The sequence below is a fragment of the Saccoglossus kowalevskii genome, chromosome 7 (assembly GCF_978046115.1).
Source record: "Saccoglossus kowalevskii chromosome 7, keSacKowa6.1, whole genome shotgun sequence".
NCBI classification, from domain to species: Eukaryota; Metazoa; Hemichordata; class Enteropneusta; family Harrimaniidae; genus Saccoglossus; species Saccoglossus kowalevskii.
In genome coordinates this window covers 12386853-12509824 of record NC_140647.1, presented here as the reverse complement: position 1 = coordinate 12509824, position 122972 = coordinate 12386853, and the positions used below count along the sequence as shown (strand labels likewise).

The window sequence follows — 122972 nt, the reverse complement described above, 5'->3', positions numbered from 1 at the left end:
GAGGTCAGGATATCGTTTTACATTCCTGTGTAAACATGAAGAACTACAAACCAGTTTCGGAATGGCGAAATTCATTGGGCACACCTTAAGGGGGAAACCTACAAGCATGTGTAAACACAGAATTGACATTGAAGAGAAGGAAAGAAACAGGGCAGGATCGACGTCATGGATGGAATCCAGAGTTGCAGCAGCTGATATGACGTTCACTGGAGGCCATTAGGCATCTGGAGGATAAATAGATTGATAGATGACAGGTCACAAACTAAGTAGTGCAAAAATTGGGTTTCTCTCCCACAATACAATGCATATATGCTCAGACAATCACTCAATAGTGCAACATTGATTTTCTGTTAATTGAACATCGAGTTACAATTTGATTGGGGTTTCGCAAAAATGAACATGGTTTCTGAAATATTGGCGTGGTCATTTTTGTAACTCGATGTCCGATCTCCAATGCAATATAAATTACCCTTAGTAACACGCTCAGTAGTGCAAAAATTGTAGTTTCCCTCCCACAATGCAATGCACATATCCTCAAAGTGGCTCAAAACTTTGATTTCTCTCCCTAAATGCAATGCACATATGACTAGTGATTATCAGACCCAGTAGTGCAAAAATTGGATTTTTTTCCCACAATGCAACGTACCTATCCTCCATCACCGACTCAATAGAGCAAAATTGGATTTCTCTCCCACAATGCAATGCATATATCCTTCCTCACCGGCTCAATAGTGCAAAATTGGATTTCTCTCCCACATTGCAATACACAAATCCTCAGTCACCGGTTCAATAGGTAAAAATTGGATTGCTCTCGAACAATGTTCTGTAACAAGCTAAGTAGTGCAAAAATTGGATTGCTCTCCCACAATACAATGCACACATGTTCCATCACAGTAGTGCTAAAGTTGTTTTTCTCACCCACAATGCAATACACATATCCTCAGTCACAGGTTCAGTAGTGAAAAATTGAAATCGGTTCAAAGAATTGCAGAATAAAAGTATAAACACAATTGTACCATTTGCTTGACTTTATGCTTTATTGACAATCTAGCATATGGCTTCAACAAATATGCACAGAAAAAAAGTGGCAACAATTGAATCTCATCAAAAAGCTATGCAATTACCCAGTATGTACTGAACATTTGGAGGGAAGGTTGATGCAGACTGTTAACTGTTTTCATTTCGCACGGGACAAATTTTAGAGAATTCTAAGATGAATTCATGAAATTTCAATCTTGTAAATTCCTTAAAGATGGTAATGGCTAACTCATGAATTGAAATGTTGCATTAAATAATTAATCAAGATCAAATAAAAATCATGGATATCAGAGCTTGTTTCCACAGAAACAACAGTGATTTCCCATAACGATAAACTTTGATGGCCTTTTTTAAAAAGTGTGAAACACAAACAAATGAGGTTCACAATTCAAAGACCAGTTTTCGTACCAAAGTTTTTTTTATTTAGAATTAGAAATGGCCAATCAAAAAAAGTTCCTGTTTCGAAAATGTCTTAACCATGACCATCTTTAAATCAACGAATTAGTATGCAAAATGAGAGCAGTGGAAATTACAGTATCATAAGTACCATTGCACTTTGAGGGAGGGATTTTTACATCACAATCGTGATTAATTAAACACATACCAGTAATGCATAATATTATAAAGCTGCAATAAATATATACAAACCTACGATTAAATAAAATAAAACAAATTTTATCTATGTCACAAATAAACAATGTAGCAGTTGATCACAAGACTGTGCTCACAACTGTACATTTTGTAAATAATAGACTTAATTTTTTAAAGCAAAAATCTTGTGGTTTTCTTCACAACTGTAAGAGGTTGTAGAAGGTGTGATGCTATGTTTTGAATAATTCAGCAAATACTACAAAAATTACATTTGTTTAGATGAAACTGCATTCAACAGATCTGGGTTCACTCTATCGGTTATAACGAAAAAAAAAATAATTATTCATTAATAGAAGCAAAACACCTATCAAATCTGAAAATGCAGATTTCAGTAAAACAACAATCTCAATAATTAACATTCTTTGGTACAATTTGATATCTAACATAAAAAGCAGTCCCGGCATGACGCACATAATACATATATTTTACACAAACAAATTAAGGACATGATACCAGTCTTATATTACTAAATATACACATTAATTAGTAGTGGTCAAATTTCACAGTCAATGAATAAGTTGGACAGAAACCAGAGAACTAACAACTACAGTATCATTACCATATATAATTATATATAAGCTATAACAGGCTAGCAACAATATGAATACAACTCAAACTTAGATTGTTTTGCACTAGTTTTCCCACAATTCAATCTGAAAACAACTAAGGGCGCTGTACACTTGAATTCATTACCTAATACAACAAGAGGACAGAAAGGCTCCTGTAAAACTCAGTATCACCATGGGAACTAATGATCAGCTAATTATTTTCTCTTGTAAATCTTATTTTTGATCTAAATAACTCATTAATGCTTTTATTTTTTCATTGAACAGCGTTACAAAGAAAAGAGACGAAATGCCTATCTGAGCTAAAACTACCAAAAGCATTGTGTGGTTTGCTCTAGTTTAAACCTCAAAAACTCATGGAAAATTCACGAAAATATACATTTCAAGAGAATCAACAATTCTGTGTAAAAACCTTGTAAATATTACTGCATTCATGAATTGCAGCACAATTGTAATAGTTTTGCGGGATTGTATGGAAACTTCAGAGATAGAAACAGCTTAAAATTGTCTTGCACCCAGAAAGTTGGCAACATCACAAGACTATACTCAATCGACTTCTGTTTAATTTCTATAATATGACCAAATATCTCGTTGTAATGACAAAACTCTTTCCAAGAACATCTGTTGAAGAACAGTGTTCTGAGGTTGAGAGTGACTATAGTTAGCACTGCAATACAGGGAACTTCTTCTAAGCACAGAGATTAATTATTCTCCAATTTCTGCATCTAAGCAAAATTGTAAGTTCTAAGTTGTTCATATTAAAGGCCTGTGACCCTACATCCCCCGAAAGTAATATTTTCTAATTCATGCAATATGCTGGAGGCAGTACGATACATGTAAACAGCACTTAATATACAAAGGGAATACAGGAATATTAATGAGTTGCTATATGATTATAAATATGGGTCATTTGACCGGACAGAAATATGCTGCCATCCATATTTACTTGAATGGCTTATGATATAATCTATTGACATAAATGCAGCTTATGGCCCATTAAAAAAAAGATATGTCAGAGTTAAGAGTTCAAAGATCGAAAATAAACCATATATATTATTTTAAGAGACAATAAACAATGTCTTCCTTTGAATAAAACCAGACTTATTACATTACTAAATTGTGACTAGAATCCTAACGTATTACACCAAATATGACATGTCACAAACATTCTTCAAACAATTTGTTTGCATATAAACATTGACATGCTTGTGATCTTTGTCAGCTATTTTATACATTATCAAAAACAATGTAGCAACTTTTACCAGTTTTATACAATATCCAAGACAATGTACCGGTAGCAACTTTTTCTAGTGTTGTACAATACCAAAGACAGTATAGCAACTTTTTCTAGAAAATGCAGACTTTTTTTGGTTATGCATTCAGGTCACAATTGCTTGAATATGGAAGAATTTATCCACTATACTGGTGCACAAATTGTTAGCAGAGTATATCTCAGGTGTACTTCACTGTCTATGATTAAATTGACAACGTAGAAACAATTCAATACACAAACTGTAGCTAAGCTTGAATAATTTTGTGCCCCTTGCACACAAGTTCAAACTTTCACATCAAGTATTTAATGTTTTTATAGATTGTATTTTTGAACTGAAGGTTTATAAAGCCACAGGACACATCACAAAATTTGAAAAGTGTTGTTGACTATGATGAAAAGCATGGTTGTCCCAAATAACCCCCACCCCTCACCCCTTCAGACTGCTTAATGGAATGGGGCCAGTGATGATATCAACATACTTCAATGCAATTCCCAATGCACTGGTAAACAAATTAAACGTCCAATTTGCATTACTTGCAAATTCTATCTTTACAAGACAAAGTTGCTATATTGTCTTCAATTTTGATAAGGTCTAGAGCAATTTTACAGCAAAATAGGTGAGTGCACCTTCACCAACACCACCACAAAAAAGTTTGGGTCAAACTATTTTCTCTTCAATTATTTAGCCAATGAACAGCACCCTCTGTTGGTGAATTGATGAAACCTGCAAAATGTGTGCCCAATCAAATATTTTAGGGAAAAAAAAAAATTGCTTCATTGGCCAATTTTTGAAAAACAATTTTACCAGGAACATTTTTTTTGCGAGGCCTGAAGAAACAAAGACTATAAGTTTGTCAATGTTTACATAGAAAAAATGTTTGCAGAATTATTGAAATGGCTGTAAGAAATGCAATATGTGTGATAGAACTTGTAAAATAATTGTCAATGGCGCATTTTGAGTTTTAAGTATTTAATAATTAGGCTGCAATCACATCAGACATGAACCAGGTAGGGGATGAATGGCAAATCATATTTTTATAACTTATAACTTATTTTCAACTAAAAAGCATTGTATTCTTGTCAACAGGATAAAGCCATAAAAGACTACAGACTATATAATATATAATCAATAATAAAACTTAATTTCAGCTTCAATACAATCAAGGAACAATTCTTCAACTTCACTTTCATCTACTTCTCCACCTTTCAAGAACTCATCCACCCCTTCAATGCATTGTTCCTCCAGTTCCCTCATTGTTTTCCACAGATCATCTCCTTCTGCTTTTCCTTCATCCAGCAGTTTTCGTGCATACTCGTGCGCCTTCCATAATTCGTGCCTACGGTCTACTTTTTTCTGGAATCGGGGTTTCACTTTCACGGGATCCTGGTCACCGAAGTTTGGTGACACTGTATACTCGGGGAACTTGACACCTTTACAGAAGATGAACGGCTTGAACACTGATTGGCTAGGATTAGGTGTAGCAGTGAACCAATGACAGCATGGACTCGTACTACCAGGCGGTGACAAAATGGACACTTGACTTCCTGTACTCAGGAATGATCCTTCCATACAAATACCGCTGTCGGTGTCACGTAGGATATTAAACATTGTCTGGGCTTTGATAGAACCTGTCAATGTGACAAAATGGTGATACGTAATTATGATATAATTATGGTTAAACCATACATATATTTAATAATTGAAGTATAATTTTCATAAATCATATTGGACAAATTCATTTTATGGATTAGAACTGCAAAGGATATTATCTCACAACAACTCTAAGATGATTTTACCAAAACATATTTATTATTCACAATATTTGTTTGACATTTGATGTTTTTTTGAGGATGACACAGGATATGCATGAAGACAGAGGTAGTATTGGCTGTTGTGTAGTGAAGGTAAGGATATGCATGAAGACAGAGGTAGTATTGGCTGTTGTGTAGTGAAGGTAAGGATATGCATGAAGACAGAGGTAGTATTGGCTGTTGTGTAGTGAAGGTAAGGATATGCATGAAGACAGAGGTAGTATTGGCTGTTGTGTAGTGAAGGTACGGATATGCATGAAGACAGAGGTAGTATTGGCTGTTGTGTAGTGAAGGTAAGGATATGCATGAAGACAGAGGTAGTATTGGCTGTTGTGTAGTGAAGGTACGGATATGCATGAAGACAGAGGTAGTATTGGCTGTTGTGTAGTGAAGGTAAGGATATGCATGAAGACAGAGAGGTAGTATTGGCTGTTGTGTAGTGAAGGTACGGATATGCATGAAGACAGAGGTAGTATTGGCTGTTGTGTAGTGAATGTAAGGATATGCATGAAGACAGAGGTAGCATTGGCTGTTGTGTAGTTAAGGTAAGGATATGCATGAAGACAGAGGTAGTATTGGCTGTTGTGTAGTGAAGGTAAGGATATGCATGAAGACAGAGAGATAGTATTGGCTGTTGTGTAGTGAAGGTAAGGATATGCATGAAGACAGGTAGTATTGGCTGTTGTGTAGTGAAGGTAAGGATATGCATGAAGACAGAGGTAGTATTGGCTGTTGTGTAGTGAAGGTAAGGTCAATGCGATTGTGTACTGTCTGATTTCATAATATGTGGTATTTTTGTAATAAACTTATTATTATACATCTTTCCAATCTAAATGTTTGGTGTAGGATGCCGAAAATGAGTGAAATGGATTATTGGAACTACCTCGCCATGAAATGTTTATGAGCAGCCGTTATCAATTGTGATGTAGGACCGAATCAGAAACCATGGTAGTCTAAAAGTAATGCAGCATTAGAAACAAGAGATGCATCTTACCAAGGTTAGCTGACAAGAGTCTCTTGCCTGCAGTATATCGAGAACAGTCATCTACAGTTTTTCCGTCACTATCAGACGAATAGGCTAAAGCAAAATCAAAATCTCCTTCACCATTCCAGAAACCTTTAGACTGAGCATGTTCCTTCAAACCATCAGACATTGCATCAATCTTAGTGCGAATGGTCAAGCCATTGGATATATTACGTATTCCCTCTGAAACAAAATGCAAAGTATTAAAGAAATTAAAGTAAACAATTTTTAACCAAAAATTAATTAATTACAGAAATGAAGATATCCTCATTCAAATTTAAGTATCCACTCAAGGAATAACAGTCAAACGGTTTTCAAAAAAAGGTCGTCTGAAAAAAAGTTTACACGTCACACGGTGTGGGACGACAACAATGGACAATCATCTATACCAACGAAGATGACAGGCGGAGCAAAAAAAAACCTACTGAGGCTGTTCCTCTGACAGTTGTTTCCACACAGCAAAAAGGTCTTATCAAGATCCACTTAGTTCCTATCTTGTATAAATAAAGATAATTTAAATTACTGATTCCAGCTTTACGGTTATTAAATGTTTGAGAGATACTGGCTTAGACTGCATAAAAACATACATTTCTGACAGTATATTTTCCAAAGATGAAGGCACAACTGATGGACTAGTTAAATAAAGTTGACACACACTTGCATTAAAAACAGCGGTTTGCAAAAATAAAATGAAACTGGGGTAACATAAAACAGAAAAAATCTTTACCAGTGATATGTTCAGCAGCCCACAACTGTCCAGCAGTTTCGAGAACCCAAGCTTCTTTACAGTCAGCAATGAGAAAAGAGTTGTGATAGCACCAATCACCGTCACTATCTTCATTACACTGACCACCTTGTCCATATTTCTCCAATAGTGATGTAATCACATCCATGGCTTCCTTGGCAGTTTGTCCTCTTTCCAAACCCAGTCTGTATAGCAAAGCAAAAAAAAAAAAAACCATGATAAATGGGAGAGCATATACTTTACGCATGTATCTTTTTATGCTCCTTAATTTTCACCAGAAATTGATTTCTAATTTAGGTGTCACTTTAGTAAAATTTTAATCATTCCTGATACCTAAATAAGAGTACAATTTAGGTTTTTTATAGTTGCCTATTCAGAATCCAATGTTTTATTTGACTTTTTCAATCGTCAGTTGATCTTTCAAAAATTACCTATTTCTTGTTTTTTAAAACAGTCAACCTGTCAGCTGATATAGTTCTGCTGTATAGTTAGACAGTTGTAAATAGCTTTTTTTTTTACAAAAAGAAGTCAAAAGTAGCATGTTACCAAAAATGGCATTCATTACAATTTTAAAATTAGAGATAATGTCACAAAATGAACAAATCTGACTAATGTCCACTCAGGTGTCTACATATAAAATATCAAGCAATTGGGGTAGCTGTTTTCAAGAAGAAGTCAAATATAGCACAAAAATTAGATCTGAAGATATCTTCATGAAATTAACAACTCTGAAAAAGTTCCACGTGAGGTACATATATACCAAGTATCAAAGCAATCGGTTAAAACATTCCCTTTCAATAAAAACAGAGTGTTTTCACTCTCATCTGGCACCTAAATTAGAATACTTTTATTTTTTCTTTACTTTTTTTATAAAATTCTTCAAAAAAAAACATAAAAGAAACAAACCATGCATGGCACAGACCCTGTTAGTTATCGAATTTAAGATATATAGTTTTGTTTATAGTAATATAGCTGGAATATAAACATGTCAGGAATATGATTATGATGATTGTTTAACATTTAAATGATTGACATTTGTATCTGATCATCAAACGAGTATTGAGAGATATTGCTCTGGAACAGCATTAATTAAAACAAAATAAAATAACGTGCATTAGGAATCCGTAATGTTGAATGTATGTACCAAGTTTGAACAAAATCCATCCATAAATGCTTGATATTTGATGATTTTTTAGCACAAAAATGTCCACTATTTGGCCATTTTTAATAGGATCGTCAAACCAATATATCTGTATATCTATGACATGATGTATAATGAATATTTAAAATTTGAACATAGTCAGTCACAGCAAGTCAGAGATATGTCACTCGAACCACATTCATTAAAACAAAATGGCCACCAGTCAGTTATTTTTAAACTTATCTGAAAAACAAATGTCCAACATATATACCAAGTTTGAACAAAATCCATCTGTAAACAGGCGAGAAATGCTTGATTTTGATGATTTTTAGAACAAAAATGGCCACCATTCGGCCATCTTGAATCAGATCGTGAAACAAATTTATGTGCATATGTATATCATCATGCATGATGTATGTGTGAAGTTTGATTGTGATTAGTCCAGGCATTTCTAAGATACAGGTCCGGACACATGCATGGAAGCACGGAGGTCAAAACATAAGTCCCCATTTTCGGACTGTGTCTGAAGGGGGACTAATAAATAGCAAAAACAAAAATGTCTCACCTGACGAAGTCCATCCCTAGCAGTTGTTCTTTTCTATCATTAGGTCCATTAAGCTTGGTCCAAACTGCCTCATTACCAATACAGACACCATATTCATTGGCTCCCATTTCAGCTCCCCATAACCAGGATGGACTGCTCAGTATAACACTGTGAGTATGTGGAACTTGCTCTATTTCAATATAAGTACACTGAAAAAATAAATACAGTTTTCTGTTTTACAGTTCAATTTCTAAATCAAATACTGGTAGTTTAACTTTGCGTGGTATCCATGCAGCAGTTTAAATGTACTAATTATTATGCAAATTTGGTAATCATTATGCACAAGTTCGTCGCCCAAACTAATCAGATGTGCTGATTGTATTTCTAGCTGTATTATGTAGCTGAAATATGTTTAGATGTTCTTGAAATCCTAGTGCAAAAGCTAAACAAGCAGCCTATCGGCTGAGATAGCTCCGCTGTTAGCAATGCACATTTCAATTAAAGAACTGAAGACATCATTAGAAAATGAACAATATGTATAGATCAAAGCAATCAGACTTACAGTTTTTAACAAGAAGTCGAAAATATTACTTTCTAACAAAAATGACAAAAATATTCACCAAAATTAGAGAATTGAAGATATCATCACGAAATGAACAAATCTGAGAAAGGTAGTATCTATATATGTAATATCAAAGCAATTGAACTTTTGGTTTTTAACAAGTCGAAAATATCACTTTTTACCAAAAATTACAAAAATATTCACCAAAATTGGAGAATTGAAGATATCATCACAAAATGAACAAATCTGAGAGAGGTCCACATGTAGTACCTATATATGTAATATCAAAGCAATCGGACTTGCAGTTTTTAACAAGTCGTCGAAAATATCACTTTTTACCAAAAATTACAAAAATATTCACCAAAATTAAAGAATTGAAGATATCATCACGAAATGAACAAATCTGAGAGAGGTCCACATGTAGTACCTATATATGTAATACCAAAGCAATTGGACTTGCGGTTTTTAACAAGAAGTCGAAAATATCACTTTTTACCAAAAATTACAAAAATATTCACCAAAATTAGAGAATTGAAGATATCAACATAAAATGAACAAACCTAAGAGAGGTCTACCCAAGGTACATATACACCAAGTATCAAAGCATTCAGGCTTGTAGTTTTCAAGAAGAAGTCGAAAAAGTAAAACATTGACACGGACGACGATGGACAATCACTCATACGATAAGCTCCGCTCGACAAAGTCGACAGCGAAGCTAAAAATATATATTGACATGATAAAAATCTCACTTGAGTGGCATGCAATAAAAAAGAAAAATTTCACTGGATTTTGTTATGTATTTATGTTTAATACAGTTTTAAATGTGTCATCTTTTGTTACGTAACCTTTAGTGGCAGATTAAGCAATGTAATCTTTCCCCTCACTACCAGCTGTATAGCAACCAGCTTGTTTATTGGTATAGACAATTTCAAGCCAATGCCAAAGCAGGAAAAGATTACCGGCGCCAATGCTTGATTGTTTTTAAGCTCAACATGTGATTATCTTAGCTAGCATGGCTAACACCTTGGCACTATATATTGCAGCATTACAGATAGAGGGTATTGGCTAGCTGGCTCGACACGCACGGCAGGCGTTGTTTCCCCAACCCACCCCTCCCTTTTGTTTATTTTATGCTTGTAGTTTGTTATAGATTTAGTTTGTAGTTACAGATTTTGAGCTTTGTAGTTTATAGTTTTTTGAGGTACTTTATTACCTCACAGGGATGTATCCTTCCATATGGGGTTTTTCATATGGTGGCTTCTGCGCATACGCCAACCAAGGGCCGGTTTATGAAATAAATTATCGTCAGCAGTCCCTGACTGCCCAATCTTATTCTCTGTCTATCGCCTCTTTGACTTCGCCTAGTTTTGACAGTTCATTTAACATTGATTTATATCTTCAGTTGTATAAATTCAGAATAAAAATAATTTTTAGTAGATATACTGTAGTCTGAAATTTCAAGAAAAATAAAGAAAAAAAATTCCTGGATTGTAGCCTCCTTCCCACTCTAGGATTGACCATTAGAACTTTGGAGGGGGTGGGATAGAACAACTTTTTTTCAGTAATGTTGCTGTAATTTATTTTGGCTTTTTTCTATCAAATGTGTGTGGGATTTTTTTTAAAATATATTTTTTTGTAATTTTTCCTTATTTTTTTAAAAAAATCCACATTATCTCTCCTTGGAGTTTCTAATGGTATTACAGTATTGTCTTTACCTGTAACTTGGATCCTGCTTTGTGACTAGTAGCCGGTATATGGATTACTTGCTGGACTTCCTCACATGGTCTGTCAGAGTTCTTACCAAATATAACATTACCATCAGCAGTTGCCGGCGGCAATGCAACAAAGGTATCACATGACTTTGGGCGTAAGAGATCCTTTGAAGTCGCCATTAGTTCACCACACTGTTGAGCTATAAAGTAATTTAAAAAGACTTTTTTTTATGATTTTGAATGGCCTGGTAGAATTTGTGTAGCACCATTCTGATTTGGTGTTTAATTAAACATGCTGCAAGAGAATGATAAGAAGGTGAAATACACAAACCCACAGATCTTAGGAGATGCAAGATTTAGTTGTATTCATTTTATTCAATATGGTAAATATATTAAACATTAAAAGCTGATTGTAAACATAGAATGTCGATTGGCATGTGAACATAGGTATAGGGTTTAAGAGACCTCCAATTTCACAGACATTTCATTGCTGTCCATTATGTGAATCAAACCATCTTTGTTATGAGACCAACCTCTGATGCTTCACTCAATATTACTGTAAGCCAGTTTGAGCTGAATTCAAATTTCACACTTCTAAGCATGTTACATGTATATAAGTAATGCATTATGGGAAAGAACCTAATATTATTACCTTAGAAATTCACTAAATCATATGCCGATTTTTAATGTCAATAATAATATACTGTAGCATACTTTATTTTCGATTGGAATTAATTTTCCCTATTTTCGCTAAATGAAAGATTCAGTGAAAATAAAGTCCAGCCTTTTTTCCTATATTTTACATTTAAGTTGTCAAAAATCAGTGAAAATAAATTCCATACAAAGCATTCAAAATGTCTTTTCAGCAAAAATTAATTCCAGCTAAAATAAAGTATTTTACAGTATGACTTTTTATCCCATGTCATCAAGCAAAATGTTGAGATATGAGGAAGTAATGTCACTACAGAAACCAGTGTAAAAATATCAATTTGGACCATTTTTTATGACCTTTTGGACTTTTGTATCTTGAAAAATTGTCTTGTGACACCACTTTTTTTTAATTTTTGATATCCTGATGGAATGAACGGATAATATTGAATATATGATGAATACGACATATAATCTTCAATTCATCTCAGACATACAATAACACAGAATTACAATGCTAAATGACAAGTTTGGTTGGCTAATTTAATTTGTCAGGTTTTATCCTTCTAACAATTCGATGATATTTAAGGTAGAGATGCAGTTTATTTGGCTTGCTTTTTAATTGAGTAATTAGACAATGAAGATGGTATTATATATCCAACATGTTATATATTTTCTGAAAGCTTATTATACAAACTTGGTAAAACTTGTCTTTATTTTAAATATCCAGAATGCGTTTCTGATTTTGGGTCAAAAATATGCTTTTTTGGACAAAAGTGGTTTAAAAAAAATTAGCTTAAAAACTTCAAGTCCATTTGTGGATAAAATTACATCACTGGATACCTTGGTATACTACTAATTCAAATGCGTCCACTCATCTCTCTAACGACTTTCAAAGTCGCACAGCATGACCTCAAAGTTCACTCTTTTCTATTTTTGCATAATTTATATATCCATGTTAATTGCGGACTTGTTATTTTTGTTCCACTCGCCGTAATAAACTGTCCAGACGCATTTTGAAGGGGGAACACCTTGTCAATAATGTGTGAAAATTTCGAGGCAAATGGCCAAAGCGTCTATCAGCTATTTTAATTTAAAACCCAAGAATTCACCAAAAATAGAAGACGAGAAAAAGGCTAATTTGCATATTTGCGCGTTAAACCGGGAATTACTGCTTTGTCATACTTTGTCATACTGACTATTGAAATTGAAAGTTGACGTATAGACATAGACATTTTATGTAAAATCGTTGAACCAGAACAACTGCTCTTGAATATATAAATCAGAAACACGTCATTCATACCAGTGTTTTGATGGGGTCGGTAAAAACACGTGGCAATGGCCAGTAAATATGACGTCATCTCATGAATTATTAAACAGGGGGCGGTCCTAGGAAGGTGACCTTTTATCACGATCAAAACATCATGGCTTCTCTTCGATGTATTTTCAATAAAAAATCTACGAGTATTTCAGAGCCTATGGTTTACCGTGAAGAGTACAAAGTGGGATATTAAATTATTTATCCTTGATGATTTTTATGTAGTATTGAGAACCAACTCCAGGAAGCGAACACACAATAATGAATAATCGCGTAATCCTAGAATCGAAACGCGAGGCACAGAAGTTTTGTTCATCCTTTCCAATCCCATTTTTCCCACTGCAACATATTTGTTAAAAGAAATATTTTAATTATGTTCGTTTTTGAAGGAGGCATTTTTTTATTTTTCCGATTTTGGCAACGCCTTATTCAGGGATTTTCTAAGACAGTCGCAGACAATCAGTGCACGGATGTACGTACAAAACATGCTGTTGTACTACCGGCGACGGTCGCCTGTAAGAAGAGAGCTCCAGCTCCTAACGTAAAAGTTTTAAAATTTCGACCGGTTATAAATAATTAAGTGTTGGAAATCTGACATGTTTTAAGAGTGCAAAATTAAGGTGCATTTGCGAGCGGTCGAATTTTTCTGAATAGAAATCGGCAAATGAAAAAAATAGGAGTGCTAAACAGTGTGCTTCGTTAGTTTTAAAAAAAATGGAATGTCCGTCAAATTGACGTAAACTTCCCCATTTTTCACGGAAAAAGCAAAGGTCGTGGCCGAGTTGCAGGCTAAAAAACTCAAAAATCAAAACAAAATCATCAATCAGTAAGTATTATGACAAGGAAAACAAAACATCAGACGCGGAGAAGCGGTCAGCGCGTCAAAAGAGTTGTTACCGTAATGTATCAAGTTACCTCTCTCTGTGATTTATTTTTCATTGAAATTATTTGGTTGTTTTCAATTAATTTTAGCGTACCTCTGCAATTTATTTTAGCATTGTCAGTTGTTTGCTTCATTGAATTTAAACGGAGTTCGTCCGGTTACAAACAAAGCTGTCTCGCACCACCTAGCAAAACTTGCGAATGATCGTAGTAGAGGTATCCATTGGACAAAAGATACACAAAAGTTTGTATCTCCCCGACCCAGTGCAATATATCCGGTTAGAATCAAAGCTCACGTGTCCCTTATTTGAGGGACCAGATTCTGCCGTAAATTCGGGATGGGATTTAGAAAAAAAATAAAATGGGACTTTGAAGGTGTATTTTGGCGTCATTTTCGGATATTTCAATCATTCCTGATGCCTAAAATAGAGTCTAAGTTTTACCGTAGTCATTGACGCCTATTCAAGAGTATGATGTTTATTGTGACTAGCGTGAATGGGTAAGCTTCGTTTCGACAATGAGCAGTTATCACTGTAAACAATGTTAAAGTATTCTTCACATGCTCAGTTTATTTTTTGAGAACAATTATTTAAAAATAAAATCTCTCAGTCAATCAGAAACTCGGATTCATGCCTTCAGGGAAAGTCATGTTTGGACGCTCACATCAATTTTGTTTTTCGTTCGGTGGGCTGATGCCTTCAGTGTAGCTTTTGCCTCTTCCGACATAGAAATCATCTGAATCTTCCTTCTACCTCTCTTTCTTTTCACACCACGCATAATGTAATGATAAAAATTAGGAAAAAACACTGAGGAAATATAATGTTTGGTTTGCTAGCGAGCGAGAACTGATTTGAGAATAATTGCACATGCGCGTGAATTGAATGAACTATGACCCGTACAATCTCGATTTGCATATTGTCAATCAAAGGTCCTGTTATTTGGTTACTCATGCAAATTAGGCAATTGGACATAAACATTGCCACGTGTGAGTGTTTTTTATTTTTAACCAGAAAATAAACAGCAATTTTAACGGTGTTCCAATAACAATTCATTGGTCAAATTTTCACAGAATGTTCTTTAGATAAAAAACTATATAAAAAACGAAAAAAACTATTTTTGATTGAAATTCACAAATAAACTGCATCTCTACCTTAAACAAATTTTGATTTGAGTTTGTTTTGTTTTGTTTTTGTTTTTTTTTGGGGGGGAGGCAAAATTCACCCCACCAGACAGTTAAATATAATCAAAACCTGAAAAACAATTGTACAGAATATGCAAACTGTTAATTCAGATTTTACCTCATGCAAAAATGGGGACAGTTTGGATCAAATGATGGATGCACACAGACATGCAAATTTAGCACACTTAGTGAGAAGAGTTTTGAGCTATGGCCAACAGTTTATTAGCCTGCATTTTTGCATCAACGAAAGCTAAGAAAAGAACTTCTGTGTGCTGTGTATTTATAAAAAGCATATGAAGTGTACATATGGAATATTTAAAATTAGTTACAAATTTAAGACTCTATATGACCCACATTGGTGAATTACCTCAGAGTAATAATGTACCAAATTGTGGTGGTTCTTGGAGAAACAAGTGAAAAAGCTTAGAATTGGTAAATACAGAAATTGGGAAATTAATATATATACATTACAACCAAAAAATATCCTGGTACCAAGTTTCATTGAAATCAGTGTTTCTAGATTTAAGAAACAAGTAATATAGACTAAAATTTGTTATTATGCAAATTAGGTCATTAATATGCATGGTTTCAATCAAGAACTAATCAGATCTGTGCATTTTCCCAGCACATCTGTGTACCAAGTTTCATTGAAATTAGGCGAGTTGGTCCTTATTATTTGTGGAACAGCAAAATATAGGCAAATTAATTCAAATCAGAAAATTAATATGCAAAGATTGCAACTAAATACTGATCAGTATGTACAGATTTCAATCATATACCTATAATGTCTGTTCACAAGCTTTTATGTACCAAATTTGCAATGCCATTTGGCGTTGCCTGTTTTTGTTATACAAGTCTATGAGAACCATAGCTCTTCTGCGTTGATAAAAATCCTAATGTTTGAAAATAGCAAATTTGATGACACCAAATCTATCAGAAATGACTAAAATACTATCACAAAGACTAAAGACTGACACAAAAAAAGCTATGGACCCCCAGCTACAGTAGACTATGTTCGCAAAAAATTCCTGTTAAGTTGTAGAATTAGTGACATAACAATGGAAATTATTTGTATAATATAGACATGTGCTTACCGGTATGTATTGAAATTAAAATAAATGTATTGAAAATAAAAAAAACAAAAACAAAAAAAAAATGTGTAAAATGTGTTTTCTGAATGTGTGCAAATGATCTATGTCTATTTGCAAGGTCAGACTTGCACGGGTTGACTGTTTTTCGCCATCTCCAAGATTATTGGCCAATCAGCGCGATGCTGAACTTTATAAGATTGTTGTAAATACATAAATACAGAATTAATATTCGAATTTTGTTTACATCATAAAATTAGAGATTTCATGCATTTCCATGAAGATTCTGAGCACAGCATAAACTTTAGGGTAAATATTTGATTTTGATTTTGAACCAGACTTTTCTGAGAACATGTTGCAATGGTCTCGAAGAAGTGTTTTTCCTTCTCATAACATCATTACTCGCATATCTTTAATTTCCCTTCAGGATGGTGTTCACACCATTGTCTCTATCAAAATGACAAACTAATCAAGTAGTTTTCGAGTACACCCAAATCCAAAGAGCGACTCTGTTTTAACGGTGGCCGCTGAATCTATTTCTCAAAATGTTTTATTATAATTTAATCTATTCTTTTTTGATGTCAGTATGAGATTAATATGACCTTAAATGACCCAAATGACCCAGACATGCTTTCAAACAAACAAACAATCAAGACGGCAGATCTTCGTTTTATATTCTAGTAGCATTTAAATACGTCACGGATAATTATTATTGACTGACATAAATTGTTTTTTTTAACTGAATTGAACCGTTCATGAACAAAACATTGCAATAATGATGAAAATGAACACACGATTAGTGGCAATGACGTGCCATTCATAAAGTTGACCACGGCGATACAGACACAGCGACATCTACATCATCATAATAATAAACACTAAAATTCGGACACACCCCCTTTTTTCATTCATGATTAACACGTCGGTTCATATAGAAGCAAAACAACGAAACAAATTACGACTAACACATGAAAAGGGTCGAGGAATTTGAAAAACATAACTTACGACGACTCGATGAGATGAAATGTCTGGAAACACGCAAACCGAAAGCCAAATATGGAAATCTAGGCGGAATAATTTGTCGAAGCAAATTCGTGTAAAAACGGGATGCCATGATGCAAAAAATACAGCTTATTATAGATAACACGCCCAGGCTGATTTAGGGGCCACCCAAAATGTGTTAAGCACGCAGTGATCACGATTTTCATGATTATTGGTGTTTAAATTGTTAAACAAACTGGACTTTTACCTGATGATCTCCGTCCGACTCACTGGCAATCCGATGGAGTCCGGGTAAAGACACTAAGTGTAGTATCCATTCATGTAAGAAATATTCGATCAAAGCAAAGGGAATATTTTAATAACATATTCGCAACTTCATCATTTATATTTAACTTTGTAAATGATTTATATATTAGACGCAAGCAGAACGTATATATTACTGGTTTCTATAGCCTATTAGGTTAGATAGTACGAATCGGCGAATTTGTAAATTTAAGATTTATTTTTTTCAGGTAACTCTCTTTACGCATGCGTTCATATTTATTGTCTGTGTGTCGATTTTATATTCAGACGGCGTGAAGCAATTTCTGCAGACTGCGTATTTATCGGTCGGTAAAACATTACAAAATGCTTTCTGTGCTACGCGCTTCGACATCTGTTTTGCCAAGGGCCAAGGTTAGTCATTGCTTTTCTTCACTACGCGCAGTGTGTTGTTTTATTTTTGCAGATTTCTTCTACAACTAATGAAATGGCTATCGGGATTAGCTGTGCTGGCGCTGCGCATAGTGTGTGTGCACCAATAGTGACCCGAGGTCGGGGTTGGTTGACATGAACGAAATATTGTTAAGTCAATGGTTTGAAATTTAATCTCCTTGATTCTCCATTAGCTGCTTCGGTGCTCTTCGATATTCACAACATTATTTCTATATGTTAATGACTTTTAAATTTCGGCTTTGAAAAGGGGTACCAAAACCCCGAAACTTGAAAGTTTTTAGTGAACAGAATATGTCCAGGTGTGGCTCTAATTGTATACGTATATTAAAGCCTCGTGTCTGAAATGTTTTATTTATTATTTATTTTAAGTGCAAAAACATGAATAAGCAGTTTACTAGACGCACAGTTACACTACCAAAGTTTTTTGTAGCTGATAGTAAGTAAGTGGTATGTATGACCTAGCAACAGATAAAGATACCAGTCTACAGCATTGAAAGTTTTTCCACCACGTCATGTCAGGTTCCTTAAATTAATTTATAAAAAAAAAATGTCAGTTATTAAGGGAGAAGTTTTCAATATTTGCATGTAGATCAGAGTCCTAAGACGTCTTTGGGTCAATGACTTGTACCACAAAGTTTGTCTGCCATGGTATAGTTCACAGATCAAGGTGTGTGGCAACCACACTGTTTATCGATCTTCGCTGCATTCGTACATTGTGTACTACACTTTAACGAGTGTTACCTTGAGTATGCTTTCTAAATGCTAGGTACCTGGACAGGTGCCATGTTTGACCTATTCATACTTGTACCAATCAATGTGATAAAAAAATGTACAATCTGAATGCCAATGTCAAATTGTGTCACTAGTCACAAATGAAACCTGTATTGTTTTTCAGTGTTCCCATTTACGTTTTGCAGAGAGCATTTTATTCTCAATTTTGATTTTATTTTGTGTTATAAATCGTACCTTTTTTTTCTCAAACAAGTGAATTTTAAAATCAAGTGAATATTCCTACAAAAAAAATAAAACCCTTTTATAATAGCAAAATACATGAAAATGCGCAAAATATGGGCAGACAGGCTATAAACTATAAATAAATCTCATATCGGTATTTAAAATAACGTTTTTCTATATGTTCATTGTAATGGTGTGTATTGGAGATGAAATTTTGAATCACAATGTAACTTCACGATTAGAATTCAAGGCTTTACTATTGCAAGTAATGAAAAAAAACCACCTTACTACGTTTTCATGAATAATTTGTGATATTCTGCAAAAATGTCTTTTAAAATTAAACGATAAATGTTTTAATTACATTTGTCAAGTTTTGAATTTAAAAATTCTGTTTTGTTAGGAATTTCACTATCATTCAATTGATTTTGCAATATATCTTCTTGGCCACTTGTCAAATGTAAAATAAATTACTTTCTCAAGTGTATTAGTTATTAATTGCGTGGATTCTGAACATTAAAGACCTTCATTCTTCAAAATGTCGCCTAAGATAAGATTTGAATATTGATTTTGTCTAGTATTACAAGTGTTTGCAATCAATTGATTTGATTCAGATCCATTAATATACGTACTGTAGTTCATTTAATTGACATACTTGTATAGTATAGTGCAATGATTAGCATTAATGTTTTTTTTTGAGATACATACATAATAGACATAACATTGGAGCTTTCATGCTTAGATAGTTTTATGACTATTGATATTCTAAGCTTGATCTGAATTATTGTCAGGATGTCTGCTCAGTACATGTTGCTTTGTTTGTTTTGAGGGGTGTGCAGTAGGGAAATGTTACCCACCAATTCAGAGCCAAATTTGCCTTGAACTAATTACAAGGCAGGAAAATATTTATTATGTACATGTATGGTGGTCAGGCAGTCATGTGGGGCAACAAAGACAGATACAGATACTGCAATAGCCTTAGTGAATCTGTACATTTGCCGTTGAGTATGAGGCTGTCAAAAGGAATTCCGAAAGAAAATTGTCTGCACAATGTTGAATTTACAGCACAGACGTATTGTATTGTATGTAAAGGTACAATGTTCTGGCTGCCACAATTATAAAGTCTGTACCATTATAAATATATCATGGCAGTCTATTTCTAAATTTACATCCACTGTATTATTTTTTTTCAAAATCCATTTGAGGCCAAATAGCCATCAGTTGATTCATTAATCCAAATACAAATGTACATCTCCAGTAGATTTTATTGACATCTCTAAAATTCATTATGAATTGATGCTTTTGGCATTTTATTTTGACCCAGTTTTCACATTCTTGAAATCATAGATGTTCTTGCCATTATATGTACCCGTTTCAAGTGAAATATATTAGAATACATCTACAGGTTTGTGTGTATGCTCTGATTATGCTACAATTCTCACATAATGTAAAGTGTTATTTTTTTCTGCTTAAATATTTCACAACTTGAGGGCATTCGTTAGACTAAATTTCACAAAAATCTAAATCAGTTGAGATCTTTCTTGACTTAGATGGACAAATGAATTTTTCGACCCTGAAAATCAAGGTGTTATCAAATGTTATTACTGGCATAACATTCTGACATGTCATGATTCTCTATTCCTATACTCCTGGGTAATCTTCTTGTTTTGGCATAGAGAACTGGGTGTTGCTGATGCAAATTTCAAATGCTTTGTAACGTGTAAAGGGCAAATGGAAATCTACTTTTCTGCCAAATCCCTGAGGAAACTTTTCCATTTCATTAGTGGTTGGTCTTTTAATCAAAACCAATATCTACTTCACAGCGCTAGCACTTTAATCATTTCTAGTGTTTTATGGCTACTGTATTATTAGATGTTCATTCTGCTTGCAATTCTGCTCACAATTCTGCTGATTGTAGGTGTAACTTTATTTTGCTGAAGTGAGCATCTTGAAGAATTGCTAATATTTGTTGATAAATATAGATCAGTATTGCCAGTGCTTTAAATGCCCATGCTTCTAGATCGATATAGCAATTTCTGGGTTGATTCAGAGTTGCCTACACATGTTTTTTAGATCAATATACCTATATATTAATATAAAGGTTTTGCCTGAACATCACAGAAATAGAATCAATGGCAACCCTTTTGAACAGATTTAAATCTGTACATTGTGTAGCTGTACTTAATGATTGAATGCTCAGCTGCTGTACTTGCATTTCAGGATTACAAATGCACATAAAATTGGGGGGTGTTTTTCAGCATATCTGTATGTCACGATTTAGATAATTGTATTTGCCAGAAAAAAATATAACATGATTCTGCCAGAGATGGTTTTTAAGTCAATTGTCAAAAATAGACATGGTGAGCAGACAAGATGGAGATGTCCATTTGCATCTAAGGAAACCTGGTTTAACCCCCAGGGTGCTCTCTGGACTTTTGAGTGTTAATAAATGTGATAATAAAGAACAAAAATCAATAAATAGCAAACATTTCCTATATACCCGGTACATCATATTGTAATTTTTACTAATTCATCTTGAGATATTTACTGTAAAATGACTAATTTTCACTGGGTTTAAATTCCGCTGATTTACCATTTCAGGCATAGTCGGTGGTTTTTAAATTCACGGTTTTATCGTTTAGATAATGTGTTCTATGCTAAATTTTACATATTCACTGGGTTTTAATTTAGCGCATTTTCCAGTCAGCGAAATAAGCAAAATTAAAACTCAGTGAATAATTTATTTTTAAGAAAAAAAAACTACATTTACTACAGACGACAGAAAGAGCATAGATCCCCATTTACATGTAATATTTGGTAAAACTACTGTCAATTTTGCCATTAATGGAGTAATTTCAAACTGTGAATTATTCTGTGAAAATAGTCATAATTTAAAATCACATCACTCACAGAAATGTAATTTAAATGTTTGGATGCTTATTAAAGTGTATATTACGTTACCACATTTCAATTTTTACACAAATTGACAAATGTCATGATTTTTCGCAAAACAAATTTGAAATTGGTAAAAAAAAAAAAAAAGAAATGTAGCATTAGCCTATATGGCTAGTAATATTTTATCCTTGTTAGAAATTCAGAGAATGTTTGTATTTATACAATATAATAACCACTACATAACCTGTTAGTTACCAAGGCATATAATAGACAATTTTCCCGTTGAACGAGAGATTCAGTGTGCATGACATCAAGTGTAAAACAGGGCAAGCAAAGGTAGTAGCATTGTAGTGGCGTCAAAACATTGCATGGGATTCAACAAACACAGTTTCGTTGAAATAAAGATATCTCAACTCCATATTTAGGAATTTCGACATTGACCTGTAAAAAGAGAAATTCAAAATCAAATCTTTTCAACAGACGTATGATCTGTGCCTTTCACACATTACGCAAGATCTTGTAGCGAAGGGAAAATCAGCAAGTTAGATTCAAAAAACGTTTGGTATGATAAATGTTACCTTGCATACTTTACAATCTAAGTATAATATTTTTATTTCTTACAGGCATCATTACCAGTACTTTCTTCATTTATCAGACATGTACATGCTGATAATACTGTAAGTATGGATTGTATAATGAACTCTAATTATCTCTGCAATTTTTTATCCTAACCATTATATATATTTTTTCCCCCCAAAAAATGCTTAATGTTATTGCATCACCATGGTGTTTAAAACCCAAGTGGTAGTTTTGCAGATATTACGTTGTGTAAATTGTATCAATTAATAATTGCCACAGTTTTACATTCTCACGGAATGGCAATGTATTTTCATTTAATGCACTACAGTGTGTATTCAATGTCCAGAAGATTTATTGTACACTTTGATTCTAATAAATTGATATCGTTAAGTCTCAGTTAGGACATGCAAGTGAACACACTTTTAAACTTTCAAATAACTTTTGATTTTGTCGAGTGGCTGCTACCTACATTATAACATTTGTGCCTCATTTGTCCAGTTGTTAAGATGCCCATGTTCTGGCTGACCTTTCTTGAACTTCAGAGGCAGGATGCCCAACAATACCATACTTGCTCTATTTAGAGTGGATGTATTTAAGTAAATGACAGAGATGTGTATATTGTCAAAACAAGTTGAATGATCCAGCATACTACAATAAATCATTACAAGCACTGGACTGCAAAATATTATGAAATGTTTTGAAGACGTGTGAATGTTCTTAGGGAACCTGCAAGACCTATAATGTATAATTATATCCAGTACATCAATAGTGTTTATTTTTAGCTGACAGCAGGCCAAACTCACCATCTGCTCTGCTATATTTCTGCCACCTATTGCAAAAAAGACTTTACAGAAATTGTACATTTGTTTACTATTGTAAAATAAATTTGAACACCTTGATACCAATCTGCCAATTTGTAATGTGATTCCACTTGGTAGTTTCAAAAATCTCACTAAACCACTCAAATATGTAATGGATTTCATTACACCAGTAACTTGACTAGTACATGTAGGTATGTTTTTCAGTGTTGTAACAAGTATGTTTTTTTTCTTCATGTATATGAATTGTCACTTGAATATCTCCAGGAAAGTCTGGCAACAGTAGGTTGCTTTCACAATTATATCTGTCTGTATACTAACATTTTAGTACCGTAAAAAATTTAATTCGCAGTAGTAAAAATGAATTCATAGAATACAAATGAATGAAACTAATACTTTTGGATTGATTCGATAAATAGTAATTCATTTCCCAAATAAAAGCATATAATCACTGGTTTAGCGATAAATTTATGCACGTTTGCTCATATGGTAGGTGATAAATGATGTGATGGAGCTTTTACCGACAGTACACGAGAATGACTAACGTCCAATTTATGTCAGTCACAGATTTCAGAAAACTATAGCCTTTCTATATTATAATTTAGTGCAATCAGGAATTCCAAATTATGCAACTGAGGCTTCTGGTAAGCAAAGACTTAGAGCATAGATCACAAAAATTATGAAATTATCCAATCAAAGTTGTGAATTCACGCGTTCATGGCATCAATTCATGCGTTCATGGCATCCTTCTAAAAGCAACTATATATAGTGGCTATGAACTCGCGATTAACATTCAATGCTTTCTATCTGCGTTTACTGTAGAAATGTTACGATCATTGCATTGTTATGAAGCATTTTTCTTGCCACATGCCTGTAGTTAGGTCTGTGCAAAAAAGATTAAAAATCGTGTTTTGCAGAAATCGTCGCTTGCACATGTATGAGATGTCGCTATCTCTGGCTGTGGAGAAATGAGTGGCGATACAATGACAAATGTGAAACGCATCAATGACTGTCAAGTTCCATCTGTTTAATTTTCTTGTTTATAAATGATTGCCATGTCATGTTGACCATAACAGAATAGAGCGCGCTTAAAAGCATATAATTTCAAATATTTTTTATAATATCACCGCAAATTCTCACGAAACATTTACCGGTAAATGAACTGTGTGCGAATTAAAAGGCAGTGAATTGATAGTTTTTACGGTACCTATGAAGTTGGATGTTAGATTCTGGTGTTTTCACCATTTCACCATGGTGTTATATTTCTGTAATCTGATTATACTAACTGCTTTGTAAGTATTGAAAGGGGTTTATGTACCTATTTGGACAAACAGATTCAACTGCCATCGAGATGTAACTACCGATATTTAGTCCATGGATTCTCAGTTTATTATTAGAGCCATACAAACTCATCCACGCAAATTGTACTGAAAATAAGTTATATGGGGAACAAATACATACATTTTTGACCAAGCGTGTCCAACTTGCGTAAATTTCTGAGCACAACTTGAGATCACTAGTCAAAAACTAAATTTGGTGTTTGCATCAAAAGATCCCTGTCCTATGTGATACAGAACATGCAAACATCTGAATATTTGGATTGAATAAAGATGTAAAGGTAAAGATTGCAAAATATACTAAACGCCAATTTTGTTCCAAGGGAAGGGAATAGGTACATGGACCCTCTATCCTTCATGTACATTGTATGTAGGACATTTTTATGTAATTAGCATTACTGTAAAATCTATATTAGAAGCCACATCCCTAATAGAAGCCGCACCCATTTTTGAACAATTGAGACCCAAAAATTCACCATTTCTCATATGTGTAGATGCTCTAATAGAAGCCTCATTCCCTCTGCTGCATTGTACCATTTTAATAGAAGCTGCGGTTTTTAATACCGATTTTACAGTAATTGGTGTTCGACGTTGCTGCTATAGCTGATATCCATAAGCAAATGTGCTGCTTTTTTTCAAGTTTTTCAATTAGAAAAGTGAATACTATATTTTTTTTTCATTTGTTAAATTCTGATGGAGGAATAGACCTCATTTGAAAATGAACGTTAAGATTGTTGAGTTAGAAAACCATGCGATTTGTTTGTAATCTAAAATAGTGTTCCATTCTCTAGAATCAGTGTCCACTGTGTCGCTGACATGACAGAAAACAAAATTTATGGAGCAAAAACAAATCACGTGGCTTTCTTGCTTATAATGATATCTCGGTTGCCATTTGCAAATGAGGTCTATCACAGTGGTCAGATTAGTTTCTATTACAGTTCTATTACCCAATCATGTACAGTTTATAGACGCATGCATTTGTTACATGACTCTGACTTTGTGGCAAATGTGAAAATTGTATCGTTTTGTGTTCATTGCATGTGCATGCAAAAGTGTTGAACCTATGTGAGAAAGCATCAATGCTGTAACTTTGCAACTGTAGAATACAGCAGATTTCAAAATCATTCAGAATATAGATTCATAATCTGCATGAGATATGGTACTCTTCAGAAAATGTGTGCAGTAACCAAGCTGACTATACTGTACTGGCATCAGTGGCCATAGTTGTATTTTATTTGCTGCTAAATGCCTGCGTGTTTTGTCCAAAGGAATTTGTTCTGCCATAGGTGCCAAAGAAGGCTTTTCATGTGGTCTACTGTAAATCACCAGTCTCTTGGGTACAAGGAAATCATATAGCCAAACAATGCATCATGAAAGTTCACATTTGCTGCATAAGATGAACCTTTGTTTATCAATCCAGTTAGCCTGACATAGTCAGTGATAATTCTTGCGCCCTCACTGATGCATATACTTTGACACAAATTACGGCTGCAACAGTACAGTTTTTCATTATCACTGACATCTTGTCAGCATCAATTAGATTTGTGTTGATTATGACAGCCATCATAGCTACTCATAGACCAAATCACAATTACAAATTTTAGTGCACGGTAGGATACAGTAGTTTCAACTCAAAACACAACTCTGGCAATCACAAAGCATACCCACTTGTGCATTCTGAACTGTTGCACAATACACTTACTTTGCAGACTATGTTTGGAAAGTCTATCATTCACAATTGTGGGTGGTGGGGCTACAGGTATTTGTGGAAACATTGACTATTCTATTATTTCGATGATTTCTGCATTTTTTATCGGCTTGACACAGACTGATCAATGTGTCATCTAGCAAATGATACTTGGCCAATGTCAGGTGGTGTTCGCTTCCCTAGAGGTGATATTGAATACTTCACGCAAGTAAATTTGCTGTTATAGTCAACAAAAAATAACTTTGGATGCACATTGACATTACTGTTGCAGTCAGTTTTGAACTCTATCTTGATTGCATTTGAAGTGTGCAATCCTTGATTGAACGAGTTATGGCTACCGAAATGAATGTTCTTTAAAAAATAACAATGTGCACTTGTCGAAAATGACTGGTATTGTCATTATGACTGACATCAGTTTGCATCCAATCCATCAGCAAGGACACAATAATGATCACCAATCATGTCAGGCTATGCAGTTAGGTGTGTTAACCTTGGCTTATACCGACCGGTATGTACACTGTATACAAATTACTATGGCTCAGGGGTTAACAGCCAGAATGCACTAATCTAAGACGAGTAAAAAACATTGTCTTTCACGAGTCTGTGGTAAAATTAGATTGGTTCAGCAAGCTTGGACTACTGTTTTTTTTAACCCCTCTGCACACAGTCAATCTGGAAATATTGCAATAATGTAAACTCACCCCAGTGTTCATAAACATTTTATCACTAGGATCTCAAAGATGAATTACGTTCCTTAATTCTAAAACAGTCTGAGGATGTACGAGAATTTCGTCAAAAACATGGCAACAAAGTTGTGGGAGAAGTCACCATTGATATGGTAAGTACATTTTTAATTGTTTTTAAGGGGAGAAAGTTTTTGGCTAATACCCTGCCTTTACTTCATAGAATGTATCAAATTTGTTTAATGGTATACCTTGTTGAATTTGCCTAGGGTGGGTGCTAAGCATGGGCACTAAGTCGAACGAGTATGGTATAATTATAAAGTTTCAAAAAAAATAATAAACTAAAATGTTGCATCATCTTCATAACTTTACTGCTATTGGGATGGATTGTGGTTAGTAACTTAAATAAATGAATAATCTGCTGTACTGCAATCATTTTGATTTTCAGATGTATGGTGGTATGCGTGGTATTAAAGGCCTTATCTGCGAGACGTCTGTACTGGATCCAGATGAAGGTATTCGTTTCCGTGGACACAGCATCCCAGATTGTCAACTGGCATTGCCAAAAGTAGCTCGTGGTGAGGAACCATTACCGGAAGGTTTGTTCTGGCTGCTAGTGACCGGTGAAGTGCCTACTGATGATCAGGTAGTGTATTATGTAGAACAGCAAATGTTGTACAGCATATTCTTATTCCCAATTTTCTGAATTTTCAAATTTTCATGATTGTTTCTGTTTGAGGAGATTGTGTTATGAATTTTCCATAGTTGGCAAATTTTCCTGAATGAGTAAAACATAGAATGACTAAGTTAGCAATGCATAAAAATTGACAATTGATATTTGGTTGAATATCCCTATTTCAAAACATTTATGCATATTCATCAGGAATGAATTTTCACATACCACCTCAATGACTGGGTAACTCATTACCTCAAGTAACTCATTACCTCAAGTCGATAAATGGTTGGTATGATGTTCTAAACAATGCATTAAATTGTTTTTGCAGGTCAAAGCTATTTCTAGAGAATGGGCAAAAAGAGCTGATTTGCCTTCACATGTTGTTACTATGCTGAATAACTTTCCTTCTACTGTGCATCCAATGGCACAGTTAAGTGCAGCACTTACAACACTTAGTAGTCAAAGTCATTTTGCTAAGGCATACGCAGAGGGCAAACCTAAGAAATTATATTGGGAGGTAAGATTTGTCATTCCTTACTAATATTCCATAATATGACTTAACTGGTACCCCCTTATACCTGGTACATTGATTCTGTTATCCTATCAAAGTAGGCCGAATGTCTGCCGATTTGTTTTAAACTTTGTATGAAGGTTGTACATCTTGGGTGTCTTGGTGAATGTTCATTTTTTTTGCATATACCGACTGACTGCCATTTTGTTTCTTTCATATACAGAATTGGGGGGTTATTTAACTAATGATAGATAACCTTGCAAGAGTTGGCAGAGTAACTGATAATTCGTCAAACATTTCAGCAATATCTGAGACGTGTCTGATCAAACTGACATTAAGTACTCTTGGGGGGGGGGGGGTAGCTGCTTTTCAAAAGTGTTTTTGAATTATATACATTGGTAATATAGTCATGAACCTTGTGTGCTCTTCCTTGGCCATGATTTGCACAGGCAGTTGAACAAATATAGTGTGGGCGCAACAAAAGTGGTGTACTCACTGAACGAAATAAGTCATTGTCACAACGCCTTTTATTTGAGAACGTTATTAAAATGTGCGTGTGAACAGAATACGCCGCTGTGGCGTCAGCATTTTTGATGCTGGCTCTTGCACAACGCAATGTGCTGTGACCACAATACTACGGCTTTATACTTTACGTATAAAGTACAAGGAAGTGAGCACAACAGAGATCCGAAAACTATGCCATTTTGGGATGAACTACACAAAATATTAGGTGGAGGCCAGCATTCAATCTTCAAACACCTGTTTTTTTCTAAGTGAGAAGGCGAGCAGACAATTCAGCAGATTATCTAATATTTGCACAACAAAAAAACAGTGCTAACACTGACGTTTTTTAGACGTGTGAGAACGTAGCCATACATTAGCAACGAGAATTAAAAGCTGAATAGAGAATATATGTATATGACAAATAAAATTGTGTGTGTTAAAAATACAATACAATACAAGACAAGACAAGGAATAGATGGTAACCTCAACAGCATGGCGTAACAAGACTAAAATAATATAAACCAAAGCAGAGAAAATTTAGATAATAATGTATTATATGTAATTTCTTATATTTGACAGTTTGTGTATGAAGATGCAATGGATTTAATCGGTAAACTACCAACTATAGCTGCTACTATTTATCGTAATTTATTCCGTGATGGTTCACCAGTTTGTCCTATTGATGTTAAAAAAGACTGGTCTTGGAATTTCACTGATATGCTGGGATATGATGATCCTATGTTTACAGAACTGATGAGAATGTATTTGACAATCCATAGGTAGGCTTTCGAGATTACTGGTATATCCCTGCATTATTGCAATGTACTGTATTTTCAATAACATTTGTACATTTGGGAAAACCACTAACAAAGTACTTTTAAATAAAAATCTCTAAGTTTGGCGTCATTTTCTTGCAATTTCAAAAAACTTTTTTGACTTCTCAAAAATTAGCCTGCATTCGTCGTTATCCTTCAAGAATCTTTGATTACCGGTAAGTTTGAAATGTATCATGACAGTATCTCTAATCCATAAATTATATATTCGTAGATAGGCTTCTAGTTTTGTGATTTTTATCCAATATACCCAGTGAAGTACTGGCACTGGCTGATTTCAAACTTAGTACATGTATAAGTATCACATTTTGAGTTACTGTGAAACAAGGTCTCGCCTGTAAAATAGCTAGTGGTGGTGCCACTTTCAGACCTAAAACTCGCTCATAGATCCATCTTATTGAATTCTCCTTGTACATGCTTTTCACCGCAGATGAAGTTTAGTGTTTGCATGGATTCATCAATTTGATTTTTCTGTTGCATTTTGGGTCTGAATTCTTTAAAGGAAGTCAGTTTTAGATTCTCAATCTCAACCTTAAAAAAAAGCTCTCAGTCAGGTAAACTGTGATGCATACCTAAAGTGGTCTTCCTTAGTCATACAAAAGGCAGTGATAAGTATCTTGGATTGAGTTGTTTTACAAGTTTACAGTACCGATATTCATAATGTTCTCGTAATCTCTTCATAGTGATCATGAAGGTGGTAATGTGAGTGCACATGCATGTCATCTAGTTGGCAGTGCGCTGTCAGATCCATATCTCTCGTATGCAGCTGGTCTAAATGGTCTAGCTGGTCCACTTCATGGCTTAGCAAACCAGGTAAGTGTTTGAAAGAAATGGATTCGTTCCAGTTATGACAATGTGGTGTGAAACTATGCTTAGCATGCTCGCCTTGCATCAGGGAGGTTGTGCACCCGCAAGATGATGGTTGATGTCTTGGCCCTCTTAGCAGCTGGAATTTCCTTTACCTGTTGATCTGAGTAATAATTACAGTGGGCGCAAACTAGATTTGTGTCTGTAACTTGCAACTTCCCTGGGAAAGTCGTTATCAATGTTCCAATAACCCCATCAACTAACCAGACAGTTGAAGCGATCGATTTGTACGGATAATGTAAAACTTCTTTTGTAAAGTAACAACAATGTTAAAATGTGAAGAGAACAACTTAGCCAAGCGAGATTGTTGCAAATTGTAGCAAACCATTTACATAACATTAGATAATTTGGTAGCACAAATAAGACTATCCCTCAGTATATTGCAGTGTTCATATGGAAGTTTTCTAACATTTTCTATGAATCTTGTGTGCGCGCCCACTGTGAAATAAATCAAGCAACGGTATTCATTTCTATAAAACAGTATTTGCCATTGTTTTACAACAATGAAACAAATCTAAGTGTTTTATTGCTTCAATTGATATATCAAATGATGATTTATCACTTTATCTTGAATTATAGGAAGTGCTCTTGTGGTTGACCAAGCTTCAACAAGATATTGGAGTTGATGTGTCTGATGAGGAGATGCATGCTTTTATCTGGGATACTCTTCAGTCTGGACAGGTAGGTTCTTGCTTGTTATTATCATGATATGCTTTAGATATCACTTATGATAACTTGTAGGATTTAACCATTAGTAAACCATTAATTGTTTACTTTAGATAGGGCAAGGAAAACTGATAACTGATATCTTGTATGTTTTTAAGAATTCACCCCTGCTTATTAGTCCCTGTTAGGACGAAGTCCAAAAACAGGGACTATTAATTTGGGTTTGTGCCGGCCGGACACCCATTGACGGATTTCATTCAAACTTTACATGAAGACAATACATAATGTCTTACATTTGATCATACATATTGGGTTTTAGGTGCACATCATTTTTTTTCGTGATTCGAACAAATATGGCCGACTGGTGGCCATTTTGTTTTTCAATGGTACCCATGCCTACTTTCCCATGAATGCGATGAAGATTTCTGTTTAAATTTTGTACAAAGACAGTATACCAATAGATACATCACGTGAACATTATTTTTGTAATTTGATTCAATATGACTGCCCAATGTCCAATTCTCGTGTAAAAGCACTTAATCATAATTTTTTACAAATCCATCTCCTATTAATGGTTTCAATCTAATCTCAATGACTTCATCAGCATCAAATTGATATGTCTGATCACAAAATTTTGGACGGGGACTGTGTCATTAACAATGATGTTGCTTTATTTTTCCTATTCCCAGTGTAGTGGCAGGTTTGATTGCTTATTTTATTTCTGCTCTTTCCTTTCAGGTTGTTCCTGGTTATGGTCATGCTGTGCTGAGAAAGACAGATCCACGTTATTTGGTACAACGCGAGTTTGCTTTGAAACATCTCCCAGAAAATAAACTATTCCGTCTTGTATCACAACTGTACAAAATTGTTCCAGACATCTTGATCGAACAAGGGAAAGCCAAGAATCCATGGCCCAATGTGGATGCTCATAGTGGTGTATTACTCACAGTGAGTTTATATTATATGTTGAAAAGTGATAGTCGAATTTCATGTAAACAATGCATTTTACACTCGTTGTGCTGGTTGGTTCCATATTGAACAGGACGCTGCGCGACGACCACCACCCTTGAATGATTTTATACTCTGGTAGCAAAGCAGAGATTTTGTAAACAAAATTAAATGTATTAAGTATCTGTGATCATAGCTATTTTGTAACAGACAATAACATTGCAGATTTTTTAAAGAGGGATATATTATAGAGCTTTACTATATAGTGCACTTGTGATGTGCTAAGTTAACTCCCAGTAGCTGGTTTGTGTGTTGTTGGATTGCACTGCATTACTTTATGATTCATCTCCTCCTGGGCTGCATATTTTTAGAAAAAAACTAAACCAAATCATGGTGATTCAAATTCTGTTTGGCAGTAAGAGTGTGATAGCAATTATGTTTGCCGCTACAAAATCTGGTTTGAAACCCATCAATTCACTCTCGCTTCTCTTGTCATATTCAACTTATGGCATGATATTTTACATGTTTATATTTTTTCTCTTACAGCATTATGGTATGACAGAGATGAGTTATTATACTGTACTGTTTGGAGTCTCTCGTGCACTTGGTTGCATGGCATCAATGATTTGGTCAAGAGCATTGGGCTTCCCAATTGAACGTCCCAAGTCAATGAGTACAGCAGGTCTTAAAAAACTTTGCAATACAAACTAGGAATTAACTATATTTTGTAATTATTCAAATGAAAATAATTAAATTGAGAAAATAACAAAATACAGTGTACTGTTGTTGTACAACATAGCATAGCTTTGATGTGAATAAATTGTATTGGTATTCAATCCAAAAGGCTTACAATCCCTGCGAAGTATCAGAATATTGTTTTTGACCTGTCTATCCCCATCATCTGCATACATTAGAAGCCAAGAATAGTGTGTATATATGTTTTAAATTCCATTTTTACAACTCATCATGTAAATCCACTACATTGGGAAAAGATTGCCAAGCATGTCAGAAATAAATGTCTTGTAGATTACCATGGCTGAAACAATATCAGGATTTGGTAGTCATTTTGATGTGTTGGATTTACATGTTTGGATTTATTTCTGGTTCATTGTAATTTTTTTTAACTAGTACCAGGTAGTATTATCACTATACATACAATGTATATACTGATTGAGGTCAGTCTAAAATAGTTTTAGCTTTGTATTGTATTTATTGAGTGGCATGTAACAAATTTGAAAGTATACTGAAATATTGATTACCGGTAATACACAACTGTCAAATAAGTATTCAAGAACGCACAAAGTTAGTAGAATGTATCATCAATTATTGGGATTTTCCGTCACTTTAACAATATATGCATATTGAAGTGTTCTACTGATTTTTTGTTACTGGTGCTACAAGCAAATGGATGTTGACCCGTTATCACAGTATCAGGAAAAATTGAGTTTGCCCAGCAGTTCCACATTTTAAACAGATATCCCAGATGGATTTGTAGTGCCTTTTGTTTTAAACTAATAGATGCATGTACCTGCATTTTCACAGTTGATGTATGTTTTGCTCATGACTTGCTGTTCATTGATTTTCATTTGTTTTCAAATAAATTACCAGGTAGTAGGCCAGGCAGGTTGAAAAAAAAAATTGCCATTTTGCTGATGTTAGTTATAAGTTATACAAAAATATTTGTTTGTTGTTGAAAATACTTTACTTTGGTTTTCAGTAAAACAATATTACTATGAAATCTCTTGCTTTCTTAAACTATAAATGAAGACAACCAAATCAACACCCAAATTTGCTAACGCTTTCAGTCACAGGAATGAACTGCAGTAAACATTTGTAGTGCTGAAGACTGCGTCTAGTTTTTTTAAGCTCCACTGTCTACTTATTACTGAAATTTTTAACTTGATTCGAGAGTAACCAAACCTCGCCCATCAAGTGCAAAACGCGCAATTACCCTGCAATCTTTGCAGTTACCCTGTTTGTGTGTGTGTGTGTGTGTGTGTGTGTGTGTGTGTGTGTGTGTGTGTGTGTATATGTATATATATACATATATATGCTGTTCCATGGATATCTAATGAACTGCTGTTGGATTTTGATGAAACTTTGCACATGGGTGCTTTGTGACAATGATCAGATCGGATCAGTTGTGGGTTAAAATCTGTGCATGTTATTTACCTAATTTGCATAATCAATTTTTGGCTTTTTCATCAATATCCAAGGTACTAATCGTCACTTGTCAGTGAACCTTGGTATATAGATGCTCTACGACAATGCACAGACCCGATTAGGCTCGGGTTATAATCTGTGCGTACTAACAACCTAATTTCAGCTTTTCCGACAATATTGCAAGAACGAATCGTATTCCACTGAAACTTAATACCTGCAACAATGCATAGATTTGAATAAATCAGGCTGCAAAACCACAGATGTACAATAACATTTATATTCCCAGAGCACTATAAACTTCAGTATTGTGGATCGCATTGTTTCCATGTTCATCTCAAATGGCAGACCAATAGTCACCAGGTTTCTTTTGGAAGGCAAATTTTAAATGTTCTTTATATACAAATGCTTCACAGTCTTAAAGTGAAAGGTTCACTTGAAATGAAACTCTAATTTTACTGTGCACTTTTGATGCATATAAACAAATGAGTAAATATTTTATTGAAACATTGAATTTGAGCTTTGACACAAATTGATATTATAATTTATAGCATAACACTACCATATTTGAATATTTTATGGTCAGTTGAACTATAAAAACGTATAGCCATGCTGAAAGCTTGTGCAATGTAGAACCATCCAGGTTTAAAAAACAAGAGTCTGCAGTACAAGAATTTTAACTACTCTAGCTGTTCTACAACAATAGTTCCCAGACTATGAATGTCTTCCAATACTGCACTGTTTTAAAGGGTCAACGATTCTCTTTGGCAACAAGATATTTGCACCACCCTGAAGACTGAATTGACGATATTGAAATGAACTATGTGCCCAGTCCATAAATGAAGGCAATCATCTACAAAATTACGATAGGCTGTCTTGACCGCTCCCTACATGACTAATGAACTGCATGTGGTATCCGTTATATTTCTGATTTTGGGCTCTTAAGGTCAATTATGAATTGCACTACAACGCCTGTCTGAAGTTAGAGAACACTTGGGTATTGAAGCATCATGCCTTGGCTCATATAGGGGTTCTTTCAATAAATCTAACACCAGAGACTATGGCAATGGTTGCTCAGAACAAAATAAGGCAGTACCAGTATTGTGAGGGGCTGTTTTTTAGATATCTCTTTGAATGAATTGCAGCATATATAAAAGGCAGGATTTTATACAATGTTGACAAGGAAGCTGCTCTCTGATTGGCTACCCAACAGTAGGACCAATCTGGGATAATCGGCAGACGTTCTTAGTTTTCGGTTGCATTCTGTATGTATTACCTAATCTGCATAAAGAGGGCAATTATTAACTTCAACAGCTGTCTCCCTTTACAACTATCATACTCTACAGACACTCCAGGATAATCTAATACATGCAACTTGCCTAGTTTCAGATTGAAATCCATGCTTATTAATTCAGTTTGCATAATTCAGCTTTAATTATTGACTTCTCTCAATACACCATTTGTATTAATTTTGCCTGAGGTATTTCTGTTGTGTTAAAGTAACATGGGTGAAGACAATGATCAAAACGACAACTATGTTTGGTTTCATTTGGAATATAATAAAATCTTCTACAATCAATATCCATTGATTCAAAACTACAGAATGAATGATATCCACTTTGAATAGATTTCCCTGTTGCCGATTTACATCATAGAAGCACGAGTCACAATATCCGGTACTCGTAGAAGTTGTACATTATGGTTGGATCAGATTCTTTTTAGCTCCGCTGTCGACTTTGTCGAGCAGAGCTTATCATATGAGTGATTGTCAATCGTCGACCGTGTCAATGTTTTACATTTTCGACTTATTCTTGAAAACTACAAGCCTGAATGCTTTGATACTTGGTGTATATGTACCTTGGGTGGACCTCTTAGGTTTGTTCATTTTTTTAATGATATCTTTAATTCTCTAACTTTGGTGAATAGTGATATTTTCGACTTTTTGTTAAAAACCGCAAGTTCAATTGCTTTGATATTACATATATATGTACTACATGTGGACTGCTCTCAGATTTGTTCATTTTGTAATGATATCTTTAATTCTCTAATTTTGGTGAATATTTTTGTCATTTTTGGTAAAAAGTGATATTTTCAACTTCTTGTTAAAAACTGCAAGTTCAATTGCTTGATATTACATATATATGTACTACATGTGGACTGCTCTCAGATTTGTTAATTTCGTGGTGATCTCTTCAATTATCTAATTTTGATGATTGTTTTTGTCGTTTTTGGTGAAAAGTGATATTTTTGAGTCCTGTTGCTTTGATACTATATACATATTGTTCATTTTCTAATGATATCTTCTGTTCTTTAATTGAGATGTACATTGCTAACAGCGGAGCTATCTCAGTCGACAGCTTGTTTAAACTAAGAACCTATATCAGCCGATGGGGCTTCTTGTTTAGCTTACCGGTATTATTAGTCCCCGTTCAGGCGCAGCCTGAAAAGGGGACTACTAATTCAGGTTATGTCCATAATTCCGTCTCCAACATTTTCTCAGAAATTCTACAGCAGATATCAGTGAAACTTGGCAGGTTGATGAACATGTCCCCTCCGAGTATGCACGTAATTTTTTTTCCAGATCTGAAAATCCCAAGTGGGTCTTTTTCACGATTTTATCAAAAATTGCCTCTCCCGGCAACATTGACAAAACGTCTGCGCATGCTCAGAATAAATTAATTACTGTAAAATACTTTATTTTTGCTTGCAACATTTTTTTGCTAGTTTCGCTGAAGGAATGTTTCAGTTAAAATAAAATCCAGCGAATATACCCTTTTCTTATATTTTACAGTCAACTTGTCAAAAATCAATGAAAATAAATTCAATACAAAACACCCAGAAAAAGTCTTTTCAGCGAATGATAATTCCAGCTGAAATAAAATATTTTACAGTAGATTAGATCTGTGAGTAAGGCTGCTGTTATTACGGCACGTGATTTCTCCATTGCGTGCAATTTATTATAGTACTGTTTATACATGTATTCTGTTTGGCTCAGTGGTCTCATTTACTTGTTACTAGAAGAACTAGTAACTTTATTTGATTTCAAGAACTTCAAGAAGGCGGCATAAGAGACGTGTTTGCAAAGGTAAGTTTTCCAGTTTATTGGGGTACGATTGGTGTACATTTCGTGACGTACGGACGTGAATATTATGATGATTGCCAGCTTTATATTCTTGTGAAAAACCAAAAAAAGCAAACAATTGTCTCTAATCTACGAAACTAGTTTGTGAATTGTATACCCTGTCAAATTATTGTACACGAACGATTAATTTACGAGGACATAGTTTTCAAGTACCGGTAAATCGTTTTCCGGTCTTTTGCTTGTGTAGCGATTTCCGAAATATTCACAACTCGGGGGGGGGGGGGGAGAATTTCCCTGTGTCGATCAATTTATTCATTATATAATAGCAGGTTGCCTATGATTATATTCGTATTTTTTATGTTGTGAGCATTGAACTGTTAGTTGCAATGAAGATTTTGGCGATCTTGTGCGATTCAACATGGCGGATGTACAGTGACGTATGGACGATCGGTCGAGCAGTCTGCAACGGACCACAGTCTGTGAACGGACCGTGAAATCGCCCGTTTTTTCTGCAGTTTTTTTTTTAATGTTTTGGATATTTCATTCACTCCTGATGCCTAAAAGAGTCTAATTTATATTTTACCGTAGTCATTGACACCTATTCAAAAGTATCATGTTTATTGTGAATAGCGTGAATGGGTAAGCTTCGTTTCGACAATGGGCGGTTATTTCTGTGAACAATGTTAAATTATTCTTTGAATGCTCAGTTTATTTTTTTGAAAACAACTAATTTTTCGATTTAAAAAAAATCATGCCGTTTTCCCCGTCAAAATCAAAGCATAAAGATCTTGCTAAACATCGGTGAATCCCCTGTTGCGTTCACCACGAGGTCACTGAGCCGTCATTAACATATTTAAATGACCACGTGTACTGAAATAACATGGCGGATATCGCATCGCATCGCATTTACATTCGACCGAAATCATTCGTTTACGATGAAACTAAGTTGAATATTACTTCCAATTCATAAAAATTCAACGAATTATTTTTTTGTGCGTATTATAATCATTACTGAATAATAATAAACAATTGCAATACTTCGAAAACAAGTAAGTTATTCACTTGCGAAACACAGAATGACCAGATTGTGCTACCGTGATCATTTGCTACCGGTACTAACAACTAAGCAATGTATTCGTGTTTGTATTTATTCGAAACTTCTTTTAGAAAATACTTTACTTTTCGTAAACTTTACTGAATTTTTGGGGGGATTCAATTCCAACATTTCGCGATGCCAAACCAAAGGCCTTTCACTCTTTGAGTGTGACACCTAAACCAGAAGTTTTATGGTGTATAAACTGGCACTAAATGAAAAAGCCGTTGAACCTTATTCAAATTTATAAGTACATGTTATTATGTATTTAATTATGAAAACTGACTAAATTAAATGTGATCTTATTTTTAATTTGAACAGAATTATGATTTATATCGGTAATGACGTTTTCATCCAATATTAATAGTGCAATTGTTAAAATGCCTACCTACACATTTATTGTTTTTGTTTCTGTTGCCCTGAAATAGACATTTGTAAAAAAAAAAGATGTAGCCATGTAGCCCCTTCCTGTTATCTGTTTCCAACTTCTTCCAGAGTAAAACTGGTGAAGCCATGTAATTGCCATACAATCATAAACTGTGGGAAAACTTATGTTATTGAAAATCTTTATTTTGTTGTCTGTGAATTAATATAATATTTGAAATGGTGTAATGGTGCAAAATATTCTCAAGCAATTGGTTTTCTGGTGGCACTACACTGTGCATTTATGCATGATCTCAGCTTACTAAGTGATGATGGTGGTTGAAATGGAAAACTGAATACAAAAATCCAGTAACATCTCAAACGAATTTCCGTCTGCTGTGAATGCATGTTTCGTTACATCAAATAAATAACCCAATTTTATTGAATGTATCCAAAAACATTGTACCAATGATCTGAAATTTCAGGAGTGCTCGCTGAAGGTTTATCAATCTTGCTTATTGTCTTGTTCTTTACCAATCCTGCATTTCAGTTACTAGAATTTATACTAAAAAAAAATAGTTTCTGTTTTTCTTCTAATAATTCGGCCACTCTCAAAAACAAATATTTTTCCATGGTCGAAATGCAAGAAGAATACAAAACTACTGTGATTGCATAGCGATACCTGTAGGGCCATTGTCAATTAGTTCGCCTGATCAACACAGCGTTATACATAGGGCTGATATTGAATCACGGAGAGTAAAATCTTGTGATACTAATCTTTAGAACCGCTCAGATTGGTACATACCGGTATGTCTTATGAACCCACATGTGTATATCTTTAACAATACTCATTTTAAACTTTTTTTTTTTACAGTGGTGCTGTGAACTGCTTCAATTTTGCAAGGCAATTTTTTCTGGGTTCCTACAACATGGAGTGTCAGGGACTTTATTGAAATTTCATAGAATCCTGAATATATCTAGAAGTGAAAATTAAATGGTTTACAGTATTTTATACCCATTAATAATGATGAAATGCAATAATATCACTGCACTAAAAAGACTTCAAACAATTATTGTTACTTCTCCATTGAAGGTTATGAGCAGACCAACCTTTACTGGCTTCCTTAATTATTACATGTACTTGCTCTGAAAACATAGCTTTTACAATTGTTTAAATTAACAGATGTTGTTCTATGTACAATGAATACATTTTAAATAATAAACCTTACTGTATTAATAAAAAATTGTATTTGACAACAGGAGAATGATTCTGATGCCCAGTGGTGATGTTGAAACAAACCCAGGTCCTGGTAATATACTAAGACCTGATTAACAAAGAAGTCATGTACATCAAGGTTCACTCAGATTTATGAATGCAGTTTCTTGAGCAAGTATACATGTATGACAAATAGTTTTGTTGCACTTGTGTACTCTGAGATTCTGAACATGGGTCAGTGGAAGTTTTTAGTTGTCAGTACAAAACTAGATTATGGGAAATCACTTTATGACGAGTTGTACCCACATAGAGTACATATTCATTCACCTGTTTGCAGATGTTCCTTGTACTACTTTATAATCAAATAACGGGGACTGTGACATTTCATGTCTTGTAATTATTAAAATTGAGCATCAAACCCCACCTCCCCTAAAATATTTTCCCATAATTTTTGGACCAAACTGGCGTAATTTTTTATTTACATATGTAGCCAATGCAATGTCTGGGAAAGATAAAGAAAGTTCACTTCAGTGCTCAAAGGGTTAAATAATTCTAATATATTTTTCAATGCACTCGACTAAGCTATAATCAATTCAGGAAAGTGATATCAAACGAATACGATCTTTCAAATTGTTCGTAATCGTATACATGTATAAACACTAAGTGCGAAACTGCCATACATGTAAAAAGAAAAGCATTTGAATTGGAATTTTGGAGGGGGGGGGGATTTATATTTTATTCTGGCACAAACAAGTAACGCCAAGATTTCATGCAAACAAGAACAGATACTTATTAATTTCTTGATGCCAGATTAGATTTGGGAATAATTCTTCATTTCATCTTCATCTTTAACACACTTGGAAGAATACATTTAAATGTTAACACAAATTTTTAGTCCAATAACTATTTATTAAACTTAAAAAAAATGCACCAAAGTAAGAAATAATTCACATCACATAACGTAATTGTCATCAATGTTATGACTGGTTTCAACTTCAGAAAGTATACAGTGTACTACCGGTATGTGAGCAACTCGTTCGCGACATCTATTACAATAGGTCTGCCATATAAATGATCTCATTATATCTACAGCATTGTTACATAAATACTTCTACATAAATTAAGACTCTGCTTCATATTTTGCCAATATATCACCGTCTCTGAACAGATGATAATCCTAAAACGAAGAAACATAAAATATACAATCAGATAAGTTGTTTAAAACTTGCATGCAGTTTATGCAGAAAACAGGATAATTCATAGAAAAGCTCCTTTAAAGAGTGGGTGGATGAACAGACATGCATCTCAGTGTCGCATTGGCACAGAAGTACAGGTTTTAGCTTATTTCATGTGCTGAACGCATGAAAATCACAGAAAACCCATTTTGTGAACATTTCAGTGAAATAAACATTTGTTAAAATTAAGAATGTAACAAAAGCTGCCAGGTCATGGAGTGGACTCGTGTTCATGACTTCAAAATCATCAACTACATCATGATTACTAAATTACTAAACAATTTGTACAGCAATTAAATCAAACATAACACACAACTTTGCAGAAGTTTCAGAGAGCAACTAAAATGAGATGACAGACACCACCACCAACACACATTAACAATTGAAATATACTAACTTTCTCGTCAAGTGTGATTTTTGTTCCTCCATATTCTGGAAGTAATACCCTGTCTCCAACATTCACACTCATTGGAACTACTTTACCTTCCTGTAAACAAGAACAATTGTGAGTGAAAAGTGTTTGTGAATCTAGCTAGTCAGTAAAACTTGTCAATGGATTCTGAAGACCAAGGGATTTTCACAAAAAATCCTGTTTTTTAATTATCACATGACAAAAATTTTGCAGTGATAAAAAATAAATTATTATCACAGTAATTATGGCTACTTACCATTTACACTAATTTGTGAAAAAATCAGTTTCTGATTCGTTTCTTAAAAAAGCATTGTGGTGGTGCGTTTATTTTTTTTTCATATATCTGTTACATCAAGAAAGCTGATCTGCCCACATACGAACAAGATGATGTAAATTCACCTCTTTTTTTCTTTGTTTCAAATAAAAACAAAACAAAAGAGACCTAATTTTTTTTGTTTTTCAAAACCCACAATCCTGATGACAAAACTTACAAGATTCTTAGCCCCAGGTCCAATGGCTACAACTTTTGCATCTAAAACTTTACCAACTGATTTCTCAGGCAGCATAATGCCACCTTTCGTCTTCACCTCTGGTGCAAATCTTTCTACCAGTACTCTGTCAAGCAGTGGTTTAAACCTCCTTAGTACACTCTGAAAAGAGAAACATTACAAGTAGTTAGAGAAAAGGTTAGGAGAACCTGTAAGACTGAACTCCATTGGATAGCAGACACCCACCAATCCAGCCAATCAGAGAATACTTACCTAATGTTTCATTGCTGGATTTGATAACTTATTACAATACATAAAACGTGTCGTTTGGGTTGGAGGGAGAGTTCTTTTAGCCAATTTAACTAGCCCATATTATCACCAATGCAAGATTCTTTTGGCTTCAACTTGTCTGATAGTTCACAAAACCATTGAAATAGCATGTTGATATTTCAAAGCATTTTACAGTTTCTTGTATGAAAAAACACCACAAATATTTGATAAGGAAATCAGAATAATTAAGGAAATTAAGTTTACTGAATGTTCAGATGAAGTTTCATTTTGTTAACAGCTGTGATAGATTATAACCAGCACAAATTAATGAAATCACCTATAAATAATGCCCACCCCTAATCATAATCTACAGCTGGTATTGGGGAAAAAGCTGGGTACCCTCATAGTTAGCAGAGGTCATCACAGCAAGGTCATTATTTAATCTGAAAACTAAGACTTCAAATCTCATCAATTTATGCATGTGACTTTTTCATGATAAATATCATTGAGTAAATGAGTAAACTGCAAAATCAAATCAGATCACACACACCTACTTGAACTCAGCATGGCGTCAGTTTATTCTGATAAGTTATGTAAGCCACAATATCTGATTTCTGATTAGATTTTTGTAAAAATCGGACATGTTCAATTCATCAAATTTATCTGATCAGATAAATCAGAACCAGTAAACAAACTGGCCTTTATCAGAAAATCACATTTCATAACTTGCATGTTTTTTTTTTTTTAATATTCATCAAGGATTTAAGATAGCTGCTCCAATGTGATAACCACTGGTAATTCACTAACCACATGGTCTTGACTAAAGCAGATGACCTACAATTTTAATACCCTTCACTCTCAAATCCTAGTAATCTCTAATCAAAGAAAGCTTAGAAAGAACTCCCATGTGCTGAGAGTATTGGAGACACATTAAATATAATTCGAAATTACTTAGCTGAAAACTAATTATGCAAATCAGAAAATTAATATGACCAGATTTGAGTGTAAAACTAATGAGGTCTGCGCAATGTAACAGAAAATCTATGTCTCCAAGTTTAATTGAAATGTGATTAGAATCAAAAAATTATGAATTATTATGCTTATTAGGGAATTAATATGAACAGATTTTTACCCCAAACTAATTAGGTTTGTACATTGTCCTAGAGCATCTTTGTACTAAGTTTCATTGAAATGGAATAATTAGCACCGTGAAAACTCCAAAATTTCGACCCCTCTAAAAATGTGGCCGCCTATTTATTTGCCGGGTTTCGGTGTTTTATTTACCTCCAAATTTTCGACTCCACTAAAAATTGCCGACTCATTCTTATTCGAAAATTGCGACCAGTTTTAGTTTTCCCCCAAACGAAAAAAAAAAACGATGTGAGCGTTCAAACGGGACCTTCCTCAAAGGCATGAATCCGGGTTTCTGATTGACTGAGAGATTTTTATTTTATTGGTAACGAAAATATATTCTAAATAAACGAAGTTTCAAATAAAAACGAACACAAAAATCTCGGCATGCTGCGTTTCTGAATTGTTGATTATTACTGTACTCAGTAGTGATTATAATAATGTACACAAAATAAATTTGTTGAATGGTTATGAAATACAAATAAAAGTCAACTTAGTTTCATCGTAAGCGAATGATTCCGGTCTCGTATAAACGTTTGATGCTGTAGGATATCCGCCATGTTCTCTTAGGTCAAATAGGTCAAATCGCTAATTAACCAATCAAAAAGCTGGATGATGCGAAAACGGCATGATTTTTTTTAAATAAAAAAATTAGTTGTTTTTAAAAAATAAACTGGTCATCTGAAGAATAATTTAACATTGTTCACAGTGATAACAGCTCATTCTCGAAAGGAAGCTTACCCGCTCACGCTAGTCACGATAAAAATCATACACGTGTACTCTTGAATAGACAGACGTCAATGACTACGGTAAAACTTAGACTCTATTTTAGCCGGCAGGATTGATTGAAATGTCCGAAAAATGACGCCAAAATACACCTTAAAAGTCCCATTTTATTTTCTTAAATCCCATTATATTTTTTAATCCAAGGGCGAATTTACGGCAGAATTTGGTCCCTCAAATCACCGGTACGGTGCTCAAATAAGGGACACGTGAGCTTTGATTCTAACCGGATACATTGCACTGGGTCGGGGAGATCGTTTGCTAAACTTCCATGTATCTTTTGTCCAATGGGTACCTGTACTTCGAACATTCGCAAGTTTTCCTAGGTAGTGCGAGACAGCTTTGTCTTTTGACCTATTAGTTTTGTGCTGACCTCTTCTCCGCGTCTTGATGTTTTTAATCCTCTACCTCCCAAGTCTAACTTGTTATGGTGCTTCTGGGAGCCTGCAGGCTGACACCCTTTCTGCACCAAGTACAAGTTGCTATGTTTACCAAGAACCTATTGTGTTTTCTACCAAGTTCAATTCAGTATGTAAAGGTCATCTGCCCCTCCCTAAGGGGTGACTCAATATCTAGGCTAATTTCACCAGGGAGTCCAGAAAGTAAACATACATGTACTTAGCATACTTTTGCAGTGTACAGCATTATTAGCCTATTGCAACTGAAGGATATACACAGCTTTTTGCTGCTCCTACTAGAGATTTTTCCAGCACTGTGCAGACTGAGTAAATTGTACTTGGACCATGGGCAAACATAGTAAGTACTACTTGAGTTGTCTTCACTACAAATAAGTTGAACTTGGGTTGTCTGCACTACAAATAAGTTGAACTTGGGTTGTCTGCACTACAAATAAGTTGAACTTGGGTTGTCTGCACTACAAATAAGTTGAACTCGGGTTGTCTGCACTACAAATAAGTTGAACTTGGGTTGTCTCCACTACAAATAAATTCAACTTGGATGGTCAAAAAAACTGATTGAGTTGGACTTGGGTGATTCTATACTACAAGTAAATTGAACGTAGACAATCAAGAAACTTAGCAAGTTACACTTGGGCTTGTGCAAATAGAAATGAAGCAACCTTTGTTTTCATGAAAGAAGGCAGTTGAGCTTGGTTGTTTGCTTTGCAAATAAACAACCATATTATATAACTTGAGTGACCATGAAAGCTAACTACATGTACTAGGCTATTCCTAAATTACATATGAATACTGTATATGACTTGCCTCCACAACATTTCCTGTAAATCAGATTATCATACTACATTTGATAAAATCAATGAGTAAATGAATTGATTTCATACTTTGGAATTATGGGCTAATAGTCTTCATTTGTTACTGTTATTGCAGTGCATGGTCCTACAGATTGTTACTCTTGCATGAAACATGACTCTCCGAGATATAGCTTCATTGAATATAACTGAACAAGAACATGATCTCATTACAGAATCGTCTAAGAATAGATCTGGCAAAGTGAGAGTGAAGAAGCATCATTTGCCAACTGAATCGAAGGAGAGGGTACAGAATGATCAGGTAGGAGATAACCAAGTTATTCCTATGGACACTACTAGTGATACTAGTGTCCCCAGTCATGTAGGTTCTCATTCTCGTAAGCGCAGACATCGCTCAAAACATCATAAGATCAGTTATGCAGACAGTGATAGTGATACATGTGATCCCCATTCTGCACAAACCACTAAACGCAGAAAACGGCCAAGACATCATAAAAAGAGACAGGGTCATGGGAGTACTAGTAATGTGACTGGTGAAAGAGACAATGAGACAATTGAGACTGAGGAGAACCAGAGTGGTAATGGTATTGAGAACATAGTTGGTGATCACAATAAGGACCAGGGTGATGGCAATGAGGATCAGGGTGGTGGCAATGAAAACCAGGATGGTGATCACAATAAGGACAAGGGTGATGGCAATAAAAATCAGCATGGTGATGGCAATAAGGATCAGGGTGATGGCAATGAAAACCAGGATGGTAATGGCAATGAGGACCAGGGTGATGACAATGAGGACCAGGGTGATGACAATGAAGATCAGGATGATGGCAATGAAAACCAGGATGGTGATGGCAATGATCAGAGTGATGGCAATGAAGATCAGGATGATGGCAATGAAAACCAGGATGGTGATGGCAATGAAAACCAGGATGGTGATGGCAATGAAGATCAGTATGATGGTAATGAAAACCAGGATGGTGATGGTAATGAAAACCAGGATGGTGATGGTAATGAAAATGAGGATGGTGATGGCAATGATCAAGGTGATGGCAATGACGATCAGGATGATGGAAATGATGATGGCAGAGAGAATCAGGGTGGTGATGAAAGTGACCTTTATAGTTGTGATGATGATGGTGAAAATGGGGTAGTACCTCCTAATCTTGACAGTGGCATGGACACTACATCAGGTGAAGAGATGGACTCTGATGATGATGACAGGAACAGCACACATCATCGCATTCATGCTCACACACAAATAGAAACAACCTGGCCAAGTGACTCAGAGTATATTGAACCTACATGTGTTTCTAATGATGAAGATGATGACAATGTTGCTGATAGTGATGGTTGGACTCCGACACTCCGAAGACATGTTGTTGAAGAGTTCACAGGTGAACATCCTGGTCCCAATGTGAACAAAGCAGACATACCTACACCAATAAGTGCTTTTGAAAAAATATTTCCTAAATCGCTTGTGACAAAACTCAGAAGAGAGACTAATGCTTATGCAAAATATATAAAAAGAAACAAAGGAGCGGACAAGTACTGGGCTAAAATCAAAGATGATGATGAGATGGCAGCATTTCTAGGCATCATGATAATTATGGGAGTTGATCCAAAAGGGGAACTAAATGACTATTGGTCAACCAATACTGCTTTAAGAAATGAAAAAATTTCAGGTGTAATGAGCCGTAATAGGTTTCAAAAAATATTGCAATATTTTCATGTCAATGATGCAAGAAATGATCCAGCTAATATAAGTAATCCTGCTGAGAGAGCTACAGAGAGAAGACATAGACCAATGTATAAAGTTGCACCAATACTGAAAACTGTAATACATCAATCACAACAGATGTATAATCTTCATTGTGAGGTGGCAATAGACGAAGCCATCATTGGGTATAAAGGGAGATATAATGGAATTCCAACTGTGTTCATCCAGGGAAAACCCAGAGCCAAAGGGTTCAAAGTATATGTTTTGGCAGATAGTCATTCAAATTACGTGGCTAATCTCAAATTTATGACTAGTACTGGAAGTCATGAAGAGGATATGCGAAACGTTTCCAAAACTGCTGCCTTATGCGAGAATTTAATCCAGCCATTCACTGGATTACATCATGTTCTCTACACAGATAGCTATTATACCAGCATTGAGATGGCCAGTAGGCTCCTGGACTATCACCATACCTATGTTGTTGGAAGTATGCGCCAAGATAGAAGGGGATTCCCAAATGCCCTTCGCACAAATCCCAGAAGAAACCCAGCAAGTGACATAATCAAAAACCTATGCAGAGGGCAGTTTGCTGCAAGACAGAAAGACGATCTTGTTGTTGTCTCTTATAAAGATTCAAAATTATTAAATCTGCTTTCTACATGCCGAGAAGGATTTAGAGTCAATGATGGAAGGATCAACAGATTCATCAAGTCGCCCACAACCCATCGAAAGTCTGTCTACAGCCTTCCAGCTCCTGATATTGTAGGTGATTACAATAAATACATGGGTGGAGTGGATCGTGCTAATCAAATACGATCTTATTTCACTTCCCAACGTCAGGCCCACAAATGGTGGAAGTATGTCTTCTTCTACTTATTAGATACTGCCATTTGCAACAGCTACATTATCTACAAAGAAGTAGTTGATGAGAAGAAAACGCATAAAGCATTCCAAGTAGAAGTTGGTTGTGCTATGATCGGTGGCTTTTGCTCAAGAAAACAGAGAGTGACAACTGCTGAACCAGTTCTCAATACATACCAAAATCACCACCTGGTTAAAGGAGAGGGCAGAGGTGCGAGTTGTAGAATGTGCATTAAGATAGGAAGGAAAACTCAGAAGGGCCACTACGTGTACAGCGTCTACAAATGCAATGAATGTGGAATTTCCTTGTGTCGTGATTGCTTCCTTCCATATCACCATGAAATAACATGTAATGCAGGCAAAGGGCAGAAGGTGACACAAACAGAAGCAACTGATCAAGCAGAAGCAAGGTGGCTGTGGGAACACAGAAGAGATGCAGGAGGACAACAAAGCAGAAGAACCCCTGCAATTGGGAGAGGTGGATCAAGAGGAAGACAAAGAGGTGGACAAAGAGGAAGAGGAAATCGTGGAAAATAAAGACTAGTTGTTATATAGTGTGGGCCCCAGGGTTTGGTGGTTTATGTAGTGGTATAGTATAGTATAAGTATATAACTGTTCAATGCATAGATGCATGTAAGTGACATATATACTGTATTTCACAGGATTAGTCCAAAGAAGATAAAAGATTTATAATAAGCTTTGTTGTCAACTGAAGTTCTTCTTTGCACTCCAGGTAACCAGACTTTCCATAGTCTGATTGCTGGAAATAATGTGGAGCCAATTACATACATACAATTTAGTTGTAGTCACTGTCAGCTAAGTGTAATTTATTTGTAGTTATCAGAACCCTAAGTTGAATTTATTTGTAGTAACCAACTCCCAAGTTAAATTTATTTGTAGTGACCAACTTCCAAGTTAAATTTATTTGTAGTGACCAACTCCCAAGTTGAATTTATTTGTAGTGACCAACTCCCAAGTTGAAATTATTTGTAGTGACCAACTCCCAAGTTGAAATTATTTGTAGTGACCAACTCCCAAGTTGAAATTATTTGTAGTGACCAACTCTCAAGTTGAATTTATTTGTAGTGACCAACTTCCAAGTTGAATTTATTTGTAGTGACCAACTCCCAAGTTGAATTTATTTGTAGTGACCAACACCCAAGTTCAATTTATTTGTAGTGACCAACACCCAAGTTCAATTCATTTGTAGTCAGCCTTATACCCAAGTACAACTTACTATGCACAGCATATGTATCACGTTACAGCAGATTTGATCTTTGCAACTGATTAACTTAGACTTGGTACATATTGGGTATTGCCTTGTGGGAGAAAGAGGATTACTCTAAAAACACGTCACATTTCTAACACAAATTATTTAAAACCGGTCGAAATTTTGGAGTTTTTACGGTACTTTAGATATCAGTGTGAAAGATTAAAATTGGTTAATTATGCAAATTAGGTAATTAATATGTACAGATTTTAACCCACAATTATTCAGGTCTGTCTATTGTCCTACAGCATCCATGTACATTCATTGATATGTGATGTATAGTACTTGAGATATCAGTGTGAAAGTTGGTTAATTATGCAAATTAGGTGATTAATATGCACAAATATTTACCGGAAACTAATTGGGTCTGCATAATTCTAGATTCATTGAAATATGATGATTAGTACTTTAGATATCAGTAGAAAAGCTGAAAATTAATTATGCAAATTAGGTAATTAATATGCACAATTATTTACCCTAAAACTAATCAGGTCTCTGCATAGTCCTAAAGGATCTATGTACCAAGTTTCATTGAAATGCGATGATTAGTACTTGAGATACCCGTGGAAAAGCTGAAAATTAACTAATTATGCAAATTAGGTGATTAATATGCACAAATATTTATCGAAAACAATCAATCTCTGCATAGTCCTTGAGTATGTAAGTACCAAGTTTCATTGAAATGTAATGCTAACTACTTATATCAAATGCTGAAAATTAATTAATTATGCAAATTAGGTAATTAATATGTACTGATATTACCATAAAAACTATCAGGTCTGTGCAGTGTCGTATGACATCTATGTACCAAGTTTCATTGAAATGTGATGATTAGTACTTGAGATATCAGTGGAAAAACCGAAAATTGACTAATCATTATGCAAATTAGGTAATTAGTATCCACGGATTATTACCAAAAACTAATCAAAACCTAGCATTAGTTCAGAGCATCTATGTACCAAGTTTCATCAAAATCCAATGAGTGGTTGTTTAGATATCAGTGGAACAGTCATGGAACCACTAAAAAATAGCTAATTATCATGCAAATTAGGTAATTAATATGCACGGATTTTTACCAAAAATTAATCAAATCTGCGCATATGTTCAGAGCATCTATGTACCAAGTTTCATCAAAATCCAATGAGTGGTTCTTTAGATATCAGTGGAACAGTCATAGAACAGCTAAAAATTAGCTAATTATCATGCAAATTAGGTAATTAACGAGCATGGATTTTTACCAAAACCTAATCAAATCTGCGCATTGGCCCAGAGCATCTATGCACTAAGTTTCATCAAAAACCGATGTATGGTTCTTGAGATAGCAGTGGAACAGTCGGACACACATACACACACACATACACACATACACACATACACACATACACACATACACACATACACACATACAGACACACTAACTGCAAAGACTCCCATTTTGTGCTTCGCACATGGGAGTCAAAAACAAAAATATTTTAAATAAGTCCATGCAATTTACAGGACTTAAAAGTATACAAAATTATTTGCGTTGGTCAAATTTTTTTCAGTCATGACAGAAGTAGTCTAGTGAGCAAGTTTCTATTACTTGCTGCCCAATACTTCTAAAAGCTTACTACAGTGTCTTACGATTTCTCATCAATGTGATCACACAGTTACATAGCCTCGTCTGTTATCCACCTTTCAATTTTACGAGTGTTCCTATTTTTGGCTGAAAATAGGATTCTGTGGGTATCCCTAGCGGCGTGGTTATTTTACTACTGGATACGCACATGTGATTTCAACCTGCGTACATTGGTCGATTTTACTCAGCGTTTCTCGAAACCAGAATACACGAATGTCTTTAAAAACAAACCACCCCAAATTACTGCAATCTTTGATGTGTTCCAATGTTATTCAAATTCACAAAATTCATTACTTACCATGATGTATGTGTATAATTTTGACGACGCTGACAAGACACAATCTGATCACTGAACTTGCTCGAAATCCCGTGCAGCGAATGACCTGCGTGACCGATGTACGCATGTGCAGTTTAAATGATTTGGGAGAATTGATATGTGATCACGAAGTACTTTTCAATATCAAATATTTAAATACATACTAAGTCAAGCCAAGGTGATTTAGATAACTTAGTGACCGTGATCCATATTCAGATTTTGTTACGTAATATTAACATATTTTTATTTACACATACCATTAGCATAAACTCGCTTACTGCTGATCAATGGCTGATGGAGTGTTCTAGAATGGTTGCCCCATAAACGGAATAATTATTACTTCAAATAATATTATCTGATATCAACTAATATATACATTTAAATATGTTACTATCATTTTATCATTTTATTCTGCGTAAACATTGTTAAATGAACTGTTTCACAAACGGATGCATCTCACTCGTAAAAGTAATATGTGTTATCGCAGTTGTAGTATACAGAGTTGGGGCCGCACGTTCTAGCTTTAAACCCCGTCTGCACATGGTCAATGACCATTCTGGGGTCAATTACTGAAGAGCAGGAGTGTGCGTCGTGTTGCTTCGTTTTGGTGTAAATTTTGGTGATTTTCCATCGGTCCTTCAATACAATTTAATCGATTATATACCAACAAATTGGTAAGTATTGCAGCAGACAACAGAGTCGATCAAGATATTGTTTGACGTTTGCGAAACTAAACAAATCACGGTTTAATTTATACGATTGGTGGACATCGTTCGGCGACATGTAAACCACGTGGGTAATTGAGAGTAGAGAGGGAGTCGCCGAGGTTGTTTGAAAAAAAACAATCTCATTTAGATTCGCTGCTAGATTTCTCTATTTAGATTCATTGTATTTATATTCTAGTTCGTGAATACTCTTCTTCTAATATTTTTTGTGTAAATCACGCGAGCGGGGTGACCACCTTCCCGTCAAGGTTGACTTAACAGTAAGCTAGGGAGTATGGAAATTGCTAGAACTGCATGTATAAAGCCGGTGTACGGAGACGTAAAAAAGCCCAATGATGCAACTGACTGTAGATGTTGCAAATATAATCAATCTAGAATTCGAAAAAAAAGTTTTCATCAATTGGTATTTATTGGCTTCATAAATAATTAAAGCACTTGTAATTTAATTATTGTACTAATTAGAAATACAGTGTTGATTTAAAGTGGTTACAAGAAAATGAATGAAATCCACAAGGGGTATCAGCGGGATCCAAGTGGAAGCCGGTTATTGCATGACCTATGTCTATGTGAATGGTATGCATTTAAAGTCAATTTGTGCAGTGCCATACACAATACATTATTTTATGCAGTTGTTGTGAACTTGTTGCATTTAAGCAAACACTATAATTTTCAGCTATTGCTGAAAAAATTTTCAAAATCAAAAATGCCTACAAAATCATGCAACTGATCAAACATATTTATTTTTCTCGTATTTGATCAGTTAAAGTACTCGCAAGAAACAAATGCCCAAAAATTTGGCTAACATAGTGGCTAAACTTTACGTTATATACAAAATATCTAATTGATCAGTTGAAGCATTCATGAGAAATAAATGCTCAAACTTTTGTTCATTTTTATCAAAAATATAAGGTGGTGGTGAAATCATGTGACTAATATGAATTATATTTTTACTGTCCGAAGAAGTTCATTTGAAAGATGCAACCTGGCAAATTTCAAAAAAATTAGATAACTGGCATCAGTAGAAACAAATCAAGCATGGGTAAATCACATGACCACATCCTCCGAAATTCTCAAACTTTAACCCTTATCCTGCCAGCCCTATGATGTACTTCAACATTGACTTGACTGATAAGGGTTAATGTGCTTTATACCTAGAGGATAACAACCCAAATTTCACATCATGTGGTCAGTGGTTTTAAAAATGATTTTCAAGCATATTTTGCCGTTTTTATGATAATCAGAACTAGTTGATAAATCAAAAATCTGAAAGTGGAAAGCACCAGTTCACATCTGCCCCTGTAGAAAGTTTGTGACCATTTTGTTTAGGAATTTTCTTAAAGAAGCTGACAAAAAATATGATTGAAGAGGAAGAAAACGAAATGACATGGGCCAAAGCCCCACTTACTTGACCCCTAAATATACAACTTTCTAGCCAAGTTTTAATTTAATTTTCCCATACCCATTAGGCAGTGATCTGCTATAATGTAGGCTGTTCCTGTTTGTTTTTTTTTGGCTGAACATTAACCCTTATCTTATCAAGTCATTGACTGGCAGGATGAGTTAAATGCAAAGTCAATGCTACATAGATTTATGTGTATATAGGTCATTGTACCCTGATTATTTGAATGAAATAACTGAATATAACTTGTGTATCTTATCTTGCATGACACCTTAAATTTTGTCATCACTTTGTTCTTTGCTTCGTGTTTTCAGAAAACAATGTATCGTTTGCCAAGTCTAATCCGGCCGCTGGCTTGTAGGGCAATGTCCCCACACATGTCTCGACTTGTAACCCCATCTATGTCACGTGCATATGCAAAAGATATCAAGTTTGGTGGTGATGCCCGGGCACTCATGTTACAAGGTGTAGATGTACTCGCTGACGCTGTTGGTGTGACGCTAGGACCTAAGGTAAGAATATTGCATCATGGGATAATGTGCAAGCGTTGACATGGTTGATGAATGCTAGATTGTTATTCCCTGCATTCAAGCTTGCATCTTCACTGGTGTTTCGTAAATGCCAAGACAGATCACGTTTGAACTTCCTACATACATCTTGTCAATATGTGCATGTTGATTTGTTCCACGATCTTGATAATCGTTGTTGGCATCGTAGTTTCATGTTTTTGTCAAAATGGCATTTGACTAAGTATAGAACTGACATAATTGCAAAATGTTGTTCGGTGTGTGAAACGAATGAACTGCAAGACAATGAAGCTTACTTCAACCTCAAGTGTTTCTTCACTGTGGGTGTTCAGTAACTTGTATTCTAAGGAATAAGCCACATCTACGAACATCTTAAATATGGCTTTTACTGTTCTAGTTTTGTTTTGTGTTAGTTTCATTTATTCGAACCATTTCTTTGATTTTTCCATTGTGTCAAGTTCATAATCATAAGATGAATGCACTTTGTTACAGGGACGAAATGTGATTTTGGAACAGAGCTGGGGAAGTCCCAAGATTACTAAAGATGGAGTCACAGTAGCTAAGGGAATTGAACTGAAAGACAAATACATGAATATTGGTGCTAAATTGGTACAAGATGTTGCAAATAACACGAATGAAGAGGCTGGCGATGGCACCACTACAGCTACTATATTGGCCAGATCCATTGCCAAGGAAGGATTTGAAAAAATTAATAAAGGAGCCAACCCTATTGAAATTAGAAGAGGTATGTCTAAATCCGAACACTATTATAATTGTACTTCTAAAATCCCTTAATTTCCTAATATTTGAGTAGAATACATCTATGTATATTGCTGTTTTTGCTGATGAATAAAATTTTCCAAATTAAATCCATGTGAACATAAAATAATAATAGAACTCATTGTTTTCCAGTTTTAAATTTATGAATTTCAAAACTCTGTGAAATCACTCAAGAGTGAAATTAAATGACAAAGAAAATAATCTTAAAGTACCCACATTCTGATGCACATTCTGATAAAGACTTATTAAAATCAATATTCAATTTTTATGTAAATGTTTCAGGTGTAATGATGGCAGTGGATGTTATAGTGGATGGATTGAAAGCTATCTCTAAACCAGTCACAACCCCAGAAGAAATTGCCCAGGTACAGACAAGTTAAACATTTGTTGTGCGCTGCATTAAACACGACTTGTGTTTCTCATTTGATTTCTGACAGAATTAATATTTTGCACTTTATGCAAGATCGTCAGTGTTACATTAACATGTATATATTAATTTTTATCCTGTCAGTCTTCTGTACTTTTACACTGTCTTGACCAGATAAAGGGTCAAGTCATATTTTGTCTATTTCTACATTTTAGGTTGCAACAATTTCGGCCAATGGTGACGAAGAAATTGGTAATTTGATCTCGCAAGCAATGAAGAAAGTTGGTAAAGATGGTGTGATTACGGTCAAGGATGGCAAGACTTTACACGATGAGTTGGAAATTATTGAGGGTATGAAATTTGATAGGGGATATATTTCACCATATTTCATCAATACGGCTAAAGGTGAGATTTCCAAACTTTTTTTCCTTGTCTTCAATTTTGTGGGATACATTTTCTAAGGAATGGGGAAAAAAAATGTATAAGCATCACAAAGTCATTAGAACTATTCGAAATGCATTTCAATATTCTATGGATGTCACCTTGCCAATTTCTGGAGTTGTTTAATAGCACTGTAATAAAGGAAAAGTCTGAAGAAGCAAAAAAAAAAATGGATTTCTGCTCTACCTCATTGTAGAGGTACTTTACACAAATATAGTTGAGAAACAGCTTTTTAGTTTCTAAACTGATAAATATTGCTTGCACATTTGTTTTAGCAATTTAAAACAGATTGTTAGAACCTTGATGCCATTTTTGAATACTGATGCAGTTGGATTATGGGTAAACTTGGTGCCAACATCGATGAAAACAATTGAACTTAATGTTTATCATGACGTGTGCGTCTTTGCAAAGTTTTTTTCATTCTGCTTTGAAAAGTGGTTTATATGGCAGTAAGACAGTAACCTACTTGTTTTAAAAGAAAAATTATATTTTCCTCTGCAGGGCAGAAAATTGAATTCCAAGATGCACTTTTACTTCTGTGTGAAAAGAAAATTTCCAGTATACAACAAATAGTTCCAGCATTAGAATTGGCAAATACACAAAGAAAACCACTAGTTATTATTGCTGAAGATATTGATGGTGAGGCTTTGAGTACATTAGTTCTTAACAGGTAAGAAAAAACACGAATTTATTAGTTGCCCATGTCATTGCTTCAATACTCGATTTCCTGCAAGTCTCACTATCTAGCTATGAATCATTCCTCTGATGTTTTTAAGTGTATTTGAATTACATGGCTGACACCAGTCTACCTCGCCATCTGAGAAGAGCTTGTGTTACAGGCTGCTTACTAGAACATATCCTGTTTTGGTAAGACGTGCTCTGATTGGTTGACACTGCCCATCAGAGGAGAGTTGCATATTAGTGAGATGCGTGCATTCTGACTTCTCCCGGGAAGTTTGTGTTAACACACCAACACTTCTGCAGAAAGTCGCAAGGGTTTCTGGGATATCTTTGTAAAATTACAGTAAAATTGTTTGGTTTAGGTCAAAAAAAAGTCCCTTTGTATCCACTTTCAGCAGATCAGTCTCACAAGTATCAACTGGCTAAATACTATTGATAAGGTACTGTGGAATACTTTATTTTCGCTGAAAAGGCTTTTCGGGCATTTTGTATGGAATTTTTCACTGATTTTTGATGAGTTTAATGTGAAATATAGGAAAAAAAGTATATTCGCAGGATTTTATTTTCACGGAATCATCCCTTCAGCGAAAATAAATTCCAAGCGAAAATAAAGTATTCTACAGTATATTATTTATGGCATTTCATCCATCAACATATTGTCTTGTCACTCTTGATGATATTAGTGAAATGTTTTATATTCTTTATTCATTTAAATCTTACACAGGCTGAAAGTTGGTCTTCAAGTAGCAGCTGTCAAAGCACCTGGATTTGGTGACAACAGAAAAAATCAGATGCATGATATGGCCATAGCCACTGGTGGTATGGTGTTCGGACAGGAAGGATTGGATCTCAAAATCGAGGAAGTGCAAATGCAAGATTTTGGTGTCGTCGGTGAAGTTGTCATTACAAAAGATGATACTTTACTACTAAAGGTAAATTATCTCGGTGTCGGTAAATTATCTCGGTGTCGGTAAATTATCTCGGTGTCGGTAAATTATCTCGGTGTCGGTAAATTATCTGTTGGTGTCTACAGATTTGTATTATTACCAAATATTGCCCATTTATCTTGTTTATTGATCAGTGCAGCTTGTTAGTTATTATGATATGCATTTTATCAATCGTGAAAATTCATCATTTCTCAGTTGACAAATGATATGCATCTGTGATTATTGTCCAATTAGGGTAAAGGGGATGCCGCTGCATTGGAGAGGAGGGTACAACAGATTAAAGATGATATTGAAGAATCTACATCAGAATATGAAAAAGAAAAGTTCAGTGAACGACTCGCCAAGTTGTCAGATGGTGTGGCAGTACTGAAGGTGAGGACACTCCTAAATGAAAGATTGCAGCAAGTCTAGGAAGTATTGGGGCTGCAATTTAGCTAATTTGCTCACTAATTTGACAACGGCTTTGGATTTGACTAAAGCAAATGACCTTTAATTCAAATATTGCACTTCATTTATGTCACTATCTAATTATTATCTTTTTATCTGTACAAGATCGGTGGTTCGAGTGACGTTGAAGTGAACGAGAAAAAAGACAGAGTGAATGACGCTTTAAATGCTACTAAGGCTGCGGTAGAAGAAGGAATTGTGCCCGGTGGAGGTGTAGCGTTACTCAGATGCATGCCATTGCTAGATTCAATTGAGGTTAAAAATGATGATCAGAAAGCAGGTAAGAGACAGCAAAAACATGAATTTTTAGCTGGCAATACATATATATACTTACATAGCACAATGCTCTCAAACAGTAATGGGAGAGCTATTATATGTACCCTGCACAGAGACTTGTACCTGCACTCCACGAGAGCTGTGATTCCGGTCGCATGTAAACGCTTGTTGCGGTACAATATCCGCCATGCTTTCCTGTGTACGAGTTGACCTGATAGGTCAATTTGTTAATTAACCAATCAAAATGCTGGATGATGCCAACGTGAACATGCCAATGTATGAACGCAACACAGAAGAGATTTGCCGAAGTTTGCCATCTTTTGGCTTTGATTTTGATGGGGAAACAGCATGGTTTTTTTTAAAAATAAACTGAGCATTTAAAGAATAATTTAACATTGTAGATTGCTTTGAGTTCACATAAATTTTACAGGTAAAACAACGAGGGGAAAAAAAACACTAGTCCTTCGGACTTCCACCCATGCACTTTTGCTGGTTCTGTATGAACCGGGGGAGGGGGGGGGATTTGTTTGTTAAATTTGTAAAATCTGCAAAATTGCGGGTTATCAAAATATGAAGAAATTAATAAAATCCATAATGATATTTTTTTCTACAACGGCATTTCAAAACTAAAGTCAGCGATTTTTCATTGATCTATCTATTATTTGTGTAACGCTATGATCACCGTAACATTGTCAGCTGACGGCATTGCGTTGAACGGGTATTCACCGCTGCTGTTGCGATCATCGGTCCCTGACTTTTTTGTTTAAAAATACACAAACTTAGAATGTTTGCTTAATTAAAACGATTCATTGATGATTAACTTAAATATTACATCAAAATCGCCAACGAAATGTTGTTTTTAAACATCGCGGAAAAACATGCACTCTGCGCCGCCATCTTTGTTGCCTCAATCAAAATCTCCGTTGTAACCCAGCATGCATCGGTTGTGACGTCACTACATGCGTTACGTCGCCTTAGGGTGGTGTTCCTCGGTAATGACGCACTATGAATGAGGTATTTCTAGAGGTCAGGGTTCGTCTTTTCCTCGTCCGTCTTGTTTGCAGTTGAATAATTTTTACTTCGATTTATTTACAGTTTTTTTTTTCCAATGCGACTTAATTTCACTTGTTTCTTTAATTCTTGGTAATTAGTGTCACTGGCGATGAAGTAGTAAAAATGCAATTAACCGTAGTGCAGCAACTCGGGATAGACCATCCCGACGCAATGGGCAAATTATTACTACCCTAGTATTTTGAGTTTGCCAGCTCCGCACCCTTGATAGACTTTGTAACTTCTTGTAGACTTCAGTTTTTAACACTGTTTTTGTAAGGCTAACTATGTACAAAGGCGGGATTACCTTTCAATCAATACATGTTATTGTTTTAATGATGTGCTAGACGAGGCTGACACTTGTAAACAATACAACGTGAATAAGCATCGCGGGCAGGATTTCAAGGATCGCGGGCGAAACAAAAGCGACGCGGCTGTTTGTCTAAGCGACGCGGGCCAGCAGTGCTTGAAAGGCCTGGGGAGAACACTGGGATGGAGAAGCAGTGCGAGTGTCCGAACCCTGTTACAAGACGAGAAAAATCGTGGATGTTGCGTAATTATGTTTTATCGATATAATGGTTCAGAAGCTTAAATCCTTATTGACGACCCTGTCGCCACCTTTCCTATAGAAATACATGTGGCCGGTTCACTAAAGTAGTATCCTGTTTTATGGCCAGTTTGAAAATCAATGAGCAATGGCAATTCCTTTGTAAATTATTTGTAATAATTAATTCTGCTTATGCCTGTTCAAAAATAACTTTTGTGGCATGATGTTGGTTTTTAAAAAAAAATATCTGGTTATGCTTAAAACACTACATAAAATAGTCCTTGCCAAGCGCATGTAAATTTTTGTGTGGAAACATTTATAACATGTTGCATATTAAACATGATGCTGGATGACAACTGACTTTTTAACTCTGACATAATTTGATATTAGTGTAGAGGATGTGCAACAGTGACTGACATGTGACTGGTGTGATAATGCAACAAACACTGGGATGTGACTGGTGTGATAATGCAACAAATACTGGGATGTGATTGGTGTGATAATGCAACAAACACTGGGATGTGATTGGTGTGATAATGCAATAAACACTGGGATGTGATTGGTGTGATATTGCAATAAACACTGGGATGTGATTAGTGTGTTGTTAATGCAACAAACCTTGTTTTTTCTTGCAGGTGTTGACATCATACGTCGTGCCCTGCGCACACCAGCAACACAGATAGCAGTTAATTCTGGTGTAGAAGGCTCTCTTGTAGTTGAAAAAATTCTGAATTCCTCAGCTGAAATGGGCTATGATGCAATGAAAAATGAATATGTAGATATGGTGAAAGCGGGAATCATAGATCCAACAAAAGTAAGTGAAAGAAAATGCTTTACGGAAAATGTTTGCAACTAAGTATTTTTTGTTTTCATATATTCGATTAACTCATGGGGCTTGTATTGATGTTGGCTCCAAACATGACATCCGGCTAATCGCTAATGCGTGGTTTGTTACAGGTTGTGAGGACGGCTATCGTAGACGCAGCAGGCGTGGCATCACTACTCAGCACATCTGAAGCGGTTGTAACAGAACTTCCTAAAGAAGACAAAGAACCCATGGGAGGCATGGGCGGTGGAATGGGAGGCATGGGTGGAATGGGGGGCATGGGTGGTATGGGCGGGATGATGTAAATTATATAATGAAATATAACAGGGTATTATTTTATTCTAAGATTTTATGATAGGATTCGCTTTTTCCATCAATCACAAGATTACAATTTTCTCTGTATTTTGTTGCAATCTCTTTTGTACTTTTTTTCGTAGAGTGCCGATAGAATATTTTCTGTTTTGTTGAACAGAGCACTGTAATATGCAGTCACAATAACTGATAGATCTTGGTATGTGAAGATGAATGTAGAATAGGTCTAGTGGTCCAAGACAGTGTGCGAGATATGTGTACGTGTTGATACAAATAAGCTGAAGATTTATGATACGGTGACAATAAATCTTTTCCACAAAATAAAAAATTTTGTTTTGTTTTCTTTATTCTTTCTTTTTTTTAACTTGTAGTATTTGCTTTAGTATAACTTGTTCTGAAGACCAGTGGTCCTTGAGTCTTGCATGCACAGAACATAAGTTCCATGTTAAATAATGGTGAATACAGCAGCAAGAATAACTGACTCTGTTATTCCTAGAACGCTACAAAGGAGTCCAAAAAATTGACACAATTCTCGCAAATAAGAGAGCTACCACGTGGTGGTCAATTAAGTATCCATAGTAATATTGTCAATGTAGTTGCTAATGTAAATAGCACAATTGTGAATTTACCACAGAAGCAATACCCTTTAAATTGCAGTCATGTTCAGTTTGAAAATATTCGTCCTTATGAAGTGTTAGAGGCTCTGCATTATTTAGTGAGCAAGACTAAATGTTCAAATCAGTGGGTATAACTGATACCTGGTTACATAACGCTCTTTATTAAAGTGGTGTTTCGGGCAGTGTTGTGAATGATGTCACTAATAATGAGAATACTGTGTCAGTTTGTTTCATTATCTGAAAAACCACTAATTGGATTTTGATGAAATTTTGTACATATGGCAAATGCCCAACCTGATCAGCTTTTGGTTGAATTCTGCACGTTAATTGGCCATTTTTTTTCACCTGTTTCTAAAGAAACGCCCAACAGATTTCAATGGAATTTGATACCTTGGTATTCAGGGCTGATCCACTGGTAGTTAGTTTTGGGTTGAAATCTGCATATGAATTAATTTGCACATGCAAAGAATAAACAGATTTGGTCCATGGGGTTCTGGACAGACTTGAGACCAAATAATAAGTGCTGGTTTGAACGGCGACTTGCAAGTTGTTTTGAAACCTGTGGGATGCACAAAAAAGAAAGTATATATTCAGGATGTCATATTTTGTGGATTTTCGTACGTCGAGAATTTCCCCATCGCTTTCCCAGCTTGCCTACACTACGACAACCGAGGTGGCTCACAACATGGTGTTTTATAAAACCATTTTTACAATTCATTTACATTTTATAATCCTTTTTTAAACACCATTTTCGGTTCTGGAATCTATTTTTAAACCCACTTTCGTTTCTGGGTTCTGTTTTTATTTTAAAAACCAGTTTAAATCCATTTTCATTTCAAAATCTGTTTTTTATTTTCATTTTTCGTTTTAAAATCCATTTTCATTTTTAAAATCCATTTTTGTTTTCATATTCCAATTTCATTTTAAAAATCCATTTTCGATTTTCAAATTCCATTTTCTTTTTGACCTGTGACCCCGCCCTCTGACCTCATACCATATGACTAGGAATCTGGCATTTTTTTTATTTCCACCAGTGACGTTTTCATGATAAGGCTTATTTACGTAATTTCTTCTTCAGACTATAATCTATTTGGCCGTGGTTCCACGGCGTTTTTGGATGCATATAGGGTTCTTAGCTTCATCTGTCGGCTTACGCTGTGGCGTGGAATGCCTGTACATACACAGATGGCGCTGCCTTGTATACCTACAGTACCTTATCCGGTACGATAACACAGCAGACCCACAGCTATAACTTGAGAGCTCCAAGGTTGATTAGAACATAGAGCTCTTTTTTTTAGCTCCATGATTAGAATAAGTTATTGCCGTGGTTTTGCTGCGTTTTGGTACCAGGTAGGGTATTGTCGGTAAACAAGGCAACGTCGTCTGTGGACAAGCCTGACCACAAATGCATTTGACGCCAAAGTGTAAGCCGACCGAATTAGCCAAGAACCCTTGATGGACTAAAATCGCCGCGGAACCACGGCTAAAGTTATAGCCTGAAGAAGAACTTGCGTAAAGAATTCTTACCATGGAAACATCACTGGTGAAAATAAAAAAAAAACTATCAGGTAAAGTTGAAATGATATACAAAACCGGGATACACAAATCACAAATCGAAATGAGAATCTTTGTAAAAACGGTTAAAGTTAATGCGATAGGCAGGGAAACAACAGCGATTTTTATGTAAATTCTGATGGAAAATTTGCTTCAACGTGAAAAATACGTATATACCTATACTTCAAATGTCAACAAAAACGTGATAATAGATTTTAAAAATAAAAACGGATTAGTAAAAACAAAAACGGATTTAAAAAAAAATAGATTTTAAAAATGAAAACGGATTTTAAAAACGAAAATAATTTTGAAAATAAAAAACAGATTTTAGAAATGGATTTAAAAAACGAAAGCGGATTTAAACAATTGTTTTTTTTTTAAATGAAAACATATACCAGAAACAAAAATCGATTTCAGAATCGAAAATGGTTATTAAAAATGAATTACTGTAAAATGACTAATTTTCACTGGGTTTAAATTTCACTGATTTACCATTTCAGGCATATTCAGTGGGTTTTAAATTCACGGTTTCGTCATTTATATAATGTGTTCTATGGTAAATTTTACATATTCACTGTGTTTTAATTTAGCGCATTTTTCCAGTCAGCGAAATAAGCTAAATTAAAACCCAGTGAATAATTACCCCCTTTACAGTATAAAATAAAAATAAATTGTAAAAATGGTTTTATAAAATGCTACGTTGTGAGCCACCTCGGTTGCCGTACTACACCAATTCTTTGGTATAATTCTCATAGGATTTCACCAACAGAAGTAAAGACAACTAAAATGAAATACATGTACTAGCAATACCATTATGCATAACTATTCACATTATGTACAACTATCGACACATTTGTAAATTATCTTAATATTTTGTACATGGAAAAAAGCCTAAATTTTCTAAACTCTGAAAGAGCATCTTTGGTAACAGTCACAGGGAAAAAATGGCAGAGAGAAGCTACCAGTGCAATCCCTCTAGTTGTCAGACTGCTAATTTGTATGCCCCTTAAACAAAATTCAGTAAAAAATGTATACCCATACACAAAACACTTGTTTGTGCAATCAATGGGTTGTGCAAGAGTTTTTTTGTGCACACCTGCATATATATATGACCTTGAACATGCAAGTTGGTCAGTATTTTTTTTCTTCAAATGACAAATTGTTCATGAGCTGTAGCAAACTGGATAGTATTCATTCATTTGACAGTCAGAGGTAACCAAAATTTTAAATTTTTTAAATTTTATTTGTGCTGACTGCAATAAATAACATACCATGTAATGCTGACCACTGTAAAACAGTGTAATACCTATACAATAGTGACAGTCAAACACTATACAATTTACAAATGATTTAAAAAAAAAATGGAAATTAAAAAGGTTAGAATTTCAAAATATTACATTTACATGATACTGAACAAGTAAATGGCCCTAGATCAAGCAAAATTAAAAAAAATTGACATGATTTTAAATGTACCCTTTTCTTTCCCTCCATTTCTAGAAACTTTAAAGAGTGAACCATTACAAACTTGTGGAGTGTAAAACAGTATTTTGTTCATTTCAATCTAGAGCTAGATTCCTAGTTTTCTAATGGTCTACCCATAAAATACAATTTCAGTAAGTAGGTGTCTGTCATGTAGGTTAACACTAGTACTAAACCAAGTGTTCACAGAACACTGTATACCGGTATTGGAAGGTATCAACACGCATACATGTACAAGCCAGATCAGTGTTTGAAAAGTCACACTATAGTGCATCACAAATAATTGTCTTGATAAAAACAAGGACACTATTATCAACATTATAAAATTCTGGTTGTACAAAATTAATGGTTTACATGTATGTCAACCTTAGCACCACTAATAAATTGACCATTTAAGCTTGTTTTTATACTGTAAATATAAATGGGAAATATCCTTTTTCTGATTAAGAGCCAACAAAATTGGGGGGGGGGGGGGATTGGAGCGCAAGGTAAATTGTGGTTAAGGCTTGTTTGTTGGGAAATTGTTTTCTTATAAGCCCTTCCCTCACATCACTTTAAAGACCCCTTAGCAAAATTAAAAAAATAACCAGCGTGTAGCGTGGAATTTTACATACAGAATCAGACAACTTGATCTGATTCATTTACTGTACAAATAATACACTTTGATTTATTGAATCATCATATAGCACTGAAGAACAAACTATCATAACTGCAGTATCCTTCAGCTTGTCACGTATGCTGTTTTCCCCGTATGAGCTCCGTATATAAGCTTTGCCCGCTTTAAAAATGCTCCAACATTCTTCTTAACGACTTCATCAAAGAATATGTGTGACAATTGAGAGTGTAGAGCACTGCGGAATTCAAATGATACCTAAGGACAATGAACAAACAGATGGAAATTGTAGAACATGATAAAGAGTATCCACGATTGTCAGTTGTACACATGCATCAGAAAATTATGATGCTACCCAAAATAGCATATTGACGATAATTTTTGTAAGTGAAGAAAAACTGACCCACAAATTGTAAGAGATTTGATGTTTTGAATCTAATCATTTTATGAGAATGTATGCTAAGACTGAAGGGGTCATTTAACAACTATAATGGAATTACTGTACTTAAGTTTTTATTTCACTAAATCAATTTTTTATTTTCATTTTTTAAGAATTTGTTTTCCAGTGATCAATCTTAGAATTAGAGGGAATTGCGTCAATCAAATCAACCATGAATGACCAAAATTCAAATATCTTAGTATATAAGGGCTTCAGTAAAAAATGTGTTATACAATTTCTAGACTTCCTGGTAATGAGGTGTGTATTAAACATTGGTGTGATCACTGATGAGCAGGTGAGGAAGAGGGACTGCAGTACCATTACAGACTCACCTGAAAATCTAGTGTACAAGTATTTGGTTGTCCTGGTAGTCCTGGCCTAAACCTCCATATTGTCACTAAATGGTTAAACAATGTACCATCCGTACACACAGCCTACAGATATAAAGAGAAATCACAAAAGAATGTAACTCACATCCTGTTCCATGATAAATACCGGTAAATCTGATCTACACCTGTACATTTTGTAATGGTGACATTTTCACAGTACTGGTACTTTGATGGCCACAACTCAGGAATCCATCTGTATGTTGGGGTCACATTTTGGAGCACCTACCCAGAGATGGGTAAAATATATGCAGTGCTACTTTAATGAACTGAATTTTAACATACAATTTCTGATGAACACAATTTTGTATTATTTCACCTAGAAAAGGAGGTGGACTTGACTAGTGTTTTACACTATTTTCCAGCTTCCTATTCACTATGTATTTCAGTGTTGTTTGTATTGAATTTTTTTTATTATTATTGCTTGTAAATTAAGTGAATAAATTAAATTCAAATTCAATTCATGTATATCTAATAATAATTTACAGGCCTTTGGCTCAAAAGTACACAGACTACAAATAAAATAGTTACAGAGCATTAAGGAAAATAATACTACCATACTCATCACCAAAAACACTAGAAACAAAGTAAAAATCTAATTTTTTAATGCAAATGTACAAATTTAGCGATGTAACACAGTTTGACTTGTCCATTTCATGAAATCAATGAAATTGTTAATATCCAAGTATGTACGGTAATATAATGGTACCGTATGTATTTTTCAAGATCTTGAAATTACTGGTAGATTACCGGTAGATCTTTTTTAAGTGTTACCATTGCATAAGACTAAATATGCTAAAACCATATTTTCTCTGCAAGTAGCACAGTACCCTGGTAGTCATATTTTAAACATCCACCATACTGTAACTTCCCAGGGTAAAAAAAAAGAAAGAGAAAATTCGCAATGTTGGGTACTGGCACAAGACTATTTTAAATTTGTATGTTACAAGAATGAAGTCTCAGTTACCTTGACCATGTGTGGCTTTGCTAGAGTCACTACAGATGTGTATCGTTCTATTAATGGTGGGAATCCAATCTCAAGTTGAACTTTCATACTACCCGCTTTCCTAGATACAATATCTGATTTCAGACACCACGGTACAAACTCTTTATAGTGTTCTACTGCTGATACAACATCGTACATCTCTTCCATAGAATACCTAAAAGGATAAGATCTTGTTTTTAAAATGATAAAAGACAACACAAGTCTTAAATTTGATTTTTGTGATTAAATTTCTGATTGAAATGGTACACGTCTAATTGTGGTTGCCCCCAGCATCTCTAACAAACAACCTATCTATTCATATAAGTTAGGACAAAAAATGGTAAATTTTAATAAATAAACTGTCTGACTTTCATATTTTTGGAGTTTAATCGTTCACCGTCATATCTTGGGAGAACCTTACCCAATTTTGTTCAAGGTAGAACCTGTTGCTAATTTTTTTTTCAGCAAAGTATTTTGTCCCCCCCCCCAACCCTAACAAGACCCTATCCTTCTAGTGCTCCCTAATTTAATTGTATATGCCCATTCAAAGAACACCTATAGTTAAAGGGGCATATGCAACTGAAATGGGGGCTGGGAATAAGGGATAAAGTTAAGGGTGGGGTACAAAAGGAACTTTTCCTTTTATCACATGTCCTACCCGTTTCTCAGATTCACTTTCACTGATTTGAATTTGGTATAAAGGCATTATGAATATTCTCTTGTGTTGTTTTAGTGGCAACATTTGAAATATGTTTCTTCAGGCATGCCAAGGCCAGTTTTATTCAAATTATAAGCACATACTATTTTGTTTTGTAATCTTATTCAAAATGGCCAACTACCAGGTAATAGCCATGTTGGATTGGTGGAATCACTCATCGATCACTCTCCAAGACCCAGAAGCACTAATTATCCCTTTTCCAATCGATACCATTTTGAAGAAACTTTAATAGCATTATTTATAGCTCTGTTCAAGAGTCATTTACAAAAGGCAAGGCCTGAGGTCACTTTGACAAGATAATTTCTTTTGTCTATAAGTTTGATTCAAAGCGTAGACTTGTTTTGTAAGTGAAGCAAAACTGCTGTCAAAATAAATCACATTTTTAAATTTCCAAACTTCAAAATAGATCTCTGTGTTCTGTACTGTGCACTACTTTACACAATAGTCTAGACCACTAACTCTGGAGACTGTGACACTATTTAGAATGGTTGACAATAGAATTTCATGCATGCATGATTTAATAGCTGTACTCAAAGGACATCACATGTATCAGTATGACACGTGTTCAACTGTACCTCAACATAGCTTAACATTCAAAATTTTGGAGTACAACATTTTTAGCAAAAGCTTACCTTAGAAAATGTATGTCTAAATCTGAATTCTAACCTTAGACCATAGAACATGGTCCAACTTGAACAGTGAAAAGAAATGAGCGTATGATTTGAAAGGCACCAAGGTAAATGACCTGCATGCCTTCAGAAAGGTCAGAAAGCCTATTTAAGAGTCTGAGATATACAGTAACTGCGTTAAGATTCAGAACTGACAAACAACAAATAATTAAACATTTTCTGAATTTATACATTTCCCATACATTCATACATTTTTAGTGTTTTTTGCATTTTAAGCCCTAAAATTAACTTTTGTCACTATGAACAAATTTTAAACCCACATAACATTGTTTTCATAATTTTTCAAAAATTTAATCAAGACTTATAGTCAATGAGAAATTCTGTCTATTTGGACTAAAATTATCCAACAAAAAATATTAAAAAGTACATCAAAACAGAAAAAATGTTGCACCAATATTTTATCGAAAAAGGTAAATTACATTTTTCTCAAACCGTAACAAATTAATTGTAATATAATTATAGACTAATAATGCATTATTAGCAAACTTGATATACAACATTTCCACATCATACCAAGATTAAATTGACTCACCGTAATATTTTTCTTTCTGAATATTCCTTCTTTTTATTCTTGAATGGGTTTTGTATGGGACTGGAGAAAAATGTCTGTGTTTGTGCATACTGAATAGATGACGCTGGCGACTTGCGAGGATATCTTGTAGGTAATGTACTACATAAACAAATAATCCTGTACAAATATAAAAAAAAAAATGTTTGGAATACTAACCCATAATTTGTTCCCACTCGTCTATATTTTCCAAAACTATTACAGATTCTTCGTCTGAAACCCTTTCCCACACAACTACTGATATCCTCAATATTTTGGTTTGCACTATCGGTTCTGTTGTATTTTCAGCATGTTACTTCTCTTCACTAGTGAATTAGCAAAACTAGTTATGTAAAAACAAATGTGTCAATGGTGCATCACATTGGCTTAGAGGGCACACTGGTGGGGAGGTGACTGTGGGCCCACAATCTGCCACTGTTTGAATATAAGAACCCACAATCACAGATGCATTGTGGTATGTTCTGGTGTGCAAACTTTCAACTGAATCCGACATGTATAAGTGAGAAATCGACATGAACAATCACATGAAAAAAAAACAAAATGGACACCAGATGGCCATGATTGTCTGTAACCCAAGAGATATGATCATCATACCATGTTTGATTACATTACCTCAGTCCTCTCTGAGAAACAGTTCTGGACATGTTGGAGTATAATATACATGTAGCAAATTTTGTGTACAAAATGGCCACCAATGAGTTGCTATAGTAAGATCATTAAGTAACTGGTCAAACATACATGCATGTATGTTAGGTGGATGGTCAATTCGTTCAAAATCACATTCATCCCAAGTCGATTCATCCCCAAAGTCGGTTCATCCAATTTATTAGGTTACCCCTATACTAACTGGTTCAATACACGTAACAAGATTCAAACAAAGACTGAACTCCGGTCATTTATTGTAATACGGTAATCCGTCAATCATCGAACAAAGTTATTCATATTTCAAAATTATAGTAATTATATAACTAATTAATGTTCCGAAAAATGGTGATCATGGTAGAAGTTGTTTATATCTGAATATCGGGAAATGCAGTAAATAGTGTTATAAGGATATGCTTGTATTTTACATGGGTGTGAGACGCTCCGGACCACGTAAAAAAGATGTTACGGCCCCAAAACAGGTTGGTCGTTGCGGCCCTGCTATAAATTATATTCAATATCATCCAAACACGGTTGTTATAATAATTTTATTAACACTTACACATTCCCCGGAGGGATTGGCAATGGTTACAAAAGTTTAAAAAGGAATAAAAGGTTACAAAACAGAAAATAGATAATAAAAAAAAACAAAAAAAACAATCTAAGCTAATACATTACAGATAATAGCTAGTATAAAATTATGATACTACGATAGATAGAAAACAAAATGCAAAACTCAAATAGTGAGAGAAGGTTGTCCCTGGGGTTGATGTCTTATTTCAAAACACTTCTTTAGGTACCTTGCTACGGGGAGTGTTAGGCCACTGTTGTTTAGCAAGGCTATGAATTGAGTCTTTAGCGGCAAATTTTTAAAGTTTTGGATTTTGGTTTTTGCTATTTCGAATAGGACATTTCTTTCAGGGGTATATCTTTTACATGACATCATGAGGTGATACTCATCTTCTACTTCATTTTTATCACAAAGGTTGCATAATCTATTAGCAAGGGGTATTCTTTTGTGTCTGCCAGTCTCAATGTTCAAGTTATGGTCACTGAGGCGGAATTTAGTTAAATTTTCGCACATATCAATGTTTTTCAGGGTAACAAGGTATGTTTCGAAAGCAAAATTGTTTTTTAATTCTCTGTATGTTCTTAATTTATTTTTTTCATTTTGTTTTGATCGATTGTCATTATGTAATTCACTTTTCCAAGTTGATATGAATGATGTTTGTATATTTTTGTTGATTTGTCCTAATTGCCTTGCAGTTAGAGTTTCATCGCTGTCGATCAGATAAGAATGGTTGATGTTATTTAAAAGGGAATCTATATTGGTGTACCATTTACTATTAATTTCTTTATTTTCTTGGAAAGCTAGTTTTAGTAATGGATTTGACGAGTTCTTTATACGATTAAAATATTTTATCATTTGTTTTTCGATAAAAGTCTCCAATGGGTAATGTCCAAGTTCGCCGTATAAACCCATTGTTGTAGTGTTTTTGGATGTACACAAAAGAAAACGAAGATAATTTATATGTACATCTTCAATTGGTGATTTTAGTGAAATTTCATCTCCCCATACATCACTACCATATGTGAGAATTGGTCTGATTAGTTTATCAAACAGAGAGAGTGACAGTGGTATACTTAGATTTTTGCCTGTTTTTCCCTTTAAGGAAAATAAGGCCTTTAAAGCTTTTCTTTTTATGCTTTTTAGGCCTTCCTTGAATTTTCCATTAGCGCTTACTATTAATCCTAGGTAATTGGTTGATTTTACAGTAATTAACTCACAACCTTCAAAGAAGAAAATATCATTCTCTAGAAGTCTGTTTGATCTGTTAAAGATCATAGTTTTTGTCTTTTCCGTGTTAACAGTTAGATGCCATTTTTTAGTGTATATCGATAAATTATCAAGGCAAGTTTGTAATCCTGTTTTTGATTCAGAAAGTATTACAAGATCGTATTACAAGTTGTAATGTCTTTTTTTCACCAGGACCGTAAGCGACCAGGGCCAGAGCGTTTAGAAGTCTTTATATGTACTAGATTGTAAGGCTAACCAAAGGCAATGGGCAAAGGTATATTGGAACAAATCAACTTGTGGAAGAATGTGAATTGGGACGAATTGACTGTGAATAGTATGTTATTATGTATTGTTTTATTGTCAAGTATGAAAAAAAAGATGCAAGCAGGTGGGGACTAAAGGCAAATTGTATATTTTTAAAGCTCTGGATAATAAAAGGGCTTTTTGTACAAAATAAAAATAATGGATCACCAGCATTATTTTAAAATGGTATTCACGTTTGAATAGTTAAATGCTGTGCATAAACACTGATAGAACGTTTTCTCGCGTGAAACGATTCCGCGTCCACTTCGAAGAAACTGTGATGTAGAAAACTGTAACGACCTTACTCAAGTATAATTAAAATATAGGTTTTACAGTGTCATAAAAGTATTGCGATTTTCTATTGTTTTGCAAAAAAACTATAAAAAAAAACTTATTTCTCAGATATAAAAAGAAGTTTTGCTAATGACCTAATTTTATCATGAGACACAAATGGGAGTCGTATTCGTAAGCAAGTGCATCCCTTTACAGTATCATGGTTTCTTGATCAACCACGAAGTGCCCACAGAGCTTCTAAAAAAGAGTGCTTACGTCAGTTTGTCACCTGTAAATGCACGTCGTAGGTTACAGGTTTCCATGTAACCTCTAAATATTATGTTATGTTTGGTGACATTGGACTGTTTAAAATTAATCAATATTATTGATCATTCTGTCCGTGGACTAACGCCAAAATACACATCATGTTCTGAATATATGGACAATCATTCTCATACCGACCTGTTTGTGTTAAAAGCATAAATTTTCCCCGAATCCCGATGACATCGCCGACTAAAAAGTGTGACGACTCTCTTCCCGTACGCCATTTTCCGGCGAATACCGTGAATGGTGAAACGTCTCTATCACGTGACAAACCAAAGGGCACCGAACTTGTTTTACTATCCTCACTTCGGAAAATTAACCGAATCTGTCCGAAGTAATACGAAAGATTCCGAAAAAGTTAAATCAATTTATTTGTTCGCTTTGAATTATTTTTTATCCATTTTTTGTCTACGTGTATTCTTTATAGTATTACATATAATCGTTATTAGATTGTGGGTGAATATCGAGTACGAAGTTGCAGCAATCATCGAATTTACGACGATTCCCGATGAACGTCATCAGGACGTGAGTGCTTCTGAACAACATGGCCGCTACCACAAGAGAAGGTAAGCAATGAAAACATAAACTATGTTATGCGCTTTCTACACATGCAAAATAATGTCAAATTGGAATAGTTATAAAATTAAATTCACCGGGCGTCCCCTGATCATCAAGGAACGCATGAGTTCTATCGAATATAGCTTTGAAACTCGCTCATAAACTCGCAGTTGTGCGAAAACAAAGTGTACGGTTTCTGATCCAAGATGGCGTCGCGTATTCGAGATTTAGAGTTTTTAGTTTTTGTCGCTTCTAAACGTTTGTGATTAATGGAAGTGATTAGAGTGACACCAGCATTGGGTTCTGTGCGTTGTCAATAACATTTGTTGCGCCCAGAATTTCTATTTGACAACGCCATAATTTGAAATAAGTCGTTTGGCCAAAAAACCTGTAGCGCAGCAAAATCATATCGTTTTATTTTTTGGTTAGGACTGTGTGATCATGTTGTTTTTAGGTAGTCAAATTTGCCAATTTGGTGCTGGTCTAGAATAGGACTGTGTAGTAATCTATTGAAAATACTATTTTCACGATAAAAATAGTAAATACCAAATAGCCCTTGATGAATAAACTTCATAATGACCTTAATAATTTGAAGAAGAAGAAAAAACTACACTTAGATTGCATAAACATAAAGAAAATGTCCTAAAATCCAAATTAGAGAACTAGTATTAGATTCACTATGGTCATACTTGTTGTTTCGCATAGGTAAACAATCTATAATGTTACATTTTGATAATTTTGAATTGTGTGTTTAGGGGCAGGTGTGAAGGGTATGGCCTAGAAATATAAAATACAGTGGAAATGGTCAACATTCAGTGTTTCACACCCCAACCTAATTTGTAATATGCATCATGCATTGAACAAAACAAAGTAATTACACCGTTTTACTGTAAGAGGGCAGAAAATATTTCAATTTTATTGCCGCAAGACTATTGTTAACATCCCATGTGAAGTTTATTCATCAGGAACGTGATATTTTACTTAATTTATCACTAATTTTTATCACCAATTCCAAAATATGTTTTATGCATCTCCTAATTTCTTTTCAGAGTTGGAACTGCAAATCCGAGAGATTCAATCTCGGAAGGCCAATCTTCAACAAAGAAAATCTGGAAAACTTGATGGAATTAGTGAGATTGAAAGGGTGCAACTTGGTGCAGAAGGACACTTTGATCAAGATATCTATGGTTCTAGTAGAAATAAATATGAGGGTTACGTCACATCTATTGCAACTAACGATGCAGATGATGTAAGTATACTTTCTGCATGTATAGTAACATATGCAAAGGCAGTTTCTTCAAGATTTTTTTAATGTTACCACAGTGTTCTCCCCAGGCTCAGAGGCAAGCATGGCGGTCTAATTTGCATGCTAATTTGCATACTAATTTGCATATTTTTCAGGATTCACTCTCACAAAAACAAACATACAAGACAGTATTAAAATGTATGAGAGACTTTATTTAAATTACATAATACTTTACATAATATACCATAATTTGACAAGATCGTCATTTAATGTGAACTGTTCCATAAAACTTAGTCTAAACTAATCCTTCTGACTTTGTTGTGCTCCAAACATTGGCTGCCTTACTGTAGTTAAACTCGTCATAGACGAGCTTTTGAGCATTAACTGCACAACATTCCTAGTGGGAAAAAATGAAAAATAATAAAAAAAAACAATGAGGATTGAGGTTCAAATAAATGTAAACATAACGATTGAATTGTGCCACGATCGGGAACCCAGTGCCGTATGGATAGCATTTCGTCTGCAAAACATGTTGTTTACATGTTGGTTTTGTCAGGTCAACGACAAGGAAACTCAGGAATTTCGAAGAAAAAAAACATGAGGTCACTATTCAATTAAAATTAAAACGTAACGATAGAATTATGTATACAAATCGGGATTCCATCGATCATAGCATAGATGATAGCAGCTGTCGTTCGCAAGACGTTGACAGGCCGCCATCTTGGAAATACCTACACAAGTCAACATGTGACCGGAAGATTACAAAATTCGATGATTTGTTTTTGCTTGGACAAATTATAACATACGCGTACCCATTAATCTATGAAGATATCCATAAATAATCTAAAAAAAGTTGACAGTAACGAGTGATGTTTTTTTTTCATGTCGTGTCTATACCAGCCTCGTGTCTAAGATGTTGATTGAAATCGGTGTAGGCCTACCATGTTCGGTGTTCTTACGATCGGCAAAACATGCACACACTGGCATTTTATTTCAAAAATTACGAAATCTTACCTGAACAATTGACCTTAACCAGGGAAATGTCTTTTTCCACGATTCATCAAAACCAGCCTCGCGCCGTTTCCGTGTTTCTACACGCTTCTGTTTCTGTGCTGTGCTAGCGGTGATTGTACGTTTTAGCCGGGCGGCATCACCTATTTTTCCTTTACATGTTTAGTCGTATAGATCTCGATGTTTGCAACTTGAGTGACAATTTGCAGGGTTCTCCCCAGAAAAAATGCATAGCACCGGGGCTAATTTGCATAATAATTTGCATATCATTTACATATCTTTCCTTCATTGATTAACAGAACTTATTTACAATTATGAATATTAGTGAGCTCAGTCACAGGGCAAATATTTTTTTTAATGGAATCAACACATTATGTTTCACAATTTAGAAGAGTTTGAAACATTCTCGAAATACAAATGCTGCAGACTAAAAACACAAATAAATTATTGTTGCAATTTAATTGTTTTGTAAAACGTTGAAGGAAACTCATTCAAAACGTTAAGCCAGATTTATGTTCACAAATCTCATAATTTTATTCACTCCAAAAACATTCTCCTTCAAAAAATCGATCACGTAATTAATTGACGTATTGTTGTAATTTATTATTCGTACCATCAACTTCTAAAACGTTTACAATTACAGTAATGAGCGAACAAATAAAGCTTCAAAACGATCATCAAAGTTACGACGTGACATAACTTACTTGGCCATGTTATACACCAGTTATAGCAATAATTCCTCAACAAATTTTACTTTTTGACTCCCATGTGCGAAGCACAAAATGGGAGTCTTTGCAGTTAGTGTGTCTGTATGTGTGTATGTGTGTATGTGTGTATGTGTGTGTGTATGTGTGTGTGTATGTGTGTATGTGTGTCCGACTGTTCCACTGCTATCTCAAGAACCATACATCGGTTTTTGATGAAACTTGGTGCATAGATGCTCTGGGCCAATGCGCAGATTTGATTAGGTTTTGGTAAAAATCCATGCTCGTTAATTACCTAATTTGCATGATAATTAGCTAATTTTTAGCTGTTCTATGACTGTTCCACTGATATCTAAAGAACCACTCATTGGATTTTGATGAAACTTGGTACATAGATGCTCTGAACATATGCGCAGATTTGATTAATTTTTGGTAAAAATCTGTGCATATTAATTACCTAATTTACATGATAATTAGCTATTTTTTAGTGGTTCCATGACTGTTCCACTGATATCTAAACAACCACTCATTGGATTTTGATGAAACTTGGTACATAGATGCTCTGAACTAATGCTAGGTTTTGATTAGTTTTTGGTAATAATCCGTGGATACTAATTACCTAATTTGCATAATGATTAGTCAATTTTCGGTTTTTCCACTGATATCTCAAGTACTAATCATCACATTTCAAATGAAACTTGGTACATAGATGTCATACGACACTGCACAGACCTGATAGTTTTTATGGTAATATCAGTACATATTAATTACCTAATTTGCATAATTAATTAATTTTCAGCATTTGATATAAGTAGTTAGCATTACATTTCAATGAAACTTGGTACTTACATACTCAAGGACTATGCAGAGATTGATTGTTTTCGATAAATATTTGTGCATATTAATCACCTAATTTGCATAATTAGTTAATTTTCAGCTTTTCCATGGGTATCTCAAGTACTAATCATCGCATTTCAATGAAACTTGGTACATAGATCCTTTAGGACTATGCAGAGACCTGATTAGTTTTAGGGTAAATAATTGTGCATATTAATTACCTAATTTGCATAATTAATTTTCAGCTTTTCTACTGATATCTAAAGTACTAATCATTTACATTTCAATGAATCTAGAATTATGCAGACCCAATTAGTTTCCGGTAAATATTTGTGCATATTAATCACCTAATTTGCATAATTAACCAACTTTCACACTGATATCTCAGGTACTATACATCACATATCAATGAATGTACATGGATGCTGTAGGACAATAGACAGACCTGAATAATTGTGGGTTACAATCTGTACATATTAATTACCTAATTTGCATAATTAACCAATTTTAAGCTTTCACACTGATATCTAAAGTACCGTAAAAACTCCAAAATTTCGACCGGTTTTAAATAATTGGCGTTAGAAATGTGACATGTTTTTAGAGTCGTGGCCGAGTTGTAACTCAAAATCTAAACAAAGTCATCAATCAGTGAGTATTATGACAAGCAAAACAAAACATCAAGACGCGCAGAAGAGGTCAGCACAAAACTAATAGGTCAAAAGACAAAGCTGTCTCGCACTACCTAGGAAAACTTGCGAATGTTCGAAGTACAGGTACCCATTGGACAAAAGATACATGGAAGTTTAGCAAACTATCTCCCCGACCCAGTGCAATGTATCCGGTTAGAATCAAAGCTCACGTGTCCCTTATTTGAGGGACCAAATTCTGCCGTAAATTCGCCCTTGGATTAAAAAATAAAATGGGATTTAAGAAAATAAAATGGGACTTTTAAGGTGTATTTTGGCGTCATTTTTCGGACATTTCAATCAATCCTGCCGGCTAAAATAGAGTCTAAGTTTTACCGTAGTCATTGACGTCTGTCTATTCAAGAGTACACGTGTATGATTTTTATCGTGACTAGCGTGAGCGGGTAAGCTTCCTTTCGAGAATGAGCTGTTATCACTGTGAACAATGTTAAATTATTCTTCAGATGACCAGTTTATTTTTTAAAAACAACTAATTTTTTTATTTAAAAAAAAATCATGCCGTTTTCGCATCAAAATCCAAGCCAAAATATCGTACTACAACATCAATCTCTTCGCATTGCGTTCAATAACATTAACATATTTAAATAAGCTATGTTAATTTGAACACGTTGGCATCATCCAGCTTTTTGATTGGTTAATTAGCGATTTGACCTATTTGACCTAAGAGAACATGGCGGATATCCTACAGCATCAAACGTTTATACGAGACCGGAATCATTCGCTTACGATGAAACTTAGTTGACTTTTATTTGTATTTCATAACCATTCAACAAATTTATTTTGTGTACATTATTATAATCACTACTGAGTACAGTAATAATCAACAATTCAGAAACGCAGCATGCCGAGATTTTTGTGTTCGTTTTTATTTGAAACTTCGTTTATTTAGAATATATTTTCGTTACCAATAAAATAAAAATCTCTCAGTCAATCAGAAACCCGGATTCATGCCTTCGAGGAAGGTCCCGTTTGAACGCTCACATCGTTGTTTTTTTTCGTTTGGGGGAAAACTAAAACTGGTCGCAATTTTCGAATAAGAATGAGTCGGCAATTTTTAGTGGAGTCGAAAATTTGGAGGTAAATAAAACACCGAAACCCGGCAAATAAATAGCCAATCGAATTTTTAGAGGGGTCGAAATTTTGGAGTTTTCACGGTACTAATTATTCCATTTCAATGAAACTTAGTACAAAGATGCTCTAGGACAATGTACAAACCTAATTAGTTTGGGGTAAAAATCTGTTCATATTAATTCCCTAATAAGCATAATAATTCATAATTTTTTGGTTCTAATCACATTTCAATTAAACTTGGAGACATAGATTTTCTGTTACATTGCGCAGACCTCATTAGTTTTACACTCAAATCTGGTCATATTAATTTTCTGATTTGCATAATTAGTTTTCAGCTAAGTAATTTCGAATTATATTTAATGTGTCTCCAATACTCTCGGCACATGGGAGTTCTTTCTAAGCTTTCTTTGATTTTTTTTTTTTTGATATGAAATTTAAGTAAAATCCGACTTATTTTTATCGGGAGCGATTATTTTTGATCACTTGATCGCTTCGGTAAAAAAAACCAGACCCGCCATGATGTTTGTGAAACATTAGCATGTGTCCTTTGACCCGATGGGTCAAGAATGCCATTAACCAATCAAAATGCCGCATGGTAATGCCGGTAGAACCCGAAGTTTTCCGAATGGTAGTGATCATAAAGATTACATTGCGGAAGTAAAGCGATGTCGGAGCACGATGTGTTGGCATCGATTTCAATTGACAACTGCATGATAGCTTTCGAAATAGGTGATTTGCAATTTTTAAAAGGTAAATTAGGTCTTGAAAGAAGAGTTTTTACATGATTCACAATGATAACAGTTCAAATGTATTTTACCAAATCACGCAATAAACACGTTTTTTTCTTGAGTAGCGTGAACTGATCGTGAACTCCGATTTGACCATGTTATATCGAGGTGGAATTGATTTTGAAATAATTTTAGCTTTCAATCTAAAGACTGTGTCTATCGCAGAAAGTATTTACTTACAAACAAAGAGGTGCTAATTCCACAAATTTGACTAGCCGCTACGTATCGTGCGACTAGGTCTATTGTTTATAAATTATAATCCACGACTGACAGGATGCCTGTCGGTCGGTACGTAATTATACTAACAATCAGACAATAGTCCTCGTCGGAAGCATTTCCGTGGTGGTCACTAATTTTGAGTGACGGTCGGGGCCGATCGACGTGGCGAACAAAGATTTTTCACATCTGATATTGGCATGTCAAATATGAAATCAAGCGCCAAGGTGGGAACACATAGCGCCGAGGTCCCAAGTGAAGCGCCGAGATTCACAGGTATAGCGCCGCGGACCTCGGCGCTAAAAAGCCCTGGGGAGAACCCTGATTTGTTCCCCATTGACAGCGTCTGTACTTCACACGTGTTTAACAATGGGACTGTTTAATTTGTCCCGGCAAGTTCAAACCGCCGTGGCGTAGATGGTGATAATTTATGCAGTGCTACGTGTGAGCGGGTCAAAAGGATGTAAACAATGCATCCTATTAGCATGGCGGTGAAGTTGTAAGCATGGCAGTCCGAGCCCAAGCGTGGCGGCCGGGTCGCCAAGCATGGCGGTACCGCCATGCTTTGTTCTATGTGGGGAGAACACTGTACCAAAGTACAAATAATCTAGTGCATGAAAAGTTTATTACAGTTGGGAGTATTACATATACAGTAAAACCTGTGTATACCGATTACCCAAGGGACTTTATTAAAATGGTATTTACAGGCAGGTGGTCTTTGTATGGTGGTTGATTTATTATTTCATGAGTCGCCAACTCAATTTGGCATAACATTTGCTCCAACAATAATGAGCTGGTTCTATTGTGCTTAAAACACATTTATTCGAGTTAATCAAAATCAAATAAGTTTTACTTGAGGATATTAAAAAAAAAATTATATAACAGAATTAAAAATTATTATTTTGGTCTCTTAAACAAAGGCTAACTTGCAAAAATATTGCTGAAAGAGTGCTCACATACAACAGGTGGTCTTTATACACAGGTTGCTTGTATGTTATGCCTTAGTACTGCCCAAAAGTGGTCACTATAGGCAGGTGGTCTTTTATACACAGGTTGCTCACATGTTATGCCTTAGTACTACCCACAATTTATCACTATAGTCGGTGGTGATTCCTATATAGAGGTGGTCACTAAGACAGGTTTGACTACATGAATTTCTGATTCAAAGAGAAGTACATTGTTGTCAGTAAATGATCCCCATGATGATTCTTATCAATACTTTAGTAGTTCAACTTGCATTTTCTTGCGTTATTAGGATGATGATGAGGAAGTTCCCGCCGGAACATTGATGGGCAAAAGAGCGAACTACACAGCCCCAGCATCAGTTCTCAACGATATACAACGTAGTGCAGTGGTAAGTTTTTTCGTGTGAGAGAGCTCAGTTTTGTTACATGGATATAATTTTGCTATAAATTCGAGGTGAGAACAAGTGTGCTGACCAAAATACATTCTAACTGTATATCAAATTTCACCCCCTTGGCCCAGTGTCATGAAAGCTATTATGTAAGGCAAAGTACATTTTTCTCGGTACAAGTTACTTATAGAATGCACTTCTGTACAGAATTACATGGAGTTTCTTGTCTTTTACCAGGACTATGACCCTTTTGCTGAGCACAGAATTCCTAAAATTGCAGACAGGGAAGATGAATACCGGGCACGCAGACGAAAGATGATCATATCACCTGAGCGACATGATCCATTTAGAGACGGTAAGCAGAGATTAGTTCTTTATTGCACTTGATGCACTCACATGTTATTAGATTTTTTGATGTGTTATTATGATGCTCACATTGAGGAGGCAGCTCATGTTAAAATTCTGAAATGTTTGGCAAGGACTTGTTATTACTTGTAGTATTTGTTACACCTGCATTATGTGTGTTGCACACTTGTTACTTAGTGAGATTCATACATACATAAATAAGTGTTTTCATGATCAGAATCAAATTGCCCCAAAGCCAAGAGGTAAGGACATATAATGCACGCTGAATTGTCCCTGTCCATTTATCAATTTTTATAGAATAGCTGAAAATGGAGCCATGTTTAGGAAAACATCTCGCATATACATACATATACATTATAGTATTGACATACCCAACTTTACCTTAAGAGACCAAACCTATCATCTGAGAATTGCTTGCTATCAGTCAGGATGGTCCTTTTGGTATATCAGACATTTATGCACTGTTTATTTTTTAAATTATTGTAAAGAAATATTGTATAGAAAGTGAATAAAAAAACCAATACTAATACTGCTTCCTTGATTTCTCTCCCAAAACAGCATTGTCTTATCACATGACAACTACTCTGGGTCAGCAGGTCTTTGAGTGAAATAGGTTAATATTTAAAATATGATACAACGGAAGTACATTTTCATATTGATGTCAACCAAAATATATAGTGAATTTTATTTTTTCTGTGATTATTATATGAAGATGTGCATACTGATATATAATAGTTGTTATATTATGGGCGTGACACTGTGCATGCCAAGGCAGTTTCGTCAAATCACAGATAGATGTGTGGGATCCTGATAAAACAAATTTATGATTCAGCCTAGTAGTCTACAATTTCTGGAGAGTGTGCATTTTCGTAAAAAGTTTTTTTTTTCCAATGTTTGAATCCAAATACACTAACAGGATTGAAAGTTAATTTTAGGGAATGCCTCTTGCAGATATTCGAGTGTTAAACCAACCAAGTTACATCAACTGAGGTGAAGAACAGTACGTATCCGCATCAGCTGGGCCAGGAAATGCTTGTCATCAGACCAGTTCTCCTTTTTCATATTTTCTCTGATTTGAATGGAATCTCTAAAGCTGTGTTGTGTAAACTTCTGGATCAGGTTTGGGCGTGTATTGACTGACAATTTACTACCGTGATTGCCCTCCCAATTGGCTTTTGAACTGTCTACATGCCCACCAATCTGATCTGTTGTAGAACCTAACAGTTTGATCATTCAGTGATATCGATCTGCTCAGATAGTGAAATTGTTTTATGTCTTACGTTGCCACAAAGCAAAGTGGTAGGGCTATGAAATAGTTAGCTGCTTCCTCCTGTTAATCACAATGTCAAATCTGTCTTCGCATTAATCATAAAATGCATAAAAATTGGGCATGTCTGTCCACCTTGCTATGTGGCCTCTAAGAGTCATGAGTAAACTGAATGACTAAAATTGGGCCGTCTGATTGTATTCCCTTTGGCAACATTGTCTGAGCTGGGTGGGTGCTTGTTATGACATAATTTACTAATAAATCTTCTTTCTTTTCTTTTTTGTGACTCTTTCTGTATCTTTGTACAGGTGGCAAGACCCCTGATCCAAAGTCACGGACGTATGCTGAGATTATGTCTGATCAAGCACTGTCAAAAGATCAGGTAAGAGTGTTCACTTTAATTCATTAAGTGCAATTTCATAATCATTTTAAACTATTCAGAAAATTTCAGTTATCAGTTTCAGAAATCTACATGTGAATGTAGAAATGTACAAGTGCTACTTTCATTTAACAACAAATGCTGAGTTTCCATGTCAGAAAAACAACGTAATAAAATTATTTCACAGAAATTGGAAAGATTTTGACTGACATACTTTCAAATGTATGTTCTCCTGAATAAAAAAATAATGAGAATCTCACTTTCATAATAATTGGTGGACAACAGAACTATTTATCAAAATTGTATTATTGTAACATTGCTGCCAAATTGCAGTTTAACATTCGAGAATTAAGTGGTTAAATATTTACAGTAGATCAGTACTGATTGATTCTGTTTGTTCGATTTGTAGCATGATGTGAGATCTAGGATGCATGAGAAGGCCAAGGCTGGAGATTTACATGCTGTTAATGGAGCTGAACAGCCTGTTTCTAAACCTGCCAAAAGACGACGTTGGGATCAAGCTGGTGGTGGAGATGAAACGCCAGGTGCGACTCCTAAAAAGAAGGCATCCAGTTGGGATCAAGCAGAAGTAAGTTAAGTTCTATTCATTGTGCAAAATTAAAATGATGCAAATATAACTATTAAAAATAATAACTATCTTGCATTTCACATTTACTCTATATTTTAATGTTTCCTTGGTTTTCTTGTCAGGCTGGAACTCCATCGCATACTCGCTGGGATGAAACTCCAGGTCATCAAAAAGGAGGTGAAACACCTGGTGCAACTCCCGGTGCCAGTACACGCGTATGGGATGCCACTCCTGGACATGCAAGCACGCCAGGACATGCCAGTACACCTGGTCATGCCACTCCTGGTCATGCTACGCCTGGTCGTGGTGCTACTCCTAGTGCAAGAAGAAATCGTTGGGATGAGACACCAAGGACTGAGAGAGGTTTGTGTCATTATACATTATATTATCTACATGTCTACATTACTGGTACATATTTCAATGTGTACCATATACAGAAGTTCTGATTCACTATGGAGCTGCATACAGTGTAATGATATCACAATTATTGCATTGCTGCATTGTATTTTTCTTCTAGCCTAGTGTTTTGTAAATTGATATCTTTTCCTTCTGTAACTTACAGAAACGCCTGGCCATGGCAGTGGATGGGCTGAAACACCACGTACCGATAGAGGAGATGATGGAATATCAGAAACCCCAACACCAGGTGCATCAAGTCGTCGAAGGTCACGTTGGGATGAGACTCCAGCAAATCAGATGGGTGGTGCCACACCAGTGTTGGGGCAAGGTATAACACCCACTGGACAGAAGGCTATGGCGATGGCAACTCCAACCCCAGGTAGATGCACTTTGTACGAATATTCTCTTAATGATTTTAAAATCTGTTCTATCTAGCTATTCTTTTAGTACTTAATTAAATGTAATAGTGTTGGTTATTTTTTCTTGGTCATCACAACCATTGAAGTTTAAAATGTTCTCTATGTTCTTTATTATTTACCGTATTCCCCATAATTGTTCTTTCAGGCCACTTGATGCAGATGACGCCAGAACAGATGCAGGCCTATCGATGGGAGAAAGAAATAGATGACAGAAACAGGCCGTGGACGGATGAAGAATTAGACTCATTATTTCCAGAAGGATACAAAGTATTACAACCACCAGCTGGTTATGTTCCAATCCGTACTCCGGCACGTAAACTAACCGCAACTCCCACTCCACTTGGAGGAATGAGTGGATTTCATATGCAAGTTGAGGATAGGTCAACCAATCATGGTTTGGAACAGCCCCCTGGGAATCTACCGTTTCTAAAACCAGACGATGCCCAGTATTTTGACAAACTACTGGTAAGTCACATCATTTATGCACAAATATTGTCTTTCTATCTGAAATCTTGTGTATACTTTGCTATCAGCATTCATGCACTAATATTCGTCTATTTGTTTTTCTCACCCAAGGTTGATGTTGATGAAAGCACTCTCAATCCAGAAGAACTTAAAGAGCGCCGCATCATGAAATTGCTTTTGAAGATAAAGAATGGAACTCCACCAATGAGAAAAGCTGCCCTGCGACAAATTACAGACAAAGCCCGTGAATTTGGGGCTGGTCCTCTATTCAATCAAATTTTGCCTCTTCTCATGTCTCCTACACTGGAAGATCAGGAGCGTCACTTGTTGGTGAAAGTTATTGACAGAATTCTTTATAAATTGGATGATTTGGTTAGGCCATATGTCCACAAGGTAAGGCTACGCATTAATCTCAGTTGAGAGTCTTTGTAAAGAGTTAGGCACAATACTTTCCTTGACAGCGTTGAATGATGTGAATTTGAGTATATTTGGTTGCATTTATATTTTACATTATATTTGGTTCTGTGTTTTGTCAAGTAGCACTAACCAATCATGATTGGCATACTTTATTTCATTGATATTGTTATTGCTTCATGAGAAGCACATCTCCAATAAAAGTGCAAATAAATGGAAAACCCTCTGTAAACACAATATATTTAATTTTTTGGACATTCTAAGACTCTAATGATGTAGACACTTTGTGTACTGTCAATTTATGTTAATCAGACTTTACGTACAACTAATGTTAAATGTGTTATTTTCCAGATTCTTGTTGTCATTGAACCCCTATTGATTGATGAAGATTACTACGCTCGTGTTGAGGGTCGTGAAATTATCTCCAACTTGGCCAAAGCTGCTGGTCTGGCTACTATGATTTCAACCATGCGACCTGATATTGACAACTTGGATGAGTATGTACGTAACACAACTGCCCGTGCCTTCGCTGTAGTAGCCTCTGCCCTGGGTATTCCATCTCTGCTGCCTTTCTTGAAAGCTGTGTGTAGAAGTAAAAAGTCGTGGCAAGCCAGACATACTGGTATTAAAATTGTACAACAGATTGCTATTCTCATGGGCTGTGCTATCCTGCCACATTTGAGAAACTTGGTGGAAATCATTGAACACGGTAAGTGTCAAATCCGAGTGATTTCAGAGGCACAATTTCGTTTAATGTCAAATACCGTATTTGTCTTCAGTTAAGCGCCACCTTCAATTAGGCGCCAGTGCCACACAAACTTTGTATTTTACACCTCAATTAAGCGCCAGACAAAGTTGAAATTTTGGCACGTAATGATCGTGAATTGGGCGCCGGCGGATCGACTACCGGTTACCGGTTCGTAGCGATGGACGCGATCGCGGAAGTCCCTCGCTGTTACTGTACGAATGGCTTTTATGTAAAAAAAATTGGTTTTGTTTCTAACAATTTTTAAGAAATCGGTCTATAATCGCTTGAAACATGTCTTTTTAGTCTACTGTAGAAAATATCAGCGTGGTTTTTAATTTCGCAGTAAGTCCATAAAAACGGAATTAAAACAACGCGAAAATGTTCTGTTTCAATTGCGCTGTTGTCACAGTAAACAGTGTTAAATTATTCTTTAAATGCTCAGTTTACTTTCCAAAAATAACTAATTTCTTGATTTGAAAAAAAAATCATGCCGTTTTTCCCACCAAAATCAAAGCCAAAATATCGCAAACATCGGCAAATCACTTCCGCATTGCGTTCATACATTATTAGTCCCCGTTCGGACGTAGTCCGAAAACGGGGACTTATGGTTTGCCCTGTGTGCGTCCGTGCGTTCGTGCGTCCGTGCATCCGTGCGTCCGTGATCACCTGTATCTCGAACATGCATGGACCGATTAAGTTCAAACTTCACTCATACATCACACATTATATGGGACATATGCACATGCATTTTTTTCATGATCCGATTAGCGATAGCCGAATAGCGGCCATTTTAAGGCCGAAAATGCATCAAAATCGCACATTTTCACCATTCCGGACCCGGATCTCAGTTATGCATGGACAGATTTTGTTTAAATTTGGTACATACATTAAACATAATAGGACCTTGATGCACGTCTTTTTTTTTTTTGGATCGGGTTCGAAATAGCCGACTGGCGGCCATTTTGTTTTAAAGAATTCGGTTCTGGATCCGTATCTGAGACATGCTTGGATTGATCGAGTTCAAACTTCACACACACAAGGTACATCATGTCACAAATATGTATGTGCATTTGTTTCATGATCTCATTAACGATAGCCAAATGGCGGCCGCTTTAAGGTCGAAAATGCATTGAAATCGCACATTTTCACCATTCCGGACCCGGATCTCAGTTATGCATGGACGGATTTCATTCAAATTTGGTACATACATTAAACATAATAGGACCTTGATGCACGTCATTTTTTTTTTCGGATCAAGTTTGAAATGGCCGACTGGCGGCCATTTTGTTTCAAAGAATTCAGTTCTGGATCCGTATCCGAGACATGTCTGGATTGATCAAGTTCAAACTTCACACACACAAGGTACATCATGTCACAAATATGTATGTGCATTTGTTTCATGATCTCATTAACGATAGCCAAATGGCGGCCACTTTAAGGCCGAAAATGCATTGAAATCGCACATTTTCACCATTCCGGACACGGATCTCAGTTATGCATGGATGGATTTCATTCAAATTTGGTACATACATTAAACATAATAGGACCTTGATGCACGTCATTTTTTTTTCCGGATCAAGTTCGAAATAGCCGACTGGCGGCCATTTTGTTTTAAAGAATTCAGTTCTGGATCCGTATCCGAGACATGCTTGGATTGATCGAGTTCAAACTTCACACACACAAGGTACATCATGTCACAAATATGTATGTGCATTTGTTTCATGATCTCATTAACGATAGCCAAATGGAGGCCGCTTTAAGGCCGAAAATGCATTGAAATCGCACATTTTCACCATTCCGGACCCGTATCTCAGTTATGCATGGATGGATTTTGTTCAAATTTGGTACATACATTAAACATAATAGGACCTTGATGCACGTCTTTTTTTTTTCGGATCAAGTTTGAAATGGCCGACTGGCGGCCATTTTGTTAAAGAATTCAGTTCTGGATCCGTATCCAAGACATGTCTGGATTGATCAAGTTCAAACTTCACACACACATGGTACATGTACATCATGTCACAAATAGATATGTGCCTTTGTTTCATGATCTGCTTAACAATAGCGAAATGATGGCCATTTTAAGGCCGAAAATGCATCAAAATCACGTATTTTCACAATTCCAGAACCGGATCTCAGTCATGCATGGATGGATTTTGTTCAGATTTAGCACAATGTGTTGTACATATGCAGGTGCATTTCGGTCATGATCTGCTTTGAATGTATATGTCACTCAAATATGAACGGAACGGGGACGTGTCATTGACAATGACTTGTTTAAATGAGCTATGGTAATTTGATCACGTTGGCATCATCCAGCATTTTGATTGGTTAATTAACGACTTGACCTATCAGGTCAAAAAACGCGTTCCAGGTCAAGTCCTAGACAGGAAGCATGGCAGACATCGAATCGCGCCGAGCGTTTACATGCGACCAGAATCATTCGCTTACGATGAAATTAAGTTGAATTTTACTTGCATTTTATTTTTTGTACGTTATTATAACTACTACTGAGTAATAATCGTAACCGTGGAATGCAGCATGACCGGATTTTGCTACCGTGATCATTGACTACTAAGCGTTGAATTTGTGTTTGTTTTATTTTTCTGTTGATTGTACGGCAAACTGTGAATGTTTTCTAAAGAATGATATTTTTTGTATAACTTTCTAAACTGTCTGAAAACGGGTCATTTACTCAGTATTTAAAATAAAGGCTACAGTGACTAAGCGTCAGACTGTAATGTAAAATATTGTCAATAATCTATCACCAGAATGGAGCAAAAACAATGGCTTGTAACACAATTACCGGTACTAGAACTTGAAGTGCTTGAAATAAGCGCCATTTGAAACAAAGTTGCTCAAATTTAACCACAAATAAGCGCCACCATGACATGAAAGTGTAACAAAGTGGCGCCTAATTGAAGACAAATACGGTACATTCACAAACCAATGCTATTTTGATGATATGTCCTCTGTCTCTTCTCCATTTAACTTTTATTTAGCTCTGTGTTTGTTGGTACTGTTCCAGCTTTGTATTTCCCTGTATCTTAGAACATTCACTTCACCATAGTTAGAAGTTCAGATTGCCAGGCATTATCACATCTCAAATTCAAAGTGAATATGTTCTTGTCTGAAGCACAGATAATACAACCTCAAAGACTATGAAGCTACTTCTGTTCATCAATTATACCATTAATATTCCAAAAACAGTTTAATCATACATAATGCTGTTTACTGTTACATGTTTAGAACTTGTCAAATCCTAATTTATGCATGTTACTCTGCCCTAGGTCTTGTTGATGAACAGCAGAAAGTACGTACAATCACAGCTTTGGCTTTGGCGGCTTTGGCAGAAGCTGCTACACCCTATGGTATTGAATCCTTTGATAGTGTTCTCAAACCATTGTGGAAGGGTATTCGACAACACAGAGGAAAGGTAAGTAGATGATGCACAAATACTGTACCTGCAAAATAAAGAATAACAAACACATCATCATTCAAAAACTAGGTTTTAGTCAGGTTCTCTAAGTTTCTGTTGTGAAAAAGACACTAAAAAGTTGTGTATTGTTTGTAAAGGGCTATTCCTCACTGTATACCACTATTTTTTAGCATTCTAGGTTGGTATTTTTAGCAAGCATTCATGACTCCAATGTTTTATGAAATTGTGTTCACTTGTACTCTCTGTCAATATTGTTAATTGCCAGCTGTGTGTCCTTCTGTACTAGGTATTGGCTGCTTTCTTGAAAGCCATTGGTTATCTAATCCCATTGATGGATGCAGAATATGCTAATTATTATACAAGGGAAGTGATGTTGATCTTGATTCGTGAGTTTCCATCTCCTGATGAAGAAATGAAGAAAATTGTGTTGAAAGTGGTAAAACAGTGTTGTGCCACAGATGGTGTGGAATCTCAATACATCAAAGATGAGATCCTGCCACCATTCTTCAAACATTTCTGGCAACATAGAATGGCATTAGAGAGGAGAAACTATAGACAGGTAAGACATTCTTCAAACATTTCTGGCAACATAGAATGGCATTAGAGAGGAGAAACTATAGACAGGTAAGACTGGGTGTATATCCCGTGAGTATGTCTTGCCTGGGGTTGACTGACTCACTGGGAAGGCCACTGACAAAGATTCATTCACTTACTGATGCGACAGTTGGGAAACCTTGAACAGCAGTTACTTAAGTTGACTGTGCCTGTTAAACTTTCGGATAGTGAATTAAATTATTATTTGATAGAGAGATGAGCCCTGTTATATTGTTTCATACGTGGAATAGGGTTTTTAACTTGTATATGTACCGTACACTTGACTTTCATCAGTATCTTGAATGATCTCCTGGCACAAAAAATATTTAATAAAAAACACTCATGGCAGTGCATTTTCCCCAAATTTCAGGGATTTGGGAAAAATTATGAGAGCAATCGACCTTTCCATCAACTTGTTTCCCCTGTACTAAATAAGGAGTTTGTCAAAAATAAATAAACTTTAAAGTTGATTTACTGTTTTTTACACAGCTTGTTGATACAACTGTAGAGTTGGCGAACAAAGTAGGAGCAGCTGAAATCACTAGTAGGATAGTGGATGACTTGAAAGATGAAGCCGAACAATATCGTAAAATGGTGATGGAAACGATTGAAAAGATTATGGGTAATTTAGGCGCTGCTGACATAGACTCCAGACTAGAAGAGCAGCTCATTGATGGTATTTTATATGCATTCCAGGAACAAACCACTGAGGTAAATAGAAATCTATCCCTGCATCACCTTGAATCAAAGTTTATACTTTAGTAATGCTCACATGCTCTTCTCCCTGCCTACATTTCAGCAAGGAGAGTTTATTTTAAGACACATTCAGGTTCAATGTATGCAAATGAAATAAAGTTGTGCATTTTATGGGTTATTTGTGCATTCATATTGAGGTCATAGTGATTTAAATTGTATTAAGATGAAGAAATTAATAAATATTTCTACTCGATGAATCTGCAGGATGTGGTTATGCTGAATGGTTTTGGCACAGTTGTGAATGCTCTGGGAAAACGAGTCAAGCCGTATTTGCCACAGATCTGTGGTACTATTCTATTTATGTGGTACTATTCTATTCTAAGAAATTAATAAATATTTCTACTCGATGAATCTGCAGGATGTGGTTATGCTGAATGGTTTTGGCACAGTTGTGAATGCTCTGGGAAAACGAGTCAAGCCGTATTTGCCACAGATCTGTGGTACTATTCTATGGCGTCTCAACAACAAAGCAGCTAAAGTTAGGCAACAAGCAGCAGATCTCATATCCAGGATTGCTGTGGTTATGAGGACATGTCAAGAGGTAGGAAATGTTACAATTCAATAATAATGCTTGTGTGGGTGATGTAATCTTTTGTTTCACATGAGATTCATTCAGTAACCTTTTGTGTAGTGCACCTCTTTGATAATTAAGCAACATACTGGGTCCAAAAATGCCAAATCAGCCTATTGTACACTGCTTTACTATTTATTTGTTGTTTTCACCAGGAAAAGTTAATGGGTCATTTAGGTGTGGTGTTGTACGAGTACCTAGGAGAAGAATACCCAGAGGTTCTTGGTAGTATACTGGGTGCACTCAAAGGTATTGTCAATGTTATTGGTATGCATAAAATGACGCCTCCTATCAAAGATTTACTGCCACGTCTCACACCAATTCTAAAAAACAGGTAAGTTTGTTTTCATTATGATGTGTTATGTTTTCAATCAACAGTCCCTGTACATTGTCAGTGCATGTTAATGTTGTGCATCCTAATTCATGTGCATAGTGAGTGTATTTTAGTGCATTTCGGCAGTTTACACTATTTTTGAGGAATTTTAACACTAAGAAGAAGTTTGATATATACATTAGTTACATTATTTTCTCACACTACCTTTTTCAGGCATGAAAAAGTACAAGAGAACTGTATAGACTTGGTCGGCAGGATAGCAGACAGGGGGTCAGAGTATGTATCAGCTCGTGAGTGGATGAGGATATGTTTTGAACTGCTGGAATTATTAAAAGCCCACAAAAAAGCTATCAGGCGTGCGACTGTCAACACGTTTGGTTACATTGCAAAAGCAATCGGGTAAGTTGTTGGATTATATCCATTTATATACAGGCTTTGTTGCGCCATTTCAAATTTATTAAAACTTAAAGGCCAGTGGTGTTGATATCAGTGAATGTGATCAACATTCTGTTGTAATGGACCTGCTGCAATTCAGACTTCACTTCAGGATCATGCACATTGACATCTATTTTGTAGTCATTGTTCATATATAAATGATTAATTTTTCGCTGATTTAGCATTTCAGGCATATTCAGAGGGTTTTAAATTCACGATTTTATCATTTAGATAATGTGTTCTATGCTAAATTTTACATATTCACTGGGTTTTAATTTAGCGCATTTTCCAGTCAGCGAAATAAGCCAAATTAAAACCCAGTGAATAATTAACCCTTCTACAGTATTGGTAATTTAACACAAGTTTCACAAGTAATTTGTTTTTATCTGTTCATCTACTATAGTCCACATGATGTACTGGCTACTCTGTTAAACAACTTGAAAGTCCAAGAACGTCAGAATCGTGTGTGTACAACTGTAGCTATAGCCATAGTAGCTGAGACCTGTTCACCGTTTACAGTACTGCCAGCTCTCATGAATGAATACCGTGTACCAGAGTTAAATGTACAGAATGGTGTCCTCAAATCATTATCATTCTTATTTGAGTATATTGGTGAAATGGGAAAAGATTACATCTATGCCGTGTCGCCTCTCTTGGAAGATGCTCTTATGGACAGGTAAACTTGCACCTCTTCTGTTGACATTGTATGTTAGGCTAGGTAATTTGCATTCTCTTTTGGTGTTTTGTATGGAATATATTTTCACTGATTTGTAGTGAGTTAAATGTAAAATATAGAAAAAGATCTATATTCACTGCATTTTGTTTTCACTGAAGCATCCCTTCAGCGAAAATGAATTCTAAGTGGAAATAAAGTACATTGTAGTTTACAGTACATGATAGAATGTGGTATATTTATTGTGTTTTAATTACCATCTTTCATATAACTGAAAGTTGTTGGCACTGTTTAGTTTTCCTATCCTCATTGCACATAAAAGAACCAGTTGTACTTGCTGCAAAAGTAGAGCAGTTTTGACGATGAGTGAGGGATATGCTTCTTCATCTGATAAATACTGGTTACAATCGTTTTCACTAAACATTGGACGATCAGATTGTGGTAAATGTTGATACATCAGAGCAAGTGCTTAATGAAATTGCCACTGATTTTATCACTACTAATCAAAACATTATAACTGTAGCCTAAACATTTTTGATACAATGTATACCTGACTGAGTCTTCGAGGCGCCATTCTGTCTTTTTCTACTCAATTATAATGTTACGTTTGTGTGTGTGTCCCGGTAGTGTGTCCAGACACCCAGAGCATCTAACGCGGGAAAGTCGGGAGTACATGTAATTTGGTAACAAAATGCAGTCTCATAAACGAGGATTCGACACACAATTTAGTGTACGACAGAAAATTGTTGAACTTTACTTAAATGGGCTGTCATGTAGACAAATTGCACAACAAACTGGCATGTCAAAAAGTACTGCGAATAATATATGTACTAAACTTATTACTAGCGGTGATGTTTCAGCTGGGAAGCACGGACGAAAACACGGTAACAGAACATGCTTGACTGATAATATTTTACAGCATATTGAATTTTATAAACGTCGACAGCCTAGTATTTATCTGCGTGAAATTCAGTCAAAGTTACGCCAAGATAATGTGTGCCTCGATGTCCCCAGTTCATCCACGGTTTACCGGGGACTTGTTCACCACCTAAACATGACGAGGAAAAAGTTAAAATCTGTTGCTGCAGAGTCAACGACTGACATTAACGAACAACGAATGCTTGATTTTATCGACACCATTTCTGATTTTAGACCAGAACAGCTGCACTGGTTTGACGAGGCGTCTGTCATTCGTACTACTGGAAACCGGCGTTACGGGCATGCAGAAATTGGTAAACCGGCGATAGAAATACAGCGGTTTGCGTCTAATGTTAATTACACAATAAACCTGCTTACAAGTATATTTGGTGTCGAATATTCTGATATCATTGTTGGAGCTTCCAATGCTATGGAAATGATGAATTTTTTTTTTGAAGCAGTCAATGTAGAAGACCACGTTGGAAATCGTTGTTTGGCACCAGGAGATTGTGTAATCATGGATAATTGTGGTTTTCATCACGCCAGGATTGTCGAACCTAATTTGGAACATTTATTACAACAGCAAGGAGTGCGCCTAATTTTTCAACCACCATACAATCCCGAGTATAATATCTGTGAACAATGTTTTCGGTCTATAAAATCGTATTTGCGGGGAAACCAGGAATTTTCGTATAGATTTACTGAGTTTGCTATAGCAGACGCCATTGGTCACATCACCCCTGGGGCATGTCAAATTTTTGCTAGAGAAAGTGGTTACGTGTGATTTGCTTCCCGCCAAAAACTGGTCAATACGAACTGAAATGGAAGTCAACTTGTACCAGTATTAAGACAAGACTTGTTATTTTTTTTATTTTGTTTTATAATCATCTTTATTAATAAATAAAATAAGATGACAATAAAAACTACAATAATGCTGAACAACATGTAGTATTTATTTTGAAAAGTTAACATTAACATGGGAAACTGAACGGCCGATAAAGCAGTTTTAACAATTTAAGTTTCGTTTACAAATATTTAAATATTTGACCTAAATTTGGAAAATCCTTGGCTTTGATTGTACTGAAGTATAGCTAGATTATAACCACTTCATGGTACATGGAAAACCATACAATGAAAACACTTTAAGTTTGAGAAGTATCTTGTAATGTTCGTAATGTCATAACCATGTGGAAAATAAAATCAGTCATGGTACTAGTATTCTGGTAAAAAACACAAACAACATTTTTACAAATCCGCAGATTTAGATGCGATATTCGCCAAATCTAGTAAAGTTAGGCAAGACTGGTTTGTTTCGCCGACAATCACACCCTCTGGGTTCTCCTTTTCCTTGGCTGTAGGTGCCAATTCTGGAAATTCCACTTGGTTTTCCATTTCAATTTTGGGTTGAGGCGTAGTCAATGCTGCTGTTGGTATGGGTAATGGTAAACTTGGACTTGTTTCCGCGGGTCTTGCCATTACTGTACTAACTGGTGTAACGGGAACTTGCGTTGTTGGCAGGCATTCACTAAATATAGGTGCTGGCATTGTCATTACATTGCTAGTAGGTGGTCGCATAAACGCCCAAGGGTTGATAAATGGAGTAGGATTTCCATACCATGGCATCATATTTTGCGGAATAACCCGCGATTCCTGGGTTGGGCTGTGCTGGAACATACAGAGTATAAACTTGATTTGCCTGGTGTGGAATTGTAACTACGGCTGTCGGCGACGGAGATGAAATAGCATGTTTCAATGGCGAGGTTTCCTTGGATTGTTTTATTGTGCGTGTTGTTATTTCATGCTCGTCTTTCACGTCGTCGTCATCGGGTTTAAATTCAGAAACCTTTCGTTTTCCCATTTCCAATAATTTAGGTAGATCAACTGCATCTTGGAGATTTCCTGGTGTCAATTTACCATCCAAGGCGACTTTAAGGAGACGAACATCTTTTAATAACTTGCTGCGTCCCTCTAACCCAACGTACTTTTGTGGGAAGAGTCGTTGCAAGCGTGGTTTTAGAACACTGGCAAACTGGGTTGTATTTTTAGCTATGAAAGACTTCACAGACTGTAATTCCCCTTCTAATGCTTTCATCTTGTCTTTCACGTTCTTTATTTCTTTGTCTTTCTGTGAAATTGAGAAGAAATAAAATAAGAAAATGGAGAAAATAAACTACTAAAATTTACTAACCCCATTTGAAGTGCGAACAAAAGAAATGTTTGCTACGAATTAAAATTATTTTGTGGTGGTGTTTTATTATTAGCCATCACCACTGTACATAAAGTAGGCGTGAAAAATACGAATTAAATCATTCGATAAATATTTTGTAGCTTACTTGACGTAATGCTTCTGAATGTTCCCGGTGTTTATCTAATCGACCACAATACATATAACCAGCACATGGTTCATAACAACACTCGCGACGGTTTCTGTTCCCACTTTCTTTGTGTCCTTTATGGTGACATAAATTGCATGTAGCGTCAATAGCTCGAATTCCTGGTAGTGCAAGTGTGGCTAAAGGTGGTGGCGGAGTCTTCAAATCTGTCCACTCACGTTCAAGTACAAACTTGCTTTGTGATAATATTTCTAACTGGTCCTCCAATTCTTTTTGACTGTCAGACATAGTAGGAGCCTGTGACGGTTTCGTCTCTTTTGTAGTCCAATCGACGTCTCTTGCCAGTACTTGAATTAGAAGCCCCTAAATTACTGTGAGTCATGGCCGAAGATGACTTAACCGCCGGGGAAGTGCCGTCGACAACGTACAATTGTTCACGCATTGTACCACCTTTTAAGCGAATAGTGTCCACTATCACATCACGGTATCGTTGGTGGTAAATCGACTCGCTGTCCATCTTCGTCTATGATTTGCAGACGAATAGCCTGCATTCGCCTTAAAAAAGCAATCTGTTCACATAGATAGTCAACAAAATTTTGATGTGACATGCACATAAACTCGTCTTCTTTAACATAGATGGGAACAATTCTGTCCTCCGTGTAATACGTAAAATGTAGCTTGAAAAGATATTCAGCCATTGTCCAAAGAGCGTTGTAATAAATCAGCAATGCTGGTCAGGATTCACACTGTTCACTCTAAAAAAACGACTCGGAAATGTCTTGCGCAAACAATAAAAGACAGAATGGCGCCTCGGAGACTCAGACATGTATACATTGTATCAAAAATGTTTAGGGTACAGTTATAATGTTTTGATTAGTAGTGATAAAATCAGTGGCAATTTCATTAAGCACTTGCTCTGATGTATCAACATTTACCACAATCTGATCGTCCAAAGTTTAGTGAAAACGATTGTAAATAATAACTAAGCAAAATGAGTAAGAGTTCATGTGTGTGTCTAATAGAGAAAATATGATAGTTATGATTTGTATAATTTGTATTATTTGTGATAATTATATTATTATATAACTTTGCTTAACAGAGATCTGGTTCATCGGCAAACAGCGTGTGCAGCTATAAAACACATGGCATTGGGAGTGTATGGTTTTGGCTGTGAAGATGCACTCATACATTTACTTAACCATGTTTGGCCCAATATATTTGAAACATCACCACATGTGATACAGGCTGTCATGGATGCTGTGGAAGGACTAAGGGTTGGGCTTGGTGCAATCAAACTCCTACAGTATTCACTACAAGTAAGTCAGTATAATTTACACTAAAGGTCTGTAGCTATGCTGAATGACTAGTAAAACTGGTTCATATATGCACAGTAAGCTAATTGGTTTCAGATTATTTGCTAATGACATGACAGTGTTTTATACTGTTGGTGCATAGCAAGTGGGATATCAATCTTGAGCAAGAACGCACAGTGTAGTTAAAGTAAATTAGGCACCACATCAAGCATGCACCTATCCAGTTCTATCAAGGTGCTCAGTGATCTTTCCAAAAATTTTAGCCACTGTGGCATTACAAATTTACATGCTAATTTACATAATTTCAAACAGGAATTGTGATGATTAACCTGCTCAATTGCACAAAATTATTGATTAACAAAACTGTTATTGTGCCAAGAGTGTTACTATACACACAAGTTTTAAGTTTTTAGCAACTTATTAATTTGATTTAAAAAGCAAGTAATGGCACTGAATTATACACTCATTGGCTTCTCTTTTGTTATCACTGTACATGCAAGTCATCACTCTTGAGCGTTTTTTAACTGATGTGCACCAATAACATAAATGTTGTTTGATGGAAAATTATAATTTATACATGTACCGTAAAATACCTCATATAAGCCCCACTTTGATACATTTTCATTTCTGTCTGGTGCTAATTTGAGGTCACATTTTGGCAACTTTGTTGCAAATGGCGCTTAGTTGAGGTCAGTAATTTTTTCACACACTCAGAACTACGGTAACGTTACCTTACAATCAGAGGAATCCTGTCTATACAATGTGCCGGATTCTGCCGTAAATTCGCCCTTGGCCGTTAAACGGCAGTTTGGTTTTTAAAATAAAATGAGACCAAGAAATCACGTTTTTTTTTTAAATATTTCGGCTTCTTTTTTTGGACATTTAAATAACTCTGGACACCTATTCAAGAGAATGATTTTTATCGTGACTAACGTGAATTGGTAAGCTTCGTTTCGACAATGAGCTGTTATCACTGTAAACAATGTTAAATTATTCTTCAAATGCTCAGTTTATCTTTCCAAAACAAATAATTTCTTGATTTAAAAAAAAAATCATGCCGTTTTCCCATGGAAATCGAAGCCAAAAGATCGCACTACATTAGCGGTAAATCTCTTCCGCGTTGTGTTTACCATGAGGTCGCTGAACTGTCATTAACATATTAAATGAGCTATGGTAATTCAGACACGTGGGCATAATCCAGCATTTTGATTGGTTAATTAGCGACTTGACCTATCCGGTTAATAAACAAGTCTCGTGTGCATTCAAAGATATGGCGGATATCGTATTGTATCGGTCGTTTACATGTGACTGAAATCATTGTCTTACGGTGAAACTAAGTTGAATTTTACTTGCATTTCATAAAATTTCAACGGATTTATTTTTTGTGCGTTACTATAATCACCACTGAATAATAATCACCAATTTCAACACTTTGAAAACAAGTAAGTTTTTCACTTGTGAACCGCAGCATGGCCGGATTGCGCTACCGTACCGTGATCATTTGCTACTAAGCAGTGCATTCGTGTTTGTTTTTATTTGAAACTTCTTTTAGAATATACTTTTCGTTACCAAGAAAATTAAAAAAATAAATGCATATTACATTAAATATACTGAGTATTTTTTTTATCATGTGAACAGTTTTTTTTTGATTGACCGTAATTTTTCAACATTTCGTAATGCCTATTTTAGAACCAAAGTAAGACATTTCACTCTTCTCTGACGCCTATTCAAGAGATTGTAAGGTGTATTGTTAGTTTTGTGCATGTGTTGTGGGGAAAAAAAGATTAGCTCAAGTGTTAGGTGGACGTTGGCCAGATGGGGAATTCACGGTTTTACACAAACATTCAACTTTGACTGGCGCCTAATTGGTGTGAAAATTATCACCTTTTCTATTGTACTGGCGCCTAATCTAGGGTGGCGCTTATATGAGGTACTGTAAAGGGGGTAATTATTCACTGGGTTTTAATTTAGCTTATTTCGCTGACTGGGAAAATGCGCTAAATTAAAACCCAGTGAATATGTAAAATTTAGCATAAAACACATTATCTAAATGACGAAACCGTGAATTTAAAACCCACTGAATATGCCTGAAATGGTAAATCAGTGAAATTTAAACCCAGTGAAAATTAGTCATTTTACAGTATTATATGGTACCTCTGTTTCCTGCCAACATTTGACAATGACATCAACCTTAAATCGGTTTATTTATTTTGAAAGCAACTAAACTGTGGATTCACCTGTAGTTGCTTGTGCTCCAGGTTTTCGTTTTCAATTTATCTCCAGACATGAACTGTTTTGTGCAACCTCCATACTCACTGTTTGAGTTTGCTTCATAATCTTTGTGGACATCTGCAATTTGCTTCATGGTTTTAGAAAAACCAAAATTGTTTTTCTTCCTCTAACATTAATGGGTATTGTTTGTTTTAATCTTTTCTGCAGGGGTTATTTCATCCAGCCAGGAAAGTACGAGACGTCTACTGGAAGATTTATAATACACTGTACATTGGGGCTCAAGATGCTTTGGTTGCTGGTTATCCAAGAGTATCAAATGAAGAGAAAAACTTTTACATCAGAAACGAGTTGGATTACTTCCTGTAGATGATCAATATGTCATATAGATTGCAGAGTTAACAGTGTGCAATTCTTTAAAACCACACAACACATCACACTCAAGATACCCATGATGCTGTATTCTTTTCAATTTAATTTGTGTGTGCAGTATCGATTTCTTAAAAGCACTCTCAGAATGAGTTTTAATGTCTGTTCTTTTTGTATGCAGAAACAGTTGTCACATGCAATCAATTTTATATGACACTAATTTCTCAGATAAAAAAAAAAGTCATGTCATCTGCACAATTTATATAAGAGTGAGTATCCACTACTTTCCAAAAAACACAGGACTGACTTACCACATTCACATTATTACCACATTGTATTTTTGTTGTGTGTATAGGATTTATCTTGTTGGCTTTGGAAGATTAAACACCTGATCATGATTAATTCTTGAATTTTCTGTTTCTATAGCAATAGAAATATAATTTCCTCTGTATTTTTATGTATCTTAAACAATGTCAAGTTTCTGGAAATGAAATAAAAATAAAGAAAATAGAAACTCTTTATTTTGTGTTTGTTGTGTGTAAATTTGCATAGCTGTATGTTGCGAGGATTATTACACACCTTCAAAGTGAGATTTTTGGATGTCCCCTGAAAAACGAATTTTGCTACAATACCCCCCATGACACGTCTCTGGTAGGGGTCTTAGGAAGTCTAGTACACAATGCTGTGTGTATCGGTAGTTAAAATTTGCACATTTGGTGTACTTTTTGACCAGCCATCATTTGGCTTGTACAAGATTATTAGACTTACACATTAAATGAGAACACAGAATCAAGATACTGTAAACTACTTATTTTAGCTGGAATTAATTTTCGCTGAAAAAGCTTTTTGGGAGTTTTTTATGAAATTTATTTTCACTGGTTTTTGATGAGTTGAATGTGAAATGTTGGAAAAAAGTTGTATTAGCTAAATTTTATTTTCACTGAATCATCTCTTCAGCGAAAATAAGTATTTAACATTATGTGGGAACTAACCACCAACCACATTATTTTAGCTCCAGTGTGCAGAGCACAAACTGGCAGATAGTGCTTAGATTGATATTTCAAATCTTGGTTCAAGAGACAAAATGGAATGCAATTGGAGGTTGTGTATTGTACACACAATTTTGCTTATCTGTATTTATGACGAACACTTTGAAATAAAAGAAAGTGTATACAGGTTTGTGAAAAGATCACAAATAGTTGACATGTAATCTATTATAATCTTGCCTCTCACAAGGATTATCTAATTTAGTGAGCAAACTTCTGCTGACTTGCAAAATTTTATTAACCAAATTTTGTTTGTGTGGAATGACAAATGAAACAGTAATTTCAAGCTTTTTAAACAAATTTGATGGGATCTGTCTTGCATTCACCTGCTAATGATTGAAGAACAAATGATTTCTACGGCCAATGTAATTCTCTTTGGATTTGAATGAACCACAATGAATCTTGGGATAAATGTTTTATAAATACATGTATTCATAAAATAAATTAACGCCTCCATGAAACCTGGTGTATGATCGATCAATAAAAGGTAGTGAAAATGGCATGTTTTGTCTGCTTGGGGCAAGAATATATTTCTCAATATCTTACAATTTTCCTTGGTTACATATGGTAAAAACAGGATACTACGGTAATATATAATGTCTGACATAGTATTTTCTAATGTCTAGTATTACATTGTAAGGAACGCGTAAATGTGTTGACTCAGTGCAGAACTTGATAAATAGTTCCTATCCATCTTAAAAAATTAAGGATTTTTTCTTCCAGTCTACCGCATGCATGTGGGAGTTAGGTCAGGGACGTAAATGAACCCTTGCGACGGACGATGTTGCTATTGTGAAATTAGGACTGTGCTGTCCCTACCCCTACCCGGAAAGTGTTAAATCCAATATATCCGATTTTAATCCAATTTTAAATAGTGGATATATTATATAAAATCAATATTGACACTTTCCGCCGAAGATATTCGCTGTATGCTTCTCTGATGTTGCGTTCTGCTAACTTTAGCAAGTTTACCTGGACAGATGTGTACCAGTCAGTTTGAGGAAAATAGCGCCCCCACACTGGTCGAGTTTGAACATGGCGGCGGGAGAAGATCGTGTACTTGACTGTCTGCCTACGGTTTTAAATGAAAAGCTGCTGCCATTCCAGCGTGACGGTGTTAAATACGCCATCCACAAGAAAGGGAGGTAATGTCTACCACAGTGTTATGATGTTATGGCATATAACAATGCGAATATGAACTTTAACGGACCATGTACAGCCACTGTCAATGTCTTGACGATAGTTGTTGTCCGTGATGTTTCCAGTGAGTGGTACATTAGCATGTTCGAAAATATGGAGTGTTTGCGGCGCAGTTTATACCTTTACATTTATTCATTAGTAGCCTTGGCCGCTCATGTGTTGCTGTTCCAAGTCAAGCCCAACTATAAACTTTGCCCGTTACGTAACCACTGGAATCGTCACATAAGTACGTAGCCCGGGGCGATTGTTCATTGGATGTGTGGCACAGGCTAAGATTTAAGCTAATCTCACGTGTTTGCATATCGGATAGACCCAATTGCGTTCACGCACAGGAGGAAAAAGTGTTTGGATGAGCAACATTTTGTAATGAAATGTCCAGCTTACAGTCACCATAGGGACAAATTATTCCTGACTGCACAAAATAAAGTTCCAAATTTTGATAAAGAAAATAGTCAGAATAAATTCATTTTGATTATGGCAAACCATACTCTAGCACCAGCCTTAGCTGTCTTCTTAAAAAACAGCTATGGAACAAAACAGCAACAACTATCAGTGTATTAGGCTATATTTTGTGTTCATTCCATATTCTGTACTCACCATTGGCTGCAAATTGTCTTTATTGTTTTTGATTTTTTTTATTTTTTTTAGAAAAGTTTTTATTTTTTGTTTTACTTTTTAGATTGTAGTTTTTTTTAAATTTCTTTCTGTAAGACCCTTTTTATCCTTTCCTAAGGATTTTATGCGTCTAATAAAAAAAAAAAAAATAAGCGCAGGCTAAAAATATACAAAAATCTTCAGTCATTTTAACTACGATTAACCAGTACAGTAACTAGAAAGGTATACATGTCATTTCTATGGTTATAAAACGAAACTAATAAAAAATGTTATGATTATAATGATAATCTTCGAAATGAATATTGAATACAATGGTGTTTAGGACACTTAACCCAAGCTCAGTTTTTCGTGCACACTTTGTTAGCCTGTACGTGCTAAGGATCTAGATTGGGTCTTACCGGTACTTACCAGTTTTTAGCATGTTCTGAGCATTCACATACATATTCTTTGCACAGGCTAACGTTTTTAACCTCTTAGCCTGTGCTATAAATGAACACAACTAATGATACCTATGTTTCTTTTTATACCTATACTTCTTTTCACAATAAATAAATTTCAAACTGTAGTGTACTTTTATGCATTCTTTTTGTTTGTTTTTCAGATGTTTGATTGGGGATGAGGTAAGTGCATTTGAATCCCCAATAAACAACTTTCAATAATTTCATTGAGGCATGCAGTTTGTCTAGATGGTTCAAAAAAATTGACTTGTTTTCAAATAAACCCACATGTTGTCTCAGTACCCAGTATTCTGTTGCACTTGTATCAGATTTGGCCCTGAACCTGGACGCCCTTCAGGTTGCTGAGTTCACGTTGGGGCGACTTAAAATTTGACATGCTTGCATTGCTCACTTTCAGATGGGTTTAGGTAAGACTATTCAAGCCATTGCTGTTGCTTACTATTACAAGTCTGAATGGCCTCTCTTAATTGTTGTACCATCCTCATTGAAGTATCCGTGGACAGAAGAATTGGAGAAGTGGTTACCAGAGTTACAACCAAATGATATCAATATGATTGCTTCAAGCACAGATACTGGGTATGTATTTGGTTCTGTGCACAAACTATGGGAAATTATGTCAATTTGTTTTGAAATTATAGAATAAAAAAATACTTAAAAATGACCTTAATGTATATGGTAAAGTATGATTTTCAAAACTTTCTAGTCATACCTTTTATTAGCTCAACTGTTGACTTGGTCGAGTGGAGCTAATCATATCACTGATTGTCCGTTATCAACGTCCACGTCAACTTTTTACTTTTTTGTACCTCATATTCATTTCATGATATCTTAAATTTTCCAATTTTGATGAATATTTTTGTAATTTTTGGTAAAAAGTTATTTTTTTGATTTCTTATTTAAAAGCCACAAGTTGATTGCTTTGATATTATACATATAGGTACTACAGGTGCACCTCTTTCAGAATGTTCATTCTGTGATGATATCTTCAATTCTCTAATTGAAATGTGCGTTGCTAACAGCAGAGCTATCTCAGCAGGTATACTGCTTGTTTTCCTGCTGTATCGGTAATCATAATTTAGTGAGATATAACTGTCAAACTTTCTGTTTCATTTCCAGTGGTATTTCAACATCAAAAATCTCAATTTTAGGTTATGGGCTACTCCGAAATGACTTCCAGACATTGCAGCATGCTATATCAAGTCAGAACTTTCAAGTTGTCATTGTCGATGAGTCACATTATATTAAAAATATGAAAACAGCAAGGACAAAGATTCTCTTACCCATTGTACAGAATTCCAAAAGAGCTTTGTTGTTGACAGGAACGCCAGCCTTGTCTAGGCCTGCAGAGGTTAGTACTGTGAAAGCATTCATTTTCATTGATATTTATTCTGCTACTGTAGAATACTTTATTTTACATACTTTACACTTATTTTTGACAAGTTGAATGTAAAATATAGGAAAAATGGTATATTCGCTGGATTTTTTTTCACTGAATCATTCCAGCAGCCAAAAAAATAAAAAAATAATTCCAAGCGAAAATAAAGTATTTTACAGTAATTTCATATTGTAAGGTTATCACAAAGTAGGCATGATGGCAATGTGATCGTATTGGCTAACATGAAACATAGAATGATGTGATCCTGTACTGCCTTTATAATGCATAATTTGCAGTATTCTTATGTTAACCTTTTTATTATACATCTTTTCTCAGCATGTAGTAATATTTTAATTCAAGCCAAAAATGTGAATAAAAAAATGTTGCATTTTGTGAATATTTGCATTCCGTGACAGAATTTTACTTCTATCACATGTGTTAGTGTTTCTGTTTCCATTGTTAACAGGAAAAAGTAAAATGTTTAAATGCCAGGTCAATAATCTTAAACACTTATTCAAATTCAAATGTTGGAATCTCTGCAAATACATTGTAGAATGAATGCAGATGCAGCATTCTACATAACTTTAAATTCTATGGTGAGGTGCTAGATGTACAATAATTAATAAACATAATATTCTATTTTCTAGCTAATTAATGAATTTTTTATTAATTTTACATGAGTGAAATGAATTTAATTTACCAGATTTCAATTATCAGGAAAAATTGTGAAATTAAAACTCAGTGATTACAGAAAACGATCAATATACACCACTATAAATGTATGTTATTTAGGGTGAGCAAAACATGATGACACTATGTCTTAAGAACCTCACTATTATAGAATTTCTTTCGTCCATGAAATTTGGCCAAATTTAAAGAAATTTACCAGTACCATACATAGGGTCAGGGTCAATTTAAGAACAATGCTAAATAGCAGACAATCTTAGACGAGTGAGACTAGTGTTTTTGTTGATAATTACAACATGATTCTGTGATTCTGTTTTATTTCACTAGTTGTATCCACAAATTCAAGCTTTGAAAGCCAATTTATTAGGTAACTGGACTGCATATGCTAAAAGATATTGTGACGCAAAATGGAAGTACTATGGAAGACAGAAATCATGGGACACCTCGTAAGTATAAAACTCAGTTGGCTTTCAGACCTATAAATGTTCATTCTAAACAATATCAATAAATGTTCCACTAGTATATTTTGCATATCATGCCTCAATGACATGTTTTAAAAACACATGTACCATGAGAACTATTCTGATATGACATATTATTATACATCTGTCACCGTAACGCCATGAATTACAGCGTGCCGTAATTTTGCGGTATTGCACTAGGTATTTTCATCCTACCATATAAGGAAATGCGAATTCCAAATTTAAGCGGACTCGCTGATTCTGTTCTAAACTTTTTGGATTTCGGCATTCCCATGACGTATCCTTGGAAGGAAAAGATGTATAATATATGGTTATTACGAGGATACCTCAAAGTATGCACTCAGACAGTACGCTGACGCATTGACCTCTGTTACGCGTCGGTTGATACTCCCACTGTACTGTCTTCGTGCATACTTTGAGGTATCCTTGTAATAACTTTATATTACACAAGACATATTACATAAAGACATATTCTGATATGACATATTACATGAAGACATATTCTGATATGACATTACATGAAGACATATTCTGATATGACATATTACATAAAGACATATTCTGATATGGCATATTCCATAAAGACATATTCTGATATGACATATTACATAGACATATTCTGATATGACATATTACATAAAGACATTTTGGTATGATTACCATGGAATTTATTCTAATTTTCTCTCTGTTCTAGGGGGGCTAATCATTTACCTGAATTGCATAAAATGCTTAAAAAACACATCATGATACGAAGAGAGAAGAAGCAGGTAAGTTTGAGGTGTATGTTGTCGCATTCTCTGCAGTTGTAACCTGAAATTTAGTGAGACGTTTGTATGGGAAATGTGATTACATACTGTACACTGTCTTTATAGATGAGACAAAATTTCAGGACTATTGAATACGTTAATATCTTAATATTTATCCTAATATTTATAAACAACACATCATATACGCTTTCACAACGTCCCTCGACTCACTGAATATATGTCAAGTACGGTTTTGATGTTGTTATTCTAATATTTATAAACAACATATCATATACGTTGTCACAACATCTCTCGTCTCACTGAACATATGTCAAGTACGGTTTTGATGTCATTTTGTTTATACATGTATATTAGGTACTTACACAACTACCACCAAAGCGGAAACAGAGAATTCCATTTGTCTTGAATGATACTCCGCAGAAAAAGGTATTTTTATTGATTTAAATTTTGAATGATGAAGAAATAAAAGATTGTTCATTCTCTTATAAAGTGACTTTTTCTTACTGAAAACTTTCTAGCTGGTTTTTCAAAGATTACTAAATTTAGTATCAGTATTCAAAGTTTACAATAACCTTCAATAGAAGGGTTAACAGATTTTTATTTATTTTCAAGGAAGTTGATCGCTTAATGGAAAACTTGAAAAATGTATTAAATGGTGAAACCGTTTTTGAAGAAGGGGTTAATCCGAAAATAGTCATCAATGGGTTAATCTCCTCACTATATATCAAAACAGCTGAGGCTAAGGTATGTATAATAGTTGCATAGTAATTAGCTAATTTGAATATACAGTGCATGTTGAACACTTTACAAAAAGACACATTGCTGGTAGATATTGTGATCGATGTACATAGTGATTAGTTAATTTGAATATACCATGGATGTTAAATAGGTCATATGCATATAAATACTTTTCATGAACATTTTCCATAAAAACACATCTTTGGTAGATTTTAGTGTTTGATGTGCATTTTGATTGGCTAATTTGGATATACTTTGCATGTTAAATACGTAATTTGCATATTAGTAATTTTCACATTCATCTCTGATTGAACACTGATTATTTTTTGTAACAATTTGCATATTAATTGCCTAATTTAAAAAATACTGTAAAATAAAGAATATTCACTGGATTTTGAAGGAAATAATATATTCTACGGGTTAGCTTTCCATGCCCACTGGTTTTTAAATTTTGTGCACTAACTGATATCCCGACAACCAATGACTAAAGAGCTAGGTAATTCGATCTTATTGTTATTTGTTGACAGGCCGGAGCTGTACGAGATTACGTCAAGACATTGTTGGATAACCGAGATCAGAAATTCTTGGTATTTGCACATCATCATTTCATGATGCAAGCTTTGACTGATGCAATTCTGGAGTACAATAAAGAACATCATAGTAATATTAAATTTATAAGAATTGATGGCACAGTTCCAGTGGCTGAAAGGGCTGTAAGTAACTCAATACAAACAAGGCCAGATAATATACATGACATTATTTATATGCATTCACTTTGACACGTGTATTGACTGTTGCTGCTATTGCAAAAATCTTGACTGAGAGTCATACAATAAAAATATTGCATGCCACATGCAAAGAAAATATTTGTGCTCTTTTAAAACATTTCCAACACCAGCCATACAAACTTCTGTGCTGTGCCACACAGGTCTATATTTAGTCAGTAATATATACCTAGCTGGAATAAATTTTCGCTGAAAAAATTTTGTGTGTGTTTTGTATGGAATATATTTTTACTGATTTTTGACAAGTTGAATGTAAAATGAAACAAAAATTATTTCTTCAGCGAAAATTTATTCCAAGCGAAAATAAAGTATTTTACAGTATCTGTTATTATTTGAGATACATTGTTGTGCATATTTATTCCAGAGATTGGTGAAATCATTTCAAAATGAAGATGATGTAAAAGTGGCAATTCTCAGTATTCTAGCAGCTGGAACTGTAAGTTGTTACTGATATTTAGTAAATTTAGAGGGCTCTGCCAACAGGAACCCCCCCCCCCTCCCCAGAGAATAATTAGTTAACTTTTGCCATTGAAATATTTTTGGAGTAATTTTAGTGTATTTGGTGTCCAGGCACATTGTTGATGGGAAGTTTTCACGGAGTAAAATATATTTCATGTTGTACGGCAGCACAGAAGTGCGCGGCTCAAGAAATATATTTATGCCTCGAAAGTTCAATCGTCAATTCAGTAAGAGAGCGCCAGCCGAGAGTATCAGGGCGCTGCACCCCTGTTACCCGATTTAGAAAAAACCCTTAGTTTTAACACTGTTGCCTTTATCATTGATAACCTATTAAAAGATTGTACATATTTTGTTGAGTAGAATGTGTTCACAAGAAAACCCTACTCAATTTACTATCAGTAGGTTATGTTATTTACTGTTGAATCATAAATGCTGATTTAACATACACTAGTTAATCTAGTTTTGAGAAGCAAAAAAAGCACAAGGGTAACTTTTCTAGTTGATAGATGTAACTATTGCTATACATCACCTCAAAAATTATTCTGCCTAAGGGTTTTCTTCGATTGGGTGGCAAAGACAACTTATGCAATTATCAATGCTTCGGCCGCCTAGGAACTGGGATTTATAAAGAGATACCTGGATTCTGTGGGTTTTCATTTGTCTTGTCGTGTAAATTCAAGATTTACTATAATATAAGTGCATCTCCAACAAAAATGCACCTAAACCAAAATTTGCATTTATTGTATTGATCATTAAAATATGACTTACTTAGGCAGAACACAATCTTGGGGGTAGAAGAAAATATTATATTTGTCCCCGAATGTACATGTCACGATATTTGTGGAGCGCAATATTTTAAAACATGTTTGCTATAGGTCGGCGACTTGCGGAGATTTGACACTGTTAAAAATCTCTACATTGTTGCAGTGTGTTGCTTCATATCACTCCTATGCACCATTTATGTGCGTAAAATACAGCATTTTCATGAAATAAAAATGCATGATTTATTATTTCTTACAAAACACACTTTATATACATATTAATAGGGGCTGACATTAACAGCTGCAACTCAAGTTGTGTTTGCTGAGTTGCATTGGACACCAGGTGTAATGGATCAGTGTGAAGACAGAGCTCATCGTATTGGACAGCTAAATTCCATCCAAGTCCACTACCTGGTTGCCATGTCAACCATTGATGACTTCATGTGGGCTGCTATCTCCAGAAAGGTATAGAAGAAATATTATATAGTTTTGTCATTATAAAAAAAAAATCCAATTGTTTATATTTGACTAGCTATTCTGTAATGCATCATTCAATTTTGGATGTTTTTTGTATGGTTTGACAATTTTTACTTCATCTGTATTTTAATTTCGTTTTGATCAGGACTTTTCTTGTAAATATAGGAATTATGTATTTATACATCAGTATAAAGTAGTTGAAATAGTTACGTCCTAGCCAAATTAGTGAATTTGGTTCAATGCATTAATCAACAATTTTAATTTAGCTACTAAAATACTGTAAAATACTTTTGCTCTGAATTTATTTTCACTATTTTCACTGAAGGAATGGTTAAATGAAAATAAAATCCAGCGAATATACTTTTTTTCTATATTTTTCATTCAACTCATCAAAAACCAGTGAAAATAAACTCCATACAAAACATCCAAAACGTCTTTTTAATGAAATAATTCCAGCTAAAATAAAGTATTTTACAGTATCAACAATCTTATTTTGAGAATATACTTCATTTTGAATATATTTAAAACAAATTTAATATATTTTATTTTAAATTTTAAAGCTGCATCTTGAATTAATGAAATTACAGGGTAGCTAAATTAATTAAAATGACATGCTAGCTAAAAAGTATGTGTCGTTATCAGGATTCATAACATGCCATTATGTTGGGTTGTCAATGACTTGATGGTTACAGGTTAGTGTTGTGAGCCATGCACTGAGTGGAACATTACAACAACTCAAAGTAGATGAATGCGATAAAAGTGATGTGGACTTTCTTTCTCATGCTGCTGCTTGGTTGCCTAGGAAACAACAAGAAGATGATGAAGAAGAAGATGATGATGATGATGATGATGATCTGTATTTCAGTAGCCAGGTACGAATACCACAATGTTCTGTATGCCTTAAATACAAACAATATGAAATTTTGCTTTCAGCCATTTTTGTTTGTCACAGAAGCACCTCCACCATCGAGGGTGTGGTTTATTATGAAGTTGCTTTGGAAATGCATCATGCTGAAATATCTTGTGTGAATGCCAGATGAAATAAAGTCTGGAAAATGTGTATGTTCTAACTTGTTATTTTCCACACATTCTCAATAATATTAAATTGCTCTTTTTGCAGAGTCAAGATTCCAGACAAAAGAGCATCTTGTCATTTTTTACCCCAAAACACAAAGTCTCTCCAAGAAAAAGAAAGATGAAATCGTCACCAAGAAGTAATATCAAGGAATCATCATTATTGCATGGCAACCAATCAGTGGTCACCGTTATTAGTGATGATGAAGAACACTTCCAGAATCAGCCAATCAGAAAGAAGCTTAAAACCAGTCATAAACCAATAACAGATTGTGTTACTCCTACCCAGAAAAACATGAAAAGAGACAAACTGATGACAGATGATGATGTTGAGAGTGATTCAGGAATGTGTTGCATTCTGGGAGATAATTTTTCAACCCCAGACCAGAAGACATCAAATGTTAGAATGAAGGCAGATAAAAAACAAAAATTGTGGAATTGTGGAGCATGTACTTTTGAAAACCATGACGATCTTCCGTTTTGTGAGATATGTGACACACCTCGCAAAAATCAGAGACAGAAAGAAATTGAGTCCATCGTAGAAAGTGAAAATGAAGATGCAATTACCATGGCAGAAATTAGTGATGTCACTACAGAAACTGATGACACATTCACAAAAATTGATGATGCCACTGACAGTGATGACACCATAATAGTTGACTACACAGAAGTAGATACTTCTGTAAGTAAGAAGTCGGCACATGCTGTGATAGACAAGAACCCAACTGATGGTTTGGAAACCATGGCAACACCAAAGATGAAACCAGTGATTAAAACCGATGAAGAGCAATATAATGATACAAACACGCCACATAAGTCAGTGGTTGATGATAAGTGGTGTCATATTTCGGTTCATGAGAGGTTTCATTACAGTGCTAGTAAATATACAGATAGAATATATTTGTATGATGAGGTAAGATTATGGTGTTGTGTATACTGGGCGCTTTAATTTATGATAATTATAATAAAAAGTATTATTGGTCCCATACCAACTACACTTTTAATTTGCATAAATCAAATTTTGAGCTCCTTCAATGAAATTTAGAGATTTTTAGATTTTTTCCAATAAATCCCAGTGAATATTAGTAACTTTCAAATGAGAAATTATTCGTCATTATCAAAAGTAGAAGTGTTGATCTGGTGCGTAACTTGGGACATGTTTTTGTAACATGACTAATCATACAAAATTGTGATGTTTAGCGTCAATATAACTGCTGATAAGGTACGATAACCCTATTTACAGTATCCTTGAACAGTACACTGAAAAAAGAATGATGATGATACCATGTTTAACATAGCCATATGATAATTTCAGACTGCACAACAACAATTACTTGCGACTCTCGACTGAACATGTTTTTTTTTAACATACCCCCCCTCCTTCCCCTGGTATATCGCTAAGAAGGACTAAACGTGATAAAATGTTTATCAGCTGATATTACTTATTGTAAAGCTTGTAAATACTCATGGCTCGCTTTCAGTAAAACCAATTAAGTGATATCGATGATAACTTCATAATATGATTGCGTGTTTCAGTCTGGCTGTCCACTAAATGCAAGTTTTTGTGTTTCAGTCTGGCTGTCCACTAAATGCAAGTTTTTACCCGATGGATGTACAAAATAAAGATGTAGACAATTTACCGGATATACTGCATCATCCACACAATCTCCGCCTTGTCAAAAGATTTGTAAGACAGTGGAACAGGTAAGTTTTGAATGCTGTTACGTGTGATGCATATATGTTATACTGGTATGTGATTTTTCTTGTGGTTCTTTTTTCTTGCCACAAGATTTGAATATTCTTTTTGAATGTATTTTAAATGATGTACGAAACACTGAAATTTCAAAGAAAATATTGCAAACATTAAAGTTGCGATCATCAGCTGTGAACTGTTTGCAATAACATCACAGTATGCCAATGGTCAGATGATATTTTTGGCACAAATGATGTACTATTTATGCTGAAGGGATTCATAATCAGTGAAAATAACATCAGGTAAATTTCCTTTTTTTCATACATTTCACATTCCAACTCGTCAGTGAAAATTAACTTCATACAAAACAGCCAAAATTTCTTTTCAGCGAAAATTAATTCCAGCAAAAATATAGTAATTCACTACGTTCAATTACCTGCCATAGACTCCGGTCAGTCAAAATGACTATTTTTAACTGTAGGCATTAATCAGCGATTCTGCCGATGACGGAGTGATAGAATCTAGGTCAGGGGAAGCCCCATGACCCCAAGATTCTCTTCCCTTACGTCACGAACCACGTGACCGAGGCCATATGGCAGCGACGTTAACGACTGGACAATCACTCTGATTTTTCTCCGCCTCGAATGGAGATGAAATCTAGCGAGCTCTGCCCGGAAAGCTTGCTTTTTTCCTGTCCAGGTTTCTGGCTTGGGTTGTTGCTGCTGGGCGGCATTCGACATTCTAACTGGTAGGATAGGTTTTCTTGTCTTCTTTACCCTTGTGTCATTTTCCCCTTTGTGTGTAATATTTTTTTCACAACAAAAAAATTTAAACCCAACGCCACAACGTAACCACTTGTTGGTTTCGTGGCGGCACCTTTCACTACTGCATGTCGTCTTCATTTTATGCTTGATCTACGTATTTAGAAATGAATAGATGTAATGACAGCTCCCATGACTTGCCGCCGTTTTTTTAGTCTACTCGTTTTCGAGTCGACTGTGCAGTGGTTATATTCAGAATTAAGCAGCATAGAACCTGCATCTGATATGTTTCCTCACTCGCTTCGCGTCGCTTGATTTTTCACAGCAAGGTAGCGCGTCCAGTAAAAATCGGTTAAAGTGAGTTGCGTGTTTATCATGAGTGGAAAGTCCTCACACTCTGCTACCGGTGCTTCGTGTACTGGAACGTCAAGTAGGAGGCCCGACAGTGGAGGTACCAATATCCCCCCCCCCCTTGATCGGAGGGCATCCTCAGTCTGTTTTCAGGCGGTGGTTTACCCAATTTTACCAGCTACAATGAGGCTGTGCCCCTGGAGGTTTTTTCTTCCTATGGGGCCCGTCGCGGATCCCTTTGTGGATTCTTCCTCACACGGCCCCGGGTTTGCCTCCAAGTTGAGGGCTTTGGTCGAAGGACTATCTGGGCAAATTGCGTCCCTGGCAGGCCGGGTAGATCATGTTTGCATTCAAATACGTCTCTTCCGGGGAACCCCCGTTCCCAGCCGCGGCTCTCCCACTAATTTGGGTCAGGCCGAGGCTCAGGCTAATTGCACCGGGCCTCCTCTGGAGCCTCGGGCACTGAATGCCAACTGGGTGCTGGCAGCCAAGCCTCTGATCATGGGGCAGGGCTTTCAGGGCAGGGCACTCGTTGACCCCCCTACTTTCAGCCAGCCCGGGTTCGTCACGCGGTAGTGGTACAACGGTAACGAATTTACCCTTGTGTCTGGTCTCCGATGTGGGTTTTGACTCCCTTCTTACCGACCCACGGGCGTCCCCAGAGGGAACCGACCCTGTCATGAGACGCACAGTCGAACATGCTCTCTCTCACATATATAAAGTGAAAAGGGGACACAGTTCGCTCGTGTCAGATACAGTCGGTACCTCGGGCGGTCCCTCAGAGTCTTTCATCTGTAACGACTCGGTGAGCCACGCTTATGGGGTGATACAGAGTTCCATCGATCTTAGTGATACGATGTAAACACCCCCACCCTGATCCTCAGGCGACCAGTTTCAGTTGCTTCAACGCTTATGGGATCACGGGCGTCGGGATCCAAAGCAACCCCGTCGGCACGTCTCTCCTTGTCCGTCCGAGTGCGGAGTGGGACACAGGGCGTGCAAACGGTGTTGATGGGCGGACGTTGGTCAGCCACGGAGGAGGTAACGCTTAAGGCCCCCGGGTGGGGTAAAATTTTATGCAACACTTTCCGCTGGACCAAATGCTACCCGGTCGGTGTGGTTTCGGGATCAGTCCCCAAAGTATGGGATGAAACCAAAATATCCCCAACTGGATCCCAAGGCTCCTTCCCCAGACCCCGGTACCACGAATTTTCCGTTGGGCAGACCGGGTAAAGGGGGACAGCCGTGTTCCATGGGCGTTCTCGCCAGCTCAATCTGAGACGATCCATCACGTCCAGAGGGCCGAGTTGCTTGAGCGCATTATTGTGCGCGCCCAGGACTCTGAGACCTTGGAGGCAGAACGCACCAGCCTCCTAGACCAGGCGACACATTTATTGGTGGGCCACCGCACATCTACGTGCGACATCCCCTAGTGTCACCTGCCTCTCTTGTCCGTGCGGGACCACTACTGCGCAACGAGACGGGGCCTTAGACGTGTGTGTTTTCACCTGCAAGCTGAGTCAGGGGGTACGTCCCCACCTCAGTGACGCAGACTGGACATCTTCCACCCTCTTTGTTCGAGGAATAGTGGGTACAGTCTCGTAGCTTCGGAGTGCAATGAACCAGACGGTTCAGATCGAATCCGCTAGCCAATTGGCCCTGCCAAGGGCAAGCGGAGGGCACCCCAAGCACAGAAAACACAACGCCCTAGGGCGCCGTCCGCTAGCCAGAGTCAGCCAGGAGGCAAGTGCTCATACCCTTCCATGGGAGGGAAGAGTAGTGGCGTGCCCCCAGGGAGGAAAGAGCCAGGGGGTTGCTCCTCACCCTCCTTGGGCGGACGTCTACTCCGGCAGCGGGGGAAGCGTGTTTGACGCTTACCTCTGCAACCAGGGGGACAGGCATGTGTTCGGCGAGTGGCCAGGTCTCAACTTAGTAACTACTTCAGGCCTTGGAGAACTCACCTCATGGGAGAAGAGAGCACCCCCCTCGCAACTGCCGAACCCGTGGCCACATATCCCTGTCATACACAGATTGTGCCGGTGTAGTCCGGTTTGGAGACAGCGGGTGACCAATCCCTGGACCTTTCCAGGTGGTGACATCCTGTTACGGGATACCGTCACAAGGCGGAAGCAATCAGGCAGGAAGTAGCAGTTTTCTGGGAAAAGGCGCCATACACAGGGTAGATCAGCAGGAACTAAGTCCAGGCTTCTACCCAAATGTGTTCGTACTACCAAATCTACAAGTGGCGGGCGTCCAGTTCTGGACCTAGGCAGGCTGAATCAGTACGTGCTCCTTGATCGGTTCCACATGGAGACACCATCCACGGTTCTTCTCTCCATCCACCGTTTCGACTGGCTAGCCCCACTAGACTTAAGCGGGGCCTACCTGCACATACCGATGCACCCAGCGAGTTGCCATCTCCTTCGAATCACCCAGCTGGGCCAAGTATTCAAATTTCGACCCAACGTGCAGTTGGTGTCCCTGGGCATGGAGTTTTGACACACAGGTAAGGTTGGTATAGCTATTTCAAGCGTGTTGCTTAGCACTAAGCACCCTAGCCGAACGCCTAGTCAGTGTTTCTTCAGTGTTTCTTCAGTGTTCCTCCGAGAACTAATGCGGATCATCAGAATGATGACCTTGGTTCGAAGGGGTCGTTCCCCAGGCCGCACTACGCAGCCGCTCGATATAACGCTTGTTATAACGCCGAGCTCTCCTATGGGAACTAGATAGGCGGGTTTTGATCTCGACCAAGTGAAGGAAGGTCTGCCCTGGTTGTCGGGGCGCCATTTGGCCATCTTGAATCAGATCGTAAAACAAAATGATGTGCATCAAGGTCCTATAATGTCCAACGTATTTACAAGGTTTGAACAAAATCCATCTGTAAACAGTCGGGAAATGCTTGATTTTGATGATTTTTAGCCTAAAAATTGCTGCCATTCGGCCATCTTGAATCAGATCATGAAACAAAATTGACGTGCATATGTATGATATATGTTATATATATATATACATGTATTCAAAATGGCTGATTTTGAATGATGTTCCAGAGCAATAATATCTCTCAATATGGAAAAGTACTTGTTTGACGATCAGATACAAATGTCGATCATTTTAATGTTAAAAAAATCATATTCCCGACATGGTTATATTCCAGCTATATTACTATAAACAAAACTATTTATCTTAAATTTGATAACTAACAGGGACTGTGCCATGCATGGCTTGTTGTAGTTTGTTTCATCCTGGACTGGGAAAAGACTTTCATCATTTTCTGTTTGCTCGGAAAAGCCACCACCTATCGGCGTCTGACTCTGCCTACAGTTCAAAATAGTCATTTTGACTGACCCGGAGTCCATGGTGGGTAATTGAACATAGTGAATTTAGGCAGAGGGTTCTCCGAACCCGCCTAGTCACATAGTTCATACCCACCATAGACTCTGCGCCTCCCCCCCCCAATCACCCCACTCTTTCCGTAGCGTCCTTGAGGCGGAGAGAAAGGAACCAGAGTGATTGTCCAGCCGTTAACCGCGCTGCCATATGGCCTCAGTCACGTGGGTTCGTGACGTAAGGGTAAAAGAATCTTAGGGTCATGGGGCTTCCCCTGACCTAGATTTTATCTCTCAGTCATTGGCAGAATTACTGATTAATGCCCACAGTTCAAAATAGTCATTTTGACTGACCGGAGTCTATGGTGGGTATGAACTATGTGAATAGGCAGGTTAGGAGAACCCTCTGCCTAATTTTACAGTAAAACTATGTGTAAGTTTAAAACATTAATTTGATATCAACCATATTTCTGAGTTGATTAAGTATTATGGTGACATGTACTGAAGATCTTGTTGGTCATGAGAAATCATATGATTATGTCCTAGAAGTGATTCTGTGGAGAAAATTGTTAAGTTTGGGGGTTGATTCTTGTTTATGGTGTGTGTTTTTGTCATCTTGTATTGAATCATATTTCTAATAAACATGATTCTTTCAGTTTGAACTATCTAAACTTTATGTAATTACCAGTGATTGGTTGTGGCACTTAAGGCTTTAGCGTTTCTCAATTATTTGGGTCATTCCATAACCTTGAGGCCAAACTTGTAAATTTCCAGTCTTCTAGTTAGGCTACTAAATGTAGAAAATGGTAGCCATCATATTGGTTGTTTGTGTGTCTTGGGCTAATACTAATTTCAAGCCCTGGATATGGGTTTGTATTGATCACAAGGAATGTGAGTTCGCATCATATGATTTCCAACACAATCTTCATTACATATATTGGAGTTGTATGCCCTTGTAAATCTACCCTTACAAACTTATTTTGTTTGTTTGTCTTACAAGGTTGATGGAGCAAAGATACTCATAACCATTCACCATTGTGTTTATTCACACAGTATTAATGATATAAGAAAACGTCAAGTCAGGAAAAGTGGCGAAGTGTTCTATAATGTACATGAAATGCTGAATGGTATACTTGAGAAACAGTCATCGCATGGAAAGTGTAATAAACGATACCTTACTAAGGTGAGAAACTTAGCTTATTGATGTGTTTTTATTTTACCCCCAGTACACAGGGTTTACTTTCATAGACCCAGCAAAAAATAAATTGGTTTCAGGTCATTATGTACATCAGTTAAACAAATACGCATCACAATTTTATTTTGGGGTTTCTGATTTAAATTTTCTGAATCAACATCACAATTACAGCTCGATACAGCAAAAAAAGACTTTATTCTGGTTCTGAGATTTTCCTTCATTGCTGAAATTTATTTTGGCAAAAAATGAGACACTTAACCGGTTATGAATATATTTTTTTATACCTGTATTTGTATATATTGATTTTAATACAATTTTAATAAGCTACAAAATTACATCTTTCTGAGCAGGAAGATTTTGCACAGAAGGCAAAGAAGACAGCAGAGAACATCGGTGGATCTGTGAGGGTTGTGGCAAAACACAAGATTACGCCAAAGAGAATGCAGACTGAACGAGGACATAAAACATCACCTAAAAAGAATAGTAGGAGAAAAAGTAAACAGGCTAAAGAGATTGAAGAACTAATGATGCTAGCTGCTGACCATGATGATTGCTGGTCTGATGAAGAGGATACCTCTGCAACTCAAAGCGATACTGCACAATTCCATTCCATATCTCCCAAAACGAGTGCTGATATCAAACACTACCCTGGAAATAGAAGTAAGTCAAATACACAAGCCACTAGGACAGTTAATTCCGTTATCTCAAAAACTTTGGCAAACAATGCAAATAAGAGCTTACCCAGTGATGATGAATTTGACCCATTCAACACAGTGATAAAACAGAATAGTTTCCATGTCTGTCCTGATAAAGATCCAAGTACATCTATGTCGAGCATATCTGTCAAACCATGCAGCGATGGGAGGAATAAAAACGGAGATGATTCAAAGGACGTTATCGATGATGATGATATAACGGCAACATGTACCAGATTACAGGTAATACCACCACAAGATTTAGTATATTTTATCAGTTTATAGCACGTAGACTCAAATAGTTGTGTAACTACCGGATTCTGCCTTGAATCAGTATGTTTTGGTGGAATATGTTCACAAAACACTATACACTAAACCATTTGTTTTAATATAGCAAATACAGAAGAATGTATATACATATGTTGCATGGAGCAGCAATCAGTCTTCATGCCTGTGTATTTGTGTCAGTCTGTCCTTTGCTTGACCTCAGACTAGTACTAGTAATATAACTATCGGTAGCAAAATGTTTGACTGTTCACCGTTCTGGTCTCCATACAATAAAGACCTTCTGATATCTTAAGCATGAACTAAAAGTATATTTCTGACCAATTTTATTCTGCAATTGGTTTCTTAACTTGGAAATCATTTGTGTTTATTTCTCTTGTATTCAGGTTGTTGACTCAGAAGGGCGCCCTCTATGTTTGTATTGTAACCAGCCCTGCAGAACTGACCAATCACTGCCCAGCACATCAAATAGAAATCATGATTGGGACACAAGATATTGTTCTGAAAAATGCAAGGATGATCATTATGTAAGTCTAAATAGGGTAGTAGTTGTGGACTGTATTAACCTACATCTAAGCTTTCAGAATATGTATAGGTTTTTGGAAGATGCTTAGTAATTTTTAAAGAATGTCCAAATTTCAGATCAATTTTTAGGAGGGGGTGGCTATTACTTGTATCCCTGATAAAATTGGCTTTTTCAGGAAACAAAATAAAAAAAAAATTAAGTTCCTAAAAACATAATTATACATGTGTAAAAATTACATGCTTCTAAAGACTAGCAAATTTTCATCTTAAAATAAATCATCTTGGAAGGTCACTTGATTTCCAAATAATCATGTGATTACATGTATTTATCACAAGCTATTTTTTCCAACAAGTAAATTTTCTGATCAATTATTTCACAGCTTAGAGCCCGTGGTGGATATGTGCGTGAGCAATTATTTAGTATTGAACATGGTATATGTCAAATATGTCGTAGGAATATACATGAACTGTACCTACAAGTCAAGTAAGTAATTACTGTAGCTTTCTTTGATTCAAGGATTATATACAAGTTTAATTTGCAAACAAATAAACAGTTGTTTCATCATTGACCAGTAAACTAAGAATGTATGTCTATGGTCTGATGGCCTCATACCACTCACGAGATGATTACAATATGAAAATGATGAACAAAATTGTCAACTTGACTTGAGTGGTGACAACATATACTGCATGAAGGAAACGCCCGTGTTGTCCAGCTCAAACTGAGGTAAACAAGACACACCTACTGTAGTGGTACTGCACAAAGAGAAATCACTGCAAGACATTTTGAAATATACACAGAATAAATACACATGTAGTAAACCGAAGATCATATGTTCAAATGGCACTCACTTCAGAAAAAAAAATCTAAAATTTCATTTGGTCAATCAAGCCATTACATTGATCTATGAGTGGTGATTGGTTGATTAGTGATATGATCAAATCATATTTCATGTGGTACTAAAGTCGTATATTCTTTATTTACATTGACTGTACAGAGCTTTACCAAAAGGTGAAAGAAAGGATTTCCTGACAGGAACTCATTTTTCCAAGTTACCAGTCAAGATATTGAATGGTATTATAGATAAACCGTCTGAAGGAAAGGTTAGTTCCATGTAATGTGTCATGTTGTATAGTCACTGTTTTTAAATACAGGTTTTTAGATACTAGCATATCTAACCATTTGTAAATAGAAGGGTTGTGAATGCTCTTAGCTAGTTGATACCTGATATCGATGCTTTCATATCTTCTGTAATGAAACACAAACTTGATAAGTGTGCAGTAGAATTATTTTCCGTATCACACCCATCACCATTTGTGGATTACTATACCAAACTGAATTAAAGTACTGTTAACAGTTGTTGTCAAATTTGTAGCTATACAGAATATTGTGAATCAATATCGCCTATGGAAATACATTTACATTGGAAATCAGTAATGCATTGTGATTCAATTGCTGAAATATTCACACTGAAGGTAGCAAATAGATGTTAGAAGAGTTATGAAAAAAATGAAATGCCAGCAGCTTAAAGAATTTATATTTGTAATGGATTCTATAGGGTATATGATAGGATTTATGAACTGCCCTTATGGAAGTTCCCTATACGCAATAGATATACGCAATAGGTACACGACAGATATGCGACAGACATTTTGTACCCGACAACAGTACGCAACAAAACCCAGCAAAATTTTGCTTTCCTGCTAGCCAAGTACAATACGCGACAGGCACTCGAGAACCAAAAAAACAAGATCAGTACACGGCCATGGACACAGATTTTTGCTGTCTTGGGTGGTCTTGAGGGTCAGAGCAATTCTATGTGTAGTCTCAGCTTACTGTAAAATACTTTATTTTCGCTGGAATTAATTTTCGCTGAAAAAGCTTTTTGGGTATTTTGTATGAAATTTATTTTCACTGATTTTTGAATGTGAGACATAGGAAAAAAAGTATATTCGCTGGATTTTATTTTCACTGAAGCATCCCTTCAGCGAAAATAAATTCCAAGCGAAAATAAAGTATTCTACAGTATAAAGATAATGTTCTGGTGCATCATCCATGTGTATTCAAATGAAATTTCTTTTTAGTTTTGGCAGGCTGATCACATAGTTGCTGTTTCTAATGGTGGTGGCCTCTGTTCACTGGATAATTTCCGCACATTATGCACAGTTTGTCATCGATCTGTTACAAATATTCAGTCAAGACAAAGAAAACAAGATAAGAAAATTGCAGCCAGGAGAAGTGCTGGATTTGCAGATATCACTGCGTTCTTTAAATCTTAAAAACTATTTTGAAGTTGCAGTCTGAGATCATTCATTGAACCACATTATCTTGCTGCCTCACCATTATAACTTGACAGAATTCCCACTATAATAAACCTGTATTCTCTATTGACAAAATCAAACACAGCAGCACTGATATGATTGCTAAAAATAGCTGTTTTATCACAAAACTTGTCAGTTGTGTAGAAAATTCTAAACTCTTTTATATACTATATTTTATAAAAGATGTGTAATATTATGAATAAAAATACCAGAACTTCATTTATGTGCAATGAGACCATGTGTTTTCCATTAGTTTTAATCTGGAACTGGGATGGTATATGTTTGTATTACATGTTCGGGTAGTATCAAGACAGACTACAATATTTGCTCTAGCACACCTGCAATAAAAGCGTACATAAACCAATAAGCTATTTTCCGCTTCGGTCGAGATCAACCGGTTGCTAGTTATGTGATACAGGTCAAGCTTTGAATCAAAATAGCGCTAAATTGTGCGTGTACCTACGTGCGTTAAGATTTCTTGCATCTGTTTCACGTTTTCGACCATGACTGACTCCGACAGAATGACCGTGCCACAGCTCAAAGACTTCCTGCATATATTCGGCACTTCCTGCGTATATTCGGCGTTTCATCGTCCAACTATAAAAAGAATATTCTTCTTGCAATCGCTAATTAAAAGCTGTGCACGATTTGAAGCTCGAGAAAGACCCTGATTTTTTACGCCAAGATCCTAAAAAATGATGTTGCTTCAAGACTTGGCAAACTTGGTTGCAATTTCATCGATCCTTTGAAATTACCCGGCTACACTAGTGATTGCAGGAATGTTCCAGAATTCAGCTTGTTCCATGTTTTAATGTGTTATTGGTCCGACTATAACAGGAAGAAGCTCACGGCCTACAAATCATGCATCTATATGTACTGGCATCACATGTCAAAGGTTCCTAACAAATAATGGAAAACGGCTAATATTGCATGATTCACACATTAGTTCATATGGATAACAGGAATCTGTTGACAATGCATGATACGCACAAGCATCCGGACAAATAACAGGAAACTGTCAATATTGCTTATTGTACACAACAAGCATGCTTTAAAAATACATAGCTTGAGAATTCACATTCAACAACATTCAGGCTTAGCTCTTTATCAGGAGGGGTATTCCCTATAAACTCTGTGGCAATATTGTTGTAGCTATTCACATTTAAATCCTTTTCAAATTCTGAGATAACAGTAATGTCAGGAATCTGGTTTTCATCCGGATACTAATAATATGACAATCTAAGATGTACACTTGTGAGTTTTAAATAAAAAAAAAATAGTTAAACCTAAACCTCATTTTATTCGGAATCGCAATTGAAACAATATTGATGCCATGGAAACAAGTTCCGATCCGTACAACTTGCAAGAGAAAGTTAAACCGTAACTACAGGTTTCAATGTTTTCCGGCACTTCTTTTGATTGCTGCTCGGCGATGTCCTCGACTCGAATATACGGCATTCAACACCTAGCTCGTAGTCGCTGGTATTAGGTCTGGATGCTACTCCGTAGAACCCTTTCCTCCCACAAAGTGCAGGGAACAAGCGTATGTGTCTTGGATGAT

The 122972-nt window shown here is 35.7% G+C and overlaps 7 protein-coding genes across 8 annotated transcripts; 4 read left to right on the top strand and 3 right to left on the bottom strand.

The window, feature by feature from the left end:
* Positions 1–1018: 1018 nt before the first annotated feature.
* LOC100373892 (secernin-2-like) lies at positions 1019–17486 on the bottom strand. Of its 2 annotated transcripts, none has more exons than XM_085501103.1 (6): positions 17434–17486; positions 11072–11268; positions 8816–9003; positions 7092–7294; positions 6335–6547; positions 1019–5157 (listed from the first exon to the last, which is right to left on the bottom strand). In XM_085501103.1, the coding sequence occupies exons 2-6, from the start codon at positions 11246–11248 to the stop codon at positions 4655–4657; spliced, it is 1284 nt and encodes a 427-aa protein (XP_085357229.1). In that variant the 5' UTR covers positions 11249–11268; positions 17434–17486; the 3' UTR covers positions 1019–4654. The 2 variants fall into 2 exon arrangements, with proteins under 2 accessions (XP_085357229.1, XP_085357230.1); XM_085501104.1 differs by lacking the exon at positions 17434–17486 and adding an exon at positions 17190–17233.
* A 233-nt stretch (positions 17487–17719) lies between these two features.
* Positions 17720–32719, top strand: LOC100373446 (citrate synthase, mitochondrial-like). Its single transcript, XM_002740737.4, has 10 exons — positions 17720–17861; positions 22370–22423; positions 26919–27026; positions 27320–27517; positions 27876–28064; positions 29142–29341; positions 30079–30208; positions 30842–30943; positions 31667–31876; positions 32423–32719. Exons 1-10 carry the CDS (start codon positions 17814–17816, stop codon positions 32585–32587), a joined length of 1404 nt encoding a protein of 467 aa, XP_002740783.1. The 5' UTR covers positions 17720–17813; the 3' UTR covers positions 32588–32719.
* A 7959-nt stretch (positions 32720–40678) lies between these two features.
* On the bottom strand, positions 40679–51199 carry LOC100378625 (10 kDa heat shock protein, mitochondrial-like). The gene is made up of 4 exons (XM_085501102.1): positions 51102–51199; positions 41929–42087; positions 41423–41512; positions 40679–40967 (listed from the first exon to the last, which is right to left on the bottom strand). Exons 1-4 carry the CDS (start codon positions 51102–51104, stop codon positions 40911–40913), a joined length of 309 nt encoding a protein of 102 aa, XP_085357228.1. The 5' UTR covers positions 51105–51199; the 3' UTR covers positions 40679–40910.
* A 445-nt stretch (positions 51200–51644) lies between these two features.
* Positions 51645–60772, top strand: LOC100377300 (60 kDa heat shock protein, mitochondrial-like). Its single transcript, XM_085501100.1, has 11 exons — positions 51645–51793; positions 53558–53755; positions 54263–54515; positions 54833–54915; positions 55133–55322; positions 55860–56028; positions 56764–56971; positions 57221–57358; positions 57539–57713; positions 59942–60120; positions 60264–60772. The coding sequence occupies exons 2-11, from the start codon at positions 53564–53566 to the stop codon at positions 60435–60437; spliced, it is 1761 nt and encodes a 586-aa protein (XP_085357226.1). The 5' UTR covers positions 51645–51793; positions 53558–53563; the 3' UTR covers positions 60438–60772.
* Positions 60773–63376: 2604 nt separating this feature from the next.
* On the bottom strand, positions 63377–72133 carry LOC100375499 (coenzyme Q-binding protein COQ10 homolog B, mitochondrial-like). Its single transcript, XM_002730367.4, has 5 exons — positions 71971–72133; positions 68457–68612; positions 66500–66692; positions 65479–65580; positions 63377–64965 (listed from the first exon to the last, which is right to left on the bottom strand). The coding sequence occupies exons 1-5, from the start codon at positions 72054–72056 to the stop codon at positions 64816–64818; spliced, it is 687 nt and encodes a 228-aa protein (XP_002730413.2). The 5' UTR covers positions 72057–72133; the 3' UTR covers positions 63377–64815.
* Positions 72134–72251: 118 nt separating this feature from the next.
* Positions 72252–99848, top strand: LOC100377153 (splicing factor 3B subunit 1-like). Its single transcript, XM_006811104.3, has 20 exons — positions 72252–72398; positions 73440–73639; positions 80226–80324; positions 80562–80679; positions 82266–82339; positions 82746–82925; positions 83048–83288; positions 83488–83703; positions 83889–84208; positions 84320–84601; positions 84974–85331; positions 88661–88806; positions 89096–89368; positions 89893–90114; positions 90518–90700; positions 90886–91064; positions 91278–91463; positions 91903–92175; positions 96523–96739; positions 99176–99848. Exons 1-20 carry the CDS (start codon positions 72377–72379, stop codon positions 99332–99334), a joined length of 3948 nt encoding a protein of 1315 aa, XP_006811167.1. The 5' UTR covers positions 72252–72376; the 3' UTR covers positions 99335–99848.
* A 1551-nt stretch (positions 99849–101399) lies between these two features.
* Positions 101400–121630, top strand: LOC102803512 (DNA annealing helicase and endonuclease ZRANB3-like). The gene is made up of 20 exons (XM_006811114.3): positions 101400–101525; positions 102797–102815; positions 103051–103229; positions 103770–104001; positions 105043–105161; positions 105892–105964; positions 106319–106390; positions 106577–106708; positions 107230–107415; positions 107852–107923; positions 108993–109172; positions 109877–110056; positions 110305–111171; positions 111832–111962; positions 117443–117572; positions 117935–118522; positions 118951–119091; positions 119470–119573; positions 120088–120193; positions 121175–121630. The coding sequence occupies exons 1-20, from the start codon at positions 101416–101418 to the stop codon at positions 121367–121369; spliced, it is 3816 nt and encodes a 1271-aa protein (XP_006811177.1). The 5' UTR covers positions 101400–101415; the 3' UTR covers positions 121370–121630.
* Positions 121631–122972: the final 1342 nt, after the last annotated feature.

Excerpts from the sequence above, each read along its gene's own strand:
- LOC100377300 (XM_085501100.1), top strand. The coding sequence starts at position 53,564 with ATGTATCGTTTGCCAAGTCTAATCCGGCCGCTGGCTTGTAGGGCAATG. Across the intron at positions 55,323-55,859 it reads TTTCATCAATACGGCTAAAG|GGCAGAAAATTGAATTCCAA; the intron begins GTGAGATTTCCA and ends TTTCCTCTGCAG. Across the intron at positions 57,359-57,538 it reads ATGGTGTGGCAGTACTGAAG|ATCGGTGGTTCGAGTGACGT; the intron begins GTGAGGACACTC and ends TATCTGTACAAG.
- LOC100377153 (XM_006811104.3), top strand. The coding sequence starts at position 72,377 with ATGGCCGCTACCACAAGAGAAG. Across the intron at positions 83,289-83,487 it reads GACACCAAGGACTGAGAGAG|AAACGCCTGGCCATGGCAGT; the intron begins GTTTGTGTCATT and ends TGTAACTTACAG. Across the intron at positions 90,701-90,885 it reads TTATGAGGACATGTCAAGAG|GAAAAGTTAATGGGTCATTT; the intron begins GTAGGAAATGTT and ends TGTTTTCACCAG.
- LOC100378625 (XM_085501102.1), bottom strand. Across the intron at positions 41,513-41,928 it reads GACCTGGGGCTAAGAATCTT|GAAGGTAAAGTAGTTCCAAT; the intron begins GTAAGTTTTGTC and ends TCTTGTTTACAG. Across the intron at positions 40,968-41,422 it reads AAATCACACTTGACGAGAAA|GATTATCATCTGTTCAGAGA; the intron begins GTTAGTATATTT and ends TCTTCGTTTTAG.
- LOC100373892 (XM_085501103.1), bottom strand. The coding sequence starts at position 11,248 with ATGGCGACTTCAAAGGATCTCTTACGCCCAAAGTCATGTGATACCTTT. Across the intron at positions 7,295-8,815 it reads CTAGGGATGGACTTCGTCAG|ACTGGGTTTGGAAAGAGGAC; the intron begins GTGAGACATTTT and ends TTTGCTATACAG. Across the intron at positions 5,158-6,334 it reads ACTCTTGTCAGCTAACCTTG|GTTCTATCAAAGCCCAGACA; the intron begins GTAAGATGCATC and ends TCACATTGACAG.
- LOC102803512 (XM_006811114.3), top strand. The coding sequence starts at position 101,416 with ATGGCGGCGGGAGAAGATCGTGTACTTGACTGTCTGCCTACGGTTTTA. Across the intron at positions 106,391-106,576 it reads ATGATACTCCGCAGAAAAAG|GAAGTTGATCGCTTAATGGA; the intron begins GTATTTTTATTG and ends TTTATTTTCAAG. Across the intron at positions 110,057-110,304 it reads ATCTGTATTTCAGTAGCCAG|AGTCAAGATTCCAGACAAAA; the intron begins GTACGAATACCA and ends CTCTTTTTGCAG.
- LOC100375499 (XM_002730367.4), bottom strand. The coding sequence starts at position 72,056 with ATGGCGTACGGGAAGAGAGTCGTCACACTTTTTAGTCGGCGATGTCAT. Across the intron at positions 68,613-71,970 it reads TATGCTTTTAACACAAACAG|GATTATTTGTTTATGTAGTA; the intron begins GTCGGTATGAGA and ends ATATTTGTACAG. Across the intron at positions 66,693-68,456 it reads TCAGAAAGAAAAATATTACG|GTATTCTATGGAAGAGATGT; the intron begins GTGAGTCAATTT and ends TTATCCTTTTAG.
- LOC100373446 (XM_002740737.4), top strand. The coding sequence starts at position 17,814 with ATGCTTTCTGTGCTACGCGCTTCGACATCTGTTTTGCCAAGGGCCAAG. Across the intron at positions 28,065-29,141 it reads CTAAGAAATTATATTGGGAG|TTTGTGTATGAAGATGCAAT; the intron begins GTAAGATTTGTC and ends TATATTTGACAG. Across the intron at positions 31,877-32,422 it reads ATAGTGGTGTATTACTCACA|CATTATGGTATGACAGAGAT; the intron begins GTGAGTTTATAT and ends TTTCTCTTACAG.